The 143,786-nt window shown below is 45.4% G+C and overlaps 2 protein-coding genes and 1 long non-coding RNA gene across 6 annotated transcripts in view; 2 read left to right on the forward strand and 1 right to left on the reverse strand.

Moving 5' to 3' along the window:
* SLC29A4 (solute carrier family 29 member 4) overlaps positions 1 to 8,367 on the forward strand; it is a 13,941-nt gene extending 5,574 nt beyond the window's left edge. Inside the window, exons 4-10 of the mRNA XM_063314688.1 lie at positions 1 to 53; positions 282 to 356; positions 1,518 to 1,783; positions 2,914 to 3,049; positions 5,213 to 5,400; positions 6,851 to 7,091; positions 8,225 to 8,367. The exon at positions 1 to 53 is cut by the window's left edge and continues 76 nt beyond it. Coding sequence (XP_063170758.1) covers positions 1 to 53; positions 282 to 356; positions 1,518 to 1,783; positions 2,914 to 3,049; positions 5,213 to 5,400; positions 6,851 to 7,091; positions 8,225 to 8,367 — 1,102 coding nt within the window. The remainder of the gene's footprint in view (positions 54 to 281; positions 357 to 1,517; positions 1,784 to 2,913; positions 3,050 to 5,212; positions 5,401 to 6,850; positions 7,092 to 8,224) is intronic.
* Positions 8,368 to 14,123: 5,756 nt separating this feature from the next.
* TNRC18 (trinucleotide repeat containing 18) lies at positions 14,124 to 92,973 on the reverse strand. Of its 4 annotated transcripts, none has more exons than XM_063314675.1 (29): positions 92,210 to 92,973; positions 89,172 to 89,529; positions 67,091 to 67,216; positions 64,388 to 66,166; positions 55,842 to 55,944; positions 54,719 to 54,924; positions 53,301 to 53,441; positions 52,168 to 52,331; positions 51,193 to 51,619; positions 48,477 to 49,436; positions 47,293 to 47,465; positions 46,152 to 46,288; positions 45,468 to 45,596; positions 43,330 to 43,504; positions 42,619 to 42,871; positions 40,927 to 41,205; positions 33,262 to 33,522; positions 30,001 to 30,431; positions 28,339 to 28,527; positions 27,332 to 27,473; positions 26,312 to 26,429; positions 26,093 to 26,168; positions 24,682 to 24,790; positions 23,660 to 23,776; positions 22,696 to 22,851; positions 19,927 to 21,224; positions 18,645 to 18,881; positions 17,278 to 17,352; positions 14,124 to 16,103 (listed from the first exon to the last, which is right to left on the reverse strand). In XM_063314675.1, exons 2-29 carry the CDS (start codon positions 89,371 to 89,373, stop codon positions 15,897 to 15,899), a joined length of 8,670 nt encoding a protein of 2,889 aa, XP_063170745.1. In that variant the 5' UTR covers positions 89,374 to 89,529; positions 92,210 to 92,973; the 3' UTR covers positions 14,124 to 15,896. The 4 variants fall into 4 exon arrangements, with proteins under 4 accessions (XP_063170745.1, XP_063170744.1, XP_063170743.1 ...); XM_063314674.1 differs by having other exon boundaries at positions 42,505 to 42,871; positions 52,168 to 52,328; positions 92,210 to 92,972; XM_063314673.1 differs by having other exon boundaries at positions 42,505 to 42,871; positions 92,210 to 92,972.
* A 10,049-nt stretch (positions 92,974 to 103,022) lies between these two features.
* Positions 103,023 to 108,789, forward strand: LOC134505115 (uncharacterized). Its single transcript, XR_010068707.1, has 3 exons — positions 103,023 to 103,206; positions 104,984 to 105,071; positions 108,768 to 108,789. It is a non-coding gene; the product is annotated as an uncharacterized LOC134505115 (long non-coding RNA).
* Positions 108,790 to 143,786: the final 34,997 nt, after the last annotated feature.

Raw genomic sequence — 143,786 nt, forward strand, 5'->3', positions numbered from 1 at the left:
AGCCTATGCTGTCAACCTCATGGCAGTAGGCGTGGTGGCCTTTGGTTGCACAGGTATGTGTGGGAATGGGAGCAGAGACTTTCCCAGCCTCCCAGATGACTGGGAACAGGGATTGCCTGGTTGAACTCATGAATGACTTTGTCCTTCTTGACCACAAGTGAATCAGGGAGGTGGTGCAGAAGAAGTTCCTTAACGAAGGTGGAATCTCGCTGGGACTTCTTGGCCAAAGGGCCGTAACTCTTCTTCTCCTTTGCTTGCTCACCTCTGTCTCCCTTTTTAAGTGCAGCAATCCAGTTTCTATGGTTACACCGGGATGCTGCCCAAGCGCTACACTCAGGGAGTGATGACAGGTGAAAGTGAGTATTCCCTTAAAACTGTTCACTCCGGGCTAAAGCAAATGTGGTGGCACGAGGAGCGTTCCTGCCTCCTAATGATTCATTCTTATCTCTGGGGCTGCCTTTAAAAATAGTGACATCATTCCCTTTGGCGATTGCTCTTGCTTGCCTAACGGTAGGGCCGGCCTCCTTGGTCAACTTCACCTGAAGGCATTAAAAAAATAAAACAGAGTTAAAGGCAGCTAGAAGGTGGGGGTATGGCTCCCGAAATTGACTCACCCCCCTTCTGCGTTTGCACAGCAGATGTTGGTGTCCGATAAAAATCCTCGCCCAACTTTTTTGAGCCAACTGTGGGGCAAAATAAACCTATCAACAGCAATGTTGCCTCTCATGAACCTCTTCCAAACTTCCTTTAAAACGACAACCAATCAGCCATCTCCACCCCAAATTACACCATTCACTTGACCCCATCATTAATCCCCATGCCCAAGAGGAAGACATATTTCATGTCTCCATTCTCTTCTGGGTGCAGGCTCAGCCTTTCAATAGGTGGTTTCCACCATGCCTTCTTTTCTACTTGGTGGATTTTGCCAATGCAAGATTGCTTTCTGCTCATCTGAATCAACAGCTGTTGGATTGGATGGTGGGATTGGGAACACTGAATGTTGACCAGAGCAGATGGTACCAAGGAGTGGCCTTGTTGGCATGAGAGCTACCAGCTGACAGCTGGGGCATGATCTGGCACCCTGCCTGGCCTATTCAAGGACCTTTTGGTGAGCAGGTTCTTCTGGCTGTGCTAGTGGGAGAGAAGAACCCAGTAGCACAAGAGACACATGGGCCCAAAGAAGTGTCTAACCCTTGTTCTTATGCAACAGCTCTGACACACCTTTTCCTCTTGCCTCTCTTGACAAGTGTGGAGTATAGACCTTGCTTGACATGGATGTTTTCAGATGAGGACTACTAGCACTAACAATCAAAAGACAACTTGGGAGCTATCCCACCTTTTCCTTCATACCATTTTACAGTATTTAATGGAATGGAAAGAAGAGATGGAGGAGCTGAAATATATATGGGGAACCAAGAAGGTCTCTTGACCAGGCCTTCACCAACTCTGGTAATGCCATGGTCCAGGGGGTTGCCTTAGTGCTAACACACAAGCTCAACTTCAGCTCTTCCTTCCAGGCACTGCTGGGGTCATCATCTCCTTAAGTCGCATCTTCACCAAGCTTCTTCTGTCTGATGAGAAAGGGAACACCATGATCTTCTTCTGCATTTCCATCGGACTGGAGCTCACTTGCTTCATCCTCCACCTCTTGGTGAAACAGACCTCCTTTGTCAGGTATTACACCTCCCGCTCCCAGATCGGGGCCTCTGAGTTTAAAGGGCCCATGGACAGTGGCACCGGATACAGAGTCCACCATGATGTCACAGCAGAAGACATCCAATTTGTAAGTTGTGGCCAGAAATGCTTTGTGCTCCATGGGGTTTTAAACATCTTGGGTTTTACATTTTTGAGAACAGCTTTCCCTAACCTGGTATCTCCAGGAAGTGTTGTGTTTATAGCTTTGAGAATTTGTTCCTCACTCAACATATTGGGAAGATGGATCTAAAATAGTAGGAATAGAAACAGCAGCCTCTAAGCCCGCCAGGTCAAATTTGGCAGCAAGCTGTCCAAAAGGACCATAATCTATCTTCCTTCCTTCCTTCCTCCCTCCCTCCCTCCCCTTTCCTTCTTCTTCTCCTTCTTTTCCTTGCTTTCCAACACAATTTCCTTCAAACCCAAGATACCACTGCTGGACACCCCCCCCCCTTGCCTTTAACAATAAAGCATAAAACAAAAGGGGACTCCACAAATACCAAAAAGATGGCCCACTGCAACATAAGGACCGTAGGTGGGGTGGCTTTAGTGCTGCGAAGGTTGGCTGAAGGAGAGAAATGGTGACCCCTCCTGGTGCAAGAAGTTAATTCAAACGATTCCATGGCTGCAGAAAGTTCACCTTGGAAATGGCAGGGAAGATGGAGCCCATTTGATCTGATCAGTGGGCTTTATATTTCTTTCAAGGATTTCAGCCTCCCCTTTTGCACAAGAGATGGTTCTCAGAGGAACAAACAATCGGAAGAACTACCAGCTTGGCATCAGGGTTAAAATGTTGAGAACAATTAGAGAGATGTGGATTTAAGTCTACTCTTGGCTACTAGTCCCTGCTCAGTCCACCTCAGAGGGTTGTTATTGCAGAGAAAAATGGGAAGCCATGTATAGCCATCCCAGAGAGAGAGAGAGAGAGAATGAATGAATGAATGAATGAAAGAAAGAAAGAAAGAAAGAAAGAAAGAAAGAAAGAAAGAAAGAAAGAAAGAAAGAATTCATCTACCTGTGCCTAGAGAGATTCATGCAGAATTGGTCTGTTGGCCAAGATCCTCCATGTTTAAAAGCAGTGTACCTCCAAATACTAGATCATCATCATCATCGTCACCATCATCATCACAACATCCTCCTCATCCTCATCCTTTGAGCTATCTGGGAAGTTCTTGGCAGCTGACATGGGCGGTTGCTCTTTCTCTGTCCCTTCACTCCAAGGAGAATCGGCCTCATAGACAAGATACTTCTCCTCCTGACACCTTTGGGCAGGCAAGTGAGCTGGCTGGCAGCGGCACCTACGTGCGATTTGACGTCCCCCAGCCTCAGATCAAACGGAGTTGGCCAGGCTTCAGAGGTAACTAGGTCGGAACTTCAGCAGCCAACTCAAGGTGGCCAAACGTGAATGGGTCTTAAAAGCCGGGTTTTGGATGTTCGTTTCTTTCTTACAATCCCTGTGCACAAGAGCATTTCTTCTCCCCAAATGGTAGATAAATTGGGTGGATGGCGGTTTCTCTGACCGATGGTAACTTGAGTTAATCTGGCCCACTCAACCACGATTTGCTTTATTTCACCATGGTTTTAAAGCCAACCACAGTGGTTGACTATGGGGAGAAGTTTTTTTAAAATTTATTTCTAACTTTAAAAGAGGGTGAACAGTTGGTACATTAGCTGTTGGAAGCCACTTCTTTATTATTGTCTATGTTGTCTTTTTCTTTTTGAAAAGACAACGTTTTAAATTTTTTAAAAAGATGATTGAATGTGCAGCATGCTTACTTAGATCCCTTCAAGGCCCCGCAGATGATCAGCTTGAGTAGTGAGAACTTGGTTTGGCTTTTGTGCCTTGGTGTGTTGCACAAACCCAACCCTTGGGGTAGTGTGTGTCACTGTATTGTGCAAATCCAACCTGGGGATTAATGTGTTATTTTTATTTAGGTGTTTATTTTACACGTTGCTATTCTGACACAATCAAAAGACTCCAAGCAGGGGTCCCAAATTCTTCAGCTCATCGACCCCTTCATGGAGTTTCAGATTGTTCATTTATTATATGAAAATAATTTAATAAATCCTACTTTAACTGATAGTACTATAATAATAATAACAACAACGACTTCATAAAAATAGGTAACATTTAAAATATGAAAAATATAAAATTCAACATACCTTTTTTATTGAAACGGTTGATATCACTGATGGGAAAGATGCATCTGATGAGCGTCAACAAGGGCACTGATATCTGATTGGAGACTGTTGGGTTTTAGTCATAAGTCACCATGCTCTTCCAGGTTCAGTCTGTGTCAGCCTCGTGCGGTAATCCAGACAGGAAACACAACCAGATGCGCTAATTCTACTTTATTGTAAGGCTACATTAACAGAATCTTGCAAGTCTGAAAGTACAATTCTCCCACTGTCGTATTTACAGCCAAATAACTTAGGGAGGGTCCCTCCTGAGCCTCTTGCTCCACCCATTATGCAGCTGTGGGCTAGGCCTCCTCTTATCTGACCGTTCCCTAGGCAGCATCTCTTTGCCCGGTCTCCCAAGGCCTTTCCCACATACCATTACCTTTTAGGGAGAGATGGGCAGTGACAGAAAGGTGAATGATAAATAAAATAAATTACAGTCTGTTCCTAGTGACCCCCAGCCATTTATCGATCCCTTGGATAGTCCCATTGACCCTTGGGGGTCAATATGGACCACTTTGGGGACCCCTGTCTTAGAGAGTCTTACACAGAGCATAAACACTGATTGAAACATCCACGGTGCACACTTCTATAAGATAAAAACAAATGAGAATTCAGTAAATGGGTTAGACTGTTCTCTGGATGCTCATTATGCATCCTGTTTTTTCGTTTGTCTGCCTGTTTTTTGTCCTTTCCTTCATCTGCCTTTCATCGGTCAAATCAGACTTGAAAGATATGGGTTTCTCAGTGTTATCCTGTGTTGAGCCTTTTCTTGCAAGAGAACAAATCCATAACAGGCTGAACTTAGATTACCTACACTGGTTTTTTTTTAATAATAATTTTTATTAAAGTTTACAGTTACGAAGATAAAAAACTAATACAAACCAAATATACATATAAAAGAATAAAAAGAAAAAAAAATAGAAAACGCGGAAAGAAACAGAAAAGAAAGAAAAAACATAGTAAAGAAAAGAAATATATAAAGAAATAATTTTCCCCTTCATCACAAGTATAAACAGTTTCAATAACTTATCACTTTCTCTGAGAACACAACAAAAGCTCTCTTCTTCCCATATCTCATTTTTATCTATAAAGAACTTCTTGAAGTCTCATTTCAGTCTTTGTCAGCAAAAGCCCATTAAGGATTACCAGAAGTGACTATACATATATATATATGTTAACCTTGATCAAATAAACCAACTTTATATTCCTTTCCTTTCCTTTCCTTTCAACACAGTAACATTATCACTGTCTCACCTACATTGTTTCTGATGAAGGCAACAAGCCAGGATACAAAGTAATTCTGGCCTAACCACCCGGTTTCTCTGGATTCCAACAGATATGATGCTCCATCGCTATATTGTGTCTCGCGTCATCTGGGCCTACATGCTGTCAATCGCAGTGACTTACTTCATCACGCTGTGCCTGTTCCCTGGACTGGAGTCAGAAATCCGGAATTGTACTTTGGGTGAATGGCTCCCCATTCTCATCATGGCCATCTTCAACCTTTCTGATTTTGTGGGCAAGGTAAACATTGGTTTGCCTATGAAAAAACAAATGTGCCATTGTCCATGGAGCAATTTTCTGTTGGGCGCTGCTGGGCTCACTTGCACGAGTCATCTCCTCTGCAACAGCTTTGCTGAGAGTGTCTGCGCATATCAAATCTCCATTTTGCTGTTCTAGCTACACTGGATGTGCTGTGCAACATACAGCTACTCCCTTGCATGCTTTATAATACTTATCTTCCTTGAAAATCATCTTATTGACTGTAGTTTGATGTATATTTTGGTCTGCAGAATAAATTATTTACTCTCCAGAGATCTGCAGTGTTGCTAAATCCTGGATTGAAAAACCTCCCATCTCCTTGAGAATACTACAGCAGAGGATTAATCTAACCTGTCCTGGTCCTCACTTGCCATAATGAGGGAGGATCTTAATATCTAAAGACCCTAAGACAATTTTGCAGGGGCTCTAACAATGTAAATATAATATAATATAGAGGTCTGCCTTATAAAATAAAGTACAGTACATCCAGGATTAGTTTTCCTAGTTATGAGATTAATAATCTTAAAATTAGTTTTGGAATTTCCTCCCTCCCTTCCTTCTCTATGAAGAGCATCTGAGTTTTCATTAGAAAGCACCTTAATGTATTTCTCCTGCCAACCCAGCCAAAGACTTGCTGCCTTTTCTAAGCCAGAGCCAGCCAGGGCTCTCTGACACTTGACCTCTGTGGCCAGGCGTGGCATGAGAGACCGCAACTTCAGGGCAGAGTGCTTCCTTGACACACAGCAAGTGGACATCTGGAAATGCAGCTGCAAAGGAACCCTCTTTGCCAGGGTCCTGCAGAAGGGCGCTGGGGCTGAGCATTTCTTTGCACAAGGAACAGCCCTAGTCAGTGGGATCGTGTCACGGGTGACATCCCTCACCTGGAATCGTGGACAGGCAAGATTTGGGTGAGGTTTGCTTTGACAAAGGTTCCCTACTGGGATCACAGGGTGAGCAGAGGTGAAGCGAGCCACGGGTCAGGTCAAAAGTGGGGAGGGGAGAGAAGGATCTCTTTGGTGCGTCCTTCTCTCCCTTTCTGTTTCTGGCCCTCACTTTTCGCTCCCCCAAGCTGCCCAGAGGGGGCATTGTGTTCCAGCCAGAGGTCTGAGCTGTTCTCTTGGAGAGAGACTTTCAAACTAGGAAAAAGTCACTTGAAAATAGATCGATGGCCACATCTGAAGTTTGCCCCTTAAGGAGGGGTTTGAACCAATGCCGGGGGGTTCTTACCTTTGCTTCTGTTTAACAGTGGCACAGAATCACAGGTCCAGATGCTAGCCTCCCAACCCTGTGCCAGTCTACCTGTGAAGACCAGACAGCCGGCTTTGCCTTCGTGTGGGAGAAAGACGGACCCAGGAAGCATCTTACATTTTGCTTGTGGATTCTGCACATTCGTAAGAACTCAGCTATCCTTTTTCTCTTTCTGCACTTCCAGATTTTGGCTGCGTTGCCTTATGACTGGAGGGGAGCCCACCTCCTCCTGTACTCCTGCCTGCGAGTCGTCTTCATCCCTCTGTTTATCATGTGCGTCTACCCCAATGGGGAGCCCGCTTTTAGCCACCCGGCCTGGCCGTGCATCTTTTCTCTCCTGATGGGCATCACCAATGGCTACTTCGGCAGCGTCCCCATGATCCTGGCGGCCGGCAAAGTGAGCCCCGAGCAGCGGGAATTGGCAGGTCAGGGCAACTGTTGCGCACCTCTCCCCCAAAGAATCGTGACCCACAGTTGTCAGAAAAGAAAGCCCATATGAGCTTTTGGATCAGATGCAACCATATCGACATCAGCTCCACTTAATTATTATTTGATTATAGCAATGCCTTGTAGGGAATATCCATCCATCCATCCATGTTGAGAAGGAGAAGAAATATTAAAATAAATTATACAATTCCCCCATGAGTGCCCATGTCACGCAAGTCCCTGCGTGATGCAAATTCTGTGAGTTATATAATTTGCACAATGAACACACAATGCGCTTGACATCATCGTGCCCTCTTCCAGTTGCCTATGAACTCCACCTCCGTTGAAATTTAGCCAATTGCTTAATTATCCTCTTCCTTGCCTTCTTGTTGAGAAAAAAAAAACCCAATTTCAGCAGTTGATACAGTTCAGCAATCCAGGGCTACCAATCAGGTGCTGCTTTAATGTATAATCATTTTGGGCCCCCCACCCTCCATGTAAAAAATCCAGAATTTTTGATAAAGTCCAAATCCTGTGGATGCAGTCAAGTAGTCCATCCTAGACCTGCAGGGATTGATCTAAACCAGCGTTTTTCAACCTTGGCAGCTTTAAGATGTGTGAACTTCAACTCCCAGAATTCCCCAGCCAGCATGAATAATATTATTCTTTTTTTTTTAAGAGTGACTACTGCCAAGGAAAGGGTTAAATGAATGTCTAGCTCAGTGTTTCTCAACCTTGGCCTCTTTAAAATGTGTGGACTTCAACTCCCAGAATTCCCCAGCAAGCATGCTGGAATTCTGGGAGTTGAAGTCCACACATCTTAAAGTTGCTGAGTTTGAATAACACTGATCATATTAATGATCCAATGGAATGCAGCCCATGATGATGATAATGATGATGGTGACTGTTACAATCATAGGTGTCTGTTAGAAGCCACAATGTTGCTCCACCTGGCATGCAGGCGTCCCACCAATGAAGACAGGTGCATCATGACCTTCATCATCCTGGAAATGATGTAAATTGTGTAATTGGCATTCTTTGCAGGATGATGTCATGGGCCATGGGACATCCCTTGCCCTCTCCTAGGGAGACCCAGAGTTGTAACCATCTCTTCTCCGTTTCTCATTCCCAGGTAACACCATGACTGTATCCTACATGACAGGGCTGACCCTGGGCTCTGTGGTAGCCTACTCTGCCTACAGTCTCACCAGCACATCTCCAAGTTCCTGTGTCTACCCAGAGAACTACAACGCTTCCGTCCCAGATGGGAACTGACCGGGCTGTCAATGGACCACCAAGGTCTCGGCATGCCAGGCAAGACAGACTCGATGCCCCCTGCAGGCACAGCCCTAGAGCTTTCAGGACCAGCATGGAAAATCCAAGCCACCTCCTTGCCCATGACCATGTGTATGATGCCCATGCCCATACTCACATGGGTATGATCCATGTGGCTATTCTCCTGTGCAGGTTCTGGTGTTCCTGTTCGTTCCAACCAGGTTTGAGCTGGAAGGCTCCTTCTCCAGTGGAAGGTTCCGAGTCCTACAGAGTTACCTGTCATAGCAATCAAATCCACCAGTCAGAGTGCCATCTTGGCTATGTCGTCATGACAGAGGCTCCCTCTGCAGTCTCTTGCTTAGTTTTCTAGGCAGCTGCTTAATCCACCATTGAAAACCACATTCTGTCTCCCATGATGATGTGGATTCCCGGTCTTTGAGACAGCCTAATGGGCTGTCGTGTGGCTTTTGCACATGGCGCTGTGTTTTAGGGTACAAAAGAAGGTCAGGGGGGAAACCCTTGGCTCAGAAGCTTTGTTTCCTTCCAAGGAACTCCCCTGAAATTTTGGGAAGATTTGAGGAGGCAAGAGACACATTTCAAAGGCTTGTTAATAACCATTCTTTCTGCTGGAGCTACACCAACATAAACCTCCATGCCAAGTTCCATTGTATCCAAGATTTGCTAGATTAAAACCAAAATTACAAAGGAGAATTCTCATTTTCCTCCAGGGAAGGAACACCAAAGCTGGTATACGAGGGGCTTTTCCTGCAAGGCACCACTCTAAGATTTAAATAATGATCTCTTATTGGATTGGCCTTCCGTTAAAAAAATCAAAGATCCCTCCCTGCATAGAGAAAGAGCATGCAGGAGAGGATTCCAATCTTCTCCCCGGCCACTTAAGTTTTTTGTCTGTGATGATGGGACATTCAAATACGAGATTCTACATATATCTCATAAAATCTGTAGAAGTTAAAAAAGAAAAGAAAAAAGCAGCAGCTATGCTGTGTTGGCTTGCTAAGGAGCTAAGACTCATGCTGTAGGAAACCAAAGACAAGAAGCAACGTTGAGGATGCTTTTGTCTTATCCCTTGTCTGTTTCCGCTTCTATGTAGCCCACTTAACTGTGGATAAGTAGAATTCTTCTGCTGCATCATGGACAACAGGGTGGTAGTTTTACATTTCTTTCGTCCGGTTGCAAGTATTTTTTAAGCTGGGTTGTCGCTATTACCATCACAACAAAGTTAGCTTGCCTCAAGCCAGGAACCATGAAACATAGGTCTCTTCAAGCCACAGATGGATCCTGTTGCTTTGTGTGTCTCCTAACTATATATCCCACCCAGTTCCAGATGTATTTGTTTATCTGCCATATTTCTAAAATCTAAAAGATTCTAGAGCAGGGTTCCTCAACCTTCTTGGCAACTTTAAGGGGTGAGGACTTCAACTCCCAGAATTCCCCAACCAGCAGGGCTGGCTGGGGAATTCTGGGAGTTGAAGTCCACACCTCTTAAAGTTGCCAAGATTGAGGAACCCTGTTCCAGAGGCTTCTCTTGGGAGGAAGCTGGCAACATCGCTGAGTACCAGCAACCTCTTGGAAATGGATTTGCTCCTGGGAGCAGCCAACTTTTTGGAATACGAAAAGCCAACTGCTCACTTGCTTTTCAAGAGCCCAGAATTGACCCAGCTTCAGCCAGTTTGCACATTTACGTTCATGTCATGCCTACAAGAATCAGCATTGCCCGTAATCTTTGGCAATGTTGTTGAGTGCCTGCGTTTGTGGGTGGAAGCGATTTGGAAAGGAAACCAAGGGAGGTGGGATGGGTAACCCTTCGTTGACCAGGGCTTCAGTCCATCCCCAGTCTCCAGGACCACCACAAGTTGAGAGATGACAAGCAATCTCACGTGGAAACGAGAAGAGAATCAGCAAAGCAGGCAGATTCAGACCCATCGTCCTCCATCCTGTTCTCCTTACCCTTTGCCCCCTAAGAACTAAGGGTCACACTTCCATTCCTGCAGCCTAGACTGGAAACAGTTCACCCAAGGAACAAGAAGCTCAGAGCTCTGAGGAACAGTCCATATTAGAAGTTCGGCTGACATTCTATCATAAGGATTCCAGGAAATACCCTACTTTCAAGTGAGACCCTTATATATGTGCAATTTGGGGGGGGGGGCACCTTCGAGTCATTGTTGACTCCTGGAGACTGTCTGGACCAGGCCCTGCAGTTTTCCTGGCAAGATTTTAGAAGTGGTTTGCCATTGCCTTCTTCCTAGGGCTGAGTGAGAGGGACTGGCCCAAGGTCACCCAGCTGGCTTGGTGCCTAAGGCAGGACTAGAACTCAGGGTCTCCCTGGTCTTGGTCTTGGTCCAGCACCGTCACCGCTAGATCAGACCGACTCTGACATTGTCTTTGAATCATGCTTGACTCCTGATGACCTACATGGACCAGGCCCTGCAGTTTCCTTGGCAAGATTTCAGAAGTGGTTGGCCCTTGCCTTCTCCTCCTTCCTAGGGCTGAGAGGGAGGGACTGGCCCAAGGTCACCCAGCTGGCTTGCTGCCTAAGGCGGGACTAGAACTCAGGGTCTCCCGGTTTCTAGCCTGGTGCCTTCACCACGGCACCCAACTGGCTGTCATAGGCAATTTAAGGTGGCAAAACGTTTGCCCGTTTCCTTGCCTTTTACCCCATGTAGAGGGCTGGAAGCTTGCCTCTTTTGTGCGTGAGGGGCACCCTGCATCCGTACCGTTTTAGTAACCGTTATTTCTAGCAACGTGAGAAGTAGCTCTCACACTAGCCTGCTTTGGCTAGAATCGGTTTTGTCTCTGGCACATGTGCAACCTCTAACTCTAACCCTGGTTTCACTGAAACAGGTGTGGTGCATGGTCAGTTAAAGTGTCCCAGCCAAACAGAATCCATTTCCCCCTTCAGTTCCTGCACACCCAGTTCCTGCATCTTCACTCATGGCCACAGGACACTAAAACCACAGGCTAAACCCGGGGCAGAAAAGCCTTCTGAGGTGGGGCAGAGGCTCATCCTAGTCTTCCTCCCTCTAGTGTGAACTTAATGTTGTCCATGTGTTTATGACCAATACCACCACAGGTAGTCCTCGCTTAATGACCATTTGTTTAGCGACAGTTTGGACTTACGACGGCACTAAACCCGACTTACGACTGGGCCTCGCATTTACGACCGTTGTAGCATCCCCATGATCATGATTCAGGCGCTTGGCAAATGATTCGCATTTATGACCGTTGCGGCGTCCCACATGATCACCATTTTCAGCCTTCCCAGCCAGCTTCTGGCAAGCAAAATCAATGAGGAACCATGCGATTCATTTAACAACCACATGGTTTGCTTAACGACCACTGCAAATAAGTTCATAAAATCGAGTCAGATTTGCTTAACAATCACATCACTTAATGACCGCACCGCTTAGTGACCGAAATTCTGGTCCCAATTGTGGTTGTTAAGTGAGGACTACCTGTATTCAGCTGGGCTCCTCCCACTTCCCACCCATACCTCCCATCCTGGCTGAAATGTCCTGCTTAAATTCCTTCCAGAAGAACAGAAGTGAGAGAGAGAGACAGGGCATCCCTTTGCACAACCTTCTATAGTTTGTGCAGTGGGAGCACACCCCTGGGGCGAACCTTACAGTCATCTCTCCACCAGGCTGGCTTTGGGGCAGGGGACATCAGAAGCCAGGAAATCATGGTTCTCCTGAGATCAAGATTACCAAAAGATCTGGAGAGGTGGTGGGCAGTGTTCTAAGAAGCAGAGGCAAGGGTTTAATAAAATAAGGAGGGCTCCAGGGTTGCAAACTGGCTCAGTTGGCAGGAATCTAGGCTCAAAAAAGTTGCAGCAATTTGCCTCTCGTTCCTTTTTTGACATGATAGTGGCTTTTGAGCTGAGTTATTACAGATGAGGTTTAAAATAAGCATTTGGGGCACAAAAGTCACAGGTTGCCCGTTCTAGTCAGCGCAAAGGAGCGAGACTCTGGCCATAGATAAATGCATGCCCTCCAGTGGGGCACTGCATACAAATGCTACAAGATAGCAGCCCATCTGCTTGGTATGCCTGGGCAGTTTCTGCAGCACTGCAGAGCAACATAACCATCTGCTGCATTCAGCAAACAGCCAGGCTTTGCTCCACTTGGCACATTATCTGCATGATATTATTTGCAGGGCCATGTTATGAAATGGCCCTTTAAAAACATTGCAAATCCTTAACTTCAAGGCTTCATTCACACAAAACACTAAGCCATTGTCAGGTGACCTGGTGGGTTGGCTGGCTGCTGGCTTTGTACAATCTGCAAATTCGTCTCGGGAAAGAAATCATGGTTTGTTACAAGATTAGGACTGCTGGTTTACAACAACCAAGTCCAGAATCTGGTTTTTGTGCTCAGACCAAAATTTTGGGTGCTGGCTGGAGAAACAAGAGGGAAACCAGGATTTGCTAAGCAAGTGATAAATACTTTCCTCCAGCACATCACTTCTCCAAAATCCATGGGTAAAACTAAGCCTAGCTTAGTGTTGGGTGTGAATGCTGCCAGTGCTCAAAACTTGGTTTTTTTTTAATGTCTCTGCCTGCCAGCCACTCTTCCAGGATCATTTTGTTGTTGCTGCTGTTGTTCAATTGTGTCTGATTCTCAGAGACTGTCTGGACAAGTCCCTGCAGTTTTCTTGGCAAGGTTTTTCGGAAGTGGTTTGCCATTGCCTCCTTCCTGGGGCTGAGAGAGTGACTGGCCCAGGGTCACCCAGCTGGCTTTGTGCCTAAGGCAGGACTAGAACTCACGGTCTCCCGGTTTCTAGCCTGGTGCCTTAACCACGACACCCAGCTGGCTCTCATCAAACCTTGGTTCTTTATGTCTCTGCCCACCAGCCATTCTTCCAGGATCATCATCATAAAAACCTAGTTTAAAAAAACCTAATAACACCCTTTCGTTCTGGAGCGCATCGACCAGCACGGCTCTGACTTCCGCCCGCCCACCGCCGTCTCCGAAACAGAGGGATGCACCCAGGGACCGCTTCAAGCCATCTGAAACCAGCGTAGGGCTTGGGAACCAACATTCTGGAAAGCCTCAAGAGCATCACCGGGTCGACCGCAGGGAGCCCGGCGCACGCTGGCGCCACACAAGCCGAAGCAAAGAAAACAGAAGAACCCTGTGGGTTTGTTTTTTGAGTTTTCTTTTTTCTTTTTTTTTTATGAAAAAGAATCGCACATCATTTGGCAACAAACAGAATGCAAAAAAAAAAAAAAAAGTGGGAAACGAGTGAAAACATTAAAAAAAAACACAAAACAACAGGGTGGGGGGGGAAGGACAGAAAAAACGACCTGGCTCCTCTCCTCTCGATTGTCTGCAAAAATCCTTGTGTTCCCTAGAAGGCAGTGGGCAGTTAAGTGCTCTCTAGTCGACATTCGCATACGTGTCTTTCTCCTCTCTTTAGAAACCTTTGCTCACGCAAGCCGCTTCTATGATACAGTAAACCGTTCGTAAGCAACGTTTGGCTCTCCTATTCCCCTATGTTCGTTCATTCTTCCTTCCTTTTTTTTTTTTTTACAGTCACAATTCCAACAGGCAATAAAAAATAAAGAGTCTCAATGTCAGACCGTGTTTGCTTTTATAATTTCCATAATTTTTTTTCACAGTTTTTTTTTAAAAAGTTTATATATTTATATATATTTATATATTTATATTTATAATTAAAAAGGTAAATCTGTTTTTGCTTTTTGTTTTGTTCGTCCTTTTCTCCTCCCTCTCTCTCTCTCTTCTTTCCCCTCCTCCGTTTTTGTTTTCTTAAAGAGGTTTTTACAATACATTGTGGAAAAGGGCTCCAGGGAGTCTTCGGGCGTATGAAAACTGTACAGGCCGGGCGTCGTCCATTGAGAAAGGTTGCCCAGCCAAGGCTTCAAAGCTGGGAGCCGGTGGACTGGAGGCAACGCAGGACAGCACCAATTGTGGTTCTTAAAAGGGAGTTTTTAAGGGTAGCATTCACTTTGTACCATAGCAGATAGCAAAAAATAAAAGAAAAATCTGTCCGTGTAAGTTAGGTAGAATTATCTCCCCGTCGTAGTGCTTGGAATGGTACATCTGTCCGTATCAGAAACAATTTTGGGTTTTTGTTCATGTAGTGTAGGAGTTTGGTTTTTGTTTTGTTTTTTAAGTGCAAAAACACTGTTATTCTAATTGTCCCGCTCTGGCCTCCGCTGAAGCCCTTGCATCAATTCCACACCCAGGCAGATCTTAGTGCTTTTCAGCCAGCTCAAATTAGGCAGGGGGCAACGTTCAGGTTTCACCGCCCTTGGGGCATGAAATGGCAGCTCAATTTCTGGAGGATCGAGAAATGGCAAATCTGGGAGGAGGCCCACGGGGGTGATTCTGCAGTAAGACCCAGGCGTGCTTCCCAGCGCTATCGGCCAACAGTTTTCATGTGCATCCTGCAAGTGCTGCGTTTTGGTGATGGCAAGAAGGCAGGAGACAAGCTTCAGCATTTTGCTCCGAATGAACACCCGGTGGTCTTCATGGGCTGGCCGGCCATGTCCACGACCTATTTAAAATGCTTCTTGAGGTGGAAGTAGCAAGGAATCCAACAAGCCTACTTTCTCAGACACAGATCCCCCCCACCCCCCAATATTTATGAACATCTTGACGAGGAGCCATTTTTCCAAACTGGACCTGGAGTAACATACATTCACTTTACATGAGGGAGGAAGTATTTCCGTGGAACGGCATTTCCTTAGGAGAGAAAGAGGCTCCTTCATAATTCCAAGTGTTTGGAGAGAGAGGGTGGCAAAAAAAAAAAAAAGAATAAACGAAATTCAGCGGTGGGTTTCTGGACCACCCGCTCTAGTCCTTGTAACACAAACGGGAAGTGGACAACTGTTGCTCCAGCAACTATCTTATTGGCCGTGGCTTCCACAGTTGTTTCTTCGCACCAGTCCTCTGCTAGAGCAGTTTTTTGAGATAGAGAAGTGGGGGGGAAAGGGCCCGATCCACCTCATGACTGGCATTTGCTCAAAACTGTCCCTAAACCAACCGTGTGTTCTTCCACAAGTTGAGTTTTCAGTTGGTGAGGGCAGATAAAACCGGTACCCTGAAGATAAAGGACGCCAATTTCCCCCAAACATTGGCATCTTGAAATAACCTATGAATGTTCAGACTCAAAGGTTAATGATGGAGCTGCCTGAAGTCCAATACCGTACTGCAAAGGGCAGGAAATGAGCCCACTGCCTACGTGGGGATGAGTTTTCTTTAAAATCCCAACTTCCTTCTTTCCAGGAGCCACAAAATCCAATCCATCGCTCTGAGTTAACATTCAAGAAGCTCCTGGGGATGGTGGGCGGGGGAGAAATCTCTTGCAGGTTTTCCTCTCTTTTTTTGTTTGTTTGTTTTGTTTTGTTTTGGAAACATTGTGACCGAGCACTACACAATCATGCTGTCGTTTCAACAGGCACATAACTTCCATTCCGTCTCAAATTTTTCTTCCTCCGAGAGAGGCAGGGTGCGAGCTGCCTCCGACGTTTTCTTTCCCAAAGCGGTTTAGCAAATGATTGGGACCCCGTCTGTGTTGAATATCATGCCCGTGGTGGGCTCGTAAGTCCCTGCTAGGTAGTATAAATCTTCGCTGTCTTGGTACTTCTTCGTTTTGAGCATCTGCTCATATTGTTCCAAGTCGACCACCAGACATTTGTGCGAGATTGTCTGAACGTCGTTTTCATCCACGTGAGAGGACTGATATAAGGCCCGCTGGATTAGAAAAAGAAGAACAAGGCAGAGCGAAATGTTAGAACATATGCCGAACGCTCCCTCTGGGCTTTAGAGCAAAGAAGGATTGAGATCTTCTAAGGTCCCTGCATCTCCTAGCTGCCAGACATTTGAGACTCTCCAAGTATTTGATTCCATCATTATCCCCTCTCTCATCTCTGTTTATTCCCATTTATTCTTCTCCTAGCTTCTTTACATCGTTCTCTGAAGCACAAGGCCTAAACGTATTAAAACATTCTTAACAAAACAAAGAAAGAACTGAACTGAAAACGTCTTTTTTTTTCAGTTGCTCCATTGCCGCCCAACCAACAGCAGGTTATTGTGGCATCTTAAAGCAACCGTTGGCAACTCAGTTAGTGCCCACAAGAGTCTCAGGCACCCATCACTCACAAAACATCGCCCACAAATCCTCCAAAAATGTACTTAAATCATTGGCGTGCGTGGGTCACCTTGCTGCAACAATACCCAGATCTTGAAGAGGTCACCAACTTCTGCCTCAACATCTAACAGATGCGTGACAACCTTAGTTACAGCCCACTCTACTGAACCCATGGATTGTGAAGAAGTGGATCATTGCCCACCAAAAATGGGCTTCTCCTTAAGAGGCCACGAGTCACCTGGTGCTGAATTTTTAAGGCCACCGATGGAGTTATAACACTCAGTAACTTTTGCCTTAGCTCTTTGAGTAATGGGGAAGAGGTTCTGCAAGATGGCTCCTCCCTCTCTTGCGGAGCAATTCTTACCCTGTTTCTGTGAGCTGGAATCTTTCCCATCAGCTGACCCTTGAGTCCTTATCTATGGCTCCATTTTCACCTGCTCCCTGATATCATTTGACTCATCCATGGAGCACTCTTCATCCTGCCTTGTATTTTTACTTCTCTTCCCTTCCCCCTGTGGCAGGGTTTCTCAACCTAGGCAACTCTAAGATGTGTGGACTTCAACTCCCAGAATTCCCCAGCCAGCAAGGCTTCTTGTAGGAGAAGAGCTGTCTATAGTCTATGATAGCAAAACATCAGGAGTCTGGTAGCCCCCTTTTTCACTACAAATGTTACCAAAAGGCATCAGCTGCAGGTCACAAAAGCTTCCCCCTTTGAATAAAATTCTTGAGCCAGAAAAGGGGCTACCAGAGTCCTTCTGATTGTAGGGTTCTACACACCTCCATGAAGTCTTTTCTCTGGCTGGAAGCTTGAAGAGCCGCTGATAAGCTCCGGGCAGATTTCTGATCCCATCGCTGAAATCCAAGTGCCATGCAGAAGAGGAAAAAATTAAAGATTTTTAAAGGTGGTCAAAGAGGAAAAAATTAAAAAAAACAGCCATCAAGGGGAAGGAAGAAGATTAGAAGGCAAGCCCAACCACTTCCTTTTCATGGCCATGTCCTTGGAATGCTCTTTTTTCTGGATGCGTAGGGAGATAGTCAATACAACACTTCACTTATGTTCAGAGATATAACACTTTGGGACAGATTGCAGTGCTTCACGGATACATTCGTACCTTCATGCAATTAACGGGGGGAGAGTTCCATTGAATGAATGAATGAATGATGTCCCTTGCCCCCACCCCCCACCCAAACCCCTCCATCCACCAGTAAGCAAAGTTCCTATAGAGAGGTCTTGACACCGGTGGGTAGCGTTGGCCTTCAGGGTCTAGCGACCGTGGTCTAGGCAACAGATTTCCTGATGTTACACCAGCCACTATGGCTGGCATCTTCAGAGGCAAGGTGGCCAGATATGCAGACCACCGGCAACTGAGCAGGGACTGGCTGGGCTCCTGTCTTTATAGCCAGGTGTCCTGTCTTCTGATTGGTCTTTAGCTGAGCTGGTGGTTCCGATTGGTGAAGAGACCAGCCCTCACCAACCTGCACCAATCGGAAACCAACTCAGCTAAAGACCAATCAGATGATAGGACACCTGGCTATAAAGACAGGAGCCCAGCCAGTCCCTGCTCAGTTGCCGGTGGTTGGTGTATCCGGCCACCTTGCCTCTGAAGATGCCAGCCACGGTGGCTGGCGAAGCAACAAGAAATCTGTTGTTGTCTAGTGCAGCCCTTCTCAACCTTTTGACCCTTGAAATATTTTTCAGGCCTCGGGGAAGGAACCCTTGCACATTCAGGCTCAAAGATAGGCCAGAAGTTACAAAATTATTCTATTTGTTTCATGGGTAGGCCTGTGTTTATGCATTCACAGTGTTCTTCAACTAAAAATAAAGAGTGGAACTTACCTCTTGAATGTGAAGTTGCCCGAATTTGAAATAATTTTTTAAATAAATCGTGATCTCCCAGGGAACCGTCAGTGACCGCTCGTGGACCCCTAGGGTGCCACGGAACCCTGGTTGAGAAACCCTGGTCTAGACCATAGTTACTAAACCCTGAAGATACTGGCCATGAAAGCCTACACCAATCTAAGGTTTTGACCCCCTTTGTTTGAATAGATACTTAAGGGATCTCCAAAGCTGCTCCTCTCCAGACCCCCACCTTTTAATCTGGCACTCTGGCTAGTTTGCAAGGAGGTCGGGCTTGTCCACTCACCTTGCCTTCGTTGAGCTTCTTCCCAGGGTTGGTTTCTTCAGGATGATAAAACCATTTCACTCGGACGACCATGTTGTTTCCCCAGGATTCCCACATGCTCTGGATTCGGCCAATATAAGGGAGGTTGGGCCGCCCAGCTGACAAAAACACGGCACAGTCCCCGATGCGGATGATCTCCTTCCCGCGGACGATGGCCTTGTAGAAGAGCTTCCGTGCCTTTCCTTTCATCCCACGTCTCTGTGGCGGTAAAAAAGAGAGTTACGAAACCTCAGGGTTCCTTCGCGTCTTGACCTTCCGCATTCAGCTAAACCTTGGGCGGGCTGGCCTGTGGCTTAGCTCGCTGGCTGAACTCCGCCACTGCCATGGAAAGCCAACATTTACGGGCTTTGCCTAAACCTGTCCAACTGCCTAGAACGCAAGCCGCAGCTTCGATGAACCATGGCTTAACGAGAGCAGACTTTTCTTTTTGTACTGGTTGATCTTAGAGATCACACGAGGCCAACATTTCTCAACCTTGGCAACTTTAAGATGTGTGGACTTCAACTCCCAGAATTCCCCAGCCAGCGTGCTATTCAGAGCCCCAAAAAGGTGGTGCGCTTCTTGTTTATAAGATGGCAAACTCAACTGTAGATTGGCTCTAGAGGTTGTATGGGGAAAAAAGTAGCCCACCACACCCATGGGGATAAATCCAGTGATTCCCAATGGTCCAGCTGATTTCAAGATCTATTTGTTCCTGTACTACAGGTAGTCCTCAACTTACAACCCTTTGTTTAACGACCATTCAAAGTTATGATGGCACTTGCAACCAGACCTCACACTTATGACCGTCGCAGCATCCCACAGCCACGTGATCAAAATTCGGGCACTTGGCAACTGGCATCTATTTACAACAGTTGCAGCCTCCCTGGGTCATGTGATTGCCATTTGCCACCTTCCCAGACAGATCCTGACAAGCAAAATCAATGGGGAATCGCGTGATTTGCTTAATGACTGCAGCAAAAACGGTCGTAAAATCGGGCACGACTACCTTAATGACCACATGACTCAGCGATGGAAGTTCTGGTCCCAATTGTGGTCGTAAGTCAAGGACTACCCATAAGCAGAGGCTCAGAAGCTTCCTGTTCCTTCAAGTCACCTGTTCATGTCCCCACCTACGGCCTTCCAGTTGTGCTGGGCTGACAACTCCCAGACAAGCCAGCCAGCGTGAGCAACGACTGAAATAAAGCGACCCACCTCCCCCTAGGAAGGCATAGTGGAGGACAATCCAGGGTGGGGCTCTTACCTGGGTAGGGTTCCCAAACCACTTCCAAAGTTGCCGTGCGGGCAGAAAGGCAGCGATCTTGGGGCGGTTCTCCACCGAAGGCAGCCTCTGGCGCTTGGCGAGTTCCTTCGTGGTGGGCAAGTGAATTCCTTCCCGCTTCTTGCACCGGTTCCTGTTCCCGCTCTGTTGCTGCTTCTGCACTGCCTGTTGCTGCGGTTGCTTCGGATTTCGGGAATGCGAAGACGATCGTGACTTCCCCGAGGCCTTGGTGGGCTTGGGAGGGATGGTCGGCTGAGCAGAAGAGGCACCAGGCTGGGTCTCGGCTGCCTCGTCTTCGGAGCTGCAGGAAGAGTCTTCGTCTGTTGTGGGGGAGGACGAGGAGGAGGAAGAGGAGGAAGAGGAGGAGGAGGAAGAGGAGGAAGAGGAAGAGGAGGAGGAGGAAGAAGAAGAGGAAGAGGAAGAGGAGGAGCTACTACTGCTGGAGGACGAAGAGGAGGAGGAGTTTGAGGAGGACATTGGAGTGGATGCCCTTGAGCTGGCCGAGCTGCTATCTTGAGCTCCACCTCCATTCTTCTCCCTCTCTTCTTCTCCTTCGGATTCTGAGCTGCTGCCACTAGTGTTACTTTCCGACTCGTCCCGTGCAGGGGCCAGTTCCCCATTGTCTTCTTGAGCCTTAGAAGAAGGTGGAGGATCCCCAGCGTTATCAAACTTACCCCCAAAATTAGGCGTAGGAGGCTCCCCCTCCACCACCTTGCTTCGGGAGGATTTCTGCTTGGGGTTTGGGCAGGCAATGGAACTGTAGCTGAGTCCCAAGATGTTCTTGGCTTCTCTCCTACTGGCCGGGTTTGACTCCCCCAGCATCCTCATTGCCTCTTTGGTCTTCTTGGTTTTGGGAGACATGACCCCCTCATGGTCTAGCTTGATCAGGATCTCACTGTCCGGGATCTTCCGCTGAGCTTTGGGAGTGGTTCCAAATTCTTGTGTCTCCTCCGTGGATTTTCCTTTTTTTGATTTGACTTTCCCTGAGGAGCTACTGGAAGGACCAAATGCTCCAGTGTAGGGTTCATTCCCACGAACGTTGCCAAATACTGGTGCCTGGAAGGTGGCAGGGACTGGGCTATGGACCTTGGCAGAAATCTTTCCCTTGCCTCCTTTGCTGTGATGCTTTTCTTCTGCTGGTGCCGGAGGTGTCCTAGAAGGGACTGACTGGACCTTCTTGGAGGTTTTGGCAGCTTGTTTGCAAACTGGCAGTTCTGGCACAAGAGAAGAGTTTGCCAGCATCTCCCCCTGGATGGTCTGATCTGCCAGAACATTTTCTTCTAGAAAGCAACCGAAATGCAGTAATGACAATTCTGAACAAAGGTTTCCACCACGGGGTGTCAACATTTGCAAGGTGGCAGCCACAGCATCACAATGAAAGGTCCATCCCTTTTGGCGCACGTGTACAAAAGGGTTGGGGCATTGATTGGAATGCTGCTCTCACCGTTTTGCAGATTTTGGCCCACACTTACTTCCTGGATGCCCCTGCCTAAGAGGGCTTTTATGCCCAGTGAGGATGGTTCGCTTCTAAAGTTGGGAGAAATCCCATTGATTCAGTTCTTATCTTTAGAAAAACGAATAAGCTAGATAAGGATCAGAATTACTACAAACGGTGTTACCTTTTCCCCCAAATTTTGAAATTCCGACCGAGGAAGCAGAAAACTTCACATTTAACCTTGTTCTGCTTTGTACAGATCAAGCAATCAGATCTTTATTACGGTCACAGACCAGCATAACTTTGGACAGGTATCACACAACAACATCTGAGAGTAATCCTTCAGATTGCGGGGACGGCTTGCCTACAATCCTGAATTCTTAGACAGCCGGAGAGATTGAGGGATATGATGACGATTTTTAAAAGCTTTAATGGAGTAATTGAATGGTTTACCTTGCCCAGATCTGCAAACATCTACAACAACTTGGAAAGAAAATAAAGCATGCTCTCCTTTTCACTCATGGGGCAGACTGGATCTAAACTGCACCTGCCTCCCACCTGGTGCCTTCCAGTATGAATGACTACAATTTCCATCGCCCCCAGCCAGCCTGGTGGTGGTGGTGGTGGTGGTGGTGGTGATGATGATTTAAGTTTGTTATCAGCTCCCTCTTTGGTGGGCTCTCCACCTATCTAGGTATCCATCTGTCCGTCCATCCGTTCTGGTGGATTATAGCCCAACACCTTTGGAGAGCAATTATTCAGGAAAGGCCAGTGTGTTGCAGTAGAGAAGAAACTTGGTATACTAGAAGCCATGGGAGAAATCTCTCCTCCTTGCAGGTTTCAGAAGGATTTTAGTGAAGGACAAAGTTTTAATGACAAGTCTTCTGATGCAGGTAGGGGCCTTTTTCAATCCAGCCAAGATGTTCGTTGTTGTTGTTTAAAAAAAAAAAAGATTGACAAGTGCTAAGAGATCCAAACTAGGAGGACTGGAAACCAGGGGTGAAAATCCTGCTCTGGTAGCTGCAGAATCTCCCATTTGCAATCCTGTATTTTTCTAATGAAATTGGAAAACTCCTAGAGGGACTAATGCAGTGTTTCTCAGCCTTGGCCACTTGAAGACGTGCAGACTTCAACTCCCAGAATTCTGAGAGTTGAAGTCCACACATCTTCATGTTGCCCAGGTTGAGAAACACTGGACTAGTGGCTTGGCTTGGGGATAAGGCTGTTATTTCTCCTCTCCACCCTGCAACAGAGGTGGGTGAGTCATACTTGTTTTCGTTTTTTTTGTGGTAAAGTTTTTTATTACAGCGTCATACCTGTTTTCTGTTTCTTGTTTGGTTTCCTTCCACGACCTTTGCCTTTGGCTCCTGGCTCCTCGGATTCCACCCCATTTCCTTCTCCCATGTCCTTACTGGATTTACGGCTGCGGCGTCTTGTGCTGGGCACCAGGAGTGCAGGAGAGGGCTCAGCACCTGTAAGCGTCAATTGCCAGTTTGAGTGGGTGCCGAACACACTGCACTTCCCAAGACCCCAAGAGTCATCCGAGGCTTGGTCCAAACTGGACATCCCAGCAGGATCTCTTTGCGTGCAGCGTATGCAGGAAAGGTGAGTCTCTGCATAGTCCCCATTTACAGTTTCCCAGGCCTTGATAGGGTACTCTAGAACAGCCTTGTTCATCCTCCAAAGCCTTCAGATGCGTGGACTTCAACTCCCAGGGTTCCTCAGCCAGTGTGGCAGTTACAGGGAATTCTGGGAGTTGACCCACACTTCTGGAGGATACCCACATTGAAGGAAGATGGCCTAGAGAGATTTCTCAAGGGGGGTGTCACTGTATAGGTGTCCTTTGTTTGGTCAATCAACTCTGGGAAGGGGAAAATAAAAAGGCAATGAGAAGAGAACCTCTATCCTGTTGGGTCCTCAGAAGTTGGGCCTTCAACTTAACCTACAATATTAGGAAAGGAAGGAGGGAAGGAGGGAATGCAGAGGGTGTGGAATTGATTTGATGACATCTTTGGAGGCGAAGGGAAGGATTTTTTGCCCCATTTTTTTCCATCTGGCCCTTTGAAACACTCATAGGTGCATCAAAGCTTGTGTAAAGGCTTTACACACCATTTTTCTACTGCAGAAGACCAGGAGAAAAACCATAATTTTATGGCTGGTCACCAAAATTGACCTTGAGGAAGCTTGTGAGAACACACAAAAGCAACCTGGGAGCCCACGCCATCCTGAGATGAGCAAGGAGACTATTTCTTCACAGATGCAGCAAAAAAACAGACTCACATTGGATCTTGTAATCAGGGGGAAGAAGCCGGATGTGAGATAAAGGAATCCGCCCAGTGTCCCCATCATCAAATTCCACAGTGATCAAATCGCCATCTTCCTCTTGATCATGGACACCTTCAGACCAAAGAGGAAAGAGTTACAACTGGAGGACAGAGGAAGAACTGGGAGAGACCAGTAACCCTCCCAATCCCACCTCTTGTTTTCCACGTAGTTGACCAGAGATCAACTCCAGGAATCTGCTGAACCCTAATGATGGAGAGCCACCTTCTCTTCCATTAATTTTTCAAACCTCTTTAAGGCACCTAAGCCCTTAGCGCATCTGGGGGCAGCAAATTCCATCAAGGATTTACATGCTGCTTGAAGAGGATAGGTCTGTCCATCCTGAATTTATGGCCTGTGCATGTAATTGGTTTTACTTCTCCCAGGCTCGAGAATTATGGGAGAGAGCAAAAGAACAAAACATATTTCAATCTGCTTTGTTCAATCTATATTAGACCAAAAGGGGTACAAACAGGTGGCTGAGAGCTTCTGCTTCTCGTTGGAATCACCAATAGACTGATGCATCTTAGAGAATCTCTCTTAGTGCAGGTACCACCATGACTGCCATCTGTGTCCACCTACATGGCAGAGAATTTGGCTAAAGTAATGCTGAAAGATGCTTCAGCAGTAGCAGCCACCAACTGATGTGTCTGGGCTCACAAGTTAAGCAAAAACAGGCCTGGTTAATACTTGGATAGGAGACCAACAGCCCAGTGGCTAGACTCAAAAGTTGAAAAACGTCTTGGAAGAAGCCAAGGCAAACTTCGGTAGCATTGCTAAGAAAAAGGCATGGTGGGCTCCATGAAGTTAAAGGGAATTGAGCTTGACTCCAAGATGACTTCTGAATGACCAAGGGGACCCAGTCACTGCTCTCTTCAAGACTGGGGAGAATCCACAGGGATTAGAAAGTGGGTGACCCAATATTCCTCGTTTCCACCTTCTCCCTATTCCAGAAGTGGATTGATGCAGCCTGGTCTTACCTCGGACAACTGTCCCTGGATAGAGGCATCGGTACTGTTGACTCCAATAGGCAGCAATGCGTGCTCCTTCTGGGAGGAACCTCACGGAAGGGGGTTTCACATCGATGATCTGAATGGGAAGGAAGATTCAAGAGCTGCAGTTGTCCTACTCTGTACCTTCATTGGGTCAGCTAGCTTAGATTTCCAAGAACCTTTTCTCTCTCCATCCACAGGAGCAACCACCTCTTATGGGTCATATCCTGCCCTGATTCAGCCAGACCGTATAACACAAACATTCTGGTGACAAGGACCCAGAGATGGTCCATAGCTTGGTAGGAGAACAACTGCTTTCCATGCAGAAGATCCCACATTTGTTTCCTGCTGTTTCCAGGAGAAGGTTAAAAATTTCTTCCAGAAACCTTGGAGAGCTGACCCAGTCACTAGAGTTCACAGGCAACTCATGGAAAGGACCAACTCTTGGATGCAGAAGATCTCAGATTCAAAACTGAGATCTCCATGCAAGGCTAGGAGATTCTGGACAACCCCAATGACAAGCCCTTTCATTAACCCAATTATGAGGAGCTCACCTTGTACTTTAGCTGTGTCCTTTACAACACCTTTTTTTTTCCTTTTTTAAATTCTCCCTGAATTTCTAATCTTTCCATTTTAAATACCTGTCTTTTTAGGACCTTGGAGTGTCCATTTTGGGGAGGGTTTTAAACATTCTGTGGGTTTTATTTCAGATTTTACTCTGTGTGTGTCTGTACTTGTGTGTCTCAGTCTTTCTTTTCCAGCCTCCCCCAAGAGATGGGCAATGGCAGAAATGCCGGAAATTAATCTATCTCATCCACAGCACTTCCCACGCTATTTCTCCGCAAGGGGTCCAGGAGTCTCAATTACAGTGGCAGAGTTTCGATTTCGCCCCACCTCATCCCAAATCATTTTGAAAAAACATAGATATGTGCAGGGGCTGAACCATGGAAATGGAAGAATGAAATTAGGAACAATTGCCAAGGATAGGGGTAGAAGAGGCACTGTTGGCCTTGCGGGATAAACCAGACAGGAATCACAACCAGATGAACTAATTCTACTTCGTTGTAAAGCTACATTGACAGAATCTTGCAGGTAGGGAAGTGCAATCCTCCCTCCACCTTCTTTAGAGCCTGAGGACTTAGGGCGGGTCCCTCCTGAGCCTCTTGCCCTGCCCGCTATCCAGCTGTGGGCTATGGTCCCTCTTATCTGACCACCCCTTGGCAGCTTCTCCTCACCCCATCTCCCAAGTTCTCTCTCACATACGATTCAAGGCATTGAGAACCACATCAGCCATGGTCTGCATTAAGGCATTCCCCTGTTCTCTAGGGAAGGCAGGTTTGAGTTGCATGGGGTATATTTCTCTGCCCCATTTCCCAGGGCATTAAAACAGTCCACTTACTGCTTCCTGCAGCAGCTGTTCCAAGCAGTAAATGTGGGGGCGGTTTCCTCGCTCTCCTTCTACAACAACGCGGTATCTGAAATCAACAGACCCAAAACACAACCGTCAATCCGCCTACATCAAGGCCCCCAACTAAAAAGAAATAAGGATTTCTAACGAGACATGATTGGATGCTCTTCTCCAGGCCCAGCCACAGAACGGAGAAATCCTTTTGCTCACATGTCAGGCGAATGAACGGTCTTGACATGCCCAGCGTAGAGCAGTTTGTCATCCATGGGGATAAGGACTCGCAGGCCGTCCTTCAGTTCGTCTTTGTCGATGATGCAAGAACGGGGAGCTGTGAGAGAACCAGAGCTAAGGGCATGGACTCACTTGTAGAAACAGCAGAATGCCCCCCTACGCCACAGATGCTTATTTTCATCCCTTCTAGATGCACACATCCTGTTTCCAGAACCAGGAGGACATCCTCAAACGTCCAATCTTCTCAAACAAGCTGGATTGTCATCAATGTCATTGCTGGCCCTTCAGCGAGCTTCATCTTCCTACAGATAGAAGATGGAAGCAGGGCAAGGCCCTCAACCCACTACTAAGAGAGCTCCATTAATCTCTTTCTTGGTTTATCACCAAGCCATAATCATTTTAGGGAAATTTGCAGTGGGGAGAAAGGAGAAGCAGGGGCCTTTCACCAGCTCTGCTGGAAGACTAACCCATCAAGTGCTCCTTCCTGAATTATTCCCAGTGGTTCCAGGTCCACCTTCAGTATAAGAAGATTGAATCTGGTGCCTGGATACACAAACTGGACTAAACTGCTTTTCTCCCCGGCAGGTCTAACTCCTCAGGTCCTTTCTGACAAATTAGTCTTCTTCTGGCCCAGGCAATACATCAAAAAGGGGAACTTCTGGGTTTTTCCTTAACTCAAGGGTGCATGTTAGGGCAAGAAGGCACAGCAACATCTCAAGGACATTGATATTCTAACAGATCTGATGTCCCTCCTCAAACGGGTATTTCTAAGTAGCCCTTGGACTTCTTATAAACCAGCCAGATATCTTAACCAAATTAAAGTTCCCAAACTAAGAAGTTTGCCTCAACCTTGGCACGGTTCAACGTGCTTCCATCGGCTGTTTCAGAAGGGAAATACAAAGTTCCATTGAAATGCAGACTTGGCCCATGCGAAACCACTGAAACTGCCAAACATCTTTTCTTATACTGTCCATTTTAATGGACACGTTGTCCACTCACCTGGAGTAAGTGGCCTTTCCAGAAGCAAGTTCAGGGGTATGTTCTCATCCTCGGAGAAACTGCTGTCCTGGTTGGGTTCAAAGTCCTCCTCAGCAGCCATGCTTTCCATCAATTTGCTCACGGCTCCTCCCTTCCCTCGGGTCTATGGAGAAACCAAATTTATTCATTCTACTTGCATATCCTGAAATTCCTGGACTGGGTCGATCTTAAGCTTCAACCTCCTTCTGGTGCCCCCAGGATGATGGCTGAGCACCTTCACCTTCATTCCTTTCTCTCTTCTCCCTATTATCACTATTCCCAAATATTTGGAGCTAATTCTTCCAAATGATTGTAACAGAGGGAGAAAGGTTGAAAAGCAACATGCTGGGAAAGCCATGTTAGAGACCCGGGGGACCACAAGCAATCCTAGAAAAGCCGCCCCCCCCCCAACCACACAACCCTAACTGGTGTGGGAATTTCAGGTTAGAAAACTCTCAGGGGTGGTGAAATTCCAAGGAGTTGCACAAATATGGTCCTCCACGGAAGCCTGCTTTCATTCTGTTTGGTGGCCATGAGCGTTTAGCCCTTCTGGCTCCAATAAAACGCAGGAAAAAATGCTCAGTCTTTGCTGAAATCTCACTAGCCAGAGGATGGAAGGGAAGCTTCCACTGGTAAAAGCTGTAGAAGAGATTTTGCCAAGCAAAACAAGCACAATCTGGTTGGTAAACTTCAGGGAAGCTGATGCGACATCCCAGACTAGAGCATGTAATCAAATCAGAATAAAATGTGCAAAATAGAAGAGAAACATGTACAAATCTGTATAATTCAGGCCCAGTTTATACCTGCAGGGGCTAATAGCACCCACAGCAAACCGTGCCACTTCCTTCTGCACAGAAAGGATAGAGCAATAGCGTGGCCTAATGGTGAAAAGTGATTCAGTTCTAGCATGAAGTCCCTGCTTGACTGGGGGCTGCACACTGAGGGCAGGAATGGGGTTATACCCCCTTTATTCTGGCTCTACTTCTCACCTCTTTCTTGGTCTCCTTAGCCTTAGCTTTGCCCTTGTTCTTCTTGTTGGAAGTCAGAGAGCTGGCTAAGCTGGCACGGATGTCTGGCAGGGAGCTGGCAATGCCCAGAGGAGAAAGCAAAGAGGAGGAAGAAGAGAAGGAAGATGATCCAGTGGAAGGGCAGAAGGCCCCTTCTTTATTTTTCTTCTTCTGCAAGACAAAACAAAAAGATCCAGAGATGGTAACAGACCGTTGCCCTGGTACTCCAAAGAGAAAGGCAAAGAGGGGGCAAAATGGGCATGCAAAGAAATTTTGGAAAACCGCACAGCAGCCTGGTTCCAGATAGGGGCGTGGCCCTCTGTCCATGTTCGAGGACACTTCTCTCCTGGTTCAGACCGAAGCAGGGCTTCAGCACATAACTAAGACCAGCCATTTCACCAGGGTGGGTGGTGGCAGAGAGGGTAAGAAACCTGAAGCTGCAAGGCTGGTAGCAAGGAATAGGCTTGTGGGGAGCTCTGATGTGACTCTCCCCAGCTCCTCAGGGCTGGGCAATGGCAATTCCAGGTTCAGTCTTGGCATTGCCACTTGAAACCCCAGGGAGGGTCAGCAGCAACCTTGGAAAGATAAAGGCCCCACGCAAGGGAGGAATCGCAGATTGCTCTGGGCATAGCAATTATGCAGAATTGGTGCAGGGCCACATCAGGTCCATGGATGAAACAAACGTTTTCCATGTTCCCATTTTCAGGGTGGTGTTATTCTTTTTTTTTCCACTTTGTTTTTTTTTAAATAGGTTTCTTAAGCCTCTGTTGGGGCAGTTGTGGGGAACACTGCCATCAAGTTATGGGAACCGCAGGCATGGGGACCTGCAAAAAATTGGGGTGCCACACGTTCCCCATTTATGAAGTCAATAGATCAGCTAGGATAGGATGGAGAAGCTACACAGACACACACACACAACTCTCTTTACTTAAGAATCTGATTGCAGTTGCTCGTCAATGTAGGCCCAGTTGAATCAGATGAAGATATTAGCCATGTTGGGAAGACACATTGGACTCAGCCAAAATGGGATTAGGGAGCTCAGGTGACATATTTCAGCACCTTGTGAACTAGGCCAGCACGCTGAAGCCTCATACGGGTCATTTATTCAGGCATCTCACATTATGTAAATGTTGCAAATTTGATCATCCAGGTTCACAATTTAGCACTTTATGTGAACTCAAGACATTTTGTATTTATCAAAAAGGAAGATTAATATTACACTGAATAATATACCTTTAACATGGTGAGATCATCTGAGAGTCATTGAGAACACTGGTTATGGTTTTATTGTATGCTGTCCAGAGTCACATTTATGAGATGGGCAGCTACATAAATTTGATAGATGGATAGATGGATAGAGAGAGAGGAGAGAGAGATGGATTAGGTAGGTAGGTAGGTAGGTAGATAGATATAGATGCCACCAACTTAGCAACCACACAGATAGATTTTGCTCCATGATGATCTGTCCCTAACCTGGTCTTTCATTGAGGAAAAGGTCCTTTAATTTTTTTTCTATATTAATTTTTTTTAATGCTTTCAATTTGGGATCCTCTTCCTTTAAGGAGAAATAACAGAAGTCTGAATTAGCAGAAATTCACTCCTCTCTCACCGACATTCATCCCAGTGACGCACCCTGGTTCCTACCTTGCTTAATTCCTTCCTCTCCTTCCCCTTGTTCCCTTCCTTCTTGGGGCTCAAAGGGGTCCCCTTCATGCAGCGTCCACTTTTGGAAACAGGAGTCGAGCTAGCTGGGGTGGTGGTGGCCAAGCTGGCCGATGTGGTAGCGTCGTGAAGGAAAATCCGCTCACTCCGTCGGCGATTCCAAGGATCATCATCGCCCACCTCCAGACCAAACTCAAAACTCAGGTCCTTAGGTGACCTGAATTTCTTCAGCTTCCGGCTCTTCTCCGGGGCCATCTTGGTCTTGTCCAAATTGTTGCCCGAGGAGGTGTCCACGGTGCTTGCCGATGATGGACCTTGCTCTATTGATCCTTTCTTTCCATGCAGTAAACCAGCTGGAGATTTCTTCCGGATCTTCACGTCACTTTCTGAGTCTGTATATTCAAACTCTGTCCCTAGGGGTGGAGAAAAGGCGGCTTTATCAGCCAGAGAACCACCCCATAAAGTATGTTCCAGGCTGACATTGGAGGACAATCCTTCCAGTTCTATGCCTCAAAATTACAAATATGAACTGATTTGGATCTAGGCTGGCAATTGCCACTTCAAAATGCTTTAGAATTTGCTATGCAGAACACAGAGGAGATCTTCCTTTGAAGATCTGAAGAAAGACCTTATTGAAGAAAGACATGATCTATTCTCTATTCACCCGAAAGTGCAGGAGAAGGAATAATTGACTTATGTCACATGGAGGCAAATTCCAGTAAAATATTAGGGAAAATTTGCTTACGGTAAACAGCAGTTGAACAGGGGAACCCATTTTGGAAGGAGGCAACAGGCACCCTTTCACTTAGAAGGGCCCAATCAGAAGCTAGAGAACATCTGACATTCAGTCTGGATCCCTGCACATCTGGGGGACAGCCGGATGCAGAAAGCTGCTTAAGTGGGTGGATCATTTCCATGCTTTGATTAACATTATTCTTTTTTTTTTAAGAGTGACCACTGCCAAGGAAAGCGTTAAATGAATGTCTAGCATTCACAATTGTCGGTTTCCTGCTTCTGGGAAATTCTGGGAGTTGAGGTCCACACATTTTAAAGTGGCCAAGGTTGAGAAACACTGGTCTAGGTAGAAAGCTAGAATAACAACAACATAAACAACAACAGGAAAAAAACCCCAACTGTCCATCTGTGAGCAACAGTGGAAAGAGGAAAAATGGTTACATTTGTTGGCTGGTACCAAATGCAATTAGCAACAGCATCTTATCTGCTGGAACTGGGAAGGACCTCCAGAGCAACTGGACATACCTCTGAACCCACCCCCCTTTTTTTTTCTGTCCCCCAGAGTCTTCTCATCATAACTAATGCAAATCAGCAGCATGGTTCTCCAAACTTGAGAAGCAGGAAACCAACAACTGTGCAGGTTTAGCATAGATTCAAAACAAACTAGTAAAACCAGACCACCACTACAAGAAAATGGAATAAACAGAGAATTACCCACCTATTTTGCATTATTACTCCAGCCAGAACAGCCTTCAGCCCCTTCCACACAACAAAAAAAGTTAAATGTGGGCTCCAGACACTCAAAGGCTTGCCCACACCTGTGCTAGAATTGAACTTAACTCCTCTTAGATCCTGCAGCTGAAACCCTCTAGAGCAGCCTTTCTCAACCTTTGGACCCTGGAGGAACCCTTTAAATATTTTTCAGGCCTTGGGGAACCCCTGCCCGTTCAGGCTCAAGGATAGGCCAGATGTCACAAAACTATTCTATTCGTTTCGTGGGTAGGCCTGCAGATATGCATTCACAGAGTTCCTAAATTAAAAATAAAGAATGAAACTTACCTCTTTGATGTGAAGTTGCCCGAATTCAGAACATTTTTTTAAATAAACCTGATCTCCCCGGGAACCCCTAGGGACCTCTCGCAGAACCCGAGGGTGCCACGGAGCCCTGGTGGAGAAACCCTGCTCTATAGATTTCTCTGCTTTGCCTACCATAGTTTGGCAGGGACAGAACGTTTAATCCCAATTTTAATCCCAATTTAATTTGGCTGACTTTGCAGAAAACACAGGATGCCTTGGGAGCCTCCTCACCACTTGCAGGAATTGGACATAAGGGCTAAGCCTTTTCCCCACCTCCTTTCAGACAGCTTGGCTATGCCTCAGTTTCCCCATCCACAGGGAAGACAGAGTCAGGTCATAAACTCCCGGAAACCCCCTTCCACTCCCTGAAACTCTGTCCATCCCCAGCTGCTTATCTTGGAAATCCCCCAGGGCTTATCACCATGGTCTTTCCCTTCTCTTCCAAAGTACATACTTTCCTTCATTTCCAAATGTGTCATGACTACAACTTCCATGGGGCTGTTAGGAATTCTGGGAGGGTGCCAGGTGAGGGAAGAATGGGAGAGAATGCTCTCTTTTCAAAGGACTGATTCGGGGAAGGGGGAGCAGCCGTCAAGTAATGCAGTCTCCCATGGAAAATGGCCCCTTCCGTTCCAAAACCAGCTATACATTCCATGATCTTTTAATACATATTAAGAAAGGGATTTCTAAATGGAGCTTTTTGAACAGAACTGTCTAACTTGGAATGATGCTGCCTTAAGGGCACTTTTGCAGGCTGAGAAGCACGAGGGGGTTAAAAAGAGAAATTTCAATTATTCACGCCAGCAAGACGCAGAGGAGCCCAAGATGGATGGGGGGGGACAGGGGGGAGCCAAACAGGTCCCTGCAGATGCTTTCAGAAGGTTGCTTTGGTCCCTCCTTTGCTGAAATGTGCAAAAGTGCAACATCCACTTTGATTGCACAGTACTGAAACTCTTCTGATTAGCAATGAAAAAAAAACCTCTCTCTTAGTTCTCCCCAGATAGCACCATTCTGAACACTTCTTACTTAAACTGATCTCAGAAGCTAAGCAGGATTGGCTCCGTTGAGTGCTTGGATGGGAGATGAGCTATAAATATGGGTGCTGCAGGGCTAAGAAATCGCCTGTGCTCATGGTTTAGGGAAAGGTTGCAAAGGGCTATAAAAGCTGAGGTTGACATAAATGGGTGGAAAATCTACGGTCCTCTGGACTTCAATGTATGGAGGTGGACATCCATCATTTGGTCTTGGGCTGGGTCTAAAATTAGTCTTGTCCCAGATTAGAGTAGACAGTTTGGCCCATCTAGTCCAGCTCCATCTCTTCACTCTTTCACTCCTGAAAATCTGGTTGAGGCATACAGGCCACCAACATTTCTATCCTCAACTAACCATACGCCAATTGAGTCATCTCCCACTGCACAATGGCCAACATACCCATCAGGCTTTGTCTCTCTTCCTTCTTCTTTGCTTTCTGTTTGGCTTCCAGTTGGACAATGGACACTGAAGGCACAATTATGGGACTTGGGATAGCGCTGGCTGCAAACCTGGCCAGGAGCCCCAAGCCACTTTCATCCAAAGCAGGTGGTGAAAGCTTGCCACAGACCACTGTTCCGTAGCCTTCCATTGCTTCTTCTTCTTCCTCTTTGTTATCTTCTTCCTCCTCCTCCTCCTCTGCCTCTTCCTCCGAACTAGAATCTGTCACAGACAAGATGAAAAACTCTCATAAACCTGCATCCAGTTTTCAGATCAGACCACCTTTCACCCCAGGGGATCTCAAGACCATGCCATGCAAACTTTCTGACCACAGAATGCCCACGCTACTTGCACTCCAGGTCCCTAAGGAAACTCCAAGCCTTGCCGAGAGAAAATTCTCAGCAAAGTGAGAAGTCGTGCAAAAGACGATGGGAACGAGAGACGCCCTCCCATTTTCCTTCCCATGCATCCATTGCAACAAAAACAATTTACCTATCACTGTACCTCAACATGTATGAAGTGGTCGGACCTTTCCACCTTGCCTAATGCTGTCTTAGCTCTCAACAGCACAATTCTACAAAGGCTTGTTGTGCCCTGAACCTTCTGAGATCCCACACAAATGCAGAAAAGCAGTTACATTGAGAAGTTCACCTTTTGGGACATCTCTACTTTGCTTTTGGGAAACCATAATACAAGGGCCCAGTTCTTAACAGTTGCAGAAAGGGATGTGAAGGTCTTTGAACCAAACCTAAGGAAACCTCTGAGGTCCCAAGGAGGTCTCCGTAGAGTGTCCATTAAATAAAACTTTGTACCTACCCACCAAGTTGCTGCTACTGACTAGAAGGAGTAGGGGGGGGAAGCGAGAAAAAAGACGCCAGATGACACAATTGATACAAAAGTCTGCATTCAAAATATTGATAAGAATTTTGTTTCAAAGTGGAGCAGGATGTTTTCTTTTTTAGACAGAGGTCAGCTAGGGTCTTCTCCAAACAGGGCCCTCTTGATGTCCTGGACCTCAAATCCCATAATCCCCAAGTCAGTACAGCCAACAACTTTCCTCCTCCCTTTGCACAAGTCAACAACAACACACACAAAAGACCCAGGAAGTCTTTAATAATACTTCCCATTTCATCTAATCAGGGCAACTGTGGGTACCGACTTCAGAACAAGTCACCTACTCAACTAACTTCAACCTATGGTTGGTTCTGAACCAAACTAGTCAAGGAAGGATGAAATTTATGAATAACAGCTTAGAAATTAGCCAGAATTCAACAGGAAAGCGTAAGCACATAGCAAGTGCTTGAAAGAAACTCGTACCTAACTGGGACTATGGAAAAAACATTGTCCATCGAAGGACATGGGTTTTGAAGAAGGTGGCAAAAAGAGACCATATAAAGCAGTTTTCCACCAGTGGGTGATTAGAAGTGATCTCTAGTATTAGCAGAGATTGCTGATTCAGCATTGTGCAAGAGAATGCATCCTAATGAATAACAGAAATTAGCTGTTCTGAGCTAGGGGAATTTTAACACTGCTAGCAGAATATACCATAAAAATCAGTTATGCAATGTGATGAAACTGACCTGCTGGCTCTCTTCTGGACTTCCCCACCCCTTTGTATCTGCAGCGTGACATTTATTTTTTTTAAACACACGGTTAACATTTCCACAAATGTATTTGGGTCAGTTTACAGCTCTGTGCATTTAGTTAAAGGAAAGCATCCAGCCAAGGTCTGCATGAGTTTCATCATCTTCCTTATCTCTCTAGGACATCTGAAGCTAAGCTAAACAATTACAAAGGCATTTCTAGATTTAAGAATGGGCATTAAAAAAAATCAGACATTCATAAATCACATGGAGCAATTCTTTCTTGGCAGGTGAGATTTGTGCAGCAGCCATATTTTTGCATAGGGCCCCTCCTTTCATATTGGAAGAGAACATTTCCAGGAAAAAGATTTTAGCTATGCCTTTTTCCTGATTTAGTTGCATCATTCATATAAGCAATTTATTGTTACATCTGAAGAGAGACTGGCTGCCAACACTTCCCTTTGAGTCCCAAATGAATTAGATTTCCCCTCGCCCCTGAACCATGAGGACTAGTAAGCTATTTGTTTAAAGTAATGAAAACTGGATATTGATCAAGATTCCAGCAAGGCAGTTTGGCATGTAATCAGTTCCATGTAGCCATGGATGGAATAAATTGCCCCAGTTGGTATTGAAGGTCAAATTTTCTTGCAGTACTGTCAATTCAGGCCCCCAAACTCAGCAGTAAAAATGAGGGAAACAACACTTTGGTTAAACAACAGACAGACATTTGTTAAATTACTACATAATGCAACAAAGATGACTGGGAAAAGCATGGCTAAGGAATGAGGGGAGCATAGGAGGTAGCAAAAAGCACATTGAAGATTAATTTGGCATTGTTAAATATATATGCATATATATTTAACACGGATTACATTAGACCAAACACAACACAGTATCATGTTGCAAACAAACCTACAAAGCTTAAGGGCAGGCAGGTTTGAGACAGCCGTTGATCTTCCACGTCTGGTTTACCTCGGCCAGTCCAAATTCCAGTCAACCTTTCATGTTAATTGCATCATTTGACAGGCGTTTGCAAAAACGAAGACATTTCCATGGCATTTTTCATGTGCATTTGCACACTGCTGACTCCAGAAAAGGATTTACGTTATTCCTGCTGCTACAACCACCACTCATCATCATGATTACATCTTTTTAATTATTGCTAAATATTCTGGGGGGTGAGTCTCTTCTCGGATCAGTTCTAGAGAGCTTTGCAGTGGGACAGGTTTGCCAACGGCCTTCTCCAGAAAGAGAGTGGCAAGAATAAGATTATGGAGTATGTGTTTGCAAGAAAACAATGTGATCAGCTAAGAACATGTGGATCGGGATCTGGTTAGTGCTGAATTTATTTCCATGGCTCTTACGCTCCTTAAGAACAGAGCCATGTTAAAAGAAAAGGCTTGTTTATTGCACTCCACGTTTCCCCTCCCTATGGACTAGCAGCATAACACGCCCTGTGAAGTGACATCAATAGGAAATGTGGTTTCTCCTTTCTTTTCCCCCTGTGTTCCACTCAAAGGGAATGACTCAAAGAGGCCCTTGACTTGAAGAGTTCCTTACCACTTGCACTTCTGTCGTGAAGCTGCATCACCAAATGTTTTGTTGAATAGGGTTACAGGACTGGGAAAAAATTGAAGCTTTCTTGAAGGGGATGGTGGATACCATCTAAGTCTTTTTTCCATAAAAAAAAGTAAGATGATCTCTTGGAATATAGCAAGAAAGTTAATTCATCATTTCCAAAAGCTTCCATTCGATTAAAAATAAGGCCTAATTTTTAGACATGGTTTTGTCTTTCCCACAGAAGAAACATGCCACCCGGGGTCTATCGGAGTGGGTGGCCGTAACAAATTTAGTACATTTAAAAATTTAAAATATAAATAAATAAAATGCCTCTTCTACAAGAAATCTTCCTACATCACCAACAGGTAGCCATCTCAAAACAAAAGAAAAAAAATCCCATTTCAGAAAAAAATTAAAAACCAAGCGATCGACCCAGTAACATGTGTACAGGCTGGTGGTATTAGAAAAGACATTTTGCCCACAGAGAGGGGCAAGGTTGTTGTTTTTGCAAAAATATTAAATATGTTTCCCTTCCCAATGACATTCTGGCAAGAGAGGCCAGGAATCCAGGTTTAATTTCAACACGGATGCTACCGAAAATCTCTTGGTGTCCCAGGTTCTCATGTAAGAAGTCAACTGGCCTCACAGTGATTAACGTATTTATCAAGCCTCAGACTGCATGGAAAAACCTCTTTTTCTGGGCCATTATTCTACTCTTCTTTCAAAAGTGGAACGACACATGGGCTGCATTCACACAGTCCATGTAACCCAATTGAGACCTAGCACTGCTAAATCAGGTTAGTATTAATACTGGTTGATGGGTGTTGGATTGCTCTCAGTGGCCAAGCCTGTTGTGCAAATCCCACTCTTACCCTTATTTTACGGTTCCCTGTCTTGTGCAACCCCAGCAAAGGAGGTTCTCTTCGGTAACCAGGTTAACCAAGCTAAATAAATAAATAGCACCCTTGTTTCAATACTGTGGCTGGAGAAAGACTTATAAAGGCTACCTCTCAAGAACAGTTTTGTCTCCATGGAAACTTTAGCTTGAGATGTCAACATCTGCCACACGTATAGCAGGAACAGCGAAAACCCTTCTGGAGTCCTTAGTCAAATGCAGTTTCCTGTTCAGGAGTTACAAAAATAGAGTGGGAGGAACAAGGGACTACAAAACCCAGCCTTCCCGCTGAATCCCCCAGCTTAGATTGGAAAGATGGGCAAGAAGCTGCCATCAACGGACAGCATGGTGAACACTCCCAGCCCCACAAAGTGCCTGCCTGCCCTTGGTCCCCACCACCATTTTGGAACTCCCGGAAAGGACGTTGAAATGTCTTCTTCAAGGAACCACCACCACCGTCCTTCAGTCCATCAGACAGAGAACCCTCCGGCTATTGGAAGGGGGAGAGAAGGGCACACAAGTTCCACATTCGTCCTGAACGGGCATTACGAGTGCAAAATTGCCAAGCTTTAAAGAGGACAGAAAGAGAAAGGTAGTTTTGCCTACCTACATAACAAGTCAGCTCAGAGATTTTTCGCGAGAGCAAATGTAAGAGAGCGACACAGACACTCAAAGCATCATGAGGAGGGACCAGGGTGAAAGGTTTGGTCAAGCAGCTGCAAGGAGAGGAAGAGCAAGCTGGAAAAGCTGAGGTTATTCATGGTTTTAGTAAAATCAGGGAAAGCCATTAAGCAACGCTATTACGCAAATATCCCTTAAAACAAATGTCCAGAGAAAACGTATATAGGTTTATACACATGCATTTCCGCCTGTCCATTTTCATTTTTTATTTATTGGCAAAAAGATTCAAGGTTTCTCCCTCCCTCCCTCCCTCCCTCCCTCCTGTTCCACCCCCCTCCCACAAGCAATGTACCTTTTGCACATAGGATTGGGAAAACGTATTTATCAGCTCCCACCAACCCTAACTTGCAAGGAGGAACAGGGTGACGTTCAAAGGAAACAGAAATGGAAGATGTCCAAAAAAAGCAATATTCGGTCCAAATGGGGTCTAAAAGGAAAAATTAGCATCCTCAGCGTGTGTGTGTGTGTGTGTGTGTGTGTGTGTGTGTGCACACACGCAAACTTTGGGCTTGGAGAGTCAAACTAATGGTGGTATAGAGCACAGATGTCACATTTACTTAGAAATCAATGCCATAGGATTCAACAGGGCTTCTTTTCAGCTGAGAATGCACAGGATTCCAGCCTTTAAGGGAAACTTAGTCTGGAGTTGGGTGGCCAATAAATTTGCATAAATAAATAAATATGCTAGGGAGGATTTCATTGAGGTCTACCTTTTCTGTCCCTCCCTCCTCTCTCTCTCTCTCTCTAACCAAAAGCTTCTTAAGGTTATTGATTTATTATTCCCATTGAGAAGTTCTCCAGGGCTAACTATCCATTTAGGAAAAAACAGCACCTGATGGAACGGTCAACAAAACTTCATGAGATCATACAATGGTTAGTCTATTCAACGCTGGAAGACTCTTTGCTGCCAAATATTAACAAGAGCTACCCCCACCCCCTCAAGTATCTATTCAAAGTTCTTAAAATAGTAGTAGTAGTAGTAGGAATGTCAAAAAACCCATCCTTGAAGAATGCAATGGCAAAACTCTTAACACATGGTTGCCAAGAAAACAGCATGGCTAGGTCCATCAAGTCAGGAGGAGCTGAGCTCCAGGAGAGAGGGAATTTACCTTTAGGAAAAACAATTATTATTAATTACTACTACTACATGCTTCCACTCTGTTGTAACCAGCTGAAGTGAACACATTTAGGAAAAGAGAAGATAACAAAAGGAGGCTAGAAGGAAGATCAAGCTTTGACCACAAGGAGGCCCCTTTGCTGATGGGAGCACATCTCTTTCTTGATAAGCCTATAGATAGAAGAGCAGAATCTCAGCTTGTTTTAAGCCTAAGGATTAATTATTTAACCTTTTCTATTATGATCAAAGTGGTTAAAACGAGGTTGGGTGGGTGGATGGAGAGGTCTTGTGGTCCACTGGGACATTTCTATGCCCTTGGGCTTCTCTGTCCTCCTTCCTGGTCTTTCCCAAAACAGAAGAGCAGATCTAGCAAAATAGAAAGAAAAAAGCCTATCGCATTATCTTCTCTCTCTGTATGTTAGATCCCATTTAGCCATTGCTTTTCTCTTTGTAAGCTGGTTGCTTGAAATAGTCATTGCTTTCTTTTCAAGTTGAATTAATTGGGAGGGGGGGGGAAAAAAGGCTGAACCTTCTTAGACCCTCATTTGGAAGTGACCAAGAAATAGGGGCTTTGTTGATGGAACTAAAGCCATTTTTAAGAAACAAAAGTTCCAAAGTGTAATGAGTCTTTGTGTCTTTGGCAAAAGGAAAAGCCATCTTTTTTTTAAAAAAAAATGAAAATGCAATGGTATGTATACAGGGGACAAAAGATCCCAACCCACTGTAGAATTAATAATCTATGTACAACATAAGAAGCTGCACTCGGTTTAAAGGAAAGGCGAGATCAGCTGATAGATTTGTTTGTTCGTTTCCTCCTGGAAAGTAGAGAGTTGAAGCCAGGGATATTTGAATAATAGAAAAACACATCACAACTTTGTTAATTCCACTTTTTCCCCCCCTAAATCTTTGGGCATGATGTGAGACAGCAAGATGAAGTGAAGCGTCAAGCTACCTAAAGAGACACAGCAAGAGACACAAGGCAGACGGTTTTAGTTAAAAACAAACTGGATATTTTTAATAAAAAGCTTGGTACCAAATTGCAGTACAAACATCTTGGGGTTGGAGGGGCACTTGCACACAACAGGTATTCTAATTTACACATTTCCTCTCCCATGCCCTCTAACACATGCCAAAAGTAAATTTGGAAAGGAAAAAAAAAATAAGCCACATATAACAACAGTGATGGCAACAAGAAATGAAGTATTCTTTTAAAAAAGGAAATTAGGAGGAGTATACGTGTGTGCGGAAAGGAGACTAGAATGCTCCTTGAAGAGCTGGTCAGGAACAAAATGACTGTGACACAAGGAGATTCGTTGGTGTAGAGCAGTGTTTCTCAACCTGGGTGACTTTAAGACGTGTGGACTTCAACTCCCAGAATTCCCCAGCCAGCAATTCTGGGAGTTGAAGTCCACATGTCTTAAAGTCACCCAGGTTGAGAAACACTGGTGTAGATATGGCTGGGGAATTCTGGGAGTTGAAGTCCACACGTCTTAAAGTCACCCAGGTTGAGAAACACTGGTGTAGACATGGCTAGGGAATTCTGGGAGTTGAAGTCCACACGTCTTAAAGTCACCCAGGTTGAGAAACACTGGTGTAGACGGTCTACTGATCAATCAGGATTGATAAGCTACAAAAAAGGTCTTCCATGGCACCAACAAGATAACCAGCCACAGCCCCATTTCAAATGGCCGACCAAGGCCACCACCACCCCCTTCCTCCTGCTTCCCACGCTCTCCCATTCACTCAAACTTGGACATACTGTGTTTGGTTTTGTGTTATAATCTAGTAACCTTGATCGAATGAGTCCTCCGAAGAATCACTGTAAGACGATCCAGCTTTGGCCTCTCTGGGCAGCAAACAAAATTCCTGCTTTCTGTTTGCAGCCAATTTAGATTTGAGAGTCCTCGTTGTGGAGATGTTCTTCTTTCCAGCTTTGAAGATGCCAGAGATCCTGCTGCATTTAGGGGCCATTACACTATAGAGGCTGGAGGGTCTCATCCTGGCACCGGTCGGGCAATGAGAAGGCCACTCATCCTTCAGGAATTCCTCATCTTCCTCAGAATCTGTATCTGTGGTCAATGCAGTTATTATTTTTTTTAAAAAAGAAAGACTTTCAGAATATGCAGGGTGGTTAGAAAACGCTGCTTCGGCACATGGTAGTCCCATGTTCAACACCCAACACCTCCAATTCAAAACAGGGGTGCCCATTATTAAAAGTTTTGGGGTGAAGGGCCACACTTAAAATCCCACTCTAAAAGGCAACCCAGGCCAGGCCAAGAACTAAAACTGACTCCACTGAAATTATTTAACATTAAATTCATTAAATGCAATTATTATTATTATTATTATTATTATTATTATTATTATTATTATTATTTCCCATGTATTTTAATAACTTTTCCATTCTGCCACATTAAAAGTAACAATTCAGGGGGGTTCAGGAAAAGGACCACTGACAGTGCATCTCTGAATTTGAAGGATCAGGATACAGATTATGGGAAAGGTCTGGAAACCTGTGACCAGGATCTTCATTAATACAATATTAAACCAGATAGATGAAAGCGCATCACCCTCATCTAAAGCAGTCCACGGCAAATCCAAGAAAAACAGTAGGAATATGCTCCTTTCCTCCGCTTAATCAGACTAGATTGCAGTCAAGAAAGGGAGACTTTAACTGTCCCTTCGGTCCAAAATGATCATTGGTTTAGACCTAGTTTAATGTGGGATTCCTTGGCTACCAGGGCAACATAGCACTTCTTATTCCATTGATCGTGTCTTGCACAGCTTGGACAATTTTAATGAAGCCACTGGGTATCTATGAACTACTACTTGCTTTCTTCTTATACACTGGTTACCCAGTTGGGATGATCTGTGATGCTGATGTCAGAGAAGTCTTTATTTATTCATTCATCCATCCATCAAATTTTGCCACTGCCCATCTCCCCCCAGAGGAGGGACTCTGGGCGGTTTACAATAAAGGCTTCCTTCTTGACTAATCTTAACAACTATCATGGTGGATCAACTATCATGCTGCCATTGGTGCTATATACAAATGCAAGGCATTGGGGCAAGATGACTTCCCTTTCATTGCCATAGAAGAGTCAAGAGATGTTTAGTGGGGTAGCTTTCCCAAAGCTGGTGTCCTTCAAATGTGTTTGATTTCCACCTTGGCCAACTGCCAGTTGGATTGGCCAATGATCCAACAAGACCAATATCTAATGGACAGATTGCTCAAGGAACTTTGGGAGTTGTAGTATAATGTCCCTTGGAAATCATCAACTAAGGGAAGGCTAGATAAGACCTTGACATCAAATACAGCCACTCAAAACCACAGGGGAGAAGAAACTAGGAAAATAAAAGTTACTTACTGTAGGAATAACTGCTAACTTCAGATATTGCTGGTGAATTGGAAACCTTCAGGTGGCCCTTCATTTTCAGCCCCACCTCTAACTTCTTCATTTTGACAGCCATTTTGTTTTTACCTTCTTTAGAGGCTTTCAAGGAGAAGCTCAGGCTTTTAGCCAAGTTCTTCTTTGCATCCTTGCCAAACAAGGCACCCCGGGGGGGCAGATACCGGTTGCTGTAACAGCTGCCATTTTTCTGCCTCCCTCCAGAGTCATCCACAAACTTGAAAGGGGATTTCAGCTTGCTGCGCCTGGTGAGTGACAGAGCTTTGTCAAGCTTGCTCACCAGTTGTTCCTGATCAGATGCCACCTTCTTCTTCTTAATCTTGAGCTGCAAAAAGAAGAAGACGACCGAAGGAATGAGTACAAGTGGAGGAAAGCAAGGGATCCCGAGGAATGTGCAAAAGGAATGCCCTCTTCATCCAGAAATCTCTATGCATCTTGACGTGGAATCAACTAGCATTACCAAGGATTCTGAGATGGATTCTCCAGCCTCCTCCAAGGGGTTCACCTCTTGGAATTTGGGAATGGGAGTTCAACCCATCTGGAGGTCACCAAATTGAGGAAAGTGGTGCTCCAGGATAGCTCCTACTGATTTACAGCTGGCTCATTTCAACAATCCCATCCACCCAGCTGATTTGGTTGCTCAAGGGAATACAAGACCCATTGCAATTGTATGTGTTCAGACCTAAATCTGGAATAGTAAAATTAAATCTTGATATCACCCCATTTTTGTGCTCAGCTGTTTGTTCTGCTTCAGCCATATTGTCTCAAGGGTAGACGACTAACCTCATTGGAGAAGTTCATCAAGAGATCTTGCTCATCCCAACTCCGATGCCTGGTCTTCGTCTTCCCACTCCTGTTCTCTCCCTCCTCTTCCTCATCCAGGAGAAGTCCTCGGTGCTTTTCTTCCATCCCTTCACCCATTTCTGAGTCTTCAGAAAGCAGCAAGGATTTGCTCAGCCTGAAAATCAGAGAGGAAACAGGGATGGCCATTGGAGGAACTCTGCAGCATCACAAGCAGGATAGTAATCCAAAAAACTAACAAGAGACGGCCATTGAGACGGATGTTATTGCAGTGACTGTTGTTGTCCTCAGCTGCCACCATATGTATATTTACTGCTTCTGTTATTGGTTGTTTTCTATTGAGTTTTAATTTTATGTTAGCCGCTCAGAGTCATCATTATGAGACAGGCAGCTATAGAAGCTGATGGAAATAAACAAGTAAATATGCAACCAGAAAAGGAAACGGTTGATCTAAAAGCAGCATTTCTGCATTTGGAATCTAACTGTCCAAGCTGTGGCCTTACTCACCCAAATCTAAAAGGTTAAAAGAGATTTATGAAAAGGAAAATTTACCGGCACCCACTGCAACTGGAAGAAAAGTAAACGAAAGGCATTTTCTAAAACAAATCTGCCATGTTATTGGATGATCTGAATACCTAACTGGTTATGTTTTAAGATGGGGAACAGATCAGGCCCCAATCATCTAAGACTGAAGAGCCAATCATCCAAATTATCTAGCATGGGAAACTGAAACAACAGGGATATGACTGAGGAACATGGCAAGCATTCCTTCGTACTCCTTCTAATGGCGTTGATGGTTCACCTTTGCCTCTTTGTAGCCAACCATATAGGAACTAACTTGACCAAGGTAGGTCTTGGGAAGATAAACCTGCCCATCACAACCCAGCCTGTTTCACTACACCTGATTTTCCTCTAAAAACAGGAGGCAATAGAGGTGCTAATTTTATTATTATACACAGACGGGTACAGATATAGCTATGCAGACAAATTAAAACTCTGTGGATGCTGAAGTCAGCATCCAGGACCTATTTCTGCATTTGCAGCTATTCTTAGTCAGGGCACACTCTCACATGCATAGCAGATGTGGAGGAGGAAGTCAAGAGTTTGCGTAGCAAAGACTGAATCTGGGAGCCAGTGTTGGCATTGCTAAGAGAACATGAGATTTGGAACCCGTTCAAGATGTGGGAGGTTGTTGCTGAAGATTTCTGTCCCATGGGTTTATAGTACATCCAGACATGTAGGTGTGCTAAAGACATAATATCTCATTCATAGGAGTTCAGGCTACCAATGACTTCTCCAAGCTGTTGAAAATAGCAAGACAGATAAACAAATGAGAGAGAAGGGAAGGGAAGGGAAGAGGAGAGGAGAGGAGAGGAGAGGAGAGGAGAGGAGAGGAGAGGAGAGGAGAGGAGAGGAAAGGACCTTCAAGACCATGATTTTGCAAAAGCTCCATCTGGAGGGGAAAAAAAACACTTGAGGTAACAAGAATGACCAGGTCACAATATCCAGACAAATAAGGATTCCTTCATCTCCTGCATTTGCAAAAATCTGAAATCTGAGGATAAGGTTGAGGAGCCACAATGATGCAGGCCCTTGAGCAGAGGAGAAGCCAAGTTCTACATTTATCAGCAAGAAAGCAAAGACACAACACAAGGATAACAGAGGCCGCACCACAGACAGGGCAAAGCAAGACCAAAGCATATCCTAACACAGATTTGTTTCTCTTCCTCTCATGCCAAAGGAAAGCAAGATCAAAACCTACAAAATCCAGCATCCACAACGTTCCCAGTGGAATTCCACCCTTCACCCATACACAGCCCTAACTGTGGAGAACCTGCTCCTACCATCTCTACTTCACACTCTTTCTTGCCTTGGTAATTCAACACATCCCCTAGGTCACAACAGTCACCCCGCAGTGGATCCTAACTACTGCTTAACCAACATCTGTGCCATAACACTCCACACCACAAGCCTTACTCATCCTGGGGCACCCCAACAGCCAAGTCAACACTATGCCCAAAGACAGCTGGCGTCCATGTTTGGGGTAGAGAGAAGGCAACCCAGCCAGGGCAGGACCCTGTGGCACGGCACCCCTTCCCCTCCCCACAGCCCAACCTTACTTTCCACTCCTGCCGTCACTCTTCCCTCGCTCCTTAGGGGGCGACAGAGCGCTTGATCCATGGTTCCGTTTTCTGGGCCTTCCTGGACCTCGTTTTGCCAAGCTTCTACTTTTCTCGTCATGCTTTTCCCTTAAAAAAAACCACACACTTGACCGTTAACCAAGAGCAACGGAGACATCAAGGAAGGAAGGAAGGAAGGAAGGAAGGAAGGAAGGAAGGAAGGAAGGAAGGAAGGAAGGAAGGAAGGAAGGAAGGAAGGAAGGAAGGAAGGAGAGGAAACAGAAGTCATTTAAAAGGAGAGGAGGAGGAGGAGGAGAAGAAGAAGAAGAAGGAGAAGAAGAAGAAAAAGAAAAAGAAGAAGAAGGAGAAGAAGGAGAAGAAGAAGAAGAAACTGAAAATGCAAAAAGCCGTGATCCATCACCAAACCTATAAACTGACCTACACACCAAACATCCCAAGGAAGGCCATGAATGAAGTGCCTACAGAATCTAAACTGTGGCTAAACAGGGGATCACATTGCCAAGTCACACGGTTGCCCTTCCATTCTCAATGTCCAGTTTGAGTATCATGGAGCACAAGAAGAGGATCAAGAAAGGCCAAGACAGTGCAAGACTCAAAGATGGCGCCACTGCCCTGCCAACCAGGAGCTGCAGAAGGATCTCTGAACGCCCCCGAGTGACTTACTCAGAGTCTCTCCGCCGTTGCAGCTTTGCTAGTTCCCTCTGCTTTTCCTTGTACCTCCTCTGCAGCTCAGCTAACTTCATCCTGTAGTCCAGCTCCATGGCATCCATGTTCCCAATGGACGACTTTATGGAATACATCTGAGAGCAAGAAGCCAACAAAGAATTGAGAGAGGAGGAGAGGGAGAACGTGTGACAGTTCCATTCCTTAGCTACAATTCAGAATCAAGTTCCCAACAAAACCTGCGTGGGAATTAACGCTGGGAGTGCAACTCCTAGGATTCTTGGCCAGCCATAGGGCTCACCTGTCTAGAGGGCAGAAGATGGGAGAAATTCTTGAATTCTCACTTGCCAGTTGGGCTCTGGGCTCAGTGAAAACAAAGATGGATGTTCATATCGAAAGCCCTAAAGGATTTATCCAAAGGAACAGCAGCACTCTTGTGAAACTACATATCACAGTTTGTTCATTGGTTAGATAATTAAAGTTTCTTACAGTTACAGACCAGCATATGAATCAAAGGTCCCAGCTCAGTGGCTCAGCACACACTTTGCCAATATTAGGTTTGTTCTCTGGCTCATAATGCTTATTTATTTCATTTGTAGCCTGCTTTAAGATGGCGACGCAGCCTCCGTGGCACTCAAGGCAATTGGTATCCGTGGACTGTGAACTACAACTCCCAGCATCCTTCACCACTACCCATGCAATCTGGGGGCTGCTGGGAATTATAGTTTAGTAGATCTGGATGGTTACCCATTTCCCACCCCAGGGTTTCACCTAAGCGGGTGAGGAACTGCTGCATTTTGAAGGCAGAAATCAAGATCGCAAATTTGGGACCCCACCTTGCAGAAGGAACATGAGAGTCCTAAAGCTGGCTTACGGCACTGGGGGGCAAGGGAGCAAGCAACCTCTGTGTCCCTTGCTTGCCAGACCTTTATGCCCAGAGTCTACAATTCCCTGCCAATCACAAAGAGCAACTTCCAATAAGAAGGGACAGACAGAGCCACGCTGGCTGTAAAACAGCCTTCTGGGTTTCTCAGAGGGCAGGACGGCTACTGAGATGCCCCCATCTCACTTAGAAGCACCTTCCTAACCCCTTGCCCAATGCCCATCTCTGCAACCCGCCTGCTCTCCCAAGCCTATTCACCGGCTCATCTTTCTTTTGCATCCAGCTGTATTTCTTATTGGGGTTCAGTTCTCGAGGCAGCCGAATGTTTTTCAGGCTATCCATGAAGGGGGTTGACAGAACTTCCATCAGCATCTGGGTACCGGCAGCTAACAGGCTTTCCAAGGCTGGATGGGCTGAGAAGTTCTCTGGACCTGCATGAGATAATTTGGGTTATTTGGAGGGGCAGGAGGGACCTCCCTCAGATAGGCACCACGGGGAAAGCTTAAGCCAGGCGGCGCTCCAATCTGACCATGCAGCCAAGCCATGGTTTGGCTACAGGACCTAGCACCCCACACGCATGATCACTTTGCCCTTGCTCTTCTCAGGACTCATTTTGCTCTTGCATTTGGACCAGGCCAATTACAAACTGCACCAACTACAGGTAGTCCTCGCTTAACAACCACAATCAGGACCAGCATTTTGGTTGCTAAGCGAAGCGGTCATTAAGTGAATCTGACCCAGTTTTACGACCTTTTTCACATCGGTCATTAAGCGAATCACCATGGGGATTAAGCGGATCACATGGTCGTTAAGCGAATTATGTGGTTCCCTGCTGATTTTGCTTGCCAGAGGCCAGCCAGGAAGGTTGAAAATGACAATCACGTGACCACAGGATGCTGCGACGGTCATAAATACGAACTGGTTGCCAAATCATGATCATGTGACCATGGGGACGCTGCGACTGTCATAAGTGTGAGTACCGGTTCTAAGTTGTTTTTTCAGCACCCTCATAAGTCTGAACCATCACTAAATGAATGGTTATTAAGCAAGGACTATCTGTATAGTTTGCATACCTTGGGGGTGGACAACCTAAGGCCTCAGAGCCTCCAACCCATTTGGGGGAGGATTACAGCCCCTCCCCCAGAGCCTCCTCCAAGGCTTATGATGCAAAATTGATGCAAAACATGCAAAAAAAATTGTAACCCAAGCTATAAAACAAGCTTAGCATAGTTTTGGTTTTTTGAAAAAGATCTATGTCCCCAAGACTCTAGTATCTGATTTTAACTACATAAAATTTGTATCAAAGAAATTGCGGAAAATCCTACTGGCACCCCCGTGGATGATAATGGTGATGGCATCACACACGGGCAGCAATTGTAACAGCCTGAGGCTGTAAGCTAGGCCTGGAACGTTGTCTTGGAATTAGGTCCAAATCTGCTCACCTTCGATTTCCTGCCTCCTTTTCTCCAGCTCGAGTTCTGCAATTTCGCTCAGGAGGGTAATTCCATGCAGAAAGGTGTGTTCTGGCGACAGGCTGGAAGAGACTTCCAAGTTCACCACTGCCTCCTGGGTGACGCCATCGCTGTTCGTGAGCAAGGAACACGCTTGGGTCAATTCAGCCGCTGCTGCTAAGGCATTCATGCCCGCCAAAGGGTCATCGATTTTGATATCCAGAGGTGGGACTGGGCAGGAAAATATCTCATCCCTGTAGCAGGGTGCTTCTACCATGGGTTCCTCCTCTTCCTGAAGCATGCTGGGAAATTCCCTGTTTGGGGGAGAACCAACGAGCGGCATTTCTACAGCCAGAGGTGACTTCTCTGACTGAGGGACCAGTCCCATTTCAGACTGTTCAGTGTCCCTCTGTAACAAACTCCCACCATAGTCAGCATGAACGGGGCACGTTTCACCATCATCAGTCTCTTCTGCTTGAGCTTCCATGTCCATCGAGCAGGACATCCCTGGGTAGGCAGCTTGGCAATCCTCTATAACTTCCTCATGGTCTGAACTCCTGAGGGGTTTGCCGTGGTGCAACTGAAGACCACAATCGTCCGTGTCCTGAACAGGGAGGGCAACAGAGGTCGCCATATCCAGGGCCTCCATATCCTGTTCGCAGATGTCATCCTCCTGCCTGTTGTTCATCTCCACCTCCGTTTTCACCCGCTCTTCCAATGATCCTTCTTCTTCTTCCTCCACAGCCTGGATGGGTTTGATGATTTTGGATGGGGAAAGATGAATGGGCTTCACCTCTGGAGAAAGAGTCAAGCGCTCGGCATTGCTGGTAGGCAGAGGGACGTCAGGGCCCAACTCATCTGCATCCGATGCAGCTGTTGGCTGGAGGAGGTAAGGATAGTGTCTTCTGAAGGAGCCTGGAAGGGACTGGAATGGATAGCCTGATGGAATCTCTGCGAGAGGGCACAAAAAATGAAATTTTGGAGGAGAAGTCCCATATTTTCTGAAGAGAGTCCCTAACAAGACTGCAGGAATCTATCTTCCAAACTTTACCACGGACTTGAGTCAAAGGGTCCTCCCCTGGTCTAAAAGTAAGCTCCATTTCTTGGGCCATGATGGCGGTTTGGTGGCATCCTCCAAAGCACAGGAAAACCTAGATGATGGACCAAATCTCAGCACCGGGATTTCCAACAAATCAGTTGCCCTGAATAACTTCCTACTCTACCCAACTGAGACTGTGTGTCCCTCAAACAATAACTCACTGGAACATGGGAAAAAAACAATAACTTGTCTTTGTTTTTCCTGCTAAGCAGAATGAATGAATCAATGAATGCATGAATTTATTGATTGAATTTATATGGCTGCCCATCACACTTGCATGTGGCTCTGGATGGTATCCACAGTTAAAACACAGGTAAAAGCAGAATCTTCTACCATTAAAAACAGTTAAAAGCTACATTTAAAACTACAATAATAAAAAGACAGAGGAGAGTGCAGTCTAACTATATACAGGACAGCCACTGAACGGGCTTCGCACGTCCTAGGGATCCCCAAGCCTGATAGCACACCCAGGTTTTGAGGGCCTTCCAGAAGGCCAGCAGGGTCAGGGCCCATCTCACCTCGGGGGGAATGGTGTTTCAGAGGGCGGGGGCCACGGCAGAAAAGGCTCACTTTCTGCATCCCACCAAACACAGCTCCGTGGCCGACGGGACCCGCAACGTGCCCCTTCTGCCGGACCTGATGGGACGGGGAGATGTAACTGTGGAGAGGCAGTCCCTCAAATAACCTGGCCCCGTGCCATGTAGGGCTTTGAAGGTCATAGCCAGGACCTTGAATTGGACCAGGAAGCCAACTGGCAATGCACTCATCTCATAGATAGAAAAAAAGAGAAAATCCATCCAAGATCAAGCAGCTCAAAAGTTCAAGTGCAGGGTTAAGACCTTCACAACCAATTCAAGAGCTGCCTAAAAAAACACCCCCTATTTTAAAAATAATCACTTTTACCCACACCATGAAAAAAAATCAACGTTCTTAAGCATCCAACTTTTAAAATACCAGGATAACCTGAGATTGCTTTAGTCTCTTCTTTCTCTCCAGTACAGATAGTCCTCAACTTATGACCACAACTGGGACCAGAATTTCAGTCACTAAGTGATGCAGTCATTAAGTGAGGTGTCATGTGACCATGCCCAATTTTATGATCTTTTTGCTGCGGTCATTAAGTGAATCATGTAGCTATTAAGCAAATCTAGCTTTCCTCACTGATTCAGCTTGTCGGAACCTAGCTGGGAAGGTCACAAATAGCGATTGTCTGACCCTGGGACACTGCAACCATCACAAAAACATGCCAGTTGCCAAGCACTGGAATTTTCATCACATGACTGCAGGGATGCTGTGATGGCCATAAGTGCGAGGACCGGTCGCAAGTCACTTTTTTCAATGCCACTGTAACTTCAAATGGTCGCTAGAAAAATGGTCGTAAGTTGAAGACTATCTGTACATAGAACTGGGAGGGATTTCAGTAAACCAGTGTCGGGAACTCAACCACACAGTATGATGGAACTTCCATCATATGATCTATCTACTTACAAAGCTTCACATCTCTTTCGATGGAGGAAAGGAGCTTTGGGAAGGAGGCAGAAGCAAGCAAGGGAGAAAGCAGGAAATAAAAAAAGAAAGTGGATTAAAAAAAATAGTGGGGCCTTGTACCTGGAAACAAAGTCTGGTATGAAGCAGAGGTCTCTTTTTCCAGCTCCAGCTCTTTCTTCTCCATGTTCTCAGCTTCCTCCTCTTCTTTTGGAGGAAGTGCAGGGGCAGGAGGTGGAGAAGCAGGAGGTGGACTAGAAGGATGAGTGATAGGAGTAGTGGGATAGGAATAGGCCGGCTGGCTTGGTGGTTCCTCCAGCTTTTGAATAACCTCAGCTTTGAGCACCGACACGGAGGAGGATCTGGGTGACAGGGGAGGGGGACTGACCGCCTTGTTGTAGGGTGCAGAAGTGCTTGGAGACAAAACTGGGGGCTTCCGGTGCAGGAGGCTTGAGCCAGAGCTTGGGAGACCTGATTTGGCACTGTCCAGGCTCCGCTTAGATATCTTCTCTTCCATCTCTGCCCGCTGCTCGCTGGCTTTTAGCCTCTCCTGTTGAGAAAAAGGAGATCTGAAGAGGAAACCTGAACAGCAGGGTTCTCCATTGGTGCTACACGAACCACAAAGGGGACTCAGAAGTCAGCTAGGTAGGATGCAGGGCAGGTCATTAAAAACGTTACAGTTTTACAACATACCAGAAATGATAAATGCCTGTAAACTCAGGCAATTTTCTTTCTACAATAATGGAAGCAGGGTCTTTGACGGAGTGATTGGTGGACCTTTAGATGTCAATGTTTAAGAACCACAGATTAGTGCATGGGTTAGGGTTAGGGTTAGGGTTAGGGTTAGGGTTGCTCATCATTAACTTGGTCTTCCACAAATTGTCCCACCTTCCCCAGTATGAAAATTGTCTGGTAAAAATCCAGGCGTAACGATAGCGTGGAAGACCCAGCCCTCTTTATTTAATTAACGACGACTAGAACCTAGCTACATCTTCTCCATTCAATTGCACCCAGGTACCCAGGTTCAGAAAGGAGATGCAGGTGAGGTTGGTTTTCCAAATACAGTCGCAGAAGCTGAACCCCAGGGTGAGAACCTACCACCAACTGGGCGTGGGCAGCTTGTTGCTGCAGGAGGTATAACTCATGCTGACGAATCAGCTGCTGGTGAGATAAGAGCTGGAGTTGATGAGCGTGCTGGAGGGAGCCCCGGGTAGGAGAATACATGGCAGGCCAGAGAGAAGGCGCACGATCCATCAGCTCTGCTGGAATGAAAAGAGAGACTGACCTGAAACCACAACCTCAGCCAAAGCCAGATTCCAAGGACCAAGCTGTTGGGTGTACCCTGGAGGTGGGCTACGTGCCACCCAGTTGGCTGCATATGGGCCCCCCCCAAATATCTCTCTACCAAAATCCATTATATTATCATGTTGTTATTATATCTCTTCTGTTGGTTTTCTAGCCCTATGTTCACCACCCAGAGCACCAACTGTGAGATGGGCAGCCGTGTAAATATAATAAACAAATAAATAAAGTCAGCGGCAAAATGGCCCTTTTCAGTGGTGTGATTTTGTCTCTTGCTTCATGATTTCAGCTGTAAAACAGGCTGAACTAACCACTGGGATGCTTCCTGCTCTTGTTTGCTCCATCCTCCACTCCTCCAAACTTCTTTAAAAATGCACTAAATACTGGTCCCACCTACAGGTTGTCCTTGTTTAGCAACCACAATTGGGAGCAGCAACTTGGTCGTTAAGCAAAGCAGCCACTAAGTGAAACCATGACTGTGCTTATGATTTGACTTCAACCTTCCTTTGCTTTACAGACCTGCGAAGGTCGTAAATGTGAGGATTGGTCATACAGTTACTTTTGCATCACCATCATAACTGCAAACAGTCGCTGTACAAAGCAGTCACTAACCAAGGACTACCTGTATTCTAACGAGGTCAGGATCAATGTCTTCTGAGATCCTAGGAAGCTGGAAACAACCATGTTTTAAAAAATGTGCTCTCTGGAGAAAGAAGGGGGTCAGGTCCAATAAGACCCACACTATTGGTCCTCCATAAAACTGAATGTCTAAAATTTGGATGCTAAGGTCCACAAATTCTGACCCCCTTTTCCCCCCAAAGTAAATCCTGTAACCTCTATAAACCATGCAGTGTGAAAAATATGCCTGCGTTTGCCCGTGTCTTGCAATAGGTTCTGCCTGGGATTGTCACAGCTCTTTGGATACCTACCAAAGTGTGTCAGGTGTTCACTGGGGATCATGACAAGCTGGCCAGACTGAGGATCTCTGGCAAACTGGTATGCAGAAGGGAGTGCTCCCCCCATGCTGGAAGGAAAGCCAGGAGCCATGCCTTGGTGCAAAGAAGGGTGCCCTACAAAGAGTATCAAATCAGAACAGAAATCCCATGAAGCAAAAAGATCAAAGGCCACATCCACGTGGCAAACTCGATTCCCACCCGCTTCAGCCTCCCCTCCCAGCACCACTTGCACACCGTTGGAAATCTAGAGTAAGAATTGTTTCCAGACTCAGGTTTCCTACCTCACCTCACGAGACAATGTGGGATTATGCCCAAACAAACCTATTATTATCCACGCATATACACATATATGCATAGATAATAAAGCAGCTGGTGTGCCACGTTTCATTCTAGTCACCTGGAGGTGTCACAGATGCACCATAGGGGCCCAATATCTACGTGAAAACGTACAAGCTGAAAGGATGTACTTTCTAAGAGCGTGAAAACACAAAGAAGATTGCTGGACATCATTAACTCGTTGCTTTGTTGTGGTTGTTAAACTTAATTGAAGGGTGCAAGATACAAAATGGCAGGCTGTCCAACAATTAATAAAGGTGGGCATTCGGAAATTGAGATGAGGTACTGTAATGGGAAAATAACTGGAAGCCATGCTAACTGGCTTCTAGTGGCTCCATTCCCCGAATTCTTTCCTTGCTCTCAGAAAAGATACAGAGACTGTATCTGGGTTCAGACACCATCTTCCCTGATACCCACCAGATATATTGGGAGTGCATCAACCCTCTGTCCCATCCAGGTTCTGGAAGGCTGATATTTACCACAATTGCATCCATAAATTAATGCAGAGGACGACAAATTTTGCCTTCACTGCTCGTACCAACAAAGCTACAAGCCTATCACAAATTCGCGGGAACAAAATTATGACTTCAATCTGATGTAAAATGTACTAGAAAGTCTTTTTTGTCCCACCTATAACCATGAGAATTTGCAACCTGTTGTCTTTATTTAGAAAAAGGGGAAGCATCTCCTGATACTGACAGTAAGGAAGAAGGGAGACAGATCAGGATTGACGGCCAAGAGGAACCATGTAAACTTAACTTTAGAAAGGATCAAGAGAATGGGTCCACTGATGGGCTATTGAAACCATCCAGCCACTATGCTAGGTAAGGACTTGACAGTGGGGAGGGGCAAACGATATTAAGTACAGAATGTGAAATGGGCTGTTTTGAACACTTTTCAAACCTGAAACACCACCCTGGTGTTTGAAATGGGGCATCTCGTGAAATTTTGCACCGGAAACAGTTCAGAACAAAACATTTGCACACCCCTGCTTGCACACCACAGCACTGTAAACAAAACAAGAGCCCAACTCTGTGTTCACTTGATAACCTTACCATAGGGGTGGCCAGTAAGCCACATGGACGAACTGCTGCTTCTGGGTAACCACGGATGGGTTGCCAGGTGTGGTGCTGGGTCACCAGACCACCGCCCTGAACCTGTCAGGGGTGGCCCCCCAGTCACCATGAGGTTGGAGTTTAAGCCATTTGTAGCACAGGTGGCCGGATGTATCCGAGCAAAATCAGCCAGTTCTTTGCTTTCTCTGGGGGAAAAGGAGAAGAGTGTTTAGGGACCCCAACCTTGATGGGTTTCAATCAAGGGCCTTCCAAGCTTCATCAAGATGAGGAGCAACACACTTCAGCTGCTGGTGGAAGACACCTGTAAAGGAGCTTCAAAATTTGAAAACTGCCAAAGCAAGCAGGTAGTATCCAGATAACATTTGCATCTTTCTAGGATGTTCACTCAGCCCATTCTCAATTGTCCTTCCATCAGCAAGCAAGAATGTTTTTGTTTAGACTAGATTGTGGTTTGTTGAATGTATCGGGTTTTTTGCTTGGCAATCTTCCCCCCCCCCCTGCTGTTTTTCGTTGTGGCTTTATTTGCTTTTCTTATGTTTGTTGCTAAAATATATTTGTACATTATTATCATTGTTGATGATGGTGATGATGATGATGCTCCTCCTCCTGTATCACATGTGAGGGAAGCAGCCTATATCTTTAAACCGTTCATCACCAATAATTAACTAGAAAGCAATGCCTGGTGCTATTTCTGGAGGCTTACATAGAGCGAAAATACTCCAAGCAAGAGGATGTTGTAAATAAACACATACCACTTCTTTATCTCCCCACTTAGCCAATGGTGCTACTAAACCCTTTCACCTAGTGAAAAGGATGCACAATGTGCATTCCATGTTTATTTCCCCACGCAGGATACAAAATGGGAGAAGAAAGCATGATTTCACCAGGCTGTGAGACAGGAAAGGGCCTTTCTACCAGCTTGATGACATGACCTCTTTTCCTACTTTCTTCCCAGCTGGTCCTTACAAGAGCTACTACTGAATATTAAGATCCCTGACTCTTGTGGGTTGCATCTTTCAGATTGCAAACCTGTGGGCAGAAAAGGTCTAATTTTAGAGCTAAAACAAAGCAGGAAAATTATCACCTGCATAAAAAATATCACCTGAGAAGTTTCTCCTGGTCTCGTTCCAGACGACTGGCCAGGAGGTGGCTTTCTCGAAGGCGAGGCCGGTCATCCCCACAGTCCTCATCTGACCGTCCATGTCCTAAGGGGCGACCAAAACAAAGCCAGCTCAACATCCTCTATATATAATCAAACATTGAGAATTCTCCAACCGATGGTTGTAGTTCCAGATATCTCCCCAAGAATTAACTGGATCCCAAGATCCTTGATGAGGAAGCCTGAAGAGACAGTGTTGTGTAATGGTTAAGATGCCAGGTTAAGAGATCAGGTGAAATCAGGAGGACTGATCAAACCTCCACTTAACCAGGAAGCTTCAGATGCCTACAGACAAATTCCTAGTTTGCTCCCAAATTACCTTGCTGGATTATTGTTGAGTGGATATCACTGAGCAGAGGGAGTGAGCCATGTCACCCCAGAAGAAAAATGGGACAGAAATGTAACAAACAAACAATCAGTTATAAAAAGAAACAACAGCCAGGATGGTACCAGAATTCTGTGTTCCTACAAGTTGCTAGAATTGAAGTTGTCTGAGCTTCTGGATATACTAAGACATAGGATGGTTCTACCCTAGATACCAGCCTTTTATATCCTGACCAGTCTCTCCTAGCCCTGCAGCCCAGCCATGCTACTCAAAGATGATGGGAGTTGAATCTGTTTAGAGAAGACTGTTCCATGCATTTCTCTGAAATACAAAACTATACCATAAGGCAAATGTGCAAAATGGCAAATTGGAGGTTGCACAGGGAGAGTGCTAGAGATGTGTCCATTTCTGTGCATGAGCACCATAAAGAAGCGGTATTCACTCACCAGTTTTAAGTGAGGCTGCAGACAAAAATCACAAAATATAAAATAGAGGTAAAGAGAGGCCCATCTCCACACTAAAAATGTCTTGGACAAACAGGACAATGCCATTTTTTTGGTCAATGGAGTGTGAAAGAACACAGACAATTAGCACAGGCTTCCTTTCATATATGGTGCACTTCACTAGAAAATTTAAATGATCACAAGACAGCCCATAGGGTTTGTGGTCCAGCATAATGGCGAAATTTCAAAATGATTAATAACACAAAGCTCCAAATCACAGCAGAGGACGTTCACCAAATCATTGGAGAAAGCACGCTTCCAGGAAACCAAGGAACTGTTTTTGCAATCCCCCCGCAAGCCACAATTCTTGGGGAATGCGTAACTGGACTGTGCTTTTCTGCAAACCTACCCTTTGCCAAGGCTGATACTTAACAATTCTGCATCTTCAGTGCATCCTCAGTGACACAAACACAATTTCATCAAGGAGCCAATCTGGATTACAGTAGAGCTTGCTCTGCTTGGCCAATTATTGGCTTCAATCCGCCTTCCCTCCCATCACCAATGGTCAGTGATTTGTTTGTTTGTTTGTTTATTTAAGGTCCTGGCATCTCTCTGTCCTCCACCTTCTTGGTCACCCCTGTGAGCACTTGGAACCCTTTTTTTAAAAAAAGGTGTTTCAAATAATCACACGCTGATTGTTGTACCTGGGTTTCTCATAAAGAAGCCGCCCCCCTTCTTGCCAATGGTTGCTTTCGATCAGTTTATTTTTCTTGCATGTTTTCAACCCCGTTTGCACCCCATCCAGGGGAAACGCAGCTATACCGAAAGGGTGTAAAAGCCATAAAACAGCGTCCTCCATGTTTTCTTGCTGGCGTAAGAATAATTGTGAATAAGCCTTTAAAAAGGTTTCTCGTTGCTGCCCAAGGAGAGCTCTGCCCCCCCTATCCCACACACAATTGACAAACTGGCAATTGCCTCCCCCAGACTCAATGGGCAGTCTTGTCTTTATAAATATCCTGACATGACGCACAAAGCCCATACAAAATTCAATCGGTTATGCACAGAGCTGAGAGGGAGGGAGGGAGGGAGGGAGGGAGGGGGCCAAAAAAATCCCTGCCCCCCCCGTTTCCTTGGCATTCAATGTGTGGTTTGACTTGCCAAATCCTACAAGATTAGCCACGTAAAGCCCCGTGCTTTTCTCTCTCTTAAAAGGTTTTGCACCTTCAAGCGCCCTCTGCTTGGCACAAACAAACTAAATGTTATTAATAAAAAAAAAGAAAGGAAGAAAGGAAGAAGAAAGTCTCTTGGCATGCAAGGACGGGAAAAGGGTGGAGGGGCAAGGGAGAACTGGGGAGGGGCCAGCGAGACAGCAAAAAGGAGAGCCTTGTGTGCCAATTCCATTGCTTAGCAACCAAGACAAAGTGCAGGCCTTGTTCGCAGGCTCTTAGTTCTGCTCAGTAAATTACATTTAACAGAGCCAGAGGGAGGGGGCAGAGCATGGCTGGGGGGGGGGGGCTGGGGGGGAGCTTTCAGGCCAGCTCAAACAAACACATCTCCTTTGTTGGCTACCAGCCCTGTCTCTTGGCTCCAGACGCAAAGAGGCTGTGGGAACTGAGCCGTACAGCAGAGCGGAAAAATGAAGTCTCCCCGCGGCACACAAAAGGGCTGAACGAGGGGTCTGCGGGCCGACAGACAGACGGAGAGACATCCAACTCCCTTTTTCTCTGCAGTGCCAGTGGGAGTGCATTGGAGCTGGTTTGGGTTGCTGCCCGCCCCCTTTAATGGAGAGGTGGGCAGCAGTGGGCAGATGGGAAAGGGCACCAATGCACTTGGAAGGACGCACAGCTTGCAAGTGGGCAGGGAAAGAGTTTGGTTCCCAATTTGCAAATTTAAGCCCCATTCTGCAACCCCCTGCCCCCAATTCAAGGCTGTTCCTCTCTTTGGGGTGATGGCTCGGGCATTCTCTCTTCGGCAGCCCCACAACCCCTCACGCTGCCTCCATTGAACCATACCCACGTTCCTCCAAATGCTTTCCAGCCCACCCTTCCAGTTCTGCAGCCATTTCAAACAAGGATGGGGGGACTTTAGGAAATGTTTTCCCCCGTCCCCCCAAAACATAGGGAATGTTTGGCCAGTGGCCAACTGAATTAGTCTTACAAGAATAGCGAAACAAGAGCAAAGGACAATTGTCAGTGACTGACATGAACATTTTTTTTGATGGGGTGCATCCTCATTAGGTTTCTGTTATTGAGATCTCACTACAAAATAGGAATAAGGTGGACACCAGCTTTATTCCAGTTTGCACACCTACAGCCAAGGGTCCATAGGGTATGGTCAGAAAAGTCAAGATGGTGGCCACGATGGTACAATTGAAGCTCCACCCATTTTTGTGTGTGTGTCACACTCTAACCCCTCAAACACCACATTCTTGGGAATTGTCCAGAGTTATACATCTCGGTTGATTTAGTTCATCTTCCTGAAGTTCTCTCACTGGCTGCATTCGCCAAATGTAACCTAATGATTAACCAAATTAATTAATTAGAAAACTCAGTCTAATTATTGACTTACTCTATTGCTTGATTCACCCACACTCCATACCACAAGCATGCCAGATGTGTTAGAATGCCTCTATCACTATAAGCCACCAAATCAACAAACATACCAGGATTAAAACCAAACAAGCTTTTACATTACCTCAGCATGCCCGCAGATTTTCTTATAGATTATACCCATTTAAAAGGGGGGGGGCAGTTTCTGTAAACCAAAACTCCACCTTCATCTTTACTTTCAAAAATCTTCTGCTGTCTCTTGCACCCCCCATCAGCTTTTTTAGAAAATTAGAAATGGACTTTGAAAGTGTTGTCTACCTGCCTAGGAAAAAAAACAGGGATAATGTGAGGGGCTAGGTGACTTCTGCTGGGGGGGGACACAAGGTAACGGGAAACCACCTCATCTTCTGGGAAACGGAAGTGGGAACCTGTCCGTGTGCAGGTTCACAGAGCTTTCAGTCCCTCTTGGAAAGTGGCAAGCCACCGCTGCCTTTTTGGGGGAGTGCCCACGACACACCCTTGAAATGCCGAATTGGTTGAAAAATCAGATTGGCTACAGTGAAGCAAAGTTTTAAAAAACGACAATAAAACGTAGATGGAAGTTCATTACAGACATGACAAGCACACTCACTCACCACCCGTTGAGAAATTTAACTTGGAGGAAAGGATGGAACTTGGATGACCACTAGAGTGACCTCAGTCTAACAAAATGTTCCCCAAGTTATTCCCACAAAGCTAAGTGGTTTCTGTGATGTTTCCAGAGACAAGGATTGGTTTATTTATCTTTGCCTTGTTTTTTTTTTAAAGGGGGGTTGGTGAATATAGAGAGGCGAAGCTTAGAAATCAGGGCTTGGCGCAGTGAAGCTGCCAGCCAGAAAAGTTAAATATAGAGGGAGAATTCATACACTAGAACAAGACAGTTTCATTCTCCCCGATTGGTCATTCCTTCCCCCATTTTAGCTCCTCACCTTTCAATTTTCTCCACCCAATGCCCTTCAGATACCTTGTACCACAGTCCCCATGCCAAATGGCTGGAGGGTTTCAGACAATGGAATGCTATAATTTGGGACAGGGCTTCCCAAGCAGGGTTTCATGGCACCCTCGGGTTCTGCCATATCTCTAACCAGCCCTGGCCTGGAGCCTGACTTTGGGTCCCCAGGATCACTCTGCAAACGACTGGGAGTCACACCAATCTTGGCAAAACTGCGGGAGGAAGGCTCAGATGGTATGGACATGTCATACGTGGTAAAGAAGACTCAGTGGCGAGAACAGACATGCACCTGGACCTTGGTGGCCGGCAGCCCCGTGGTAGACCCAAGAAACTGTGGATGGACCGCATTAAGGAGGACATGGAATGTGTGAACGTCACCCCTGAAGATGCCTTGGATCAAGTCAAATGGAGACGGATATGCCGACAAGCGGACCCTGCCACAGCGCGGGAATAACGCTAGGAAGAAGAGAATCACTCTGCAAACCAATAGAAATCTGCTAGATTCCACAACTGGAGTGGCCCAGGCCTACTGGGATCCATCCCCAATCCATCCCCAATCCATCCCTGGATGACCTTGGGCCAGTCCCTCTCTCTCAGCCCAACTCACCTCACAGGGTTGTTGTTGTGGGAAAAATAGGAGGAGGAAGGAGTACTAGGCATGTTTGCCTCCTTGAAGTATTTATAAAAAATGATAAAGGCGGGGTAATAAATAAACAAATAAACAGCTGCCCATCTCCACCTCATTCAATTCTCCTTGTTCAAGTGGGCATTTCTCCTTTTCTAATGGCCACATGAAATTTAATTGCTGCCAAAATTTTAATCGAAACATGTCCGGTGCATACAGCCACACCCGTCTCCCCTTGCAATTATCCATGCTACAGAAAATGCTGGGATGTGGCCCAAAACACCAACCGTGGGTGTTTTGTTTTGTTTAAAAAAAAATGGAAGGCAGCATTAAAATCTTTAAAATCAAAAGCAGCTTATTTGGAATGGAGCTATTACCATCTTACACATACAGACTTGGGAATTAAGTTCCAGAAATTTACTTCTGAGTGAATATATGTAGCATGCACACAACGAGGCACGTTCAAAACTGTTCATCAGACAAATATTTGTCAATAGGAGGAAATTTCAACGCAGCTGCTTTGGCTAAGCATAGAAGAAACTTTCTACCATTTCCCCCTTTCCTCATTCGTTTTTCCTTCTGGTTATGTCTTGTCAACTGTAAACCTATAGGCCAAATCCTTTTTGTTCTTTCCAGTGATTTTAAGCCATTTTAGTGAAAGCATGGTATAAGAATGTTTTTTAAAAAAATAAATGAACTATCAAGTCTGCCCAACAGTGACTACCAGCTTGGAGTAGACTGGAGAAGTCCAGACTCTCAATGAGCTTCCCTCAATGGTGCCCCCACCCCCCACCCATGCTGGACTAGGAATCTCCACAACCAGGAGGAACTAGATTCAAGAAGGTTACTCTCCATCAATTTGATGCGTTTCGGGGTTCTTGGCTTTTTTTATACCGTGCGTTACTTTTGTGCACAAAACACAGCAGTTGAACAGTGACACCAAATGGCATACCCAATGCATTTCCTTGTAGACTCGGTTTCTTCAAATAAACGTTTGAAGCTTGCATTCAGCTGAGAAAAGGCCGCCTATGATGTATGCGTATCCCAAACACTGAAATGAAGCTGCTCTGAAATAGAGAAGGGAGGAAGCTTCAAAAAATCCAGGGTGGGGTAGGGATATCCAAGCCGCCACCCATCTACAAGACAGAGCAGCCCACCATCTTCTTTCTAGGATATGTATAAGATTAAAAAAAAAACAACAACCACTCCCCACTTTCCTCTTTGCCATGTTGGGAAAAAAGATCTGGAGAAGATTTGTGCAATTCTTTCTTCAAAGGTCCAACCCAATGGGGGGGTTGGACATTCGCATCTCACAGGAAGCTCAGCTTTCTTCTTTTCTCAGGACTAGAGCCCTTGAGATATTAAAGTACGTCGTGCAAATGTTCTAATTTTCATAAAATAAAGATGAGCACAGAATCTAGTTTTTCACTGTGCAGAATCTGAGAAGTCTCCTGCAGAACTGCCATGCTCTGGCACAGGGTTTTTCAACCTTGGCAACTTTAAGATGTGTGGACTTCAGCTCCCAGAATTCCCCATGCTCTATGCAGGAACTTATACTCTGTCCTGTTTCCTCTTTCAAAGAAGAGCAGAAGTAAGATTCAAAATGCTACAGAAACCTCCAAAACTGCTCTATATTCCTTTGTTCCTGCATCCAGCGTGGAAGATAAAATTCCAGCCTCATCAGGACCATTAAGATGTGTTGACTGCACTCCAATACTCCTTTGGAATTTGGATCATCGCTGAAGCTTGTCCGTAAAAGCACACACCTCCATCCATATCCATTCAGAGGACAGTCCCATGCATGGCTGTCTTTACCCATCAGCTGGCAACAAGTCATGCCATGGATTATGCAAACAATGGAGGAAAAAGAGCTCTTTCATACTGCCACTGTCCCCGGTTCCCAATCCCTCAGAAATGGTCTGTTTTCACAGCTACTAACCTTGTAGTCCCCTTGAGATGAATGCTATTTGCATTCAGGCCATTCCTTGTGAAATAAGAAGTCTATAAAACTCAAAAGTTGGACTTTGAAGGAGGAGGAGAGAAAGAGCATCGACACTTTAGAACATTGTTGTTGGAGAAGACTCCTGAAAATACCATTTTCAAAAAAGGACCAGGTTGGGGACAGGTCATCCTGAGAAGGTCTACCTATGTAGTTGCTAAAAGTCAACATTGACTTGATGGCACATAATCAATCAATCAATCAATCAATCTTGTAGTACTAAGAACAGGGAGCAGAGAATCAGTGAGGTGCCCCAAACCTGCCATAGTAGTTTCTGGAAGAAAGTTACCTCACCTCCATTGCACCCAAAAGATTAATTAAAGACATTTCTGCATACACGTCTTTACTTCATGCCCCATGAAGTAGTTTTGCTTATATGTGAAAAGCAGAAAAGGAAAGGAAAATCTGAATGGTTCCTATGAAAGAGAACTGCAAAACCATCAAGCTGCTTTTCCTCTTGAAAGACCTAATAGTGACAGCTGAATCTCTGGAGTTTCTACAAATAGGGAATGAGACTGCCATAAGCTCAGCAAAATGCTATAAAGAAAATACTTTTTTTTTTACAGTTTTAAAGAAATGGTAAGGGATCTATTTGTTTATGTGGTCACTAGAGTCGAAAATGACTTGATGGCACATAATCAGTCAATCAATCAATCAATCAAACAAACCATCACTGGAGCTAGGCATTTTTTTAAAAAAGGCAAAGGCAACCAACATCATGCAATTGCAAAAATCTCAAAAACAGCCTGTGTTGGGCAATTGCATAGGTCTGGTTTCAAAGCCATGCAGAATCCCTCCAGAGAGAAATGCCCAGGGAGTTACATCAACAGCAGGCATGCATTTGACACCAACAGCCATTTTGCTCATCTTATTTGCTCTGATTGATATATTTTATTTCTTACACAATAATTGTATACCACCCCGATCACTAGACCCTGGGCAGTACACAAGATGAAAAGAGACTGACCTGTCCTCTCAGGGAGAAAAGGAATTCTCCCATCACCTATTGTGATTCTTTAACATGCAAATGGATGTCCACCACACAAACACTCTTCTCATTGACTGCAATTCCTACAACCCTACCAAGATTGACCCTGAAATCTGGTAGCAAATTGGGACATTACTGTCTTGTATCTGCCTCCTTTTTTTAAACAATGAAAACAAGGCTAATGTAGACAATGAACTAAACATGGAAGTTCTTTTTTTTTCAACTTCAAATCTCTTCCCTCCCCTCCTAGGGACAGCATTGCCCCTAACCCTAACATAGACACCATAACAATGATTTTGTTGAAGGATTATCTCCCCCTGTGGTCAATGCCAACTCTCTTGTCAAACCATCCCAACCGAAAGATACTAACAATTTGGAGAATTCCCATAACCAGTATCCAAATCTCCCACCTCCATCTGCATCCAGGCAACCCTCCCAGCTTGGGGGTGAACCTACAGATATGAGAACTTCAATTCCCAGAATTCCCCAGTCATTATGGGCATTCCTGGGCATTCTGGGAGTTGCAGCTGTCACTTCCAGAGCTTGACCCTTCCCTGCCAATGGCCTACCTTTAACATTACTCAGGGAGAGGGAGCGATCACGGTCCATGAGCCCCAGCTTGCTGCCACTGCTGTTGTCCTTTTGCCGGGCCACCGCCACCGCGATGCCAACAGGTAGATGTCTAACCTCCACCTCCCCTTGAGACCCAATGCTCTCCCGTCCAAAGGACTTGGCACTTTCAGGCCGCTCTGGTTCCTTCTTCAGCTGCTTGCCCTGTTGGCCAGGGTCAAGCTTCATGTTGCCGAGGCCCCCAAAAGGGCTCTTCTTGCCACCCCCCTGCCGGGCCGATGCCTCCTTGGCAAAGCTACCGCTGTACTTGATGAGACTTTGCATGGCAGATCCTTCACCATGCGAGGGAGGGTGGAGGCTGTCCGCCACGCTGCGGGGTCCCACCACTGAGGACCTCTGTAGGCTGCTAGGCTCAAGGTAGGTCTTCTTAGCTTCCTCCTCCACCCGGTTGGCATGGTTGTGTTGGGCAGCGAGGACAGCCATCTGGGTTGTGGCGAAGTTGCCCATTTCAAAAGGCTTCCACTTTTGTTCAGGAGGGTTCAGTTGTTGGTTGGGATCTAAATGCTGCCGGGAGGAAGAGGAGGAGGAAGAGGAAGAGGAGGAGGTGTCCAAAGTGCCATAGATCTTCACTGCTTCTTTGCAGCCAGGTCTTTGAAAACGGTCCCGCTCGCAGGAGCGGTGTTCTGCCTCCAGGCCTGCTTTGGGCAAGTCTTTTGAAGTGAGGAACTCCCTGTTTTCTGGGGAGCTCAACCTTGGCCTGCTCAAGAAGGTTTCTGAAGCCCCCTGTTTCTTCAAGGCCATGGAGTTGGTCCTGATCACCGAACCTTTCTCCCTGAGGGCTTCCATCCGCTTGGCATCTCCGTGGATGGGGAACTCCTGGGGCAAAAGGTTGCGAGAAGCATCAACCAGACACCTCTCCGGGACCGCCTGCAGGACACCCACTCTGGTGGCAGCAGGACCATCCTTCTCCTTCGTTTTGGTGTTGTCCCGGGCCTGGGAGGCAATTTGAATGGGGCCATTCCTCTCATCGTAAGCCTCAACAGAAGGCACAAAGGTTGGGGCAATGACCTTGTGCTCCCTCCCAGGCTCCTTGGTCAAAGGGAAGATAGTGTACATATTGGGGTGGACAGGCTGGGGAGGGAATGCCGAGGGCGGGGGGAGTTTCCCTGGCTGAGCTGGAGAGGAACAACTGCAGGCCACGTGCAGAGCGGCCACCGAGCCCATCGCGGAATCTACTTTCTTCAGCCGGTCGGAGTACATGTAAGGAGAAGGCCGCACGTTCTCATCGTGTCTGCTGAGGTCCTTGGCGCAGCGGTCCAGCTCGGAACCCTGGGCACTTCCTCCCCCATTGCAGTTGCTGAGCGAAGATGTCTGAAGGGGGTTCTGAGACTTTGGTTCTCCGCCGAAGACTCCCCGGTTGGGAAAGTGTTCCGCAAGGAAAGGGGACAGCCGCTCCCCAGCCTTAATGGCCTTTTCGAAACCATTCGCTTTTCTCTCGCTGTCAGGCTTAGTGTCCTGGGTAAGGTCCACCACGCTGTGAGGCCGGGCCTCCTCACGCAGCTTGGCCTCCTTCTTGGCCAGAGGCAAGGGGAGGTCGCTTCGGCAAGACCGTTCCTTCCCACCGAGGTCCTTCGGGCCCTCCTTGGAGGTCCTGTGCAGGTGCCCAAAGTCCTTTTCATGGAGCAGGGCGCTAGAAGCGTGGTTGGGTGCTGCCCTTGAGTGGGGGGCTTGGGGGTGCAAGGCAGCCTGTCCTGCGTGCCCAGCAAGGTAAAATCCATCTGTAAATCAAAAAAGGGAGAAAAACAGCAGCTTAAGGTCAAGTCTCTGGTCTGACCCTGAAATACCCCAACTCAGGTTGATAGGGGCTGTTCCTACTTCACCAACCTCACCAGAAGTTTTCCAACCTCACCAGAAGTTGGTACAGATGGGTTCAACCTCTAATTCACAGGCAGAACAGTCTCTTCAAACCTCAGACCCCTGCTGCCAAGATCAACATGGCTGCCCAGCCAGGACACCTTCCAGATCCAAGGACTTCAATTCCCAGAATTCCCCAGCCACTGGGTCCATTGCTTAGAATTATGGGAAATGATCCTCATAGTTAAACATTATAAGGATAGCAGACCCAACCCTGGGCTGGGGTATGAGTTCATTGGTCACACTGCAAAAGGTTTGGATGGGTAGGTGGAAACCTGAATGGCAAAATCCCCCAATATATGTGGAATATGTGACAACACTAAAGCAGGGGGTGAGGGGAGGAGATCAGAGGGAGCCAGCAACCAAATCAAGTATTGAGAGTGTAGAAACTGTTCACGTTGCATTCCTTAAGGAGGTCCTTAAAGGCAGAAGGGAGATAGGGAGTAATAAACATATCCACCATGTCTTTGGTGTCTCCTAATCCAGGCTGGAAAGAAAATCTGGTTTCTGGCACGTGCAAAGGGCATCCAGAATGGGCACAACGCAGATATGGGGTTCTACAACCTAATTTTTAGACCATCTCTAGGAAACTCAGTGAGTTATAATGGTTAGTTTGTTGGACCCAGTTTTACATCCTCACTAGAGCGTCCGGGGTGGCTTTGGGCCAAGGAAAAAATGAGAAAAATGGGATCTCAGTGCCATCAAGAAATAGAAGAGTTGGTTGGAGTTGGATGGCATCATGATGGATGGATGGAAGGACGGACGGACAGACGGACAGACAGGCTAACCTTTAGGGGACTCGAAGAGGCTGTGCTGACTCAGCTGAGCAAGTAATGGATTCCCGCTGTTGTGGGGTTCCAGGTGACTCAGAGGAATGTATGAGGGATACAGACCACTTGGCAGGTGGGAGAAACCTGAAACAGAAGAAAAATTTGCAGATCAGTTTGGGATTCCAAGGGCCATGGGCTACCTCAGTACCATCGGAGTGGGGTGCACTCACTCACACTGCCTCCCTCTCCCCCATCCTGGCTAGAATACACCATTACACACTAGCAGTGTGCTTTGACGCCCCCCTGCCCACCTTCCATAGAACGTCAGAGGGCTGGTGGATTGTCCATCAGCGAAATTCCCCCCCGCGTTACATTTTCAGTGCTCCATGTGCGAGAGGGATCAAAGTCTGCAAGCTGGCAGGCATGGCTATGGGTTTGACCATCCGTCTTGCCAATTTTGACTCCCTCCTGCAGACCCCTCGAGGGCTGGGAAATGTTTTTCCAGACCCCAACAAAGAAAGTCTTGGGCAAGTGGTGACTCCCCAAATCCAGGCACAGAAGAAGATAGGTATGTCCAAGCAGAGCAGTTTTAGCAATTGAAGAGGACAGTGGCATTTCAGGTCACTAAACAAAAAGTCTTTTGAGGGACAGGTCCCAACATTGAGGAACAGAAATATGGGGGTGCGGGGAAAGTTGATGAAAACGAGAGGGACCAGGTTGGCCGTTAGGAACGCTTTCCCTCTGTGAACACAAATTCCTGAAAGTGGTCAATGCGCGTAGGCCTAGTGCGAGGCTTACTCAACTCCTTCCACAACTTCCTTGATCACAGAGACAAACCTGTGGCTGCTGAAGGGAAGTGACAAGCCATGGCAGAAATGTCCCACTTCCTTTTCAACTCCAGGTCTGCAGGCTGCAGCTGACACCCCCAGCCCTCACCAGTTCAGGAAATGGGTCTGCAGGTGCTCAGCACCACAGTTTCCATCTTGCAGGGCCCAAGGGGCTCGAGAAAACTTTCAGCCTTGACAGGCTCCCAAATGGTGGGGTTGACGGTCAGGGTCACGGGTGAGAAAGTCAAGAAGGAGAGGAAGAGCAGGCGGTATTTTCATCTTGATAAAAGGAGGACCTTCGAATCGGCTGAGCTGCAGTCTCGCAACCCAACCCACAAGCGGGGAGTGGAAGGAAGTCAACAGTTATGCAATTCTGAGAAGGGGGAATTTCATGGACTGGCCGTTTCTGGGGCCCTCAAAGTTGCGATGGAAAGGAAGGAGAGAGAACAAGGGAGGCCCCCACCCCCAAAAAGTTACAAAATTATTCAAAAAATAAAAGTCCCCAGAATTAAAAGCGACCTATAGTAGCTGAAAAAGAAGAAAATGGTGCACTTCGGGCCATGATACAGACAACATCATTCAGCTTTTCTTGGGAATGATTCAGCGCCCCAGTGTGCATGTATCTGGTTGAAAACTTCAGGCCAATTTGTAACATCCCTTCTTTAGGTTAGGCTTAATGTGGTTTGCAAACCAGTTTACTGCTTGGGGGAAACCAACTGTGGTTGGCAAAAGCACGGCCCAGTGCAACGCGTGAATCTAACCAGAATATGTGCATGGTGGTACAAGAGGGCAAGATTCAAAAACCAGAGGTCTTTGCACAGATGTAGATTTCCACAGAGTGGAATTCAGAAAGAAAAGGATGGAGCAAGCCAGACGTTCACAGGCTATCCATTGCTTAAAGAAAAATGATTTCGCATTTCCCAAACCATAGGTGGTCATCTAAAGAAGGACAAAACACTAGATTGCAGTGTTTTTCAAACTTGGCAACTTTAAGATGGGTGGACTCCAACTCCCAGAATTCCCCAGCCAGCATGGCTGGATGAGGAATTCTGGGAGTTGGAGTCCCCCATCTTAAAGTTGCCAAGTTTGAAAAACACTGCTATATTGGATCATATCTGGACTCCTTGAAAGCAGAATCAAAATGGTTGTTAGCCAGGGACAGACTTTCAGTTGTAAAACAACATCATGGTTCTGAGAATGTCTGCATCTTAACTTTCTATGGAAAAGTTAAGATAAAGTTAAATAGAATAGAAAAGCCCTCAAAACAAGAATACAGAAGCAACCATATTAATAATGCAATCAAGGGGACTGAACAAGCTAGCATCTATCTACCTACCTACCTACCTACCTAAACACACACACACATACATACTTGCCTTTAATCTCTCTCTCTCTCTGAAGTTTAATTTTTAAGCCGACAAGCAGATCTAGTTAACCCACCCCCCAGGTAAAAAATAAGATAGATGTATTTATTTCTCCCTCAACTTTGGAGGCTGGAAGAGTCATGGACTTTCTAGTGCAGTTCCTTGGCCACTGTGAGAAGAGACTGCCGGATGAGCTGGGCCAGGGGTCCAATCCAGCAGGACGCTCCTTACGTTGTTAAATATTTATTGCACTTTGATCCTGTCTTTCCTCCCAGAAATTTCAAGATGATGGACAGAAGTTTGCTGTCCTACCTGCAATCTTAGGTTCCCAAGTTCAGTCAGGCTAAGTTACGGTCACTTCCAAAGGAGAATAAACCATGTTTGTTTATTTCCAGGATTAGAGTTGCTTCTGGCATCCATGACCAATCCCCAGGCTGACTGACTGCTCAGAGGCACCCTTTTCTCTAGTTCTCAGCATATTTTTGTAAGTTTATAAAGTATTATTGCTCAACTGATTCCAGTCACCAGCAAGGAACAGTAAACCCCCCATCTCTAACATCCCTCTTCGAAACAAGGTGAATGTCTATTTCTTTAGCTTGACAAGGCTTGGACAATCAAGTTTTAAATATATATGAGAAAGAGATGTTGTTTTCCAGACACCTCGTTTGCAAAATCAGATGTGTCCCCCCGTTTCTTCCTACACCGTGTTCTATTTTTTCAATACAATTAATTTAAAGTTTATTGTTTTCAATCAACATGGCTGGATTGTTATATTTCATGGTGCCCTTCAGAATACGTTACTTATCAACAGAGAAGCCACACATAAAGTACGTATATAAACACACACCCATATTAATCTGTTACCCTGATTGTCCCTGACTTGTCTTTTTGGAGAAGGTGTAAGAAGGCAAGCCATACAGGATGAGAGCTAAGTTTGGAAGGACTGGCTGGGTCAAAGTTGGCCATGCGCTGGGTAGTGCGTGCAGGGGCGGCAGGGGAAGAACCCAAGATTTTACGGATTTTCAAAGAGAATCGACAAACCAGCTGGCCGGCAGTTGGGCCGTCTGCTTTTTTTATGGGAAAAGCTCTATGTGTATTGTGGGGATATGTAAATAAGTTTAAGTTTATTCTGAACTGGGGTAAGGGCTTAAGAATATTTATCTGGATTGTTTCTAGGGCAGGTTTGACTTCATTCATCTTTAACGATTTGGATTAAGATTAGCAAGGTATAATAATAAATGCTTGGTTTTAGGGTTAATACGATTAAGATTACTGTAATTGTTGTACTATTAATTATAATTAATAGTACAATTTTATTGTAAACCACTCAGAGTCCCCTGTTGGGGGAGATGGGCAGTGATATAAATTTAAATAATAAATAATGGCAGGCAATTTATATGCTTTTTAGTTTGATTTTTATTATAGTAGACAGAAATGCATAGAATAGTAGTAGGGAGGGAATAATTAAATAAATGTTATCTTTGGGGGGAAGTTGATTAGGAGATAGATATACACACACACACACACACATATATCTTCTTTTTCTTTTAATATAAGGGGATGGAGCAACTGTATTTAGCAATTTTTATAATGTGCCAATGGAATGGCTTATAGAAATAATGTGATTTTGGTTTAATATAGAGTAAGGGATTGATTATGGAAAATTTGTTGTATATCCTTGCTGTTAAAAGTTGGAAGTCACCTCTTTTTCTAATCTATAAAAATTTTTCTCTTGTGTTTTCACTCTTTTTTAGTTTTTTTTTTCTCTTTGTAGTGTTTTGCTTTTTTGTAGCTTTTATCTTTGTCTTAAACCTAATAAAATTCTTACAAACAAACCAGCCGGCCAATCTCTGCAGATACCAACTCTCACAGGGCAGGACTGCCAGTTTGGGGCTGCAAAACCATGAATGACCACTAGATGGCAGCACATCATTACTTTCCTATATCTCTGCAGCCATCTAGTGTCTGTCTGGATTGCTGCAGGCTAGATTTCCAAGCTCTATCACAAGCCAATGCCATTTGCCATGCTTGCCAGGAGGGACGGGAATGGAAACCCCAAATATTTGTAAAATGCCATGCTGCCAGGTTTTCTATCCCAGAAGTTGTATGTGCCTGCCTTCAGTCAATGTTGACTCCTATTTAGAATATGGGCTGAAGGTCTCCCTCTGGCCAAGGGGGGAAAAAACAAGGAAATTCAACCTTTCTTCTACAAACAGTGAGGATGCAAAAGCGTGCCTGTAGAAGAAAAGCAGAGTTCCCATATCCCATCTGGGTTGTGCAAAACCCAAAAAACCCCTCCCACTCTCAAGGGACAAATGGTTGTATCATCCTCTCTCCTCAACAGTTGATCTGGTTTTCCTGGTCCCATTATACCCCCACAGGGAGGAACCAGGAAGGAATTATTCCTGAGGATCCTCCTCAGATGCAGAAATGTTAGGAACCAGGGTGGCTTCAGTAGGATAAACAAATGTGTGATAGAAAACAACCTCACCACCAGCCGCACACCCTTTGTCACTCCCAATAATCAGTCCAGTTCAAAAACACCAATAAGAGAAATTTGGAAGCAATTCTCAAGCATACTGAGAAGAGGCGAGGACAAAAAATGCAAGATCCTTACACAAGGGAGGAAAACCAGCGAGAAACCATCAGGGGGATTACGGCGCTGAATCAGTCCCAAGGGCCAATAGATCCTAACTACACAAGTTTGGGAAGGGGAGAAGAAGTTGATCAAAAATGTCAAAAACATCCCAGAATCAAGGGCAGGATTCAGGAGAGAGGTTTCAGGAGGCCGTGAGTTTGTTTCCCTCCCCACCTTCATTGCCACATCTGTCCCTGGAGTTTTTTTTTTCCCCCTTCCCTCCTGCGGCTTCTGCGGCTGCTTGATGTCTAATCTCACGACCGGACTATGCTTCCTCTCTTGATAATGAGTCAACAATTAAAAAAAGAAAATGAAAACAAAGCCCTGCCCTTGGTTATTTGGGAAACAGAGCAAAGCTTTAGACGTTGTTCTTGGGCTGGGCTCAAAAGCTCGGCCAAGTGCCTGCAGTAAACAGCTTTTCAACCACTTTTCTTGTGTTGATGGAAGTGGGTCAAGCTCAGCAAGCTCACTGGGGTCATTTTAGCTGAGCTGCTCAGAGCAAGCCAGGTTAGGATTCTCGGGGGATCAAGTGGGGAGAAACGGTTCCATTCCACTGCTCCCTGACTTCCAAAGGCCCCTTGCAAAGTATTATCTTCTGGCATGCTTGAATTCCAGATCTGCATCCTGATTCGCAATCCATACAAGCAGAAGAGCAACCTTCAGGGGTTCTGATAATCCACCAGGTTCACACACTAAGATTTAGATCTCTCCAGTTGGTGAAAATGATGGAAAACCGGGTTGGGGAAGCAGTGGGTGAGAGAGAGGGATGTGGAGAGGGGAGGAAAAATTAATTGTTCAGCATTTATTGCTTTCTCTTGCAAGCGATCCATCCTCTTCGGGCACGATGCAGTAAAAGAACAATTGAAGTGGGTTGATTCTCTTGATCGGAGACCAGATTTTAGCGTGCAACCTTTCCCATTGCCTGTCCAGACAAGTCGCATTTTTGGCTCACTTCCCTTCAGCTTCCAGTCGACCAACTGCTCTTTGAGAAGGTGGCAAGGTCTGGGTTCAAGGAATAAACAAGCACCCACTAATAATGCTGCACAGCTTTGAGAGATATGAACAACTGATGGGCCGGAGATGGATCCAAACTATCATCCTTCCATGTGATAGGTAAAGGTAAAGGTTTCCCTTGACGTAAAGTCCAGTCGAATCCGACTCTAGGGGGCGGTGCTCATCTCCGTTTCTAAGCCTTGGAGCCGGCGTTGTCCGTAGACACTTCCGGGTCATGTGGCCAGCATGACGACTCGGAACGCCGTTACCTTCCCGCCGAAGCGGTACCTATTGATCTACTCACATTTGCATGTTTTCGAACTGCTAGGTGAGCAGGAGCTGGGATTAACAACGGGAGCTCACCCCGCCGCGCGGTTTCGAACCGCCGACCTTCCGATCGACAGCTCAGCGGTTTAACCCGCAGCGCCACCGCGTCCCACTGTGATGGATGTACTAAATACCAGAAGATGCAAAGACAAATCTTTCATCCACTTGAAGCCACACTGTTTATGCTACCCAAGCCTATGTCTGAATAATGTTGGTCCAGACACTTTATTGAAGCAGTCTCTGATTTCTCCACCATCCTAAGGAGGGAGACATCTTTCCCATGTTTGATATCTCATCTTTTTAACTGGACCTGCTGGGATTCCAACTTAGGACATCGGCACCTCATCAGTTGTGTTATCACAAAAACATGGTTAATCTGAGCTAAAAGAAGACTTCTAACAGGGTACCAATAACAGCTGAGATAAAGAAGTGTGAGTCATGAGTGGAACTCACACTAGGAAAGACAACCTGGCACCACTGGGTCTATGGGATCTTTTTGGTACCCACCAAACTCACCACACCTCCTTAGAAAAAGGGAAACCACCTACACAGGGAGGGGGGGAAAAGTCACAGACAACTTGAGATAGTAGAGAAAATCCAACAGGGAACGATGGAATAGGGGGGTCCTCTTACATCTGAGAAGTGGGCATCTCACTTTCCCTGGGAGCCACTCGGTGACAGTATCGCACCATACATTCCCAGTATCCCAAACGGGTCACCACTCCAACATGAATGCCTACCCCTGAGGTCAGAAAACAAGAGGATACATTTTTCCCCCACTCTCATCTTTCACAGGATGGGAAAGGATCTAAGACTGGGATCCTGCCCTCCTGCCAATATTCTCCAAATCATTTCCATATGGCTAGCAATGAGGAAAGCAAACCATTTTGAACAAGAAGCACCTCATTAATGGGCACTAGCAATCCTGCCTCTCTCATCCACCGAACCGTGCGCACCATCTTCCTCTAGCTAGCAGGCAGATGTTCAGATCTTCTTCCTTGGCACCGTTTCTACCAGCGCTGCCCTCTCTGCCAAAAAATGCAGGTAGGGAAGCAGTTGGGAAGAGCAAAACATGTTTTCTGACGGAGGCCAGCTCCTCTTGGGACAGGAATGCGGTTACGCAGGACGGCTGGAATCTAACTGCCTTAAACGTGGGACGCTTCGGGGTTCCTCCTCCCACCACCCTGCCTTGGATGGGTGATCTATCAGGCAGCCAAGGAGAGAGGCTGTGCCAGATTAGACTCAAGAAGGTTGGGGGGGTCGGTGACAGGCGGATAGTACTAATTACGACCATGCATATAGGGGGAAGGATGATAATATTGCAGGCAAAAAGGTTGCAAAAGGAATTTGCTTCCTCCTCCTCAAAGGCTGAACATCCTCCTTGCTGCATCTTGCATCAAAGTCACTTTTTATTCTCCGTTACATCCACTGCGCTCCGTGGCCCAGGAAACAAGAGCCAGCAGAGGGACTCCAAAGGATCAAAATACCTCGTGGCAGCTTTTAAGCGATTTGTTTGACTGCCTTGGATGAAAAGAGAGGATGTTTCTAACCGTTTTAAACACTGGATTATACCTAGGATGGGCCCCGCTGTGCAGGGAGGGGAAATGGCTGACGTTGCCTCCCCCCTTTAAGCAAATGTCTTAATCATATTGCTCCAGAAGAAATCCACTTTGTCATTTACTTTGTTTCAAACTGGGATCGGTCTTTTTTATTTCCTCAGCCGGACAGCATGACAAGTTCACCCCTGGGTGTGATTTTTAGAAGGCAATAACCAGCTCTCCATTCCTACCCAGCCTTCACATGCCTCTTTTTTAACTCGTGAACCTGCTCAGGTCCAACTGTCCCCTTGGAAAGTTTCATTTCCCGGGTGGCCTTTCGCTATCCCAGTCTGCATCCATCAGAATCCACTGGAGAGGCCGCCCGGCCTTCCAGGAAAGGGAGGAAGCCCCCAGATGCCAAGCATCTGGCATGCCCGCTCACACCTTGCACGGTGCAGGTGTGACACGCATCTTGTCGCCAGCAGGATCCCCTTAGAAGCAGCTAGGGAAAATCTGAACATCTTCCAAATTGACATCGGCTGTCCATGGCTAAAGAAAGCTGCCTTTGCTAGGTGCCTCCATCCCATTTGCAAACAGTCCAAAGCTACCGGTCCAAGAAAGAAAGCAGAGACGAACGGGGAAGGAGGAAATGGATGCTTTTACAATTATGTTGCATCACATGGGTTTGAGAAGGAAAGGTGTATGATGCACGCGTCTTCTAAAACACCACTTAACAGCTACAGACTTTAGACCAGTGTTTCTCAACCTCAGCCACTTTAAGCTGTGTGGACTTCAACTCCCAGAATTGCCCAGCCAGCAATGCTGGCTGGGGAATTCTGGGAGTTGAAGTCCACACAGCTTAAAGTGGCCAAGGTTGAGAAACACTGCTTTAGACCTTCTCATCACAATCATTTGCTCCTCACAAACTATTCAGAAACACTCCAGGATTTCCAACCTGCAAAATAAATAAAAGGAACGTCGCCGTTGCATGTTCATTTTGAATCCGGCTCCCGAATGTCCCGCTTGCAAATTCCCTTTCGCCCAGAGTTGCAAAGATCCATGAACATGTCCGAGCATCTTGCGGTAGTGACAGCTGCTTTCTCAGACCCTGAGGGTGGGGGGGCGTTCTTTGTCCCCTCCACTGTGCCCCCCAAAGCAGGGAGAAATGCTAAAGGAAGCGGCTCAGAAGGAGCAGGACAAAAACCTGTATGGAGTTTTTGCTGAAAACAGGAAAAAATGAATTTGTGATTTGTGGCTTTGATGATTAGAAAGGGTAGGATATGGAGAGTTTGGGGCCTCGAGGTAACCTTAGAGAAAGAGGGTAAAATATAAGTGCATTTATAACTGCTGTAAAGAAGATCGGAAGCCACTTCTTTATAGCTTTTTTATTTTTATTTTCCTTCCTTCTTGTTATTTCTTTCTTTCTTTCTTTCTATTTATTTATTTATATTTCAAATTTTGTCACTGCCCATCTTGCTCAAAGAGCGACTCTGGGTGGCTTACAATAAAACTGGAACAAGGATTAAAATACAATAAAAACAATGTTTTAAATAAAAACATAAAGATAAAACCCAAGATAAGAGATGTCAGAAAGTGCTTAAGTTAAATTCATTTAATTCGTGGGAGCCTCTTCAAGGCGCTAACCACTAATCATTTACTTAGCCCTTTTCTTTTCCTTTCCTTTTTCTTTAAATTGGTATTGTTTTTTACTTTGTAAAAAAACTTCTTTAATAAAAATTAACTGGAAAAGAAAATGAAGACGAAGAAGGAGCAGGACAAAGCGTAATGCTAATTATTGCTCCTGGATTATTCACCCGAGGCACGAGGGATGGCTGCCAAGGGCCAAGCAGGTTTGGATGGCGCTGTTCCCACTTGGCCACTTGGCACTGCCACTCTTCGAAGGGCCTGCCTTTCAGCAAGAGATCAAACGACTGAGATGCAAAAAGGCTGTCCAATGTTGCACTAAGCCAAGCTTCCTCCTCTGAGCCATTATACAGGTAGTCCTCAACTTACAACCACCATGGGGACCGGAACTTCTGTCGCTAAGCAATGTGGTTGTTAAGTAAAGCATCACGTGACCATGCCCGATTTTACAACCTTTTTTGTCATGGCCATTAAGCGAATCCCATGGCCATTAAGTGAATCCACCTTCCTCATTGGTTTTGCTTGTTGGAAGCCAACTGGGAAGGTCGCAAGTGGTGATTGCGTGACCCTGGGACACTGCAACCCTTGTAAACACATGCCAGTTGCCAAAAGCCCAAATTTTATCATGTGACCGTGGGGAAGCTGCGACAGTCGTATCTGCAAAGATCAGCCGTAAGTCACTTTTTTCAGCGCTGTCATAACTTCGAACGGTCACTAAATGAATGGTCATAAGTTGAGGACTACCTGTAATGAAGGAAGAAACACCAACATACACTTGCTCAAATGCTCAAGAATGAAGGTGATTTGGACCAGGGTCTTTGACGCACAGCACCTTCCCCAGCCTTTTAGCCAGGGCTTCGCCAGTCCTACACAGCTGTGGTTGGGATTGAAACTGGGATCTTAGCACGCAAAGGGCACCCTCTTTCCCTGACTCACAGCCCCTCCCTAATGAAGAGGCAAGATTCTAGTCCTCATGGTTTGGAAGAAAAGATTTACTGTTAAGACTCTAGGATCCTGCTTTGCATTGACTGGATTCACAGCCGCTTGTCCTTAAGGGGGTGGATGCTTGGTTTGGGTTGGGCAGGAAGAACAATGCAGGCCCTGCTGTTTGCAAAGCACTCCTTGCAGCTTAGAGGGTGATGTGAAAGCAGCCAGTCTAGGTTTAGTCTGTTTTTTATAGTTGTTTTCTTTTGTTTCCACCCAGTTTGTTATCCTGCCATCTCTGCCCTTCTTTTTACTTCTTGTCATTTTTCATGTCTCATCTTCCATGTTTTAAATACTTTGAAAACCACCCAGAGGTGCTGGGAGTCGGGCAGCACAGAAATTTAAACAGCAAGTCACCCAATGGGTCCTACTACCTGTCAGCTTTTGACCAGGCAGCAGCTTTTTGAAAGTTTAACCTCTACTCTAAGGAAAAGGTAAGATTCTAGTCCTCATGATCTGCCTCTAAACTGAAGATTCCACACAGCATCCTGGCTAATCAGAGTCGCCGGGAGTTGGGCAGCATATACGGTAAATTTAATTCATTAGGGTTGATCGCACAGTCTACCAGATGTTTAGGCTGGATTTGGCATTTTTGTCCACCTATCAAGTCCTTCCCAAGGACCTGGGATAGGCAGATGTTGTATAATAATAATAATAATAATAATAATAATAATAATAATAATAATAATATTAATATTAATCAACCAGCTCTCCACTGAAGAAAAACTCTCAAACTAGAAGGTAAATAGTCATCCCTCGGCACAGAAGTCTTAACCTTTTGAACATCTGGTGAAACCTACACGCCCCTTCTCAGAAAAATGAATTTATAGTAAATGCACAACATGAAATACACCGATGTAGCCTGTATGACAAAGGAAGCCAATTAGCCTCAAATATGGTTACGAAAATGTTTTTTTTAAATCACAGGTGTAACACAGCAATGCAAATGCTAAATTTCAGCGTGATGGGCAAATAAAGCTCAGCCTCGGGTGATAACCCTGAGCTGTCATTTTTTTCCCCACCCGAATTCACAGACCTCCAAGGACTCTCTCTAAGCAGAGGGGTCTGTGGAGCCCAGCTTAAGCCCCCCTGCTGTACCAAATCCATGCCCCCACGCCCCACCTCCACCTGGCCTACCTCGCAGGATCCCAGTAAACAATTACAATCTCTGTGTAATGTGCTCCCTGCGCTCCTCTTTGGAGAAAGGGCGAGATGTAAACACAATAAAGGTAATTGCTTAATTGCTTAATCATTTTAAACCCAGAAGAGTTAATCGGCTAAAAGACGTCTTTAAGCAGTTGGCAGGGCTGGTGAAGGGGTGGAGCCCGGGGGTGGGGGGGAGAAAGAGGCAGGCGAGAAGCCACAGCAAAATCTTGCCTATGTGGCAGCAGTGCCGAAGGGCTTTGATTGGAAGGGGACGTGGAGTGCAAAACATGCCGTGCGCAGCGAAGGGCAGGAGCATAGCTGGGGATTCTTGAACCACAAATCAGTGTATTAAAGGCAGGCAGACAGGTAGGTTACAACCCCCCAGGAGATCTTTCGAAGATGTTTAGGAGACCAGGAGACCCTCAGAGCCCGGTGGTTTTTTAACACCAGAATGACTCTCAACCCCCTTGTAGAAATCATGCTCCTGAAAGGAGAATCGCTGAAATTAAATTTGAGCCCTCAAAGCAACAGTTCCTTCATTGCTAAACCTTTGGCCTTGGGGCCCAGCTGATGGTTGGGTACAAAAACAAAGAGAGAAACTGAAAGGGTTGTTAAGATCTGATCTGAGCATCACTCATCCCTGCTCTGGGTACCTCAGCCCCATCCAACCTGGTTTCCAGGGGAGAGGACTTCAACTCCCAGCATTCTCAGCTGGCTGGGGAATTCTGGTGTTGACCTCTATGACCCTGGCAAGCCACTGGGTTAGGGAGGCTGTAGAAACGAGCCATATCAACAGAGGATCTGATGTTGGGGTGCATTGAAAGAAAGGAGTATGCTACCAACACTGGCCGCTGTTAGGGGTCAACAGTTCCCAAAATCCCCTGGATCGTTGCATTTTTAGCCCCCAGATCCAAGAGCTGATCTTAGGGACTGCCAGCTCTGGGGGAAATCAGCAGACATGCAATTGCTAACATAAGACCGTTGGGTTAATAAAACAGCTGAGCATGACACCAGCCTGAATTCATAATGCATGCAAATGCGGCCATGTGGTATTTCTCACTTCTTCCACCCACCTGTGCCTTCGCCTTGGTTATGCAAGGCTATAAAATAAAAAGAGGATCATGTGAGTGTCATCTCCAGAAGAAAGGTTGCCAAGTTCGCTCTCTAGCCTCCTCTTCCCCCTCTAAAATAACAAAATCCATGTCTCCATCCAAGAACTGGATTGTCCCAACAAGGCCAAAAAATTTGCTAGCCTATAAATCTGTCTTTGTTGACTTGGCCACATACACATAATAGTCTGTGACATACTCGCTGTCTAACAAGAGCGGCTGGGGATGGAAAGGAACACTCTGTCCAACCACACAACTTTCCCACTTGCTGGTCACCTGGGACTCGCCCCAGGTGACTTGGAAGACTCATATTGGAAACAGGAATGGCCAACAGACATCAGACATCCTAATCTCTAGACAAGAGTAGAAAGAATGTCACAGTGACAGAAGTTGTCCTCTTACTTGGGACAACTCCCAAACTCCGTACCTCGAAAATTTAATTGTACTTAAGCTTAAGGATATGCAACTGGAATATTTTCCCCAGTAGTGTCTTACTCAAAATGTTATGCTGGGCTTCTAATCTGTTTCACTTTTATGTTATCTATACATGGTTTGGTCCTATGCTATCTTACACCTGTAGGATGCCTTAGAAGCATTTTATCCTACGTATTTCTTCAACAAATATGCAGTTAAATTACATCTATATACCACTGAAACTCTCGTGTCTGTTTGTTTGTTTGTAACTTTTAACTGGGCAAACCAGTGCATCTTAGGGCAACGGTTTTTGAACCAAGGGTTAAACCGCCAAGCTGCTGAGCTTGCCGATTGGAAGGTCAGCGGTTCGAACCCGCGTGACGGGGTGAGCGCCCGTTGCTAGTCCCAGCTCCTGCCAACCTAGCAGTTCGAAAACATGCAAATGTGAGTAGATTAATAGGTACCGCTTCGGCGGGCAGGTAACGGCATTCCGTGTAGTCATGCCGGCCACATGACCACAGAAGAAGTGTCTACAGACAAACGCCGGCTCTTTGGCTTTGAAACGGAGATGAGCACCGCCCCCTAGAGTTGGACGTGACTGGACTTCATGTCAAGGGAAACCTTTACCTTTACTACCTCAAATGGGTGAACGTATAGAATGCATCCAAAATCCTGGACCCATGACTCCTGTGGAATAGAAATGTGGCAAATTTTATAAAACATTTTATGACATTAAAATTACCATAAAACATTTTATGACATAATAGAAAATGTCATAAAACATTTCCTGTGGTCAACTCCTGATGTTTTCCTGTGCTATACAGCTTAATATGCATGACATGGGCTATTTTCAAAGCAAATCCATCTCTGAAAATCTTCCTGAATTTTTAAGAACTTTTCCAGTGAAGGCAGTACATTAGAAGCTCTGCCACTGTTGAAGGCATTGAGGAATCTGGTGAGGAAATGTCTCTGAAACAATGACCCAACGGGTCACGGATTGTCTAGTTTTATTTAAGCAGGAGCTACTTCCCAATGTTCAAAAACAACTGCATCTGCAATTTGTATCTCCTGTTATAGAGGGACCAAATCAACCTGTTGATCTGAGAATGGTCTTAACCCCTTGAAGACCACTTTCCCAATCTGATTGGGAGATACATAAGACTACAATACCTATTAATCCTAACTCACATGCCCAATGATGATGGAAGCTTTGGTCCAAAAGCCTTGGAGGCTAGAGACAGCTCCTTTTAATCTAGAGGTACAAAGCCTGAACTTTAATCTTCCACGTTCAAAGCTGGCATTGTACTCCTGAGGTCCACACAACCCACTATGAAGACTAGGCACCTTGGCCCAGGATGGCTAAGAGTCAAGGATGCTGGGAACATCTGGAGAGCCACACCTGCCATGTCTTCATGCAAACAATCCTCCATTCTGATCTAGTAGAAGATTGTCCTGTCTTTCACCATCCTAAGAAGCTCCACTGCAAGGGAGGAGGTCCTAAGAGAAAAGCTTCTTAAAAGCCCCCTTCTTGGCAAATACAGTACCATGGTGAGATTCACAGGAGGGACCTTCTGACTTGCAGCTTCAACCCGTCTTATTAAGCACTCGGCTCCCTTCATCTCAGAACTGTTTTTATCACCTTCACACAGGTTTACTGTCAAGTCAAGATCTCCAGCAGCCCACCAGATCTTCCAGCTCAGCATTCCCACCAAGGTCTGGTTTGTGGAACAGGCAAGATTTCACACAGCGCGCCAAGCCATCTGCCACGGTTTATCTCACCAGCTCACCCACAGCTGAGTTTGCACGGCAGGCCACGTGCCTGCTTTGCATCAAGGTGGGAACCTGGCCAAAAAGAGACCGAGTGAGCGAGGAAACAACCCCACCCACGTGTGAAGGTGTCCCTGCCTTAATTAAGCACCAGCCCAAATGAACACAAACCCTTCCCTTCCCAGGTATTTTGGGAAGGTTGAGCAAGAATGGATGCAATGGGAAATTCCCGGGCTGTCCCAAGCAGCTGCAATCAGAAGGGCTCTGAAACAGCAGCAGCTCCCCATCTGCTCACCAAGGGCAGATGCTGCCAAATATATCCTCCACAAATATCCATAACCTTCCTGGAAAAAATGGAAACTTCCCCCACTGCATCCCCACCTTCCCTGGGAGATTGTGGAGCAGCCCACTGGACAGCCTCATCCTTGCTCCAAAAACAGAGAGCGAGCACTGGCAGAAGTCTTTGGATTCCTTCCAACAAGCCTCTCCCACTTCTCCATCTCTCCAACTTCTCCTCCTGATATCCGGGAATGGATTCAGGATATGAGTCTGTTCTCTTGTTTTGAAAAGTTCTTAAAATAAGAAGATGAAGCAATATTATTCCATATGGTCTAGATTTAACAATAAGCTTACGGGCTGAATTAATCCTAGACTGATACTCCATGAAGTGTACATGGATCCTTCCTTCCTTCCTTCCTTCCTTCCTTCCTTCCTTCCTTCCTCCCTCCCTCCCTCCCTCCCTCCCTCTCATGCTTAATGTTAATCCCCACCAATGTATGTAGACCTTTTTCAAAATGTATTTGTGTGTGGGTGCTGTAGCTGTTGGCATTCCACTCTTAAAAATAATTTTAAAAATTATCATACATTCAAATTAAATATGCAAGGAAAACAAGGCTGGCCTTCAACTTCCTACGAGAGGCTGTTGGCTTTGTCCAGCAGAACTCTCTTTGCAGACTTGTAAGACTTCACAGACCCCACATTTTTTCCTCAACTTGTGAACATGAACATACTTCCTGCAACTAACTCCAGCTTGTAGGTTCTAAGCCTTTTCCTCCTCCAATGATAACACTCCAGAATGGGTTTGTAGTGAGTAAAGGAATGGCAGGAACATCGACCCAGGCTGGTTACAAAAGAGGTCCTGAGAATAAGGCCAAGGTTTTCTGCTCTGGTACATTGCCAAGATTTGATCTTGGGACCTTGACACGGAAAATGTGTCCTCTCCCACCATCTAAGCATCTTACCGCCCTCATGCCAAGGCCAGATTAGCAGAAGGAGGGAAGAGAGGGGCTGCACCATTTCAGACTACAAATGGGGAACATCCATTTGGGTTCTCTCTCATGGAAGAAATAACTCCATGCAAGTTGAGTGCCAGCAGAAAACTCCCACCCTCTTTGTCCAGCTAGTTCTCCACAGGCAGCAACAAGCAATTCACTCCCCCCCCCCCAATTTTCGCCATTTACAAAAATCCACGCTCGGAAACCTCATCTTCAAGTCTGAAGAGGTACAGTCCAACCTGCAAAGGAGGACTCACTCATTTTACCCACCTCTTCAAAGAGGTTCGAACCAGCTACTGTATATCATCCACCCATACACTGCATTAAGGCAAAGGTACATGGAATATTCCATACATTTTTGAACTCACACAACACTCTAAGCCGGAATGTGCCTGCCTCCTTTTCTTGAATCGGCACATATTGCAATGGTTGGACGGATGGGCACTAAATGAGTGGATTGCTGCGATCCCCACGGGCAAAACCAGAGTTTATCAACAGTTTGATTTTCCTAACTTTGGGACCACATTTTAACAGCTTCATTTGCTTTTCAAAGCATTTTCACGCTGGTTTTAAGGCTTACACTACAGTTACATTGCAGCTTAGTTTATGTTGTAGCTTTTACATAGTTCCCACCTCAAAATGGCTTTTTAAAAAAGCTGTGTTTCCCCAGTAAGGGATTTGGATATGGTCTAAAGCAGTGTTTCTCAGCCTTGGCAACTTTAAGATGTGGGGACTTCAACTCCCAGAATTCCCCATATCTTAAAGTTGCCAAGGCTGAGAAACACTGGTCTAGAGAGGTGTAAACAAGGAAGAGGATACGTTCGGCCTTACACCTTCACCTTGGCCATATCTTGGTTTGCAAACCACATCCTGCCAAGCCCAAACCAAACCCTGTAATGACTTGACAAGCAGAACAGTGCAGGCCCTAGACATAGTGGCATGTGGACTAGCAACTTGCTCAATCACCTTGATAAGGCTGGAGCATCTAGTTCATCCGTTCACAAGCTGAGGAGGGAGATCTTCTTCTCCAGGAAAGGAAATTCCGACAGCCCGGTCAGACATAAAGCACCACCTGTTTTTCATTTCAGGTGGGTCTTCTTGAAAAGTTGACATTAAGAATAAATTCCGTATTAGGGGACCCCAGGTCAGTACAGCCATTTCCACCCGCCTCAACCCTCAGCTTGTCAAATGAAATAACCCCGGTTCTAAGTTTAGCCACATGCTTTGCTTGGCAAACCTGTTCCGAAGCCATCGTTTAAAATAACTCAGCCCTGACAAGCTGGGGCATTGTATTATTTTTAAAAAGGGCGGCTGCTAGGCTTGAAGGACCGATCCAAGACAAGGTACACTTTCTCCAGCTAGACCTCCCATATAAATAGCATCGTTTGAAACGCACACGCGATCAGCACAAACCAAACAGAAACTGTGTGCTCTTTAAAGCATTTGACTGTTTAAATGCAAACAAAAACAAAAAAGCACATCCTGAAAGTGCAATATTTATAACCCTTGTCTGCAATTAAAGATGAGGAACACAAGGACAGAGGAACAATTGGCAGGAGAGATGCAGTTTGAGACAAACAGCTCAAAATTCTCAGTCTAATATCCAATGATATACGTACTGATATGTTGCTGAAATTCTGCAGGGATGCAAAAGAGTTTCTTTCTATAAGCTGCTTTGAGGCGCAACTGATTAGTCCTCTGGCCCCATGAGGACTAGAAACCTAGCTTTCTTTCTCTTTTTTTTTTTTTAAGAAACAGCACGGGCAGACTGAAGCACAACAGATTATTCTCCCCCACCTCTGCCCCAGCACCATGAGAATGGGAAGCATATCATTTTTTAGCAAAGGGCATGTTCTGTATATTTTAATAGTCTTTGGAAGTTGCAGGAACAACAACAAAGTATTGATGGCATTCTAGGGGGAAATCTCCAGTTGCAGTGATCATCAGCAAAGGTTGCAACCCTACACGAATTCCATTCCACCCAAGGAGGCTTATTTCTGAGTGCAGACAGTATAGACCTATTTAAGAGACGCCTCCCTCCTCTACAAACCTTGTGATTCAGCTGTTAGGCATGTCCCATTTTCACTGGCAACCACTCTTATTCTAAGTTTTCAGCTGGAGCAACCAGCCACAGCTGTGCTAGCAGATGCCCAACTGAGCTTGTGAGCAAGAGAATGGCCAGGCATTTGCAGCAACAATGCAGAGGGGGGAAGAGTAAACAGAAGCATGTCTAAATATTTACGGCCTTTCCCCCACCACCCCAATTTCTTCACTGGCTGCATTCACAGGACGCTCCTAAATGAACACATTTTTATGCACGCACATCATACCCGGATTCCCATCAAACAGGTGGGGTTTACCCCACATAGTGACATACACACAACCCTTCCCTAGACTCTAACCAGCACTAACCAAGATTCCCATTAACAGGGACACCCGACGATCCAGGCCACGCAGTTATCCCCCCAGATCAATGGTGCCTCATTCTGCCACGGAGACTGCTGAATCTTTCTCCAGAGTGATGCCTTCTGGTCAACTCCCAGCATTCCCAGTCAGGCTAGGAATTCTGGGAATGACCAAAACTGCCTTCTATCTCTGCTACTGAACAGCAGAGATAAGGCAGATCCACTAAGCAGAAATAATACGGTTCCCCTTTGGAACAGGGCAACCTTAGTTCCAGCAAGAACCCTGATTTACAGTTTTCAGTGGGCCCGTTGCCAATTAAATTCCTAATGTTTGTTTAGCTTTGTAAAGCTTCACGTGCACCTGGAAATCCAGGCAGGCTCACCAAAGGTGACCAGGCAAGTTGGTTAATATAACCTTGGCAGAGCTCTATAACATCCAAGCAGAAAAAATCAAGTGGTTGAGACTTGATACAGCCTAAAAGTAAACTGAATATATAGGCTTGGAGGCCTTGAAGAAAAAAAAAACCCTAAATCCAAAAATATTCCCACTCCGTGCTCAGCTTGAGCTAGTCTGCAAAATGATGTCACTGTTTTTAAAGCGTAGAGGCAGTGGTAAAGAGGAAAGGAAGAGGAGTGTGTGTGTTAAATAAAATGATGTTTGCTCATGAGCTTAGTTTTAGGGCTTCGCATTTGGCACCTCTTGTTTTAGCACCTGGAAAATTGGCGGGGCCACCTATTCCAAAGACCAATAAATCTTCCCTCGCAAACTTCCTCCTTTGCAGTTGTTGGCAATCGGGTTTTGCAAAATTTCGAAGTCGGAGAAGCAAGTTTCATGATTGCAAAACCTGTCACCTCACCAATCCCCTAGAGTCAACTCTGCATCAACTATCTCCCGCCCAGGGTTTACTCTTCTCCTTCCCCACCTGGGTTGGGGAAAAAGGAAAGCACACCCATTCACAGGACTTTAAAAAAAAAAAAAGGTAGGTAGCCCTAAGTATTCACCACCGATTTTTAAAAGGGCTGGAAAGTCACAGGACCTGACAACCACCTTGGGGGGCTTGGAGAATGAGGAAAAGATTTATTTTTCTTTCAGGATGGAATAAACTACCTGACATTCCAGGTAAGGGTTGGGTGAGCTGAGAACATTAAAAAAAAACAAAAAGATTGAATTTGAAAGGGGAGGGGAAGAGAAGAAGCTGCTTCAGAAATGCTGTTTCAGTTCTTAAGGTTGGTGGGGGGATATAAAGCCCTCCACCCAAAGTATGAAACGATCATACTTGTCATCATAAAAGAGTGAGGGTTGTATTCTTACCTGCACAGCAGGTTTTGTCTGCAGTTGTTTAAAAAAACAATACACACCCACCGACTTAAAACACCACACTTCAGACTGCGTCTGGCCTTTACGCTGCGCCACTAAAGCTGGCCTAACCACAAAGATTTGTCTCAAGGCAAACTGAATCCATTCCAACAGAGCCTTCAATCTTTTAACCTGTGCATTAATTCATAAACTCCCCCCACCCAAAAAAACCCTCTGCCCTCTCCTCTCCAGCTCAGAAAGACAAGGCATTTCTGTGAAGAGTTGAACTTGCCATCTGTTTTGAATTGCGCGCACGCACTCTCACACACAGAAAACACAACACTATTTTAACTTTATTAAAGGGCAATTCATTTGTTCTCCCAATGAATTGCAGGAGGGAAAGAAATGGTTAAGGAGAACATTAGAAAAAAAGGGGGGGGTTATCTCAACACATACATTTATTCCTCCATCATTTCCATACCACACAATAGCAAGACATTTAAAAATCACACAAGCTCTCTCAAACTTATTTTTTGAAAAGCTTTTATTTTAACAAAGCTGACTCTTCCTCCCCACCCCCCACAAAAGATGAAGTTAATTTTAACTGCCATCATGAGGAACTCACCAAACATAGCCAGCAGATTTCTTTACAAGATATTCAGTTAAAGACTTTGGGCCTAGCAAGATAAACATTTCAAAAGACAAAGGAATGTTTGACTATTTTAAATGCTGCCCATCTGTGTCCTTCAAGCATAAGATACAATTCAAGAACATTCTCAAAACTTGTTGGTAAAAAAAAACAAACACATTTTGCTATGAAGATTCAAAAGTTACTCTACAAAAGAGTTCTTTCAAAGCGTTGGTGGATTTAAAGAAAAAAAGGGTGAGTGAAAGAGACCACTTTTAAAAATGTGCCCAACCATCTGCTAGCAATTTTTGCAGTTCTGAAGTGCCCATAACAACTTGGAAACATTGCCAAACCGAGTGACAAAACTGGTCTTGTTTTTAATTCCAACATACCCCTGATTTTTTTTAAGTATCTCCTTTCCCCCATCTTTTATCTTCTTGGTAGGGTAACAAATCAAAAGAACTAAAAAAAAAATCCTTTTTTAAAAAAAAAAAAGCAGAATTCTTCACTAGACAAAGACTTTGGACTGTGATGAAAATCAACAAGAACTAAAAAAACAAGTTTGGGAAAGCCCCTTGCAGAAATATTTTAACAGCAGCTGCTGTTAAGAGACATGGATCTTCCAAAGCATACTTAGAAATGGAACAGAATGAAGATAGCCCTTTTAGTCCACAAGGGACAGGGTGGAAAAAAATCTAAAATCCTCAGACAAGTAATATCATTACAAATTAAACTGGCAGAAGAGAAAACACCAGCTTCAAGTTCCCCAGAACTCACTCTCCGGCAAACGGATAGAGAAAGCAAGAGATAGGATGGGTGAAGGCAGCAAAACCCAGGGAAAAAAAAAAAGATGTTTCAGCCCTGAAATTTAGCTCAAGATAAAATGTAATTGCCTAGAGCAGAATGTCTCAAAGCCACCAGAAATAGGCACCAAAACATTTCCACCAATTTTTGCTTCCCAAAGCTTAAAGGAAAAGGATTGTATCCCCCTTCCTTCAGCAATTTTTGAGAAATATACCATCTGCAATCTGCCGGATTAAAAACAGATTTTTTTTCCCCCAGCAAGGCATCTACCCAATCTAAGTTTGTCCATCAAGGGGACCATAAACTCTGGAATATATGGAATATATGGAGCCCAGCCTGCAGTTCATGCTTTGTGGATTCTGGAGAATTTGGGGAACAGAGAGACCCTCAAGATATCTGGAGCTGCCTCTCATTTGGGGAAAAGCTTTTTTGCTTTTATTCTCTCTTTTTTTAAATGTTGGTGCCGCCTCCAAAATAGGGGGTGGACCTAGATGCCTAAATAGAAAGGGAAGAACACCCCCCCCCCCCCAGGAACAGCCTAAGCCATTCTTACCATAGAATGGACTCCCAGGGCATCTTCTCCCCCTCCCCAGATTTTCGCACCCTTCAGTCACAGCCGAGTTAAAAATCTAGTTTGCAGCAGAAGAGGGGTGCGGTTGGGATTTCCTGGGGTGCCTGCAGGGCTGTTTTGGGGGGGGGGACAGGCTGCAGAAAATGTGCGAGCAGGCTAGGTGAAGCCCACCTCTGGAGGCTGGGGCTTCAGAAGAGAAGAGGAGGGAGCAGGGTTTCCAAGGGGGGTAAACTTCGGGGTGGGGGTGGGGGGGGTGGGGGGGGACCTGAATTACAAGCGGGGGGAAAAAAGGAAATGCGTCCGAAGGGAGGGAGAGAACCTGGCAGCCCACCCTCACCCCCGCCCCAGCGCAAGCCTGGCCAGACTCACCCGGGTGGGAATGGAGACCGAGGCCGGAGGCGAGGTACTTGCCGGGCGGCAGCGGCGTCGCCAAGGGCGCCAGGCGCGCAGCTCCAGCGGCGGCGGCAGCGGCGGCGGCGGCGACGTGGTGGTGGCTCTCCATGGCCAGCCCGGAGAGCAGCGGCGGGGGGACGTGGACGGCGCGGGGAGCCCCCAGGTCTCTTCCGTCCATCCTCCGCTGGCCGATCGCCGCCCCCGCCGCCGCCCTCCTCTTCCTCGGGCCGGCCCCAGCCTCAAAGGCGTCGGCCTCCGGAGCGCGCCAGCGGGGATCGCGGGTCCATCATCCTGGGGTCCGAAGGCGCGCGGTTGCCTGTTCCAGCCGAGGAGCCTAAGGAAAGGGGGGCGGGGGGGCGCAGGGAGACAAGACGGCGAGAGGAGGATTTTAAAAAGAGAGCCAGAGACACACCCCGGGGAGGGGGGAGGGCTGGGGGTTTTATTGGGGAGCGGGGAAAGAGCCCCCTCCCCAAAACCTAGCCCCGCCGTGGGTCCCCTCCCCCTGCCAAGCTGTTCGGGGGAAGCTCGATTTTGCTTTTAAGAGATAAAAATACGCTCGGCGCTGGGCGGTGAAATGCAGGAGAGGGACGGGGGAAAAAATGATTACCGCGTCGAGATCCACCGTGGAAACTGAGGCGCCTTTACGCTGAAGTATTCCCCCCCCCTTTTCGAATGTAAGGAAGCTTACTCTCGAGTAAACGCGCGGCCCGGAGCTGCAGCCCCTCTCGGCCGCCTTCGCGTCCTTCCTTAAAACCGGCGTCCTTTTAAACCCATTCGGAAGTTTTGGTGGACAAAGGAATGGAGGAAAAGAAACCCTTTTTTCGAATCATTTTTTTGAAAGATTGGAGAGCTTCGCCTTCCCAGGGCGCCGCTCCAGGCCCACCACCCACCTCGGCGGACATTTACTCGCAAGCAGAACGCGGTGAGCGAGGGTGAGTCTTCCCCCAGAAAGGCGCTTACGGAAGGCTGCAAACCATACCACCAGCAGGACGGTTAGCGAGGAGCTGGGCTCCTTCTGAAGAAATCCGCATAAAATTATGCTGTCCTTGAATCTCATTTATTGGGGGGGGGGGAGGAAGAATTTTAGCCTGCCCGGTTTAATCCCATCCTGTTAGCTTTTAATTTAAAAAAAAAAGACAATTTAAATGGATAACACCGCGCTGATCCGGACATTCTAAACTCCGATCCTTGCTCAAATTTTGTCAGCCCGCACCGGTTTCCAACTCATTTTTCCTTTTCTCTCTGACCAAACGTGACTTAACCAACCTCCCCCCAAAAAATGTAGAAAGGAAGGATTAAGGTTCTTCCCAGCTTACAAAAAAAAAAAGTGGAAATAACTACATATTTAATGTTTAACCTTCTGTGCCTTATATCCAGCCTAGCAGAGATAAAGAGCCAAGAGTTTGTTTAAAAAAAAAAAAAGCTTTGGAGAAAGCTTCGGGTGGCTTTTATAATTTAATGGAAAACCACCTTCTCCCCAATCTCTCCCCCCCCTCACATCATTTCCCTCCTAGCCTTCTAACTCTGCAGTCTGAGGTAATTCTGCTCAGAAGCCCCACCGTGGACATGAGGACTGACTTCTTGAGAAGTGCAAACTGCAGCAGCCGCTATAATATCCAGACGGGGAAAATGCCTCAACATTGCTAGGAGGAGGCTGGGGTTGGGGGGCGGGGGGAGAGAGAGACCCAGCTCCAGTTTTTACGTATTCCTAAAAAGGGCACCCATCCTATGCATGTTTACTCAAGAAGGCTGGATGTAGGCTTGCAAAGATTCAGGCGAGAGTTACGCCCCAGTGGGGAATGCGCGGACTCGCCGCGGAATTCTCCAGTTTGGCTTCCCAGAAGCCGCGGATTCCAAACGCAGTTGGGGGCCGCATTAAGCCCCCCTTAGCGGCATGTTTACAAGTGGGGTTCGGTTACTTCGTTTTATTTATGTAAAGGAATAAAGCATCGCTTTCTGCGCGCGCCTTCCCTTTCCAAATATTCCAAAACGCCTTATCTCAAGAAAAGTGTGGAGAAAGGCAGAAGGCTGCAATCACTTCGGGGAGCAATGCCTTTCCGTCTCCTTCCCATTGGCCAGCTATCTTTGATCTCCCACCCCCCGGCCCAAGGCTTTTTCTACCTTTCCAGGAAAAAAAAAAAAAAAAAACTAATCCCGCAGTCTCAAGGTTTCCATTTACCAAGTCAGGCAAAACAGGAGACTACAAAAACAAGTATTTTTGGGGGGAAAAAATCCCTAAGCTTTCATTTATGTCGAATCAGGATTTACTATCCCCAGCATCCAAGGCAATCCTTTACTGGGGGTGGGGGGGTTGTCAAAGGAAGGAAAAAAAGGTCGAATTTTGATTTTGATTTCTGGGTAGGCTATAAGAAAGAGCGGCTTTCCCTTTTCGCCCAAAAGGGAAAGTTGGTCTTTTTCCCCGTGTAAACGGCACAGAGAATGGTCTACGCGTGTAAAAAATCGCCATAAATCCTCCCGGTTGGTGTCTCGTTTGCCAGAGGATTCCTACACGATCGAGAGAGAGTGTCGGTGCGTGTGTAGACACACACCAAGAAGCGAAAGCTTCTCTTTCCGGGGCCAAAAGAAACTTCGATTGCAGCTCCATGGAGTTTGGGCCGCCTGGATAGACAACCGTGGGGATTTTTTTTCCCCATCTCATCTTTTCCTTTGCCTCGGTAATCACGGCTCCCTCTCCCAAAATGGCTGAATTCCTGATTTTAATTAAAAACAGCCCACCCGAAAAGGGGAGGGGGGAGAGAATGTGTTTGCTTAGCTTTCTTTCCAGGAACGGGCGAAGAGAGATCGGCGGGCAAGGGAAAATCGCCGAGATGCTCTCACTTCGCTGTTTGAAGAAAGCGGGTGAGGAGGACGAGGGTGCAACCCCGTCCCGTTCTCGAGAAGTCTCCGGCGGGAGTGAGATGCTGCCCCGAAACCAAAGATCTTCCCCCGTTCCTGTTTTTTTCTCCCCCCAAAACACGCCTCGCAACTCGCAACGTCGGAAGCGCCGCGCTTACCTTCGCTTAAGGGATCCCCTCACTGCCTTGCGAGACCGATCCTCTTCGGCATTTTCCGGAGGGTGATCTCTGGCCGGCTGGGATCCGTTTCCTCCGCCACCATCCGCAAAAGGGGGCAACCGAAACCACCCCCGACGCCCGCTTCTTGCTGTCGCCCCGGCGCGCAAAAATTAAATCCGCTTGGCCGGCTGGGTTTCTTGCTACTTTTCGCCTCCTTTCCTGGCTCGTTGGGATCTCCCCAAACGGTTCGCTAGTGGGGGTCGTCCACGGGTGCCCTCTCTCCGCGCCGAAAGAACACCCAGCGCCGGGAAGGCGGTGGAACTCCAAGCTGCCGGGGAAAAATCCAGAGTTCCGGGCCCCTTGCGAGAGGCTCCGTTTGCATCCACTCCGAAGCGCGCCTTTGCTCCTGCTGGTAATCCTTCAGAATCTCCATATACACTCAGCGTTGGAAAAGGTACATTACACAAGCCCCCCCCCCCTTTCAAGTTTCTCTCCGAGGCTGTAAAAAAAAAAGGTGCGGGAGGGGGAGAGAAAGGAGGGGGGGAAAGAAACTAGCAATGAAACAAGCATTGTTTCTTCCAGCCCGCCCCCCCGCTAGTCCGAATGCAGTCCTGGGCTTCCCCATTGGCTCCCCCGCCTGCCACTCGCGCTCATGTAAATACTTTGGCTGGCCGCCATCCTTATCAAACCAATTATGGAGCGGGGGGGGAGGCGGCGGCGAGCAGTTTCTAGGGTTCCCGCGCAGGCTTGGCTTGAATGAGCAGAATCTTGGTGAGAACTTTTAAGGGCGGTTTCCAGGCGGCCCCCGGTCCCCCCCCCCGTCCGATTCCACCTCCCTTTCCACCCTTCCCCCCCCCTTTCTTTCTTTTTCCTCCTCCGGTCTGGGCTGGCTGATCAAACCAGAGGGGAAAAAAACATGGTGGTGACTGCGACTCGGTGCCTTTTCAGCGCACCGCCCAGCTGCCCTTCGCTCTCTTTTTCTTTCTTTTTTTTTTAAATGGACTTTTCGAGTAAAGTAAGTCATACAGAGATACAGTTTTTAAAGGACCCGATGGGGGCCTGGACGGTTTGCATCGGCCAAGAAGAAGGGCGGGGGGTTACCGGGGCGGGCGTGGGATTGCTGTGGTGGGTCTGTGCCTTGTGCGTGGATTCCTTTTCAAGCTGGGCAACTTTACTAAGAAGTAAAGGGCGCTGAGTCTCGTGGGGCTTCCCTGCCAGGTAAGAAGGGACCCGATCCAAGCCTCTGGGGGCCCGATCCTAGCTTGCCCCGGGTTCCCACTAGATTTCCTCCCGGGGAAGGGCGCCAGGCTGCAGCCTTCCGCGAAAGAGGCCGATCCGAGGGAAGCCCTCGCTGGCCACCGAGCCCTCGGGCTGACTCGAGAGTAGCCCCCGTTTGTAGACCTCTCCAGAGTCGGCAGCGGCGAAAGCAGGAGCATCGAGACGTTTCTTCTCGAGACGTGGCTTTGATCGGCTTCCAGCGAAACGGGGTGTATGATCTGATTTTTCCCCCCACCCTTCCCTAGTCTCAACCGAAGCGGGGCTGTAATTGACAAAGAGATACTTTAAATATATCTATAAACGTTGTCTCAGGACGTACTTTGGGGGGGCGGCCAGGGGGGGGTTATACAGTATGCCAGTAAATAATTGATTGTGACTAAACCCTTTGCTTAACTCCCATCCACAACTGTAGCCTCCCATATTTTAAACAATTTTGATTAAAGTCCAGCACTCTTGTATGCGTGTGATCTCAGACACGGGGGAGGGGGGGATCCATTTTCTCTCCAGGATTACATTTATGAGACCCCACCCTCTCTCCCCGAAGTTCGGCCACGGTTCTATTTCCTTCTCGAGCTGCAATTGACAAAGCTCCGGATTTTCTCTCATTTTTTCGAAGGAAAACAAGCCGCTTAGCGGCGGGGGTGGAGGGGGGAGAGAGGCGCTCTGCTTTTTTTGTTTTGTTTTTTTAAAAAGGCTTTTTAGCCGTCTCTGTTCCCCTCCAGAGAGGCTGGAGGGGAAAGGCGAGGCAAAAATGCCTTTCTGTAATTCTGGGACATGATCCCTTTTCCCACCGGGTGTGCATTCGGGTTCTTTCCCCGTTTTTTAACTTGCTCCGGAAAAATCAACATTCCTCAAGGAGGGGGGAGCGGGCGGTTACGGCGAGGCTCTTTAATTTCGTTTGTTGAAGCGGGAGGAGGGAAGAAATAAATAAATGGAGGCGCTTCTACCTGCCGTGGAGGACGAGGATGTGTCATTAAAAGTCTCCCGGACTGGCCTTTGCTTCACACTGCGGTAAAGAAGGCACTTTGCAGGGTGCTTAAGTAAAACAAGATTGGTCTTAGGCGGATGATTCATTTTTTCCCTTCGTCTAGCCCCCCCCCCTTTTTTTTTTAATGGGGCAGGCATATCAAGGGTTGCCTGTAATCTGCTTGCATTGCAGACGGGCTTTCCGCTGTTTCGGCCCGCCGGGGGAGGTGAGGGAGGAAAATGGAAGCAAAATGATCCTCTTTGGGGTTAAGGCCACCGACCCCACCACGTACACACGCTGGGCAACTCGGATTTCAATGCCCTTTCGGTCCGCTTGCCCGTGCAGGAGACGCGGGTTTCTCTTGCGGAGAATCCGCGTTTCTGCCCCGCTCAGCAAAAGGGCGTGAATGCGCCGTGCAAAAATAAAACCAAGATTTGAAAAATGCGTCTCGGGGTTTTTCGGTGTGGGCTTCCCTTTGGGAACCGGGACAGAATATTGGCCGACGCGACTCCCCTTCGACTTGGGGAAGAGGCGAAGAAGAATCGGAGCGGAAGCGCCCTCGTTTAATTCCAGGCTAAATGGGTTTGGGTCGGGTCTTTTTTGAAACGGAGCCGTTTCCAATTGTCCCCAACCTCTGCCGAGGCGGTTTCAAGGCTGCCCGCGTTGGGAAGCAGACGGGAGGAGCGCCCAGGAGGAGGAAAACACGGGGGGGGGGGTGTGAGAAAAAAAACTCACCGAAAATAGTAATGTAAGCTGAAAAGAAAAAAAAAATCAGAAAATGCGGAGGCTCCAAGGAAAACGGAGGCTAATCTTGCAGCCCGTTATGTTGCCGCCGCCCCCACCCCGCAGGAGGAAAGGCTGACGATTTGGCAGCGGGACTTTATGGATGGGCTCCAAATTAGCGAGGATTAACGGGGGGGAGGTGTTAAAAGGAGGAGGGGCCTTCAGTGCCCGGCCACAACCACTCGGTCACTTGCCCCGCACGCGGGAAGGCTTCCCTTTCTCTCCCCGGGCTATGTGGTTCTCCAGAGTTTCGCACAGAGAGGGAGCGGAGCCCAACCGCGCAAAGACTCCATAAAAGGCTTGGAAGGGACCTTGGAGGTCATCTAGTCCAACTCCTGCCCAGTGCAGGAATTCTCAGACCGTCCCAGATAAACGATTGCTCAATCTTGTCCTGCAAACTTCGAGGGAAGGAGCACCCACTTCTGGACGCAGGGTGTCCCGCGGCGTTTCTCACACAGACACACGCACACACACGCTACCCCACCTTCCATTTCTGCTAAACGCTTCGGGGCTGGCTGCTCTCCAGCGCGCTCGGCAGGGCGGGGCTTAAAGACTAGCCGAGGACCGGGTGGGTGGGACTTGAAAACATCCTTCCACCCTTCTTTCACCCGGAACCTCGGACACTGTAGGAGGAGAGCCGGGTTAGTCTACGCGGCGAGAAAGCCGCACTCCGCTGCCTTTGAATAAGGGCGCTACCAAAAGCCTTCTGATTTTATTCTTTCCCGGAAACTTGGAGACTCTCTCCTGGGGGGAGGGTGTATTTTTGCGGGGTGGGGCACATATCCAAAAACCACTGAGTCGCTCCTTAGAATAACGACAGTCCCCACGAAGCCGTTGGAGAAACGCGGCCGCCTGGAAAAAGGGACGCATTTAGAGATCCGTCCAAGCCGGGCGCAAATCTGTCTTTCATTACCAGCGCTCCGTCCAACGGGCTCGCTTCTCCTGGCCGCCGCCTTCCCTTCCCTTTCTCCAGACCTTTCCTCTTCCTTTCCCCCTCTCCCCGCAACCATAGTCCCCCCCCAGGTTTTGGGGTTGGAAGGGGGGCTTCTTCGCCGCCCGATCCTTTTGCGCGCGCCCCTGGAAACCGCGCTCTTGATTCCCACGGAAATTCGCCTTGATTCCCACGGAAATTCGCAAGAAAAGGCAAGACGGGAAATGAGAAAGGGGGGAGAGGGAGAGGGAGGGGGGCAGGGGGAGGGGAAAGGGAGAAGGAACAACCTTTTTCTCGCCCCAACCTTGTTCCTAGTCAACAACAACGCCAGAGGGCGGGGGCTGGCTTTTTCCCTGTCCCCTTGCACCCCACTTTCGCCGCTCCTCTTCGGAGAGAGCGAGTTGACATCTGCCTCGCCTCTCGCCCGAGGCGGAAGCCGAGATCCAATGGGACGGGTCGCTTTCCACAGGAGGAAAAAATAAATAAATTTAAATAAATAAATAAATAAATAAAACAATGAAAAGCCAAGATCGAGCTGCGGAGAAGGTCCCCGCGGTTGGGTAAGAGGTTGGAGAGAGGCGGGTTTGTCTTCCCGAACCGAACCGAACCAATCAAAACGGGATCATCTGGGCGAGAACAACTGGGAGCCATCTTGTAAACTGGGCGCGGGGCGAACAGCTGAAAGGGAAGGCGGAAAAAAAAGAGGATTTTGAAAAGCGGTCCCCTCCCTTCCCCAATCCCTTCGAGCGGTATTTGCCCCGTGTTTGCGCGTCTCTCTGTTAGTAAGGTTAGTAAGTAGTAACTAAATTTGCGACCAGCTGTTTTCCAGGTTCGTATCTAAAATAAGATGTAAATCTCGGCGTCCGTCTCATGAGCCTCCGGGCTACTGAACGCGGCTTGGGACCTCTGCCTGAAGCCAGAATATAAAGTTATCTTCTCCGCCTTTCTATATTTTCCCCGTTTTTTTTTTCTATTTTCTTCCTCTTATGTCTAGTTTTCTGTTTGTTCTCTGTTTCTTTTTTATTCTATTTTTGTCTCCCTCCCACTTTTTTTTCCCTTCTGTGCAAAGGCGGAGCTGTCCGATTTTGCATATATGGGCCAATCGCTCTCTCTCAGCCCAGCCCACCTCACAGGGTTGTTGTTGTGGGGAAAATAGGAGGAGGAAGGAGTATTAGGTATGTTCACCACCTTGAGTTATTCCTAAAAAAAATAAAGGTGGAATGGATGGATGGATGGATAGATAGATAGAGCTGGATTAAAGAATGTGCTTGGCTCATTAGAGGAGACAGGCAAGATAACATTTTAAAAAAATAGACACCCCAAAGGGAAAACAATTTTTAAATATGGCACCCATTCTATCTATACTTACTTGAGAGCAAGTCAGCAAGATTTCTGAGAAAATGGGGGCTAAGGTTGTTTTGTGACTGTCCCCACTCCCTACAAAAATCTTGGCAAATCCATTTCCTGTCTTTCTGGATATGCAAAGATTTTTTCAGGTAATTCTTTGGCTTTTATGGTACTGATGATATTCATTTTTCTTCTCTCTCCATCCCAGTATGGGTTCTCTTTTAAATCCATGCTTAACCCTTAAAGCAGAATTGAAATTTGCAAGAAATTATTCCCAAGCACGTTTATTTTGCAGTCTTTGTACAGGATTCTTATTGACATGATACCACCTTAAAAATTTACTCTCTTCTATGCTGCTCATCCCAAATTGGATTTGCAGGATGGGGAGGAGCAGAAGCCTCACTGGATTCAATTGCATTACCCCTTGGTAAGTCTAGGGTTATCATTCATTTGGGTTTACTGTCCCATCCCAACATTTTTCTCCTGGTAGTTTTCTCATACGGTGGCAATCCAAGGCTATTTCCGGGGGATGCTGTCATAAATGCGTCATTCTGGCCAGCTGGCTCAGCTGCATAATAGTAAAAAATTCTAGCCACTTATGAAAAGGTCATTTCAACCTTGAAACAAGCTTTATGCACTATTCCCCCCCCCTTGCTTTTTTCATTTTATATTTAGGGTATACTGAATAGGTTTACCTGCAGCCAAAATGAAAGGGCAGAAGTTACTTCTGACCCAAAGCTGGTCAGGATTGCACCATTTGCCACCTGTTTGTTAAGAAAAGGCTAAGTTCAAAGAATGTGAGCAGGAATGACTTGTAAAAAAAGACAATTGTGCTTTTGCGGGGGGGGGGGGCTTGCTTTTAACTATCCCCCCTTCATTGTGTTGGAATCCAATTTCCATCAGTGTTCTAGTTCAGGAGGAAATCACACACAAAAATCAACTCCTCTCTTCTGGTATTTTAAAGAAAAAAAAATACACAGATGCCACAGTGCTATGTTTTTGTTTTAAAGGAGGAGGGGGTTATTTATTAAGAAAGAAAAGAATCTCGCTCCCTCACCCTTCGAGGATCATGTTGTTATTTATGTAAAGAAAATATCACACTCTGTTGTGGTGAAATGGTTTTGCATCCACTGCTTCCTGTAAACAGTAACAAAAAAAATAGGCTGTTAGGCAAATGTTGGATTACAAATTGCAAGAGTTCACTTGCCAGTCTTAGGGATAAGAAAATATTTTTTTTAAAAAATTGGGGGGAGCTTACAGCCCCTTCCTTGTTTATCTAAAAAAATGATATAGGTGATCCTGCAAAGCTATCGTTTTTAAAATATTCAAGCATAAGATCAAATACTTCATCTTTTGGGAGGGCTGGTTTGAACCCTGATTTATCTGCAAAACGTTTCCCCTTTCCCACCCCCACCCAAAATATTTTTTCTGTCTTAAAATATGATCCATTTGCATCTAGTTTGACTGTGATGACCTTAAACTAGTTTGTCTCGGCTATAAGCTTCCTCGCTGTTCATTTTTAATGGGGTTGGGCAGCCTTCCTCAACAATTTAACAATTTTGGGAAAATGTAAAGGGGTGTGTGTCTGTGTGTGCCTGTTTCCTATAAACTAGTAAATGTAGAATTCATTGGTTAAGAAGAGAATTTCACAAGGCATTTGCTCTTTGTTAAAACACTAGTGAGTTTCAGGTGTTCCGCTCTGGTTTTTTTAAAAAAACCAAACCAACCACATTTGCACCAAATACAGTTTGTCTAAGAAATGATATTTCAGCATTAAATAATTTTGAAATACAAGTAACGTATTGCTGGTAGCTTGGATCACACACACCGGCGTGCATAGTTAGGTGAAGTGATAACACTAAATTATGCTCTTCCTGCGGTGCTTTGCTTTTTACAACGACCTGATTTTGAAAGCTCGGTTTTGCTTTCGGGTGGGGGGCAGTCTACATGATCTGCTTCTAAAGAAACATCCGTCTCCCCCTCCTTGCCTTTGCTCACCCTGTTCCCTGCTTGCCCTTCACAAAATAAATACTGAATTTCCCAATAAGTGGGTGACATTTTCTGTTGCTGAAATTAATGGCTGACAACAGAACCATGAGAGGGGAAGCTGCATTATAGCATCGAACGGTACAAGCATGTTTTCTTTTTTCTCTTTATCAGTCCAAAAATTGGGGGGGGGGGAGGGATAAAAAAAAAAGAGGGTGGCCCATCACCATTTTTGATGATACTGAAGGATGCAGTTGTTCAAACTGGCTCTTCTTGAGCAACATCACTTCTTGATCTCACCCTTCCAATGAACCTAGCGTAGCACCCATGTTTCTCCCCCTTGTCTTGGCTGCATAACAAACCTACAAGAGAGGTGATTCCCACATCAAACACTTGATAATATGGTTTGTTTGGTTTCTCCATAGCATGTTCTGAGTTGCAAACCATGACTTTAGTATCGTATCTGAGATCCAAGCCAGCTGTGGCTTTTTTATCAAAGTAACAGTGACCCTGATTTAACAGGTGGCTTAGCGGGCTGTGAACAGAGGTCACCTAACATAGGGTCCCCCTGATCCTAATTAGATTTGCAACATGGTCTTCCTTTACCTGGATGGACTACTGCTGCCGTCATCCCCTCCAACCAGGGTGCCCATAAAGAAGGTCATTCTAATCCCTGTATTGCCATTTGATGTTACTCCAAGGCCTCAGACCAGCTCTGGGAACTTTATTTCTCCCAGTGTTTGGGCTCTGGGGTAAATAATTACTGATTCTAAAATGACTAGGTCTGGGGGGGTCCATAGGTCAAAAACATCAAGATGGCAGCCATGCTGGTGTGATCCACCCATTTTTATGGGTGTTGCACATAAAGCACAGGTAGAGCTTTGAACACAGCATTGCGGCTGTCATCATCGTTTTTCGACCACGCTCTGCAGACACCCCTGATGGGAGCCAGACATTGCGCTACGCTGTGGTGTGTTTAATCATGGCTTTTGGACGAAAACCAATTTTTTTAACATTTATTTTCTACCCCACCTTTATTATTTTTATAAATACGGCGGCAAACATACCTAATACTCCTTTCTCCTCCTATTTTGCACTATTTTGCACAATGCTGCACTCCTATTTTGCACTATGTTATGGCTGAGCATGTTGTAGCAAACAGGCTGGGCTGTTTTCCTCATTCATGGGCAGTATAATGCAGAAGGTAGAAAATGGGGTGTCCTGTTATGCCAATGACAAGTGTCAATTGGGTGCCAAGTTAGACAAACTGGAGAAAATGGTGTGAATGAGCATTCCCCATTTCCCTCCCCTAAGGCATGACTAAAGCTAAAGAGAAAATAAAAAAAACCACTTGTCTACAGACAGAAGGGAGCAAAAAATCAGGAGTGTTTTCAGAAGTATGTTGTGAAACTCCAGGGAAAGGAAGAGTGTGTGTGTTTGTGTCTGCATGGTGTTTTGTTTACAACCATACAGGAAGGAAGGGTGTATTTTAAAAGTACTAAGATTTATTGCTTTTCTGTGTTTGTACAGTTCATTAAGTAACCATGCTTCCTCCTCCTCCCCACCCCCCAAACTATTTAAATTTCGCTTTGTAAGTTCCTTGGGGCAAGCCCTTCTCAAAACACGTTGCTTGGGGATCTGTAAATACATTAGATCCAGCAATATTGTGTTCCGTTCTGGATGTTGCATTTTAGGAATAACACCGAGAACCCGGATCAGGTGCAGAGGAGAGCAAACAAGATGATAAGAGGCCAGAAAGTTAAAACCTGTAAGGTTGGAGACACAGGGAATGGTTAGCCTGGAGCAGAGAAGATACAACAGACACCTTCAAGCATCTGAAAGACTGCCATGCAGGCCAGAAGTTACAAAATTATTGTATTTGTTTCATGGGTAGGATCAGAAGTCTTCAGGGGTCTTCCAGAAGCCAGAACAAGAAACAAAGTGCTTAAATGAAGTAGATCTGGGCAGGAAGCAAATAGTGGGCTGTCTTTCACTGGAGGTGTTGGATGGCCATCAGTTAGGGATACTTAGCAGAGGATTCCTGTCCTGGACTGGAATTGGAATTGAACTAGAGGATCTCCAATCTTTCTCTTCTGTGCGCCCTGGAAATGACTTTTGAGTGAAATTTTAAAAGCAGAGCACTGAACCGCTTCATCAGCTGATTGTCCAAGAACGTTGGCAAAGGGTAATGCCGTTTTTGCAGAATTTCTAAATTTCTGACCCTGCACTATTTCTGACACACAGATTATGGAATTTCAGAGTGCACCTGGAAAAAGTCCAACTGATGCTCTGCGGCTCATTCTTTGGCATATTTACACCTAAGAAGACCTTACATTGCTGTTAAAATAAAAGGCACTATTGTGCTCCACGAAGAAGCCAGGGCATTGACCAAAAGCCAACTTTCCATCACATATTTTTGTTCTTCATCAGCTTTCGAGGATTTCAGTTCACAGAAGGTGCTCAGCTCTGCTCAGCTCCTAGAGATAAGAGCACCTGTTATGCCAAACTCTTTAACTATTTTGTAAAGTACACAGCACAGCTGTTTCCAAAGAATATACCTTTTGTTTTTCACCCTAGCAGCTGGATTCCCACCAGATGCTAAGCTTGCTTAATATTGACTGAGTCTAGGTGTTTTTGTAGGTTAGCATGTAGGTTAGCAACCTCTTCAAGATAGTTCAGGATGCAACATATTTGACAGCTCCTAGCTGGCCTTGGTGATTTCAAGAAAGCTAATCAAAGTCAGTCCTGGTTAGTACTTGGATGGGAGACCACAAGGTTAGACTTAAAAGCAAAATCAATCTGTCTTTCTCTCTCTCTCTCCTGCCTAATTTCCAGAAAACTACACAAATGTGTCCAGTTGGACAGTTCTGCTCAAGACAAGGAAGCCTTAACTTGTTTACAGCAGATGGCAGACTCGAGCTGATCTGGCTAATCTTGAAAAAGCTGAGTCGGTCTTCTTAGTGCTTGGATAGGGGACTAGAAAGACATCCCAGTGCTAGATTGGGAAAGGCAATGATGAACACCTTCTGTAGCAAGGCCATTAAAACCACATGGATGTATCCAAGAAAGTCATGGGAAGTCACACTTGATTTAAGAAAGTCCCTCCCTGAAGATCAACACCAGGACTAGGTGTCCAAAGTGCTATCCTAGAGAGATCCAAAGACAATGAACATTAGATTGTTGGGGAGATGCAATGCATCTTGACGCAGAACCAATTTTATTCTGCAGGAATGTAATCTCTGGAGCAGCCTTTCTCAACCTTTTGACCCTGGAGGAACCCTTGAAATGTTTTTCAGGCTTCGGGGAACCCCTGCAGGCTCAGATATAGGCCAGAAGTTACAAAATTATTATATTTGTTTCATGGGAAGGCCTGTAGATAAGCATTAATGATGAAATAAAGAATGAAACTTGCCTCTTTCATGTGAAGTTGCCTGAATTTGAAATCATTTGTTAAATAAATCGTGATCTCCCAGGGAACCCCTAGGGACCTCTCGCGGAACCCGAGGGTGCCATGAAACCCTGGCCTGGAGAGTCTCGTCTCCACCCTCTCTAATTCAGCTTCTCTTTCCACCCATCAGAGCTACAGGCTATTATCTCCTTCTGCTTTTCCTCTGCAGGATTAAATGGATAAGGCTTCATTGCATTGGTGAGGTAACCTCCCCTCCAAATTTTAGGGGGTGATTTCTCAATCATCAGTTTTGTCAGGTGAGATAAACTTCCCAGTCGAAGATGGCGCTCAAAGCCAACCCACCCTTAACATTTTCCTCATCTGCTTCCAAATCTTTCCTACCCTTGTCTCCCAAATCCTAGTCCCAGATTTCTTTCCCAGTGAAAAGGGAAGGATAAACCCATTCTCTTCATGCCTTTTCACCCTCCTGCCTGTGATGCATCGGGTACAAATTTACTTTTCGAGTTATAAATCCCTGGGAGGGATGGGGGGCAAGGGGGGGAAAAGAAAACCTGCAGTTATCCTTCAGATTGGAGGGCCCCAGCAAGGCAGTTTTGGGTTGCACAGCTGACGTGCCTTCTTGAAGACCCAAGGAAGAGTTGCTGTGTTCAAAAACATGGCAGTTGTTCTTCGATAGAAAGGGGTGGGATGGCTTTGAATCAAGGTCTGCCTTCATTTCTCCCTTCTAGAAGGATCCTTTAAAAGAAAAGCCCACTTCCAAATGAAAAGTACTGTTTAGAAAAGTGGGGAGGATCCAGCCATCCCTTCCAAGCATCTTGAATTGCAGAACTTAACAAACAAGAACAGAAAATGGGAAGCTAGGCTCAACTAGCTTCAGAAAATAAATATCAGTTGGGTTTGCTTAGCTTCTAGGCAATCTACGTTTCTTTATAGCAGTGTTTCTCAACCTCAGCAACTTGAAGAGGTGTGGACTTCAACTCCCAGAATTCCTCAGCCAGCATGCTGGCTGGGGAATTCTGGGAGTTGAAGTGTACACCTCTTAAAGTAGCTGAGGTTGAGAAACACTGCTTTAGATTGTTGTGCTGCCCTTTTGCCAACCTAAGATACCACCCACCCACCCCGTTTCAAATTTTATCCCCACTACAACAACTTTGTGAAGTAGGCTGGGCTGAGACAGAATCAAGTCCAAATTCAATCAATCAATCAATCAAGTTCAAATTCTGTCCCTCCCTTGTGGGCTTCCATTCTGGAGGACAGTGAAATGCACCAAAGTGTGTTTATTTCATTTACAGTTTTCATGCCTTCCTTGCCATATTGGCCATTAAGCATTCAAGGCAGATTGCAATCTAAAATGAAGCAGAAGCCATTAGAAATGGAATAAGTGCCATTTGCAATCTGGCATTGTTGAACTGAAATGCCTGGCTTCAGAAGAAGACCTTAAATTTTTTTTGAAGGGGGGAGTAGATGGAACCCCTGAGGACTAGCATTCAATAGCTGAAGAGTAACACAGGAGCCAGCCCCAAGCTGTTTAGGGTTTTTTAAATGGAAAAAAAAATCCTGGAAAATCCCTTGAACTGCATCCAGAAAGCCATTGCCAACGGAGTGCCTGTTTGTTTTTAATTAAATGTCTATAGTAAAGTTCTACAGTGTCAGGATAAGGTTTTGGCTTGGCATCCCATCATTTCTATAGCAACTTGCCTCATGTAAATATAACCAAACCAAACTAGTTTGGGCTGTAAAGAATTAACAGTCAAAGGTGAAAAATGACAGCATGGTTCTTAATTAATGGGGCTTTATCACGCGTGCCTCTCCTAGTCTAAAAGATCAGATATTAAATCTAGTTATTTGGCCTTCTAAATGAACATGGAGTTACATAAAAGGGAGAAGCAATTTTAATCTATTTATCAGAAAGTTGGAGATTAGGAGACATAGTAAGGCAGTAAGGGTGGGGCTCTTTTTAATATTCTATATTCTTATAGAATATTTTAATTTATACATTTTAATCTTATTCTATATTCTATAGTCTTATAGAATATTTTAATTTATACATTTTAATATTCTATAGTCTTCTAGCACTATACTAGTGGCGATCACTAGTAAAGAACTAAAAAAAACCAGAGAAAATGTTTAAAGACCATGGCAGTTTCGGCAATTTACCATGGTTATTCTTTTATTCTGACCTTTGTGGCCAAAACGGATCAATAAAAGACAGCGGGAAAGTTACACTTTGAGAGATGGGAAGGAGCTTGTGTTATGTTTAAAACTCCCCCCACCCCCCGAGGGACACATAAGCATTTCAGTTCACAGGAGAACCTTGCCTTCAACCATCCCTGTTGCAGCTACAACAGAGCCCAAATGGGCTTTCGAAATTCTTCACCAAAGTGGTTGTCAATGAATTGCGGGGTGGGGGGGTGTTTATTTTAAATCGGTGACCTCGGATTTGCAGAATGGGGTGGAGGGGAGAAAGAGAGAAAAAAAAGGCAGGGTAGGGGGATGATGGCATTGAGAACACTGCACACTTCATTCTAGGCATTCGTGCTAATCTACAGACATTTCAAAATCTCCCCTACAGCTTCACAACTGGCTTAAAAAAAAAATTGAAATTAAAAAAAGGGGGTTGGGGCAGGATGCCATCTATCAGGAAAAGGAGGCAGTAGGCAGTTATATTCAGTCCCGGAGTTTTTGCAACGCCGCCCTAAGCTGTTGGTGTTTTATTTTGGATTCTTGAATAATTATACATCTCTAGCTTAAAATAACATTGCCCAGAGCTTTTTAAATGGTCTTTGTTCACCAGGATCTTGGAGGGGGGGAAAAGTGCTCTTAGCAGTTAGGAGGCTATTGCTGATAGTCCTAGCAGATCACAGTTGGCCAACAGTTGGAGCAAAGGAGCTCCACCACATCTTGGGTGAGATGCCTTCTGGAGGTCCTTCCAGATTTGGGAAGAGCACAGTGTGGCTTTCCTACCTGTTCAACACCTCTCTGTAGGCTTAGCTTGCCAAAAAGGTGCTCTCAGATTTTTGGCCTTGTGTTCCTGCCAGTGGCCTGGGTTTTAACAGGAAAAAGAAGAAGTGAAAACTTATCTGTTGATCAACATTAGAGGATGACCCCCCCTTAGGCTTGTTCTCCAATGGGGGAAAAGGTCAGACATGAAGTCACGGATAAAGCTTCTCTTTCTTCCCCTGTTTACAGCAGCAGAGAATTAATTATACCAGGGGTTATATTTTTGTAAAGGTTGCTATGTCACAAATCTCGGGCTCAAGGTGAGGACAAAACAAACGCAGGCGCAAAACTGTGGGGGAAAAAATTGACTTTGCTCAAGAAACGATAGAGCTTTAACCATCTGCAGTATCTCTGCTTAGTTAGCAGCTCCTTTAGTGGGTGTTTCCTCTGCAGACCCAGCAATTTCAAAATCCAGCCCTGCAGAAATGAGGCAATTTAATGGTTTGAAAGCCTCTCCCCAGCCCCAAGCCACCATCCCAAAGAAGCCACCGGGTGACCGGCTGGGTCATTAATTGCTTGCTCTTTCCAGCCAGCTTCTGCTCCGGCCAGCTGGCTTGGTCGGAGTGAGTCTGCTGTGTCTGAAGCCGCTAAATTGGGGACGGGTCTTGAGAGCCAGGAGAGGGAACTCGCCCTCCCAGTTTCGGTCACAACTGAATGGCTGCAACTGCTGGATGTTGCTGCAGCTTGGCGACGTTGGAGGGCCAAAAGTTCCCCTCAGATCTGAGCTCGTGGCACATCGGCGTTCGTTATTTAGTTATCTGTTCGATATGTGTCCTGTTTTTTGCGCAGAACCTGGAGGTGCTGTGCATGTTAACCTAAGCAGTGCCCTGCTGGTCGGACTCCTGGCCCATCTGGTCCAGCAGTCTGTTCTCACAGTGGCCAGCCAGCTGCACCAGGAAGCCCACGAGTCTCCCAGCAGATGGCCTTCAGAGGCAGTCCCACGGCCATCAAGGCTAAGAGCCGTTGATCCCCACGAGCCCATAGTGTTCCCTCTCCCGTTTTTTTGCACGAGACAGCAAATGACCCAAAGCCCATCCAATGAACTTTGGTGGCCAAGGGTGGACTTGAACTGAGTTTCCTTGGTCCCAATCCAAATACCTTCCCCACTACCCATGCTGGCTCTCGGCTCTTGTAGAGAGGAAGGAAGATGACCTCGACAGAGTTATGCAGACACTGTTGCCTAGGGAAGAGGGGCTATAACTTATTTTAAGTCCACAACAACCAGATAACATTCAGAAGTGACTCAGGTGGACACCTCCCTAATTCACTGAATGAGGAGGAGGAGAAGGAAGAGGAGGAGGTCCGGCACTATCAGACTTGCAAGATTTGGTTATTCCAGCCAATCTCAATAAAAATAGCTTTCACCTTCTGGTGGAGTTGATTTCTTGGTCCAGTCTACCTAGCAGGGCTGACAGTTCTACCCTGGAGCCCAAAGCTTTTGGTAAGAGTCTTTCCTTGTTCACCATCAAGAAACTATAATGATCAGAAAGAGAATTCCAGGTTTTGCCGGCTTTCCAAATTGGGAGAGTGGAATGTCACAGGGACAGCTTTGATTGCACAGTTGCGGTCACCATCTTGATTTTCTTACTCCCACCCCCTCCAGGCCCCCCGGGCACCCTTAAGCCCGTCTATCCCATCACAGCCACCTACGTTTCGGCTGAGATGCAGAAGCGATCCCTGCCCCCAGTCTGGAAGACACATGCAATTTCCTGGGGGTGATGCCCCAGGCTGGCCAGCCACGTCAAGGTGGTACTTCAAGTGCTGGTGTACAGAAGTTTGCAGCACATCAATGCAGCAGAAGAGGGGAACACACACTCCTCGCTCCATGCCTTTTCTATGTCCTTTCGGCTGTCCGTTTCGACAAAAAGAATTTCACACTCGCTTCTCAGAACCAGAAAATCCAGATCTGCAATATTGGCAGGTTTTCAGTGTATGAGGCCTCATGGTAGAAGATAGAGAGAATAAGGGCCCAAGGTTAAATTCCAGGAGGCATATTAAAATAAAGCCAATGAAAAATAACTGACAACAGTTGCTATTTTTTAAAAAAATAAAATGAGTGCCTGTAGAATTCTTGGTCAACAAGTATGCCTTTGCCTGAGAACACTGTTTCTTGATCATGGCACAATCTTATATGGAAACTCTGTTTTTAATTTTAATTTAATTTAAAAATCTGTTTAGAAGCTGTCTCCCTCCCTTCTCCCCGCCCAGTTTCACATTTGTCCTTAAAGGATCTGCCTTAATAATAGAGTAAATGTTTAATTGAATAAGAATTAAAATATATTTTCCCCTTTACACACATATATAGCTATTTGAGTGCCCCAGTGCTTTTAACTTAAAATTTTAGAATCCATGTCTGAGTTAATTTGGATTCCCAGTGTGGTTTAACATCCAAACAACAGTATATTTATTGTTTGTTTATTGAGCTATATACTTTTTTTCAAAAATGGCTAAAGAACTCTAAAAATCATACAGCATCACTGGGGTAGAAATGTTAGACACAAAACATGTTTTTTTCCTGCAGGTAAAAGCCCCCACTTCCTCCACATCTGAAAAGCCAGCATGTCATGGCAATTAGTTTACCCCTGCTATGCCAGATTTCTGAGTACAAGGTTTTATTTTTATTTTTAAACAAGTGACTAGACCGTGGCCCAAACTCCCAGTTTCGTAGCTCATCTCTTCACCATGGCAGTTCCACTGGAACGCTTCATACACCTTAAGCGTGTAAAAGTGCAAGTGGGGAACATGCTGTGCATGTTAAATATAACTCATCCTCCTCAACAGAAGCAATCATATGGCTAAGATTCTCTCTGATGAAATCAGCAGTCCTGATTTGGTAGGATAGATTTTGCCCTTGCAGAGACACAAGCTTTCCATGAGAAGACAAGAATATAAAACAATCCCAGGGTCTTCGTCCTCCTCAGAGCATAACAATCCCAGGATCAGCTGAAAAGATTCATCGAATCCAGCATCCTTCCCTCCCTAGGGATCACCTGACAGCCCCCCAAGTCCACAGAATAGGTCATATGGTCTTCCTTTCCTATTTATATCCAAGCCTGCCTTCAAAACTGGTGGCATCATTTACTCATTCTGGATCCAAGTGGTGAATGGATCACCTGCTCTATACATTGGTCTGATCAACCTTGGCGGCTATTTAAATAACAGTAGCGTTCATCTTCACGTATGGTGGATCTCACTGTGAAAAACTGCTAGGTTGGTGTGTGTAAGATCATGTAGATGTTCAGGTCTGTATATGTGTGGGGGTTTTAATTTATTTATCTGTTTGTTTACTGAATTTAAAGCAAATGTGTATTTTCAAAAACATAGTATCTGTTAGTCGACAGAGGGTTACTGAAGTTATACAATTAATGCTCAATGTAACATTAATAAAAGATGTATTTTAGTAAATATATCTAGTAAAGATATATCTAGTAAATATATCTCAGTAAAAACACAGTTGTTTTTACGATATAAAAAATAAGTATGAATTTTGAGCTTATTGCAAAATCTTCACTATATTACTTATATTTTTTTTAAAAAAGAAGAAAAAGAAGAAAAGAAAAATACCCCCCATAAGTATTTAATTTCTGACTCCCCCCTTCTTTCTACTGTACTCCAATGAATTTCTAGTACCTATTGGCATAAACTTTAAAAACCATGTCTGTATGACAGAAAACGCACCTGATCATTAGATCTCCCCTATTCCACCATCAGAAAGACAGAGATTTAAAGATCAATTCAGATGGGTTCAGTTTTATTTTAGTGTTCTTTCAGTAACACCTGATTCTACATTCAATTTATGTGCCTAAAATACAAGTCACACACTGTAAATTTACTGACTGCCGACAGCTTGTCATGACAAGCTGTAATCAATAAATCTCACACCAGTTTCAGCTTATATCTGCTTATATCTGCAAGTCAAGCCCCATTTTGGATTTTTTGAAATCTTCCTTTGGTGTGTTTTCACCCTCCCCCCCCAGTTGCAAATTAAACCAGAGTTGTAATCACTGCAAGACATACCTGGACCTATACCTATATAATACCCCCACACACATTCAGTCATATACACACAACTACATGCCCCCACAAAAACATTTGTCTCCATTGCAAGGATCAAAAGAAACCAACTGCTTCTCATTACAAAGCAAAAGGAAAAAAAAAAAAGTAAATGCCTAGATTTGCAAGAAAACGTAGGTGCGGCCAATTTAATTAGAACAAACATAGCAAGATGGAACTGCGTTCCTTATTGTGGAGAGGCCAAATCATCGTGCTTTAGAAACATCAAAGCTTGTCTCAATTTGATATAAACAAGCAGAGAGGAGCCCACATCAGGGGCGTACAGTTGCCCCCAAAAGGGAATAAAAGCAGGTGCAATAGAAATTTCCAACCCACCTGCATGTAAAGGGCTGAAGAGATTAGCATTAACTGTGTCTACATGTGAACCACCAAAACACTCTAGAAAAGAGCTGAAATTCCTGAGGGGCTGAAATCTGCCTCCCCAATTTCTCCGATATTTTTCTTCCAAGGCAAAACAGGTTTTTTTTAACAAAACAGATTTCATCTCAGAATGCTTGAACCTTTATTTCGAATTCGTCACGGTGGCTTTTGAACTAATTACTGGCGCGCTTATTTTTCTCTCCTCCCCTGTTAAAAAACGCAGGTCTGCCCATTACCTTCAGAAGGGTTTTGATGGGCTAATTTGTCTATCTGGGATCTGTTCTCTTATTTTTAAACTCATCCATCCCACTAATGCCTCACTTAGCATCAAAGTCTCTATGCTTTCACACTTTTCTCCCAATATACCCTTCCCACTGTATGTTTTGCTAATATACATATTTTATGCACTCAAGCTTTAAAAAATGTGCGTGAATCCATTCCTGTATGCATAAACTATATTTTGGCAAAAACAGTTCCTCTAACTGGTAGGATTTTTATGGGCCCATTAAGAAATTTGTTGAGTTTTGAACTGTTCCACCAAATCCAGCTGTGGTGGACAAGAATTATGGGAGTTACATGCCTTTCACATCAAGACAGGAGCAAGTTGGAAAAAAAAGTGATTGATGTTAAGAACATGTTGTCCTATGTGGCTCTTTTACAAGAACGTTTGTTCCATCTGTATTATACCCATTTTCTTGAATGTGCCAGTTGGGCAGCTGAGTTGTACACACTGCCTATTGTCCGATTAACATTCAGACATTTCTAGGTGGCCAGGTTTTATGCCGACCCCTTCACTGCAAGACAAAAAAAAAAAACCCTGGTGATAATCTTCAAGGAGCCAACTCATTTTGACACTGTAGAGGTTGGGATAAATCAGTATTATTAATTATATTATTAATATTATTAAGGAGAGCCAGTTTGGTGTTGTGGTTCAGCTGATGGCTTAGAAACCAGGAGATGGTGAGTTTTAGTCCCACCTTGGGTATGAAAGCCGGCTGGGTGACTTTGGGCCAGTCCCTGTCTCTCAGCCCAACCCACCTCACAGGGTTGTTGTGGGGAAAATAGGAGGCAGGAGTATTTAGCATGTTCACTGCCTTGAGTTATATATAAAAAAATGTGGGATAAAAATCTAACAATAATAATTAGTATCTTAAGAGTTCCAATTTAAATGTCTTAAAATGTACTTTACCTGGGGTACCATGATTAAGATGTCCAGAAGTACATGTATAAAATACGACTGCAGGAAATAGGTACATGGGTTGTTTCAGACATGACCTTTCTGGACCAGGCTAAGTGGCTGCAATAAACAACTTGGATTTTTAAAAATGGATTGGATTTATGCAATGGGAAAACGATACAGCTTAAAACATTCCAACCAGCAAAACTTTGGCAATCTGTCTGCAGTGTGTCTGATTTGTCCTCCAGTTGCTTATCTCCCTTGGTCATTTGGCAACCTTAGCTCCCTACCCCATCCGCCTCCTAGGTATTTAACCGAGGACTAGTAAAGCTCTTGAGGTGTCAGCTTTCCCCTTCCATTATTATTACCTTGACAACATGGAGAGGTGGCCATCACAGACATACACTAAAAGTCTTGCTGTAGCCACCTGGAATTTGATGTCATAATAACTGTTTTTCTACCGTGTGTGTCAAAAAAGCAGAAAGCTCCCCAACAGGGAAAGGGAGGGATTTAATTATTGAGCAGTGTTGAGATGCTGCCTGTTAGAGTCCACATGTGTTCACCTGCACGCACACATGGCTTGCTGTTAGAAGCAAGGGGCTCTCACCATACACCAACACAAAGAGGTTGGGGTAGACAAGATCCTTATATTTCAGTACTTCCAGCATGAGCTTGATTTTGGAGAGAAAATCACAAGTCCCCAATATAATCAGGGTTTTCCTCTTATTTGGGGAGATGCTTAGTAGATGCCTTCAAAGGTGTGACCCATCTTCACCTCACCAACATCTCCTGATCCATTCGCTCGCTCAGCCCATACAATGGTCTAGTACGCAAATGGGCAAAGAGAGGGAATGTCTCATTAAAAGATGTTGGCTGGGGAATTCTGGGAGTTGAAGTCCACACATCTTCAAGTTGCCAAGACTGAGAAAGACTGCTCCAGATGATCTATTCTTGCCCAGAATTCAGACATGTGGGATCTTTTGTACCTTTGTTTACTAGTGTCCTGAGATTCACCCACCAAAACTTGCTGCCAAGCTGGCTAACTAGAACGGAGGTGTTTGAAGCCCAGGAATTTGTTCTGAGGACCAGTACTACAGAAAGCAAACCGTTCCTGGATTATCCCAAACCTCCTTCATTTCTGCAGTATAATTTAAGATGGTGGGCACCAGCCATTCATGGTTGGTATTGCTTCATAACCAGGGATGAGAAATCTAATCCCAAGATTGCAACTTAGCTCTCTTTGCCCATTCGCGCACTAGACCATTGCATGGACTGAGCAAGCGAATGGAACAGGAGATGTTGTGAGGTGAAGATGGGTCACACCTTTGAAGGCATCTACTAAGCATCTCCCCAAATAAGCATGGCTGGCTGGGGAACTCTGGGAGTTGAAGTCCACACATCTTCAAGTTGCCAAGGTTGAGAAACACTGATCTGGAGTCTACCGGAGTAGGTGGCCATAACAAATTTAATTCATCATCTTCACCATCACCACCATCATCTACCTCCAAATTCCCTTTTTGATAGCCAAGGGTGGGTGCAAATTTACTTTACACTGGACAAATCTCCATCCAAAACATCCACAGGACCTCCCGTTGGAGAAGACTAATCTGAGGTGTGTGTTCCCTTTGCTGAAAGATTTAATCAGTGACGGATATTAAATAAATTACAATAATTTTCTGTTTCTTCCCTGCCATTTTATTACTAGGCCAGGCCTCAAGGGCTTGGGGAATTTACATCTTTATTTTCACCTCCTGTTGGATGCATTTAGTTACCCAACGCATCTAAATAAAGATGCTTTTTGAGGATCATTTTTGAGGGGGAGGGGGCATTTCAGATCATGGAATTGTTTCTTCAGGGAGTTTCACTTAATGCTGAGCAAATGCTTACAAAAGCAGGCAGCATCATCCCTTGCCCATTGTGGAAAAGCACCAGGGTGATGACAAATTAAATTCCCTCATCAAATAATTTGGGAGACTTTTAATTAAAGTTGCTGGGGATCATGAGCTTAAAAACAACAACAAAACAAAATTTTGTTGCAGACAAAGGAATTCTGGCTGGGTACTTTAACACAAATCTTCATCCCAGTCAGAAAAGTGCATGAGAAGCCCCACATTAATATTTTTAGAGTTGCATTTTCTAACCGTGTAGTAGAACAAAGCTGCCAAATATCGCTTCAGCTTACTTTTTAAAGATGAATAGTGTTGTTACCATTATTTTCAACTTGGGCACGGAGTTTAAATCCCAACCACAAGGGCATCTAGACTGGGGGGTGGGGATGGCGGCAAGATGGCAAGTTTGATCTCAATTCTGCCCTTTTTTTTACATGCGATGCACAACCCCAGCTGCCACCTTGACCTTTTTGCCCTGATACCCCTGCCTAATGTTCAAAGCAAGGTGGTGCTGGAAAGCAATATGCAAAATTAGGCCCTGAGGTTTGGATGGGTGCACCATCAGCAGAGCAAAAACCAGTTTCATGCCTATGCTTTTGATGTGGACGAGGACTCTGTTCTTTTCTCATTCCTCAAATTGCATGTCGTCCCATTGTGTGTCACTACTGTGATAATCATATTCTGTGGAATGCAACACAGCCACTTTCTTTTCCCCCCAGCAGCATCCTTGCCTTTCCATCCACCTCATTCTTTTATTTATTAATACATTTATAACTGGCCTTTCCAGTTCTTTTCACCCTAGAAATATCATTTGCAGCATCTGGGGCGGGACACTTGCCGCATCAATTTCTCTTCCTCTTGTGCAAACGCAGGCAAGCACACCAATGCACTCACACAACCATTTTCCAGTTTTCAGTATACATCTGATCTTTGAAGACCCTCCCGCCCTTAGCTTTGCCTTCAGAGCATTGTTTCTCAACCCTGGCAATTTTAAGAGGTGTGGACTACAACTCCCAGAATTCCCCAGCCAGCCATGCTGGCTGGGGAATTCTGGGAGTTGAAGTCTACACTTCTTAAAATTGCCAAGGTTGAGAAACCCTGCTTCAGAGGCTCAACATGCCAGAGTTCACATCCCCTCCTGCTTTGGGCCTGTCCTACCAGCTTGCTTTCCTGGCAGGGAATGTGCTATGCAAAACCTTGGAAATGCAAACACATCTTTTGAGCGGCCAGAGATGCGTTACTGGCAGCCTCCTCAACCCCCCCACAAGGGCTGAGGCTTTAGGGTCCTGCCACCGCCCCTCTGCCTGCTGGATGGGGTCTGCTCTCCTCCGTTTCGCCCCATCTCCCCCATCAAGCGCACCCTCCCCAGGGCTAAGCTCTGCCCCCTCTTTAAACAGGAAGTGGGATCTCAGGTCCCCACGGATATGCCAGCAGTGTCCCTTTAAGGTAATCTCTGCACATTATACCGTTTGGCAGATTGATGTTAATGGAAATGTGCAGTTATGTTATATAATAGAAAGCCCGTCGAAAGACAGTGATGGATGAGTTATATGTAAGCATTAGTTCGACTCAGTTTATTGGTTTCCCATAATCTTGGGCAGGCTGGAGCAGACTACACAGAGAGTCAGATTAGTGGGGAAAATGGGGGGGAGGGTAGAGAGGGAGCCCCCCGCCTCTGCAAGGGTCAATATTAGGACTGTGCCTGGAAACATCCGCAGCTTAATTTACTCAGCCTGGCAAAGAAACGTGGAACTCAACTGAAAAATCTCCAATGCTGGGAGTGTCTCATTAAAAGATGTTGGGTGGCAAAATTGCTGTTGGAAAACCCACTGGTTTAAAGGCATGGTTTTGACCATTGCTGCCCACCTTTGATAACCGGCAACAAAAAAAAGCAATGTCTGTCCATCTACCACAGGGCACATTCCTTCCCCAAAATGGCTGTCCTCATATGGGGTGGAGAAGAATGGGGTGCTAGGTACCGAAGCACACCTTCCTGTATCTCAGTTTTAAAGAAGAAAAGCCAAATTTCTAGCCCTTATGAAGGTCAAGGTGGGCTTGCAGGAGCTTTGCCGATAGCAGGGTGAAAGAGGGGTGACCTACATGCGCTGTAGGTCATGGGGAAGGGGCTTCAGGGTCCCATCCTTAGTAGCCACCCCTTCCCCATATTAAATCATATCCATGGAAACGGGTTAAATTTCCCTGTGGATTGTAGAGATCAGGTTTTCTTAATCCAGAATTTGGAGGGTCTTGATGCCAGATGTTTAAAACAGGACTGTTAATTAATTTTTGTTTTTCAAAACAACCTTTCAATACGCAGGCCACATTTTCTCAAAGGAAGAAATAAATACAGTTTCTTAAATTCTGTACCCTTCAAGGAAGGTTATTTCCCTGACCAGGTATAAAATACATTGGAACTGATTTGGTTCAGGGAACTTTCTTTTTCTTTCTCTTTCTTTCTTTCTTTCTTTCTTTCTTTTCTTTCTTTCTTTCTTTCTTTCTCTTTCTCTTCTTTTAATAGTCTCTAGGATATTTGACTGTCAGTTTGATCCACCAAGAAGCCCTCTGAACTTGTTTAGAGCAAGGCTGTTTAAACAGAGATTTATCAAAGGAGAGATGCAAATCCCGGGTTGAGCAAAGCTTGCCTTCTTCTGCTAGCCTAATTTTTTACAGGCACCTCTGTTTTTTCCAATAATACCATCTGCAGAAGTAGAGATACAAAATAATATGGCCTATTACAGATCATAAGAATGAAACAAAGGGGGAGGAGGAAAAATAACCAGGGGAGGGACGGAGGGAGGGAGGAACTCCCCAACGAGATACAACGCCCTGCCTTTGGTGCTGCTGGGCGGTAAATGGAAGAAGATACTTCAACCGTTCCAAGTATACCCTTGCAAGTTAGGACCAGGAGAATCTACTGATCACATCTTCCTCCAGCAACAATTTTATAGGGAATCCTGCAGAGTCCTAATATTCAAAAGAATACTGTAGTATTAACCAGGGAACAGCACATAGTTTCTGATTCCTGACACCAATCTGGAGAAAATACACAGCATAGCCAGGTTCCATGCAGTTGCATGTAAGAGAATCATAACCAAAAGCAGCTGAACCTGGTTGATTACAGCCTGCTAGATATACCTTACTGTTAGCCCTAACTCGCCTATCTACAGGTCGTCCTTGTTTAGCAACCACAATTGGGACCAGCAACTTGGTCGATAAGTGAAGCAGTCACTAAGTGAAACCATGAATGTGCTTACAATCTTCCTTCAACTTTCCTTTGCTTTACAGACCTGCGAAGGTTATCAATGTGAGGATTGGTTGTGGAGTTACCTTTTCATCACTGTTGTAACTGCAAACGGTCACTGTCTGAGGCAGTCACTAAATGAGGACTACCTGTACCAGCTAAGAGCAGACTTGGTGCAGCCTGCTGCTAGCCTAATTTTTTTCCAGCAAGGAATAATTAAAACCTCATTTTTTTAAAAAAATTGGCACCCTCTGCTTGAATGTAAAAAAAAAAAAAATCTGGGAATCCAGTTATCTCAGTGGACTTTACTGGCAGTAAGTCCCTTTTCCTGAAGCAGTAGGTCAGCTGGTCATCCCTGCAATGCAAATGCAGTAGCTTGGAAAGACTTTGGGGCACTGGCCCAGTTTTGAGGCTTGGACACACACCCCCATCCAAGTTGGTTGGCCGCCTGCAGATGAAAGGACGGATGGCAGCAACTGAGCGAAACAGGAGCCAGCTTTCAAAGGCTGGCGTTTGCCTTGGAGATATGCAGCTGTTGGATGGGACAGGCAGCAGAAGGATGCAGTGGCCTCTGCTCAGCGGCTCAGCCTGTGTCCATATTTACACTTTTGACATTTAGGGACATTCTCAGGTTGCGCTGTCCTCCATTGAGATAAATCACAGCTCAAACTGCCACCAGTTCAGAATTTAAGCCACGGCCAAGCCGAGTCCAATTTCAGGAAACATAGGGAGGGGGGCCTGGAGACAACTGCCCAAAAGCTGTATGTACATGTCCATAAAGTCACAAGGGCTTGAGCATAATTTGCAGGCTTTAAATGTGGCCCTGTGGGAAACCTTGGGAGACGGGGCGAAGAGGTGCTGCCTAGGGAATGGTCAGATAAGAGGGAGCATAGCCCACAGCTGCATAAAGGGTGGAACAAGAGGCTCAGGAGGGACCCTCCCTAAGTTATCAGGCTGTAAAGGTGACAGTGGGAGAACTGTACTTCCAGACTTGTAAGATTCTGTTGATGTAGCCTTACAATAAAGTCGAAATAGCTTATCTAGTTGTGTTTCCTGTCTGATCTACCTGGTAAGGCTGACAGGTCCTATCTTCATGGACACCATGAGAAGGTCCAGTTGGTAGTGACTCAGCAGGGACAGGAAAGTATCTTGCAAACCTATGTCCTGCTCACAAGGTCCTTGGCTAATCAATTTTTCCTACTTGTCACCCAACATTCTTGGACAAGCCACATTCCAATCCCACAGTCTCTACAAACCATGATTATTCTTCAGTTCCCCTTGAGCAGCCTAGGTAGTAAAAAAGAAACTCAGAGAGCGAACCTTCCTTTCAAGCTAAATAATTTTGTTTGCCTCCTCATTTTTAACTGGATGAGAGGAAATGCTCACTTCACCAACGGATTCCAGAAGTGCCTGAGCGAGCAAGCCACTCGGTAACATTCAGGCTTCATGCTAACCACCTCCTGGATGGGATACCAGAAGGAGGTGAGACCCTCGGGGCTTGGAAAGAAACGGAAATATCTCAAAACATTATTAAAAAGGAGCAGACAGATATTCTGGGGCCAACCTTGTTTGGAAAAAGAAAGGTTAGCCTCCTTTCGCCTGGAGAAAAAAGAAGGTCCCAACAGCTCTCACCTAATAAATTCAGTAATAAGTGAATGCTGGAATTTTGGTTTCCGAGATTCTGTATATTAATAAGGTATATTCTGTATCCTTCCTTTTTTTTCCCCCTCTCTCTCCCCACAGTGAGTCTGAGTCTCTCTTGCTCGGCTGGACTCTGCTGTTAGGAGCTTGACACCAGCATGGTTTTGATCAGCTCCCTTTTAACAGATGCATATCTGGAGGGGGGAAAGGCTAGAAATGCCTCCTCTCTCTGACTGATCCAGCAGCAGCTGAATTTTGTCATCTCAGGATTTGGGGGCAGGGCCTTCCTGCCCCTCGACTGCAAGTAACCCCATCTTCATTCCGGGCGGTCCAAAGTTGCAGCCCTGCGAATGGCAAAGCGCAGGACACAGAGGCAGCGGAAGGATATAATACAAGCCTAAGGAAGTCTGGGGAGTGAGGGTGAGGGGAGCAGAGATTAAAACCTCCCTGCAAGTAAAAATCTAGCCCAGGGTTTCTCAACCTGGACAACTTCAAGGTGGGGGGACTTCAAAGCCAAGCAATTTTTTTTTAAAGAATTGTTTTTGATCTATTTCTTTGGAAAAGAATTTTTGAAAAGGCGAAAAGGGTCGTGTTTGCCAGTGGGCAGGGCAACCGTTAAATTGAGACTGTTTCAGCCAAAGCGGGGACTTACAGTCACAGGATTTCTTTGCAGAGCCTCAAGTCTCTTTCACAGACATTTGCGGCTTACCTTCCGAGAGTAATTGCCAACTGTTTAAAGTGGTTGTTTCCAACCTTCCAACCTTAGATAACTCCTGCTCCAGTATGTCTGCAGGCAAATGTCTGCAGATACTTCAAAGCACGGAGTACAACATGATGATTAGATCAAGGGGAATGTGTTGCATTTGAACATGTCACAGGTAGTCCTCACTTAACGACCACAATTGGGCCAGAATTTTGGTTGCTAAGCGAAGCGGTCATTAAGCAAATCCGACCCAATTTTACAACCTTTTTCGCAGCAGTCATTAAGCAAATCACTACAGGTGTTAAGCAAACCATGTGGTCATTAAACAAATCATGTGGTTCCCCACTGATTTTGCTTGCCAGAACCGCTGGCTGGGAAGGTCGAAAATGGTAGTCACATGACCACAGGATGCTGTGACAGTCATAAATGTGAACCGGTTGCCAAGTGCCCAAATCGTGATCATGTCACTGTGGGGACGCTGCGACAGCCATAAGCGTGAGGATTGGTCGTAAGTCTTTTTTCCAGCACTGTTGTAAGTCTGAACCATCACTAAATGAATGGTTGTTAAGTGAAGACTACCTGTACTAGCAAGGTTGTGAGGGGCTGGGCCACTGATTCCTGCAGAAAACAATAGCCAAACATTCAGCAACAGACCTGTAGCGTAGACATAAGGAAGCAGTTGAAGGTTTTGTTTGGCTGGCGACGATGGGAAATCCAGCATCTTTGGAGCAAGTCTGGATGGGTAAACCGGGGTAAATTTCTCCCCAGTTAGGAAATGTTGTTCCTCTGTTACTGTTGCCACTTTGTGAGTATAACATGTTTTCCCCCCTTTGTGATTTGCTACATTTTCAGCATTTTTTGTTATTGTTTCAGCTCCCTGTCATTTCCTGTTTAGATTTTCACTTTTTTTAAAAAAAGAAGCAACTTTGGATCATAAACACAGACCATTCTTGCTTGCTCCTCTTGCCTGGGAAGATCGCTGAGGCATGTAAGAGAGAGTAAAAAGTGTTCCCCCAAGAAGAAATCCTTGATCTTTACTAACTTCATCCTGGCTGATTTTTAGGTACAGACATACCCTTAAATTGTTGAGCGTAAGATAAAGAAAGGTCCGGCGTGTCTCATCTAGTGGAGAAAGCCCACCAGAGGTGATCTCTGGATTAATTTTGCACGGCCACTTTCAGGCTCAGATGTTAAACCACATCTGAACCGGACCATCTTCAAATAAAGGGCACTTTGGAACAGAAGACTGTAAAAGTAGGACTAACGTTATAGTTAATCACATTTTCCCCATGAATTGGCGTTCTCCGTTCCACAAACCATCCACGTTCTGAGCTTTGGAGCATTTTATATGAGAAAGGATAAAATCTGCAGGCTGGGTAAGCCGGAAAGAAAACAGAGGTAGTTCTAGGTACGAGCAAGGACTGGCATCTCATAAACCAGAAGGGAGGAGAGAGAAATTAGAAAGGGAAAGGATGAACGAGAGATACAATTACGGGATAAAAATCCTTGCATGTTGGAACATGAACGCTTTTAAAAGCCCTCTTACTTCCACGGAATGTGCATTTTTCACACACAAACACGACTTTTCAAAATCACCAACCCGCTCCGTCTAAAGTGTGTCCCTGAGCTTGTTGGAACAGCTCCTGAGACCACTTCGCAATCAATAGTTCAAATATTAAAAGCAATAAATCTGGGCACCCTTTGACACCAACACGGCAGTTTGCTTGATCTAAGTACAACTGATGTGATTTTTCATCCAGGAAGGGAGACAACCTGGTTGCATGTGCATGCGTGCGTTGGTGTGTGTGTGTTTTACAGTGACCTGTCAATGGAAGGGTCAATTTATTTTAATGGCGTGCCTTTTAAATCCACCTCTTTTCGCACATGCATTGCACTTGGCATCACACCTACCCCCATCTCCCTTCATTTGGGGAACCTCTGTTGTGAGCCACTCACAGTCACTTATATGAGATGGGCAGCTATACACATCAAGTAAATAAAATAAATAAACCTGTTTGGAACAAAAGAAGAGAGGAAGATAAAGAAGAGAGGAGGAAAAATCTTGGCAGTGCTCTAGACACATAATCACCGAGACAGGAAAAACGACAACATCGTAACCCCACTGGGGGAACCAGGAAGCTGATTCTGTTACAGCTGCAGAAACAATTTTTAACTAGAAAATGCAGTGACCAGAAGTACCGTATATACTTGGGAATAAGCTGAGAATTTTAGGTGCCAAAATGCACCCAAAAAATTGGGTTCAGCTTACCTGCAAGTATATATGGTAATACTTTTTTAAAGTACCCATATATCCCATATATACTTACGTATAAGCCCATCCGTGGATAAGCTGACCCTCCAATTTTTAACCAAAATACCATAAAAAATGGATAATCTGTGAATTACCCACAGATAAGCCAATTGTGAAAATTAAAACATACGGACATTTTGAGGGTGAGCTTCTTCGCAGGTGGTGCATTTTTCATGGTATTTTGGTTAAAAATTCAAGGGTCAGCTTATCTGCAGATGGGCTTATACACAAGTATATATGGTATTTTTCCTACCCAACTGAAACATGCTTTGCCTGACCCTACCCCCAACCAGCAGAGCAGAGAGATTGGAGAGGAAGAGATTTCAAGAGAGTAAGCTGTTTGCTCTTCTACACATCGAAAGCAATATGATTGCACCAGCAGCAAGAAAGGGTAGGGAGATTGCCTACAGAAATCGCTTACTTTTTTTCTCCCCACCCCCGCAGAGCAGAGAGATTGGGGAGAAAGGGATTTCAAGAGAGCAAGCTGTTTTGCATAGCATGCCCACAGCCCTCAGCCCAAAGCTGCAGCATGATCACATTGCTTTCGATGTGCACAAGTCAGTAATCAGGCACTGGAGCATTCCAAAGGGCAGGGGAGTGGTTAGGAGGTCAACAAAGGCCAAAAGTGTAAAACTGAATACTCCTGTCTCTTTCCAGCAGGAAAGCAGTTGCAGTCACGTGATTTCCCACTTAGCAACTGATTTGCTTAGTGGCAGAGTTGCCAGTCCCAATCAGGGTCATTAAGCAAGGACTATCAGGTATTCTTTCGGTAAGTGCACAGAGACCTAGTAGATCGGGCAGCCAATGCATTTTATAAATTAGCAAACAAGATCACACAAAGGAAGATAGTTTCCATTTCTCTTTTAGTCCATCAGATTTTGGGGTAAAGAATATTTCAGATCACCTGGCCTATTCACCAATTCTTTTAATGCAAAGGTCAACTGTCCCTTGTGGCTTCCCTCAACCAGTTTCTACTCCCATGAATCTGCCACAGTTGCATCTCTCACATGGGTGGCAACTTGCCTCAATGCCATGACTTCCTGCCAGAACTCCCCCCCCCCCGCCGAATAAAACTATTAAAATTGGGGCAAGCAACCTCTGGAAACATCTGGTCCATTACAGTGGTCATCAGGATGTCCATGTTCCCTCCTGTGGCCATAAAAAATAATGCTACCCAAAAGAAAAAAAAAGGTGTGGCCCCCACCCCTCAAAAAGCTGCCTTTAAACAGGAGATTTATGGGGGATTAAATCTGAGCTTTGCAATGTGCAAACTATGCAAATCCAGCTGAGCACCACAAAGAACAGCCTCTGAAAGGAAGACAAATAGCCCGCTTAGTCGCTGTCGGGAAGAGATTTTAAAAATGGGGAAATGGCATTTTTCAGCTAGCACAGGATTTCTGCAGAAAAGTGGAAATCCCTAGTTGTGTCTCTGCACAAGAATGGTTTGACTGCTCTGCTCTGTCAGCCCCAGTGACTAGGTGGGTCTCCTTGAGTACAAGCAAATCCTGAAAAGTAAATGATTTCGATCGTTGGGCCCCTGCTTCTGGGTTTCACAAAGCAGGCCCTATAGAAAGCACATTTCCAGGCCTTGCAGGGCCCTTATTTTATTGGACCAACTGAATAGCTATTGATCCCTTTTCTCCAGGACTTTAAGAGAACTTCAGTGATTCCCAGTGCCTCCCATATTATCATCACAACAATCCAAAGAGGCCAGTTAAGAGAACAGAGGAAGGTTCAAGTCAGGATCCACTGCTGATGACTTCACACGGTTTTCTTGGTCATCTGCCTTCATCCAGTATGGGTTTTCCAATGTTCAGTCTAGCCTAGAGCACAGGGATTCTCTAGCTGTCTCCCATCCAAGTCCTAACCAGAATGACCCCTGCTTAGCTTGTGAGCCCAAACAAGATTGGCCAGGTGGCCCCATCTGCTGAAACAAGTCAAGAGATGCTCTGATAAACAAGTCAAGAGATGCTCTGACAACACTGTCAGCCTTGCCAGGTAGACCAGACAGGAAACACAACCAGATGAGCTAATTCTACTTTATTGTAAAGCTACATTGATAGAATCTTGCAAGTCTGAAAGTACAATCCTCCCCCCCGCCTCCTTTACAGCCCGAGAAGTTAGCGAGGGTCCCTCCTGAGCCTCTTGCTCTACCCACTATCCAGCTGCGGGCTATGCTGCCTCTTATCTGACCGTCCCCTTAGCAGCATCTCTTTGCCCCGTCTCCCAAGGTCTTTCCCACATACCATTACATGCACTCAACTTCCAGGCTGGGTCAGGATTTGGACCTCCTCAAGTCTTAATCTTAACTACTAAACCACCCTTCCCTATCTGGGTGCACCTTCCTTTTTTTTTTCTTTTTTCTTTTTTGCAATGCACCTGGCTAGTTTCAAGCAGCTGGAAATTTGGGCAGAAACTTTTTTCTTTTCAGAAAACAAAGCACTCAGAAGCAATTGTTTTGGGATTTCCTCTTAATTTGCAGAGAGATCTGCAATGTCAACGATCCATCAGGACCATGTTAGACATATAATAAAACAACAAAGAGGAGGAGGTGAAGATCATTGCGAGAGATTTAAAGTATTTAAACTATTTTACTGTGTTAGACTTGGGTTTTGTCCAGCAAATCCAAGGTGATACATTGGGGGTGGGGGGAGAGAAAGAAACAGAAAATAGAGGGGAGCAGAAGGTCTTTTATTACGGCAAGGAAAAATGAAATTGCCTGAAGTTGTGGCCAACTATTTGCACAAAAGTAAGGTCTGGGCAAGTTGGTTTTGACAAGGACTCTGAAAATTAAGGGTGCTAAACAACTCCTTCCCAGGAGCAGAATCCTTCACCTTCCCAGCAAACAGCAGCTCTTCTTTCTGTCATAACAGTGTCTATATTGACATCTGCAGAAGAAAAATTGATAGTCAGGTCAGCAGGCATTGCAGTAGAATTTGGGGGGAAAGAAACAGAGAGGGAAGCGATGGAGCTCTGGGGAGAGAGAGACGCTTCACACGCCGAAGGTTTCTGAGTTCCCCCTCAAGCATCTATAGGTTAAACAGGATCTCAGAGAGATTGCCTTATTTGGGAGTTGCAAGTACACTCAGAAATAAGGAGACATTGGTGGAATTCAGGAGAAAATAGCCTTGTTTGGCTTTTCAGTAGTCACGATATCTGGAGTCGTTTGCAGCTTGGCCTCCCACCAGTTGAGTCAGATCAGATTACAGCTCCCAACTTTGTCAACTTTGATTCCAATAATGGAATCACTGCCCAGTCATCTGAAGGACACTTGGTTTGAGAATACACCACTAGAGAAGACCGAAGTCCAGTCTTGGGAGTCATACTTTGAACTCAGAGTTCAGGTTCTCAAAGGAAGGCCTAAAGAGTAAGAACTGCTTATTTGCACCATGTAGCAACCAGGTAAAATATTCCTCCTTTCCCTGCACAGAGTAGGATAAAGGTTCACAGCGTCATGACCAGAATTGAGAAACTCGGCTTTAAATCCTAATGAATGGGTGACCATGGACTGGTCACCTGTTACAGAGATTTTGAGATTGCGGTCAAGGGAGAATGAGGTAGACTTGGAAGATGGGCAAGCTAGAAGCATCATAAATTAATCACATTCTGTGACTATTCAACCCCAAGGCAAACTTTGACTCCATCTTTAAAATAAATGTATTTGCAAGGATCTGAGATGACCAAGACCATCTCTCTTGTCCACTCATCTCCGCTTCCTTGGGGGGAGATGAGTGCTCTGAGGTGCATGAAAACTGTTGATTGCACAATGCAGTTCTCACTTGACCAACATGCATCTCTAACATAGTCAGAGTTGTTCAGGGACCCAAACTCAGACTGCATGCTTTGCATGCCAGCAGCCCCAGGTTGACTCCTTGGAATCCCTGGTTGAAAGCATCAGAGACAGACCCACAGAGGCGCCTGCAGCAGGCCAAAAGTCCTACAGTGGCCAGCTTACATTCATGAAGCTGAGAAGCTTGGAGAATTGTCCTCTTCCACGGTGGCTCCCCAACAACTGGCATTCAGGATTGGTGGCTATCACCAGATCTGGTGGCAATGAATTCCATAACTGATGCTGCATTCTAGAAAGCAGCTCTCTTTCCTTTTGGTGCCACATGTCCCCAAGTTCACTTTCACTGGATAAGCCCAAGTTTTAACACTGTGAGTGGGGAGAAAAACTCTTGATTCCTGTTTTCTATGCAACGCATGATTTCATTTGACCTCTATTTCATCCCCTCTTTATCTTCCTCCTTTCTAAACTTAAAAACAAACAAAACAAAAAACAAAAAAACCAGCCCAAATTCTGTTCTGTTTCCATGAAAGGCAGTTTTCTGTAGCCCAGGAGAAATCAAAGCACGTGCGTGGCCATGCTTGAATGGCTCTTTCGTGTCTCCGCAACCCTGACAAACAGGCAGAGGTGAAAAGAAAACACTTCCATCCATGTCTCGTGGACCATTGAAGGCTTCCCAGCTAGCTAGAGGGAAACAGCTCATCTCTGCAGTGGTACGTGCATTTCTGCATCCTATCCGTTACTAAGGAAGGTTAGCAACGGATCTAGCACTGTGCGAGCTTCTCTCGCAGCTAGTCGAAGCATCCTAGAGAGAAAAAGATGGTAATCCAGAGATGTCCCTGAGCAAAGTTTTCTGCCTTCAGAAGAACACATCAACAGCTGGTGCTCTGGTCCCGGGACCTTTCAGCAAAGTCTTGGTGGAAAGAATGTTATTTAGCACTGTGGCTTCTTGCTAGCATCAACCCCTCTTCATCTTGCCTTTTCACTGTTGTTTCACAACCTCACCATGCTTCCCTTTTTAACCGACACTGGCTTCCTGGAGTTATCTCAGCTTGCAATCAACTTGGTCCCATTCCAGCTCTTCCAACGGACCCACATTTAGCTCTAGTTCCAAACCGCCAAGAAAATGGAGACCCACTTTGATTTCAAGAATGGAGGTGGCGGGGATGAAACACAGGCTTTGAAATGATAGCAATCTTCCCTTTCTTTAAAATTAATGCTGCAGGACCAAAAGACTCACTTTTGATTTTCCTTTGCTGTATCTTCTGATAGATATGGCATGAGATCACTCACTTCAATTAACATATCTGGAGGGGTAAACAAACAAGCCTTAAATTTATGCCAAAACGACAGTGGGAGGAGAGGAGGGTCCTCCACAAAAAAAGAAAGAAAGAAAGGAGATGTTGTTCCTTCTATTTTTAACTTATTTTTCCATAGCTCGGTTACTGCAAAGGAAGCGCAGACATTGAAACAGTCAAGACTTGGCTGAGCTGGCTGGCGGGACTAGAGCAGGGATGAAGGAGGCAAAGGGTATGGCAAGAGGAGGGGTGGAAGAATGAGAAAGGAGGGGCAAGCTGGGGGTGGGGGGTTGAGGAGCAGAACAGGAGCCAAGGCTGAAGGTTAAACTTGGGAGTTCAACAGACTCCAGAACCAAAGAAGTAATTGGAAGCTTCTTGTGACCTTTGGCGTGACTTCACCTGGACACAGACATGGAATCCTGCTAGACTCACCCGTTTTTCGCTCTGGTGCCACCACCACCCCTTTTTTCCCACCCCACGGAGTGAGTGACCAGCCCTTCATAGGGCAGTCCAGGTTTCCATTACAGAAACCAGACCTGTCACAAATGCAAACAGTATCATGTTCAAAGTGGATCTTCCTGGGACTCCAACAGCAGAAACGGAACCCAAATGCCAATGCCCATGCCCCTCGATTTGCTTTTCGGAAGCAGGCGGTTTCTTGTAGGACGTGCTTCCAGCTCAGCGTTGCGAAAGCAAATGCCAGATCAGAACATGGTACGTCCGTCATTTCGAACTTGCTGCTTCTTTGCATGGACTTGTCTGCCTGGGAACAACACTTACTTGCAGAGGGACATATTATAAGGTGCAGTGAGACAAAAGCTGTGCATTTGTTGTTTTCCATGTGCCCCTGAGCCTAACAGAGAAGACCCTTAAACCCCTGCATCTGTAACTTTGGCGAAAGGTTGGAAATGGCGAGGCAACATGGGTCACATGTAGCTGTCTACACATAGGAAGGAAGGAAGGAAGGAAGGAAGGAAGGAAGGAAGGAAGGAAGGAAGGAAGGAAGGAAGGAAGGAATCTAGCTATATTCAGAGAAGCCTATATGGATGGATGGAAGGAATCTATGTATTCAAAGAACCTTATCTATATGGAAGGAAGAGGAAGAGGAAGAGGAAGAGGGAGGAAGGAATCTAGCTATACAGTACGTATTCAAAGAACCTAACCGATATGGAAGGAAGGGAGGGAGAGATCTAGCTATGGAGCCAAGAAAGAATCGAGCTATATGTACTCTAAGAAGCTTAACAAAGGTTTATTGAATAAAGCACCACCGGCTGGCACACACAACATGCAGAGCCCTGCTTCATGATTTACACAGTCAACTATATCAGTTCTCACAGCCAAGTCCACACACTCCAAACCCAGATTTGGAGGAACTTTAATGAATGCCTTCTGGGACCAACAGCCTTAGGTCCAAACTATCCTAAAAATAAAACAGGCCCACATACCCAGGAAAAATGGCAAGCCTGAAGTTACCTAACTGAGGTACCAGAGAGCTACAATTGATCTATTCTCTCTCCCCCACCCCCACCATTATCACAAGGAACCTCCAAATCTCTTCTGAACGTGCAGGATGGAGAACTGCCACCTAAAACCACATCTGGAATGTGGAATTAGTCATTCCATGCTTTGAAGCTTGGCTTCCACAGATCCAATTGTAATGGAAACAAACAGCCCTCCCCGCGAAAGGAATAAGACTTAAAAAAAAAAAAACTCAGACCTGTAAGGCACCATCAAACCATAAAGATTCAAAACAAAAGGGAAAGCAAGTCATTTCAAATGCACCAACGCAGGGTGTGTGTGTGTGTTTTGATGAGAACACAGATGTTTCTTGTACATTTAAAGGTACTAATTTAGCAGTGAAATAGAGAGCCACACTAATCCTGGGGAACGCAACACGCACCATATGGACAGAAATATCCTTTCAAAATCCACAAAGATTGTAGCTTTACTGGACTCCAGCTGGGATTAGGATGTTATTCCTGTTGATCCCAGGGCATTTTAAAATATCCTTCATGTCATAACTGGTCACCCTTACCTCTCTTTTCTTTACATTCATCTCTTCCTTCTCCAACAGTCGTCCTTGCAGTCTGTTCAAATAATACCATGTTATTGTGACATCTTAATGCAACTTTACCTCCCCCCACTCCAGTTAACACCATAATGCCAGGGCACCATTTATGTTTTTTCACACACGTAAAATGGCCGGGCGCCTTTTTATGCATGTCAAAAAGTTTTCCTTTGATCTCCCCAACGTTTCATGGGTCAGCCCCTTGGCAGGCGGGCATGTCCGTGAAATGCTACCTACCAGATCAAGCTTTCTCTCCCTTCCACACTGTGTGTTTAATGCCATCTATTCAAATTAATTCCACTAATGGAGTCGCTGGTCGCGTGCTGAGCATTTCAATTAAATGGTTTGTAATATTTTATAAGCCAACTGCAGAACTGCAGGAGGCAGACAAAAAGAGAAAGGAAAGGAAGACTTGTGTTTGGGGGGGTGGGGGGGAAGTAATGGACGAGTAAAGAGAATCCAGTTTTTTAGAAATTGCAAGAGGAGAGAAAAAGAGTCATGCCCCTTACAAAATTAATAATGCAAAGGGATGCAAGGATTTTAATTTCCATGTAAGGGGGAAAGAGGCAATTAAACAAAAGTAGCATAGCTTACAAAGAGGAAAGTCACTGCATATTTTGAAGGAGCGGGATGAATGTACGCTATTAATATCCTTTTTTCCCCCTACTGCATGTGTTTAAAACTATATTACTGAGCCCAAAAGCAGCACAGAATATGCACAGCTCCCAAATGTCTCTATCTTTCTTTTTTTTTTCTTTCTAGGCTGCCCCAGACTCTGGGCGGCCTAATTATCTGGGAGAATTAATTTAGCTCTCTGATGGATAACTCTGCTTACTTCCCTGGGAGCAGTTCCTACTGAAATTATGTCCCTTTTCTGGAGAAAGGAAGAGGGAATCCAGAGAGGGAAAAGAAAAGAAAAATGAGTGGTGAAGAGAAAGAATGAAAAGGAAGAGGAAGAGAGGAAAAAAAGAACAACAGGAAAAAGAGAAAAAACAGATGGAGAGAAAGAACAGAAAGGAAAAGAAAGAGAAAAGGAAAAAAGCAAGCAAGAAAACAAAAACAGAGGAAAAAGAAAAAATGAATGGAGGAAAAGAATGGAAAAGAGAAGGAAAAGAGAAAAACAATGTAGTAAGATAAATTGAATATATTAAATTGTGCTTGTGTGTATACACAGACACTGATATAAATATAAATATAAATACATAAATAAATACACACACATGCATATATATGAGAATGAATTGGTTGTTTTACATTACAGTCACAATAAAAGTTGACCATATTTCATTTAATCGCCCAATGCATAATGTACATCTATAAGCAACTCTTTCTAAGTCACAAGTAACAGCAGGTCTTCAATCCACTGGGTAATTGGAACCATAAATCTGTCTTTCCAATGTTGAAGGACTAGTCTCTGGGCATAAATAAGGCCATGGAGAATCTATTTCCACTGTCCAACTGTCAATTTCATCGTAGTAAGTATGTAGTTCAAAACCATGTGAGCACCCAAAAACATTAAACTTTGTCTCAAAATTAAATTAACTAAATTATTTTTTTAAAATGAGAGCTAGTTTGGTGTAGTGGTTAAGGCATCAGGCTAGGGACCGGGAGTTCTAGTCCCACCTTGGGCACGAAGCCAGCTGGGTGACCTTGGGCCATTCACTCTCTCTCAGCCCCAGGAAGGAGGCAATGGCAAACCACTTCTGAAAAACCTTGCCAAGAAAACTGCAGGGACTTGTCCAGGCAGTCTCCGAGATCAGACAGAATTGAATGGGAAAAAAATTAAATTAATTACATCTTCCCAGAACAATATAACTTTAGGATATTGTATTTTAACTGAGCATTATTTTGGTTGCATCTCCAACAAGACCTGATGATTTATTTACTCATTCCTTTTCCGTAAAAATGCAGTAAGGTGCTGTAAGTGCAAAATATTTGGTGGTGGTGGTTGTAAAGAGGGCCGTAACTAGGGTCTGTGTCACCCGGGGCAAACATGGATTCCACACCCATTTTGGTGCCCCCCCAGAGCGGCGCCCAGGGCACATGCCCCGCTTGCCCCCCCCCACCAGTTGCGGCCCTCGTTGTAAAAGCCATAATCTAAAATTTCATGAAGTTTGGGGCATTTCCCATTGTTAAGGCAAAATAGGGGTCTTAATTCCTTATTCTGTTCAGTCTTTTAACATTTGCATATCAAGCTGATTTAGTGATAACAGATACAGTATTTATATCCAGAGTCACTAGGAGTTGGGTGGCATATAAACTTAATAAATTATGATGGTGATAATGATGATGACTGAATGTAGGCTTTTTGGTCTCATAGGATTAATGATTCCTTCTCTAACATAGGGGGTCTCTGAGGCTGGTAAATTTCTCCTTCTTCTCCTTTTTTTAAAACATAATTTTATTAAAGATTCTTTTAAAAAACAAAGGTTAAAAACTAATGCAAACTAATGTTTTGTTTGTTTGTTTGTTTATTATTCAAATTTTGCTACCGCCCATCTGCCCCAAAAGAGGGACTCTGGGCAGTTTACAATAAAATTAATACTATAATAATAGACGATTAAAATCCTATAAAAATAAAGCAATTTACAGGTATAAAATACAATATAAATAAATATAAAATCCAAGCGGCCATAAAAATTCTAATCTGGTGGGAGGGGCTCTAAGGCATGTAAGAAAAAGAAAAGAAAAAGAAAGAAATCAGAGAGAAAGCTAAAAGTGCAAGAAAGCGGGGGGAAGTAAAAGAAAAATAGAAAAGAAAGAAAAAGGATACAAAGTAGTAGTTTCTGGTGTTCCTTACAGCAGTTATAAGTACAATTATAAATTAACCTCTCACTCTTTGATTACAACACAACTCTCTTCTTCCTGTCTAATCATCCAAACCATAAATCATAAGTTCATTTTTTTCTCTTTCATGCAAAAAGTCTATAAGGAGTTTCCAGTCAGCAATAAACAATAAAATAAATTGCTGACTGGTAAACTTCTCCTCCTTCCTTGCAAAATGCTTTCTAAGCTGTGCCTTCCTCCTCCCCCCCCCCTCCCCCCCCGTGAAAAATATCCGAGGCAGGTGCACAAATCAGACAACCACTACAGGTTTCTTGGCTGGCTTTTAAAGAGATCCTCACCCTTCCCCCTTCGAAACACACCCTCAGACACCCAGACAGGCGCAAGGTAAAGCAGGGAGGGAGGCATTGCAAAGTCTTCTCGGCTGCCAAGCAAACACATCTGGATTCCCCATCTTAGCTAGTCAACTTCATGGGAAGACTGCCACAGGACTTACAGACTCAAACCCACCATTTGCATTCACATACCCATCATCTGGTATGTGTTTCCTGTGGGCTCACCCACCTTAGGGTGCTGCTGAGAAAACAAACCCAGAATTAACCAGGTTTTGTGCACTGCAGCCACCTGCAAAGTCTTTACTTAATCCGTTTGCAATGAACAGCATCTCTGCATCAAGGCCATCTTATGGGGCGTTGGCCCCGGCCCCCCAAAAACTTAAGATCCTGTTTATAGGCCCCCAAGCAAAAACAGATTGGACCCGTCAATCAGTTAAAAGCATTTTTGTAGGCTGATCAGTTGAGAGACGACTGATTAATTAAACTGAGCTCTATTTTCGCCCTGCCAAAGTCTCCATATGGGAACCTCGAGATACAGATAGAAGTGTGAGATTATTTGTGATTTAATAAACAACGCTATCACTCACTGTTGAAAGCAAAGGTCATCTTCAATTTTCCCCTTCTGCCATAAACAACTATGACAGTTACACAGAAGTTGGAGCAACCTCCAGAGTAAGCCATGGTTTTAAATTTGCACACCCAGCTATTAAAACTGCTGCAAGATTAACACTGCCCCCAGTGGATTAAGCCAGGAAAACGTCTATTGATTAATCTACCACCAGAAGCTGCTAAAGGTTTACAATTCAAACTAATGCCCACCTCAACACTTCTTCCTCCTCAGGGCAAAAAAACAGGACAGACTCATCCATTCCAGCAATGTTCAGCAGAGACCGCATCAAAAATGGTGCATCCTTCAATCTATAGCAACCCACTATCACAGAGGTCTTTCAGTGAGACGGGGTCTTGGCTGAAGGATCTTCCGGGGGAAGAAATTCCACAAGGGAAAAGAAGGCCCCAGATTTGAGTTCAGCCTGTCTTCTGCCAAGCTCTCTCGGCAGCAACAACAAAGGATTTTTTAAAAACTTCCCAGGTTAGCCTACCCAACCACCACCGCCGGGGATTTTTGCTGTCTCCCATCCAAGTACTAACCCCATTGGACCCTCTGAGATTGGACGACACCACTAAAGCAAAACTGCCCTGATTGACATTGGAGAACAAGAGGGTAGAAGAGCCTCATCTGTTGAACTGAGCCTACAGACATATAATTTCAAGATATGGACCAGGCCAAAGGTGCACATATTGACTATAAATGGAAGAAAAGCTGACTCGGCTGGCCTTTCCGTCCATCTGATTAACATCAAGAACGGGCTGGATCAGCAGTCCAGGTGTTATCGGAGGGAGAGGCGAGATACCAAAGGCTAGTCTGGTCTCATGGCTGGAAAGCAATTATAATTCTAATCTTTTCGTTTTGAAGTTGTTTACAGCAATCCATCCTGAAGTTCTGAACAAAAATGGCAGATGCTTACTAGGACGAGTCTAAAAATAACTATTATCCTTTAACTTATCAGGGTACAGGGGGTGGTTGCTCAGGTGAACCAACCACAGGTCTGATGCTCAGATTGCTGTCCAGGTGCTCACACCAGATAGGTACCTTCAGAACTCCTTCTCTGTTACCTGTAAACCGGACTTTAACTAGACAGTCCTTAGAGGACACCTGCAAATAGAAGACTGTCCTTTGGAAAGTAGTATACACACTAACAAGCTCCATGGTCCATAAGGAGCCAGGGACTGGGGAAGTTTGACAAGTCTTCTACTAATTGCTTGAGGCTGATGGTGGGCATCTCAACATATGGACGACTACAGTAGGTTTCCATGGATAACAGCTATATCAGTTTCAACCACATTCTGAAAAAAGTGTGCAGCTTTCTTTTCATCTCAACCAAACACCAGTTTTTCTGACTGACTCAGAAAAAAAGATGATGAATTCTACTTGAAGCTCTGGAAGAAGAGAAGGCCAGCTCTATTGTTAGGGAGAGAGATGCAGCAGCTGAGACGTCTTATCTGCCATGTCATGAAAGGCCAGCATTTCTTTAATCTGTGTATTTTGCATCTATCTGAGCTGGATGAACCAAGAAAAAAAAATCAGATGTCGAACAAGCCAGCTTTAGACCAGTTTTTCAATCTTGGAACGATAAATCACTTTGCACCACCGGCTTCTCAAGAGATTATGCCTCCTTTATCAATTTGAAGGTGGCCCTTCACTCAATTCCTTGAGAGATGTTATGTGTATTTTATGTGCCTGGATCAGGAAGGGGAGATTGTTTGTTTTGGTGTTTTTTAACTCATAACAACAACAAAAAAGAAAATACAAAATTCAACCTAGGTCTGTCTTACCTTGATTTTAGGGTGAGGGGATGGGCAAGGATACCATCCAGTGCTGCTTCAGGGAGTCAGAAAATCTCGGGATGCATCTGACTAAAGTGGTATTTCTCTACATCACTCATGGCCCTTAAAGAATGCTTATCCTTCCACAATTTTCCCCATCCTTCTCCAGAAGAGCAGGAAAGGTGGGGGTGGTCAGGAATCCAACCTTACTCATTTTTTACATAGTTGTGTTTCTGCAGAAGCAAGTTCCTCAAGACTCATTGCTTTGACGGCCAGGCCTGTTCAGAATGTGGACCAGTCCAAACAAGTTTCACAAGCTCTTTTAGGCCCCTGGGCTTGGAGGGGATGAATAGTGAAAGGGGCTCTGTTTTTTCCCCTACGAGGAAAGAGAACAGCATCAGAGGATTTTTAGCTCGGAGCAAAAGCTGGCAAGAAGAAGACATAACAGAGGTTTATGAAATCCTGTGTGATGTGGAAAATGTAGACAAAGAGGATTTTCACCTCTTCTGCTTAGGTTAGAATACAGGGATATCCACCAAAAGAACATGTGGGGAGATTGGGGACTGATCAAAGAGCTCACTCTCTCTATAAACCAGAGTTAAATTATGGAATTCATAGCCGCCAGATATGATGATGTCTATCGCTTAAGGTGGCTTTAAAAGGGGTCTAGACAAATTCATGGAAGATCAGCTCCTAGACCTGGATGGAGATAGCAGGGAAGGCATAGTAGTTTATGGACAGACATAGAGTCTAGGATAGGCTGACCATACATCCCATTTTGAATGGAACAGTCCCATTTTTTTAACATTTCCAGACCGTCCCGTCGTTTTAATATAAATGTCCATTTTGTCCTGTTTTCTTAAAAACCTTACTTAAAAATTTGAAAGTTCCCGCGAACCTGTCAGAAGGCAGTCTGACTTTGAGTGGAAGGAGGGGGAGCTCAGGAGAAATGGCGGGAAAAAAGCCGCAGAGCTCAACCCGGTGGGAAACCGAAAAAGAATAAAACAGGATCAGCTGATAGGTGGTGATCAAAGGGCAAGCCAATTGGCTCCTGCCTTGAAAGGGCGGGAAGAAAAGAACGTAGAAGCATGGCCAGAGGAGGAATGGCTTGTCGGGGACAACTGTTCACCAGACTCTCCATCCCAGCCTTGCCTCTCGCAAATGAAGGAATCTGGAGATTCCCAGCCCGAGAAAACCGGAGGAGTTCCTGCCTGCCGATCCAGCCCGTCACCCAGCCCTGGCCCGTTTTGCCATCCCAATGTCCCGTTTTTGTCTCAAGGAAATACGGTCAGCCTAGTCTGGGAGCACCTTTGTGGCAAACCAACTTTCAAAAGAAGAGAATATCTGTAGCTCAGGGCTGAACTGTGGAGTCCTTGGTGCTCTCTGAGCTTGGTTGTTTGTTTGCAGACGTTTCATTACCCAACCAGGGAACATCATCTGTGCAGGAGAGGTAACACCGCACTGACGTTCCCTAGTTGGGTAATGAAACGTCTGCAAACAACCAAGCTCAGAGAGCACCAAGAACTCCACAAACCAACTTAATTAGGACATAAACATTTGTGAGCAAGAGCTCAGGAAAGCTTATGCCCTAATAAAGTGGGTTAGTCCTGCGGATGGAATCAGACTTTGTACCTACCTAGAGTCAGGTGTTTTGTCCATTCCTGCTTCAATTATAAGGAATGGTCTTTCAATGCCAGCTTCTGAGAAACCCCACTGGAGGAGGAGGACGATTGTGCTTTTGCCCATGTTTGGACTTCTCTCATATGAACCTGACTGGCCGCTACATGACACAGAATACCGGGCTGATCCAGGCACTTCTGTTCTTTTCTACATCTTTGTGCAAAAGTAAGATGGAGCAGAAAATAGATTCAGCCCCTTCCCTATCTTAAAGCCCTAACCCCTTTTATTTCCACCCCCCTTCCCAATGAACAATTTCTATTCTTTTTTGGTAGAAATTAAGTCCCACTATTTTTTAAGGATTGAATTCCACCTTTCCAGAGTTAGGAAGTTGGCTAGCTGGCCCGCCCACGCAAGAAGCAATTATAAAATAAGAGCCACTTTTTGTTTTTTAAACTGCAAGGGAATACTGAAGTGGGGGCAAGGAAGAGGGGATGAGAGGAAGGCATAAGCCCCAGCCCCATAAACTTAATAGGCTCCACAGCTTAATTCCAAATCCCAGGCTTAACTGGACCTTTGCACACAAGAAGGATGGATGTTCAAGGACAAAAGCGCAGAGAGATGGAAGAAAAAGACCACAAGGTCTGTTCCAAGCAGTTGACCTGAAGTTAAAGTGTTTTTCTCCTCAGTGATTTCTGTAATTATGAAGGATTATAAAACACTGAAGTAATGGCTGGTACCAACAGCAGATAGGAAGACCAACGGGGGATTAAAGCATGCATTGGACAGAAGGCATGACCTCAGCAGATCGGCGGCGAGGAAGCAGCTCTATGTGTTTCTGCTTTTCTGCTTTTTGCACTTCTTCCAAGGAACAGATCCCTGCTGTATAAGAAACTGAACCTTAAACACAGATTGTGTTACCAGATACTGCAGACTAAGCAGAAACTGATCACAAGCAAGGATATGTATCTTTGGATCAGAAAATACAGGATTCAGAGTTCAGGAAGGTGTTTCCTCAGGAGAAGAAACTTATCCACCATCTGGGTGAATCTGGAACCAGGAATCCAAAGTAGCAGAGCCAAGAATTTATATTTTTGCGGTTGAGAGTTTTATTTTGGGGAACGCAACTTTTTCAGAAGACTTTGTCCTTGAAGAGGTGGGAGGAGGAAAAGAGGAGAAAGAAGTTCAAAGAGAAGAACTAGGTTAGAGAGCAACATTCCAAGGTCTGCAATTGCAGACACATGAGAGAATGCAAACATCACCCTCGACTTGCCAACTGCTTCTCAAGAAGCTATTAAAAAGTTTGCCCTAACACATTTTCCTATTCCTTCATGTAATGACAGATGGGCAGATGGATCAATGGGAGGAGATGGGTGGTAACAAATTTGATAAACAAATAAATGGATGGATGGATGGATGGATGGATGGATGGATGGAGAGAAAGATATGGGCAGATGGGCAGATTTTAAAGACTTCCAGAGAACTGGAGATGGATCTTAGTGGTCTCATGGTTGATGGCCATGGCCAATATGTGCCCTCTATAGCTGGTTTTCATTGCCAAATTGGCACTTTCCCTGCTATCTTATGGCCAGGATGAGCAAATAGAAAATTAGTGGGGCTCCAAGGTTTACTTAGGGAGTGAACTCCGTTGAACTCAGAGGGAGACATCCTTCCAAGTAAATACAGGTGGAATCTGCCTGAAGGCTTCACCCTGCTGCAGAAAAACAAGAATGCCCTTAGGAATCACATACAGCTTGAAGGAGGCAAAACATAGCCTATTCCCACAGGGCAGAACAATTACTCATCAGCCTTTGGGGGCTCCCCCAAATGAAAAACACACCCATCATTACCCTAATTGATCCCCAGGGAGGTGGCAAGATTATTCCCAGTAACAGAGCTATTAGGGATTCATTTACCTGCCTATGGTTACATAGAGAAAGAAAGGTAGTTCTGGAAGAAGGGTGAAGTGAACAAAGCTGAATTTTGGATCACCCCCACGATGCCAACACAAGACCTGGACTGAGTTGAGAACAGCCTTTGAAGGAATATTAATGGGTCTTACTCAAGAGGTGTGGGACCTTGTTATAGAAAAAGTAACATCCCTTGAGATTTTCACTTGCAGTTGAACCCAAAAGCTGAACCATTGCCTTGTGACCTCCAGAAGAAGGCCATTCTGCAAGGATGACTGGATGCAGAGAGAGAAATCCTCCCTTCCTACTCAGATGACCCAACCATGATGAAGAGCAATTGGCAAAGCATCTGCTTTAACCCACAGAAGGTCCCAAGCTCTATCTTGCCTTCTTTGTGATCTGAAATCTTGGAGAGATGCTGACAGAGCCCTCAGCCTCAAGCTACATGGACCATGGTCCAGTTCTGCAGCCGGATTCACCCAATGTGGCTAAGCCTTGACCCTAAGCTAGGAGGCTTTATGCGAAGGCTGGGTTCCCATATGGCTCTAAGCCCCTTCCAATCAAATCTCATCGACTGAGCTTAGCGGATTTGGTGAACGCAAAGGCTGTGATAAAGCCAAAGCTGGGGCTTTCAGCTGAATATGATGAGTGTGAGCCTAGCAGCTGCAAGGCAGTTCCCAATGTCTCTAGACCATATCTGGACCACTAACGGGCCAGGCTGCATTTGTCTTCTTTCAAGTTGCACCCCCACCCTAGTCTTTTGCAGTTAAATCTCTGAACGGGGCCAAGTGTCAAGAATATATCTTAACCCTAGTGCACATGTTTGACTGAATGCACGTGGGCGTTAAAGCATTCTTTAGCACCCAACCTGCCTCTATCTTGTAACGCAGCTGCTCGGAGACATCATCCTCCCAAGTGGCAAGTTTGGATTGTAACAGCAGAACCAGCATCACATGAAACACCTTCCTGAACCAGATTTGAAATAGGTCATCAAAGAAGTTGAAGGGAGTGGAGAGACGTAGCGTTTTCCTGCTTTACTTTAATTTTCTCTCTCCCCCTCAGCTAAGCAGATGAAAGGGTTGAAATTCTGGGAATCGGCATTTCTTCCTTGAAATAAATGATCACTCTCCCACCGCCCCCGTGTAGTCCAAGGAGAAGAAACGCTGGTGGAACCTGGATCATCTCTAGCAAACCAAAGCTCTTTAGGGAAATTCAAATGACATGTTTGGGGTGTGGTATCCATTACCTGTAACTCTATGCCGAAAGCTACTAAGCATTTCTGCTTCAACCTCGAGCCCCTGCTGGGATTGGGTAGCATTACATTTTTCCAGATATCCTGAGCCGCGTTCAGCCGGTACAGAAACCACAAGGATCTCGTCAGCCAGCAAAATCTGATTCTTGACTGCAGTCAACCGAAAAGCAGCTGCCATTAATCACAGAAGAGCAGCAGGAGGGGAAACCCAACAGATTGTGCCTCCATGCAATGCATCTTAAAAATAATAATAATAATCTGCTGCACATTCCTATAGGTTGGACAGGATAAAAATGTTTTCCATAAATAAATACTTCAGGCAATCAACGTTGGCTGGCCTTGAGACAAGTGGGCTGCTGCTCTGCTCCAAAGAATAATTCAGTCCCAATTATGCTGTCCTAATCCATAATTAGAGCTACTGGAGACATAGTAATAGAGCCGAGAGATGGGAATACCATCACTGGATTTAGTGCAAATCCATAGTGGCCATGAGGACTGAGACTGCAGAGAAAGGAAGGATTCAACTTAGATTGGGAAGATTAGAGGACATATCCAATGGCTGATACCCTAGATTTGCAATTTTTTAAAAAAAAAATCCAGCTGTTTAGTCCATCATGCACCTCTGTATTATTTTTCTTTTATACTGCAGGTGGGATGGGGCTGTGAAAATTATAGGGAGCAGCTTGTCTAAGAGGTGAATTTTGAGCTACCACCCTCCTGATTTGTAAATCAGCTTCAAAGTCGTGATGTTCGATCAGCTCTGTTGAAGCTGCTTTGGAAAGAAAGGTGGATAAATATGTAATAAAAGAGTTGCTGGAAGGAAGGAAGGAAGGAGGGAGGGAGGGAGGATCACCTCTGAAGACTTGGTTCAAGGCATACTGTATGAAGAAGTATTTTTGCCTTGAGCAGACTGGTCTGTCTGTCCATCTGTCCGTCTATCCATCCATCCATCTGCCCACCCACACTTTGCTTTCTGGAATCCCGTAAAAATCCCTGCTTAGAATCTTTTTGTTGCACAAAACAAGAACTGGTCATGTGTTCACCTGTCTTTGCAAAGGACAATGCAATCCAAATCTTTAGCATTCTTCAACTGCTGAGGTCCAGTACCCCTCTGACAGACATTGGGTTGGATGGCCAGATCGTTACTGCACTTGGGGCACAAAATATTGTCAGATAAAGACAGGGGGTGGCAACATGGAAGCCTCCCCCCACAAGCTCCTTAGACCCTCCCTCTTTAAAACATTTTATGCATTTTTTGTTTAAAAACATAATAAATGAAAACCCAGTGCCTGCAAACAGGCTAGTAATCAGGATCACCTTGACTTACAACAGAGGTGGGCACCTCACCAGCCACACACAGCATGCCAAGATTGCAGCCAATATTTGGTGATAAAACTGAATTTTGACCACAGTTTTTTCAGATTTGTTTTCCCCCAAATTAAGAGTGGAAAGAGGAGCAGAAGGAGTTTCCTAGGCCATTTCTGACCCCCCCCCCTTTTTTTTGGCACCCAGGCTAGAGTTGGATTAAGAGAGGGAATGACAGCAAGTATTTCACTATCTATGGCTTGTAAGGTTTTCTTTTTCCATTTCTAGTCTTGGGCCCAAGCAGCAATATTTACCTATCTGCCAGCGAGAATCTTTGGGGAAGCAAACCACACCTGGCCTGATCCTTAACCCCCGTCCCGTGATCCAAAATCAGCCCCCAAAACAGCAATTTCAGCCCAGTTTGTGGGGCAGGAAAAGAATGCTATGAATGAGAATAAGAACAGCTTAATCTCCAGAAGGCTTCCCCCCCCCCCGCAACGACAAAACCCCAAACATTTCAGCCCGAGACTTCTCAGAACCCGTCTGGAGATCTTGGGAAGGTCAAAAGGCTGACTTCTGCCTCCCTGCAAACCTACAAAGATTGTCCACCTTTTATTTAAAATATAGCCCTGAGCCCCAGTTAAGGCCAGTTGAAGCCCAGGGCTTAGTCTGGAAATGCGCCCCTCTGCCTCGCCAAACATACTAAGCAAGCCAAAGTTGCAAAGCGCACCTTCGGAAGCTGCAAAAAACACGGGGCGCAGCCTTTTCATCTCGTGATACATTGACTAGCCATGCGCGTTCTGAGAGCCATTCTCGGAAAAAGCCAGTCTCAATTCACTGGGACCCATTTTGGTGCTCACACCATGCGCTCAAAATCCCAGTGTCCCCATCAGCCCGCCGCCCAAAAGTTTTGCATTTCTCAGACAAGCAAGCAAATAAAAGAGGCAGATTCCGCAGTTGGAGCCCTCACTGAAGCATTTTAGAAGCAATATTCTAGCCCAGCATCTCGTGGAAATCAATTTTCCCCCCACTGATTGTGCAAAAAGACTTTCCCTGGCTTCTGGACATTGCTCTGCAGATCAACGGTGCTTTGCTTATCGATAAAACTGTCATTTATTGGTTCCTGGAAAATAGGAAACCTCTCTAAATTCATCCTGCTTTGGCAGACTTCCCCCATGTTTTTCAGCCATTCTCCCAGCTCTCCTACCCCTTTCCCCACCTTTCAACCCTCTTATCCCACAGGGGCATCATGTCCCACCAGGCAATTTGGATTTTCCCTGCACCGTTTCCCTTGAAGTGTACAGGGCTGCTCCTGAGATTTTGTAATATTAGCAGCATTTAAAATAACCCAGAGCACCTGACAATAGTTCACTATCCAAATCAAACCCGATCTTGTTGGGCGAACCCACCTGCTCGCCCTGTTTTGCCCTTACTTGCAACTGGTGACTTTACTGATCGGTTTATTTGATGTACTGTTTTATGTATTTTATTGAACTGTTTTACAAAGAGTTTTAAAAGTTGCCTTTTTATTAGCTATCTGGGGCCCCATTGGGTGGAAAGGCAGTGTGGTATTTAAATAATAATTTCTCTCCAATTCATAGGTTGGACTCTGACGGCCCAGAAGAAGGGGAACACGAAACACCATCTGTGAAAAACATGAAGGAGAAAATAGAAAACATTGGGGAAGTCCTAAAATCATCGGAAGACTCCCCCCTACAAAGTAAAATTAAGACTTCCCTGTACAGAATTAAAATCAGATCGGGGGTGGGGTGGGGTGGGGTGGGTTTGTTTTTTGGTGCCTCAGGCACCAAAAAACAAAATCCCTGCAATTTTCTTGGCAAGATTTCGGAAGTGGTTTGCCATTGCTTCCTCTCTAGGGCTAAGAGAGAGTGACTGGCTCAAGGTCTGCCTTTGTGCCTAAAGGGGGCACTCCCAGTCTCCAGGTTTCTAAACTGGCAGCTTAATCTCTGCACCAAACTGGCTCTCATCAGTAAATTAATAAGCTTTTATTTACGGCCAAAAGACCCAAATAGCAAATTAGAAATACAACCTAAAATTTGTCATTAGATAAAACAGTTCAACAAATAAAATATTTGATAAATATTACATAAAACATTTAAAATTCTAGCTTATTGATGTGTTACTAAATACCTTGTTTTTACAGCCCTGGTTAAACAACTGGCTGTTGCCTCTGTAATGTTAGGATTTTCATCTGCAAGTAAAATTTTAACATAACTCAGAAACATCTCTTCCTGGCCTTGATTTTAAAATAGGCCAGATAATACCCTGCCGAAAACTCTTGTAAAATTCACAGTGCAATAAAATACGATCCACCGTTTCACGATCAATACCATTACAGGGACAAAATCTTTGGGAGATGGGAAAATCAGATCAGTGAGGAATGTGAAATGTCAGAACAGAAACAGTAAGATGGAGGGAATGAAACATGTCTCTTATAAGCTGAATTCAACTTCAGTCTGCTGGTTGATTGGGTGATTCATTGATTGATTGGTATCTGGTATTTGTATCTTGCTTTTTTTGCTCAGAGCCCAAGGAGGCATAGATAATAGGTCTTCCTCCAATTTTTCACCCACTGAACCAACGGGGGAAGTTGGGTCTCATAGTTTACAGGGGTGAGGGCAGACTTAACCTGGGTTTTTTCTGGTCCTGTTTCAACACCTTAACCACGGCAACTCACATACATATTAGAGTCTAGAAAAGGATGCACAACTTTGGGGAGGCTGAGCACCTGTTGCAGGTTTAAGAAGCACATCAATGCTGACATGGGAAAAGTGAGCAGGGATAAAGCAGAAGGTGAATGTGCTCGGGGCAAAAAATGGACACACCCAGATCCACTTCATTTTGCTTGGAAACCATCGCCGCTGACAGAGCCATATCAATGAGTGTCTCAAAATAAGGTTCTGCGTGTCTGGCAAAAAATGGCTGGAAACCCTCATTTATACATCTGAAGAATGTAGTTTCCTTTCTATATTTGAATATACATTTTAATTTCTGGCCTCTGGATTCAGAAATTTTGATTTGCATATACTAGTACATATATTTAGTTCCCCTTTCTGGTACTGTGGTGTAAACTGACTTAAATCTGAAGAACTCCGTTGTATAATACGATACACGAAAGTGTATGTAATTCTCATTTTAAGTAGTCAGTAAATGAGATACGTTTTATAAAAGCACATGATCCCTCACTGATTTTACTGGAACGAACCAAAAGTAGCATCTTTTTTTGTCCCCCACCCTTTGTTTTTTGTTTTGTTCAGCTATCAGATAAGTTACTGTATTATAGGAGAGTCATTTTGGGGAGGAATGCATTTTAAACAAAACAGTTAAAGGTTTTAGAAGTTGCATACAGTATTGCATTAACTTATCCTATAGCCATGGGTGTCTCAATCAGGGTTCTGTGGCACCCTCGGATTCCGCAAGAGTCACTAGCAGTCCTCTGGGAGATCAAAATTTATTTAAAAAATGATTTCAAATTCGGGCAACTTCACATTAAAGAGGTAGGTTTCATTCTTTATTTTCAGCGTAAGCTGTTAATGCATATACTGTATACAAGCCTGCACGTGAAACGAATATCATAATTTTGTAACTTCTGGCCTCTATCTGAGTCTGAATGTGCAGGGGTTCCCCCAGGCCTGAAAAATATTTCAAGGGTTCCTCCAGGGTCAAAAGGTTGAGAAAGGCTGCTAGAGCCCATTCCAAGCTTTTGAGATCAGGACCG

This window comes from Candoia aspera, chromosome 14 (assembly GCF_035149785.1).
Source record: "Candoia aspera isolate rCanAsp1 chromosome 14, rCanAsp1.hap2, whole genome shotgun sequence".
Classification (NCBI taxonomy): domain Eukaryota; kingdom Metazoa; phylum Chordata; class Lepidosauria; order Squamata; family Boidae; genus Candoia; species Candoia aspera.

What these genes read in the sequence shown, in the direction of transcription:
- TNRC18 (XM_063314673.1), bottom strand. Translation starts at nt 89,373, where the DNA reads ATGGACGGAAGAGACCTGGGGGCTCCCCGCGCCGTCCACGTCCCCCCG. An exon ending in CTGCCCACGCCCAGTTGGTG is followed by an intron (nt 51,620 to 52,167) that starts GTAGGTTCTCAC and finishes TTTTCTCAACAG; the next exon opens with GAGAGGCTAAAAGCCAGCGA. An exon ending in AGAGAAAAGACTTCATGGAG is followed by an intron (nt 16,104 to 17,277) that starts GTGTGTAGAACC and finishes TTTCTAATCCAG; the next exon opens with CGGGCCTTATATCAGTCCTC.